General features: G+C 44.3%; 1 protein-coding gene across 4 annotated transcripts; it reads left to right on the plus strand.

The window, feature by feature from the left end:
• Positions 1-20,628: 20,628 nt before the first annotated feature.
• On the plus strand, positions 20,629-82,358 carry NTF3 (neurotrophin 3). Of its 4 annotated transcripts, none has more exons than XM_083616013.1 (2): positions 20,629-21,219; positions 81,191-82,358. In XM_083616013.1, the coding sequence occupies exons 1-2, from the start codon at positions 21,193-21,195 to the stop codon at positions 81,986-81,988; spliced, it is 825 nt and encodes a 274-aa protein (XP_083472139.1). In that variant the 5' UTR covers positions 20,629-21,192; the 3' UTR covers positions 81,989-82,358. The 4 variants fall into 4 exon arrangements, with proteins under 4 accessions (XP_083472139.1, XP_083472140.1, XP_083472142.1 ...); XM_083616014.1 differs by lacking the exon at positions 20,629-21,219 and adding an exon at positions 23,253-23,614; XM_083616016.1 differs by lacking the exon at positions 20,629-21,219 and adding an exon at positions 37,306-37,553.
• Positions 82,359-110,108: the final 27,750 nt, after the last annotated feature.

Raw genomic sequence — 110,108 nt, forward strand, 5'->3', positions numbered from 1 at the left:
AAATATTTATATTTTGGGATGTGAATTGTAAAAGAACAGTAGAATGTATTTTAAAACGAGAAAAGAAAATCACATGGTGCAGCCCTTCCAGAGCTGGACCACGTCAAAGTACCACTGGGAGACAGATTAGGAGAGTATTCCATGTTAAAAAGATACAGCACACAGGAAAACAGCATAATCAGGAAAACATTCAGACTTCTGTGACCTAAATCTGCATTCTAACAATTGCATCCATATTATGTGAATTTTCTGAGAATGTCGGTTGGCTTTAAAAAGACATTTAAAAGGACTCTAGGAATATACTAAAAAGTAGAGAGATCACCTTGCCAACAAAGGTCCATATAGTAAAAGCTATGGTTTTCCCAGTAGTGATGTATGGAAGTGAAAGCTGAACCATAAAGAAGGCTGATCGCCAAAGAATTGATGCTTTTGAATTATGGTGCTGGAGGAGACAATTGAGAATCTCATGGACTGCAAGAAGATCAAACCTATCCATTCTGATGGAAATCAGCCCTGAGTGCTCACTGGAAGGACAGATCGTGAAGCTGAGGCTCCAATACTTTGGCCACCTCATGAGAAGAGAAGACTCCCTGGAAAAGACCCTGATGTTGGGAAAGATGGAGGGCACAAGGAGAAGGGGACGACAGAGGACGAGATGGTTGGACAGTGTTCTTGAAGCTACCAGCATGAGTTTGACCAAACTGCGGGAGGCAGTGGAAGACAGGAATGTCTGGCGTGCTCTGGTCTATGGGGTCACAAAAAGTCGGACATGACTAAACGACTAAACAACAACAACAACAGGAATATACTAGCATAGTAATACCCAAGCTGTGTGTTGTGGGAGAACTGCCAGCGTACTGCAGGAAACAGACTAACTCACTGAAGTGTTCCTGTGAGTGCAAAGTACAGGCACACCTCATTTTATTGTGCTTCGCAGATATTGCTCCTCACAAGGAGCCCGGCTGCTTGCAGGGGAAGAAAGCCCCTCGCTGCCCCTGCCTCTCTTCTGGCCATGGGAGTGGATCTGGCTAGGGCTGCAGCCGAGTACAGTACAGTGTAAATATAACTTTTATATATGCGCTGGGAAACAAAACAAATAATTAAATAATGGTTGTGATATTCGCTTTACTGCAGCAGCCTGGAACTGAACCAGCAATATCTCCGAGGTAGGCCTGTACAGTGGTACCTCTGGATACGAATGGGATCCGTTCCGGAGCCCCGTTCGCATCCAGAAGCAAATGTAACTAGCGATGGCACGTCTGCACACGCGTCGCTTTTCGCCACTTCTGCGCTTGCGCGTGATGTCATTTTGAGCGTCTGCGCATGCGCAAGTGGCAAAACCTGGAAGTAACGCGCTCCGTTACTTCCGGGTTGCTGCAGAGCGCAATTTGAACGCGCTCAACCTGAAGCGCATTCAACCCGAGGTATGACTGTACTTGCATGCAGAGAAGAAGGTATCAGGCAATTACAGTGGTACCTTGGGTTACATACGCTTCAGGTTACACACTCCGCTAACCCAGAAATAGTACCTCAGGTTAAGAACTTTGCTTCAGGATGAGAACAGAAATCGTGCTCCAGCGGCGGCGCGGCGGCAGCAGGAGGCCCCATTAGCTAAAGTGATGCTTCAGGTTAAGAACAGTTTCAGGTTAAGAACGGACCTCTGGAACGAATTAAGTACTTAACCTGAGGTACCACTGTATACCACATCTCTGCTTCGGGTCTGATGGGATGATTCAGTTACTCTTAATGCAGAGGTGCAGCAAAAATTTCCACCACATTGAGAAGATGTATATTTTAAAGCATTCTGCATTTCTTCACGGGTCTCTGCATTGGGCTTGCCTTTCTCCGATTGGGAGGGAAACTCAGAAAAGCGACTCGCACTGAAACCCAGGGAGTCGGCTCCACTATGTGTGGGTAATTCTTATTCTCACACTGAAAGTAAACCTTTTTTATTTTTTATCCAAATAATATTTATTATTTTCAGTAAATAAACATAGTAAAGAAAGAAAAGATTAACAATAATAAAGACAAACAAAAAGAAAAGAAAAAGAAAAAAAGAACAAAGATACATACAACATATTACCACTTAATTAATTAAAATTAAGTACCATCCATCTTCATAAACATAGTATTTGACTTCCTCGAATCTCTTCCATCCGAATTTCTTAGTAATTATATGTAGCAGTTTCCAATACCAGTGTTTCAAAAGACCATATCACAGTCCTAATCATATTACATGACTTTCCTTATCGTACATTTTCTTATTTATAAATTTAATAATTCCATTTTAATCCTAGGCCTAATTGTTTCTTTCAAGTGATTACATATCTTTAATATTACAATATTTATTCAAATAGTCTTGAATTTCTTCCAATCTTCTTGGTGTTCCTCTTCTTTCTGGTCGCGGATTCTCCCAGTGAGATCAACCAGCTCCATAAACTCCATCATCTTCATCTGCCATTCTTCTACCATTGGTAGTTCTTGTGTTTTCCATTTTTTGGCTAATAAAATCCTTGCAGCAGTTGTGGCATACGAAAGTAAACCTTTTTAAGGTATGAAGTGGGCCTCTAATTTTAATGCATTAAAAATAAAACAGCGGCTTTACCTGTCGGAAGCTTGGGAGCCTCTAGGTTAAAGCGTTTCTGAAGTGTCTCAGGTCTGACAGCGCAAACAGGTTAATGCTAAAATATTGATCACTACACAACACATGGCTTGGAATTACGGATTCCTCTTCTGAGTATTCGTCCGTATTAATTAGGCCAAATGGGCAAAGAGAGGAGTTTGCTTTGCCAAGCCCTTCTTTCTAGCAATCCTAAAGCAACAGCAGGAAACTGTCTCAACAGAACGATGGCTGCCTTCCATCCCGGGGTCACATTCTTCTCTTCCTCTGGGACCAAACTGCGGCCTCCTGCTGCTACTGTTTCACTGACCCCCTAATACTGAGAACTAACGTTGCCTGTTTTGTGCATGACATCAGTAGACACAAGGGAGCTGCGGAGAAATTATCAAATTTGGCTTCTTGTGCAAAATGGAATAGGGAAATAAGGAAGTTGAAACATCTTGCAATTCTTTAGCTGTGTCTAATCCCTGGGTTTTTTTTCTAATGGGATTATGTTTAACTTCCGCTGTTAAATTCTGATGGCCCTTAGAGTAATTCAAGCTAAAAATCCAAAACGCAACCATTGCTTTACATATTCAGTTCAGGGGAAATTGACATGGTCGCATTTGCTATCACCTTAGCGACCACAGCTAAGAAAGGTAAAGGGACTCCTGACCATCAGGTCCAGTCGTGACCGACTCTGGGGTTGCGCGCTCATCTCGCTCTATAGGCCGGGAGCCGGCGCTTGTCCGCAGACAGCTTCCGGGTCACGTGGCCAGCGTGACTAAGCCGCTTCTGGCGAGCCAGAGCAGCACATGGAAATGCCGTTTACCTTCCCGCCGGAGAGCGGTCCCTATTTATCTACTTGCACTTTGCGGCGCTTTCGAACTGCTAGGTTGACAGGAGCTGGGACCGAACAACGGGAGCTCACCCCGTCGCGGGGATTCGAACCGCCGACCTTCCGATCGGCAAGTCCTAGGCTCCATGCTTTAACCCACAGCGCCACCCGCGTCCCCAGCGACCACAGCTAGATGGTTCAAAATGATTATCAGCACCAGATGAATTCTTTTTAATTGATAGATTTATAGCTGGCTTTTTAAGAGGCACACCCTGGTAAAGTTACAAACATTACACAGGGATAAAAACAAAAGAAAAATGTAAACTTTTCAATCTCTCAAAAAAATTAAAGTCAAATTATCATATTTCTGAGCATCCTTTCTCCCTAACACATATGAAGATGTGAAGCTCTCTAGCTTCACATGATTATTTTTTAGTTTCAATGGGTGATCAAAGCATTTTTAAAGCAAATATATGCTGTGTGTTTACATGCGAAAAAGGGATTTGAACAGTTTTCAGCCCAAAGCAATAGGAAAGGTTATAACACCCACCCCAATAGCTATATTTGAAGGGCAGTTTATAACTGCATCATGTTTGTGTGCAATGCTGAAACAAATAAGCTGCCTTGTCTATTCCAGACGCCTTTCTTAGGCAACTGGTATCTGTTTACACGTAGTCTTACAAATGGAGCAAAACAATTATATTAATAATATGCATATTAATATGCATATTATTTGCATATTGTATATTGTATTATGCATATTGTCTTATTTATATGATGTTAGCCACTCTGAGCCTGGCTTTGGCTGGGGAGAGCGGGATACAAATAAATTTTATTATTATTATTATTATTATTATTATTATTATTATTATTGTTATTATTATTAAAGGGGATTTTCTTCCTGGTGGGATATTTGAAATTTTTTTCTGCTTGGATTCCACAATCCTGCCATCATATCCATCCATATCATTATATTATCATTATATTAATATTATATTATTCAAAGTATTATTGTTGCTGTTGTTGTTAAATATATATATATGTTCATTCATATGATCCACATAACTTGTGGAGCAGAATCTCATCTACAGGTTATATCAATTTCACTCTAGTTTTCGCATGTCTTCTCCTAAAGTCTGTGGAGTAGATCTGTTCTAATAGCTGAAGGGCCAGTTCACACACGCCTGGGATTTTAGGTTGCACTCTTGCCATATCCCATCACATTTGGAACCATTAATGTGAACTCCGCTCCAGCGGGAAGGTAAACAGCGTTTCCGTGTGCTGCTCTGGTTCGCCAGAAGCAGCTTAGTCATGCTGGCCACATGACCCGGAAGCTGTCTGCAGACAAACGCCGGCTCCCTTGGCCAATAAAGCGAGATGAGCGCCGCAACCCCAAAGTCGGCCACGACTGGACCTAATGGTCAGGGGTCCCTTTACCTTTACCTGAGGAGAATATCTGTAGCAAGAGGAAGGAGCCTCACAGCTTAGATAGGAAGAGGGGGTTGAGGGTCTGGAGAAAGTATATAGACCAGGCATAGGCAAACCTGGCCCTCCAGATGTTTTGGGACTACAACTCCCATCATCCCTGACCACTGGTCCTGTTAGCTAGGGATGATGGAATTTGTAGTCCCAAAACATCTGGAGGGCCGAGTTTGCCTATGCCTGGTTTAAAACAAACCAAATGGTGTTCCTTGGAGTAGTTACACTTTTAAGTTATAACTAAGCTGCTACTGTAGTTCAGGCATAGGCAAACTCGGCCCTCCAGATGTTTTGGGACTACAACTCCCATCATCCCTAGTTAACAGGACCAGTGGTCAGGGATGATGGGAATTGTAGTCTCAAAACATCTGGAGGGCTGAATTTGCCTGTGCCTGCTGTAGTTTGTTTGTTTTAAAAGGCACCAGCAGACTTGATGATTGCAGTTTACATAAAATCTATGTTTCTATTAAGTTTGTATTGCATGAATAGGTTGTGTTTGCACTGAATAGAAGTCAATCCAGGAAGCTGCAAAACCAGTCCATGACTAGGAGTTAACTGGAGGACTGAGTCTGAGCCAGGAAAGGTAGAAGCTGTTAGGATAAAGTCTACCTGGGTTTTTCTGGGAAAAGACTCCCAAGCCAGTTTTTCTGGGAAAAGACTCCCAAGCCAGTAACAAGGGCTGAGGTGATCCCTTGGGTCTGTAACTGGAATATCTCAGGGGTGGGACCGCTAAGGGAGAGGGTAACTGATGAAAAGTGCCCCTTGCTCATGAACCAAACTAATAAACACTGAAGGAACCTGTGCTGTGATTAAAAACCGTGAAACATCTGCCATAACTAAGCAAAAGGACCTAGAGAGAAGTGGCAGAAACTGAAATGTAGTAGTTTTTATTTATTTATTTATTTTATTAACATATAAAACACATACATATACATTTACCACAGTACACGTACACAACACACTACCTAATTTTCATGACATAAAACATACCTACATTACTCTATATAATACCTACCTATACTATACATATCAACATACCTACACACCTACCCCACACAGACACCCACCAAGTGACTTGACTTCCCGCCGTCCTTGTTACGCTGTTTTATTTTTCCAACTAGTTTAAATGCATTTCATTATTTCTTTAATCTCTTCTTTTATATTAACTCTTCTTTCACTCTAATCATTTTCTGGATTCCCTCAGTATCTGTCAGAAATTCTACTTTTTCCACATAAATTTTGATGTATTCCTTAAAGATAGCCCACTCCTTATTCACTTTTTGTACCATATTTCCTCTTATCCTCCCTGTTAGTTCGGCAATATGGAAGTATTCCATTATTTTAGATAACCAGTCTGTTTTAGTTAGGGCGCTGCTGCTTTTCCAGATTTTGGCAATCAATAACCTTGCCGCCGTAGTTGCACACATAAATATTGGTCTGACCGTAACTAAGTGAAAGGACCTAGAGAAAGGACAGAAACTGAAGTGTAGTGGCTGATTCCTGAGTAACTGAAGTTTAAGAAAAGCTGTGCTGTACATACTACTGTGTTTAAGCCCGTGACCTCTTTATATTTGGTTTAAGTAATAAGTTAACTTCTACCTGAAAGAACGTACCTCCTGACCCAACATTGTTTTACCAACTTCTTTTTGTAAATAAAACCTTTACTGTTCAATTCCTGCCTGAGACTCCCTGAATCAAACTTTCCCTCACACATGACCCCCACCAGATAGACTGTGGTAAATTGTGGACATTCCTTTCACTGGCGCACCATGAGGTGGATCCGCTATATATATATTTAATTGGGGACAGTTAGTGGGGTGAGTCCGCTGCACCCACCTTGGAAAGTTGCCCAAAATGCAATTTCAATATATTGAAATTGCAGAGTTATGAGAAATTGAAAGATAAAGTGCGAGACTGGCTCCATTATTATCAAATAATGGAGGTTTTTAAGTTAGACAGGAAAATTGGTTTCCAGGTGGAAAAATCAAAATTGGAGACAGAATTGTTAGAATCCAAAACTAAGAACTTGTCAAAAATGTATAACTTGCTGTTGGACTGGAATACACAGGATGAAACAGTTAAATCAGCTATGATCAAGTGGGCACAAGATATTGGTCATAACATTATGTTCGAGGACTGGGAACGGTTGTGGACCACCGGTATAAAATTTACGGCATGTAATGACTTAAAAGAAAATATTATAAAAATGATTTATAGGTGGTACATGACTCCAGTCAAGCTCGCAAAAATTTACCACTTGCCTGATAATAAGTGTTGGAAATGTAAAGAGACTGAAGGTACGTTCTTTCACCTTTGGTGGACATGCCCAAGGATTAAGGCTTTCTGGGAAGTGATTTATAATGAAATGAAAAAGGTATTTAAATATACCTTCCTGAAGAAACCAGAGGCCTTTCTCCTGGGCATGGTCGGCCAATTGGTGTCAAAGAAGGACAGAACATTTTTTATGTATGCTACAACAGCAGCAAGAATACTCATCGCAAAGTATTGGAAGACAGAAGATCTACCCACCGTGGAAGAATGGCAGATGAAGGTTATAGATTATATGGGACTGGCAGAAATGACTGGCAGAATCCGAGACCAGGGAAAAGAGACAGCGGAAGAAGATTGGAAGAAATTTAAGGACTATCTTAAGAAACATTGTAAAATTATTGAATGTTAGAACGATGTTGATTCAGAAATTAAGTGGTTTTAAGCTGTAATGATTATGTAATCAAGAAAAGAAAGGTCAAAAATTATATAGAAATTAGGGGAAGGATTTGCTGAATTGAATTAATTAGAGATTGGAATACAGAAAGGGGAGGTATGAGGAGGTCGGGAAAGTAAGTTTTATGAATATAAGGGATTGAAATTATACTTGTTGTTGTATGTGTTTTGTATGTATTTTTACTGTTTCTGTTTTTTGTTTTTTCTAAACTTCTAAAACTGTAATAAATATCTTATAAAAAAAAAAGGAAAGTTGCCCAAAATGGAATGCTGCCCTCAGGCTGAAAAGGCGGTCAGGACTTATTGATGAGACTTTATAGATGAGCAGCATTTTCTACTCATGGTATATCAAGTTCCAGCTTTCAGGGTCCTTTTGCTGGAGCACATATCCTCAAAAACAAGTTCAGGTTTAGTCTCCCATGGCCCCAGTGTCTCTGAGGAGTGATGCAAGTGATCCACTATGTCCCACTGCATTTAGCATGCCTATCAATTGGGTGGCGCAAGGTGGTGCTGAGCGGACTTGCCGATCAGAAGGTCATCGGTTTGAATCCCTGCGATGGGGTGAGCTCCCGTTGCTCGGTCCCAGCTCCTGCCAACCTAGTAGTCTGAAAGCACGCCAGTGCAAGTAGATAAATAGGTATGGTTCCGTCGGGAAGGTAAATGGCGTTTCCGTGCGCTGCTCTGGTTCGCCAGAAGCGGCTTAGTCATGCTGGCCACATGACCCGGAAGCTGTACGCTGGCTCCCTCGGCCAATAGACCAAGATGAGCGCCGCAACCCCAGAGTCGTCTGCGACTGGACTTAATGATCAGGGATCCCTTTACCTTTATCGATTGGGGTATCAGTTTGTAGCAGAGAAGGCTGGACGCACTGGCATTTCATGAGAAAAAAGAATTCCCATTCGCAGCTTCAGGCTACAATCCTATACGCACCTCCCTGGGAGTAAGTCCCATTGAACTCATATGGGCTTTCTTCTGAGTAGACATCTATATATGTTAACAGCTGTGACTACTTTGCTACAATGCATTTCAAAATAAAAAAAGGGAAAGCCAGCTTTGTTTCCTGTTAACGGGAAAAAGAAAATCCCAAAATAACTATTATGGAAAGTCCATTCAATTAAGACAGCTGTGTGTGCATCAGAGGACCAATACTATTTTCTACTGTTATTTGTTACAAATGTTCATGACTCATGTGCTGGGCTTTGCTACTTGTCAGCTATGCATCACTATCTCATGCTTGTTGTGTTTAATACCCTGCAGAACACCACAGCCCCTTCCCATTCATCCATAAGATGCTAACCTCAGTTACTATTCTGTTCTTCATTATGCTGGATAATGAAATTAATTTCTCTTTCTTTCTTTCTTTCTTTCTTTCTTTCTTTCTTTCTTTCTTTTCCCATTCTTTATGATCACACTTTCATCCAGGGATGTCAAATAACTTACCAAAAAAAATCATTCAGTCAAAAATCTAACAATACCATGCATCAAAATCCTCCTCCTATTAGTTATACATAACAATATATACTTTTGTCCCTACTCATTTATCCTTTCCCCCCTTCCTCCCTCCCCTTTAACCCCTCCCCCCAAATTTTGTTCTCTCTTCAGCTCTTTAACCATGTGCACAGATTATTCATTCTAATTTGGATGCTTGGGTTGGCTTCCTCCCGTGCTATCCAGTTCCTATAACTTGTCCATTTATTCAAAATCTTTTGACATTTGTTTTCCCGTATATCTTCCGTCATTACCTGTTCAAATATATCAGATTGTATATATTCCAAAACATAGTCATTCCATTTTTCCATTGTCCATTCATCCTTTGCTTTCCATCCTAATGCAATAACAAGCATACCAGCTAAGATCATGATTTTATACCAATCTTGCTCTTTTCTTTCTATTTTACTATTCCCCAGTATTCCTGAGAAAAGCATTTCTCTATTGACTTCTATCTTAACCTGAAATACATCAGAGATAACCTTTATAATCTTTTGCCAATATTCCTTTACACAAATACACTCCCACCACATATGTGCATGTACCCCTAACTCTTGACCACAATGCCAACACTTAGGGCTCAGGATAAAGAAATTAAATAAGCTCACCCAACATGCTCAAAACCAGGGGAAACAGTTCCAGGGTATAGAGAAGGGTGAAGCAGTGCATTGTTAAATATGAAAATCTGGCAGAAGATGCCCATGAACAGTAGCAATGTGAGATTTTGTAGAATCCTTGGTAGCGAGTTGTGACATATGTGGAAGACACTTTGAGGATAAAGTTTTTTTTAAATAAGTTTTTATTCAAAATTAAAACAAAACATATTATCCAGAAATATGTCATCCTTACCCCCCCATTTTTCCTCCCTCCCCCTCCCTCCCCCCACAGAACCCACCCACCCCCACCCCCCGACTTCCCTCAGTTCCAGTCTTTGATTTCTCTAAAAATGCTGTTTTCTGCATGTTACACAGTTGTATAGATCCTCAAACTATTTAGCTGATTATTATCAATAAAAAGTTTGTGAATGTTTATTCAAAACCAGCCAAGGAGTCCAGTTCGCTTTGTTGTGTCTTCAAATACTTTGTAAAGGGTTTGCCTTCATCTTTAAAGTCCCATTTATCCTTGTCCCGTAGCTTGTATGTCAGTTTTGCCAGTTCTGCATAGTCCATCAATTTTTCTTGCCATGATTCTTTAGTTGGGGTTTCTTCAGTCTTCCATCCTTGTGCTTTTAAAACTCTCGCGGCCGTTGTCGCATACATGAAGATGTTTTTGATGTCATGATTTGGGCTCCGTAGTTAGTCCATGGAATCAGTGTCAGCTCCCTGGGTTCCACAAAATTCCCCATGAAGGGGCCTGGCACCATTTCAGCACCATGGCCATGCATTGCTGAATGGCAGCCACAACCTTGGGCGTCCACAGTTGCGGAGCCAAGCTGGCACTTCTGCAAGGAGTCCAGCTTTGTTGATTTTGTGTGACTTGTGTTCTTCACTTTTGCCTGTCATGACTTAAATCTAGTGAGGAAGGGAAATTGGTTGGGTGCAGGATGGCCCCAGATTTCTTTAAAGGAATTATAAAATTGACTACTTCTGAAGAAACATAACCTGGACAACCATAATCTTAACAACCATAGATCTATTGCCAATAGATCTGGGCTAGATATTCAAAAGAGTGTTGGCCAGGCCATGGTCAACTCCACTTTTAAGGAGGAAACAGATTTTGATCAAGTTGCAGGCTTGGTTTTGGGACCAAAGCTCCCTGTGGGAAGGCTTTTGATGAAAGAGAGACGGGAAGATGTGAGCCTGCTGATTCTAGTGGACCTCTCAGCAGCTTTCAGTACCATTTACCACCATATTCCCTTGAATATGCACTCTGATGGAGATGTGGTAGGCAAGACTTAGAGGGTCAGCTTCAGAAGGTGATGCTGCGGGCTACTGCTGGACTGTAATCCAGTAACAGCCTGGATGAGGGTGAACAAACTTGACATTCAAGCCAGACCAGCTGGGAATACAATTGGTGGGTGATTCAATCAACTGGTGCCATAACCCCTAACCCTGGAAACCACAGTGTGCCACAGAGGACCCTTATGAGGTTCAAGCCACTTCCTCAGGGGCACAACCATTGGTTCAGAGGATCCAGCCCTACCACCACCCTCAGATTTGGAGGATGAGTCCGTCCACCTCCTCAGCCTTGCAGAAATCCCATATTGCAAAATCACGTGAGAACCATTTAATAACCCAGCTAGCTCTTCCAGGGAAGTGAAGCTGGAGTCAACCACACTACGGGTCTCATCAGCCTATGTACAGCTTCAGTTGGCTTTACTTGGAGCTGTCCAAGGTCTTGTTTTTGCCTGACCTCTGCCTAAGGCAGCCTCTGATAGGACTTGCCTTGATTTGCCTTCACTTGCCATGACTTGACTGTGTTCCCTGTGACCTGACTGTATATGCCTTGCCTTGCCTTGCTTTCACTGGACAAAACCTGCTTCTCCTGAGCCTCAACTGTCCAAAGTTGAGTGGTATTCAACTTGTTATGAAAGGGCCAAATGGAGGTCCAAGTGGCTCCTGTGGCTTAAAGTGCCCTTCTGCATGCAGCTTTCGCTGATACACCAGCTGTGCCCATACCTGGGTGGTGATTGCTTGGCCTTAATTGTCCGTGGCACTTAGCATATGGCAACGTATTGTCCATGCAACTGCTTTTAAGGAGGTCTGGACTGCAGATGTACCAAAACAGGAATGAATAATTAACTGGGGCCATTTCTGGGCACAATTTGAAAGTGTTGGTTTTAACCTTTAATGCCTGTGATGTCTGGGGGCTAGTTTTCCAAAAATATTGCCTTCTCCCGTATATACCCTACTGTCCCAACCAAGTGTAGTAAGGAAATTGAAAGTTGCATGCTGCATATTGTTGTTTTTGTTGATGCGTTTAATTATTAGCTTGCATTAATATCCTGTTCCCTGTACGCCACTCAGTGCTCAAACGTGGCCTGCAGGGGGACGGGCAGGTAATGGTCTGGCCCGCCAGCTGCCTTCTGCCCCACACAGTATTCAGTATTCAACATGTATCTCTCTTTGGCTGAAACCAGATATGACGCCAGCCACCTTTGGCATTCAAAACACATGATTGTGCGAGGCAGGAGAGAGGGGCTGCATACATTCAAATGTAAGGTTCTACCCTTAGGCACGAAGAACCTGCTGCAAAAATATAAGATGGGGGACACCTGGCTTTCCAGTAGTACATATGAAAAGGATCAAGGGATCTTAGTGGACCACAAATTGAGTCAATGGTGTGATGCAGCAGCAAAAAAAGCTAATGCTATTCCAGGCTGCATCAACAGAAGTATAGTGTTCGGATCAAGGGAACTAATAGCACTGCTCTATTCTGCCTTCGTCAGACCCCATCTGGAGTACTACATCCAGTTCTGGGCACCACAATTTAAGGACTGTCTTGCCAGAGTGGTGCATGCTCTAGTTATCTCCTGCTTGGACTAATGCAATGCACTCTACGTGGGGCTACGTTTGAAGGTGACTCGGAATCTGCAATTAATCCAGAATGCAGCAGCTAGACTGGTGACTGGGAGCGGCTACCGAGACCATATAACACCGGTCCTGAAAGATCTTCATTGGCTCCCAGTATGTTTCCGAACACAAATTCAAAGTGTTGGTGCTGACCTTTAAAGCCCTAAATGGCCTCGGTCCTGTATACCTGAAGGAGCATCTTCACCCCCATCATTCAGCCTGGACACTGAGATCCAGCACCGAGGGCCTTCTGGCAGTTCCCTCGCTGCGAGAAGTGAGGTTACAGGGAACCAGGCAGAGGGCCTTCTCAGTAGTGGCGCCTGCCCTGTGGAATGCCCTCCCAGCAGATGTCAAGGCAATAAACAACTATTTCACTTTTAAAAGACACCTGAAGATGGCCCTTTTTAGGGAAGTTTTTAATGTCTGACGTTGTATTGTTTTTGATATTTGGTTGGAAGCCGCCCAGGGTGGCTGGGGAGACCCAGTCAGATGGGCGGGGTATAAATAAATTATTATTATTATTATTATTATTATTATTATTATTATTATTATTATTATTATTTTATTTTGACAAGCTGGAACATGTACAGACGAGGGCAACAAAAATTGATCAAAGGTCTGGAAGCAAAGCCTTATGAGGAACGGTTGAAAGTGCTGGCTATGTTTAGCTTGGAAAAGAGGAGACTGAGAGGAGATATGATCTCCATCTTGAAATATCTGAAGGGCTGTCACATGGAAGATGGAGCAAGCTTATTTTCTCCTGCTCTGGAGAGCAGGACCTGTACCAATGGCTTCAAGTAACAAGAGAGGAGATTCTGACTAAGAAGAATGAATGAATCTTTATTTGCCTCAGCCATTGGCCATAGCAATAAAACAACAATACGATATACAAAGAATAGAAATAAAAAGTCAATTATATAAAATAAATTTTAAGGTTTTGAATCAATAGCCAAATAATGGAACTTATTCTGATTGCCCCAGCTAAAAGCCTTGCAAGATTCTGACAAGATTCTGGCTAGTGATCCATGTGACGGTCACCTCCAGGCTTGACTACTGTAATTCGCTCTACGCGGGGCTGCCCTTGAAGCTGTCCCAGAAACTCCAGCGGGTGCAGAATGGTGCAGCGAGGCTCCTCACGGGGTCTCTGCCATGGGAGCATATTCACCCAGTGCTTTTCCAGCTGCACTGGCACCCGGTGGAGTACAGGGTCAGATCTAAGGTGCTGCTTTTGACCTTTAAAGCCCTTCACGGCCTAGGACCCTCGTACCTACGGGACTGCCTCTCCCGGTATGCCCCACAGAGGACCTTATAACAACACCCTAGAGGTCCTGGGCCCTAAGGAAGTTAGATTAGCCTCAACCAGAGCCAGGGCCTTTTCAACACTGGCTCCGTCCTGGTGGAACGCTCTGCCTCATGAGACCAGGGCCCTGCGGGATCTGATTTCTTTCCGCAGGGCCTGCAAGACAGAGTTGTTCCGCCTGGCCTTTGGCTTGGTGTCAATTTGATTCCCTCCCCCTCTTTCTTTTTTCCTTTCTCCTCCTATGATGAGGCTGCATTTTAATGTTTCAATGTTTTAATGTTGTATTTTAATCTTGTTTTTAAGTTGTATTCATTCAACTTGTTTTTATTATTGCTTGTTAGCCGCCCTGAGCCCGGCCTTGGCTGGGGAGGGCGGGGTATAAATAAAAATTATTATTATTATTATTATTAAACATCAGGAAGAACTTTCTGACAGGAAGAGCTGTTTGACAGTGGAACAGACTCCCACAAGAGGTGGTGGACTCTCCTTCCTTGGAGGTTTTTAAGCAGAGGTTGGATGGCCAGCTGCCATGTGTGATCTACCTGAGATTCCTGCACTGCAGGGGTTGGACTAGACCTGGAACGTTAGGTTCTTCTTAGCGTAGAGGCGTCGTTGCAGCTTCTCATCCTTCAGGCCACCGACGAGGCGGTCACGAAGCATGTTCTCCAGCTCTGAGAAGTTGCAGAACCGGGCAGCTTGGCGGAGAGAGGTCACACACCCAGTTATGGTTTCCCCAGGGGCTTGCCGCTTTGAGTAGAAGGCATTTCGACGAGCCACCACTGAGGGCTGTGGCAAAAAGTGCCCCTTCAGCTGTTCCATTATTGTTTTGTATGGAACAGTAGCAACGTCTTCAGGCGCAAGGAGAGCCCGGGCGATTTCAAACGTCTCCTCTCCGCAGACGCTGGAGAATATTGCCCTCTTCTTGGCGTCTTCTTCATTGGTGACCCCTTTGGCTTCTAGGAGCAGTGGCGTAGCGTGGGTTGTCAGTACCCGGGGCAAGGCAAGTAATTTGCGCCCTCTAACCCGTGGATTTGCGCCCCCTAACCCGTGGATTTGCCCTAACCCCAGATGTTGCGCCCGGTGTGGCCAGCCCCCCCTGCACCCCCCACGCTACGCCACTGTCTAGGAGGAAGGTGAAACGGGAGGCGTACGCTTCCCAGTCTCCAGATGCTGGGTTGAACGGCGAGAAGCTGCTGTCGGTTGCCATTCTGAGTTCCTTGTGTCCCGGAGCTGAAGCCTGGATACACGGTGCGAGGCAGCGGTGCGGCAGGTGGCGGTACTGCGGTGCTGTGTGTGGCAGTCAGCTCAGCGGGATCCCATCCTCGTCGCCAGTGAAATATACTCAGAGTCGCAAAGTGATTTCATGCTCTTTATTCAGCTCATAGTGGTGAGGAGGAATGAATAGAAGTCCCCTCAAAGTATCTGCTTTATATACATTATTTACACAATGGGCTGCACATGATTGGCTAATTCTGGAATTCTACTGTAAGCCAATCAGGTTGTGGATTCACTTATATCTGGAGCATGATTGGGTGGTTCCTGCCAACCAATCATACCGCTGCATTGCTCTAGGACCAATCAGACTGCTGCATTCTGAATCCTATTGTTCTAGGACCAATCAGACTGCTGCAATTTGGATCCTATTGTTCTAGGACCAATCAGACTGCTGCAGTTTGGATCCTATTCAACTCAGTACATAACAGAGTAGAAGGCATTTCGACGAGCCACCACTGAGGGCTGTGGCAAAAAGTGCCCCTTCAGCTGTTCCATTATTGTTTTGTATGGAACAGTAGCAACGTCTTCAGGCGCAAGGAGAGCCCGGGCGATTTCAAACGTCTCCTGTCCGCAGACGCTGAAGAATATTGCCCTCTTCTTGGCGTCTTCTTCATCGGTGACCCCTTTGGCTTCTAGGAGGAAGGTGAAACGGGAGGCGTACGCTTCCCAGTCTCCAGATGCTGGGTTGAACGGCGAGAAGCTGCTGTCGGTTGCCATTCTGAGTTCCTTGTGTCCCGGAGCTGAAGCCTGGATACACGGTGCGAGGCAGCGGTGCGGCAGGTGGCGGTACTGCGGTGCTGTGTGTGGTAGTCAGCTCAGCGGGATCCCACCTTCGTCGCCAGTGAAATATACTCAGAGTCGCAAAGTGATTTCATGCTCTTTATTCAGCTCATAGTGGTGAGGAGGAATGAATGAAAGTCCCCTCAAAGCATCTGCTTTATATACATTATTTACACAATGGGCTGCACATGATTGGCTAATTCCGGAATTCTACTGTAAGTCAATCAGGTTGTGGATTCACTTTTATCTGGAGCATGATTGGGTGGTTCCTGCCAACCAATCATACTGCTGCATTGTTCTAGGACCAATCAGACTGCTGCATTCTGAATCCTATTGTTCTAGGACCAATCAGACTGCTGCCTTTTGGATCCTATTGTTCTAGGACCAATCAGACTGCTGCAGTTTGGATCCTATTCAACTCAGTACATAACAGCCTGCTCTCCTGCCTCATGTGACAATTCTTGCAATTTTGAATGCCGAATAAAGATACTCAGTTGTAACTTTCCTGCAGTGTTTTCTCATTTAAGCAAAAGGAGGTTTGGACCTTGTGAGTGGAGGAACAGCCAGGATAGGAGTGAGAGAAAGCGAGTCTGCTGTAGCTGTTCTTCCTTGCCGTTTTCCCACACAAAACAGCGTCTGCCGAAGCTACTTTTGGTGAGAAAATGGTCCGAGTAAACATCGAAGCACCCCTTCCCCCGCCCTCTCAGTTGTTCTTCCACTCAAACCAGCGACTTTCTAAGGCTACTTTTGGAATCTGTTTTTGGGTTCTTAAAAATAGCAACAAAACTGTGGGGGGAAAGATGCATGTAACAGCATGTCATGTCCAGTTTGGTCCTAACTCAAGCTCTTAAAAAACCCAGCATTCCATCCAGGGATCAGATTCTTTTTGAGATTAAAAACTGGCAACCATAAATACGCATCCCCAACAGTGGTAAAACGGCAGCGAAACTGTTTTCCATATAATAACTTTAAACAGCTGGAAGAGCAGGGCATGGGCACGTTCTTGGCACCTGTAGGAATGTAGAAAGCTGCCCGACTCCGAGTCAGGCCATTTATCCAACTAGTTCATGGACAGGTCTGTAGAGCCCAAGATTCTTAATCTCAGGGTCGTGGGGCTCAAGCCCCACATTGGGCAAAAGATTCCTGAGTTGCAGGGGGTTGGACTAGATGACCCTTGTGGTCCCTTCCAACTCTATGATTCTGTCTCCACTGATTAGCAATCGCTTTCCAGGGTTTCAGAGAGTGGCCTCTCCAGCTATATAGTGATACCTCGGGTTAAGTACTTACAGTGGTACCTCGGGTTACATACGCTTCAGGTTACATACGCTTCAGGTTACACACTCCGCTAACCCAGAAATAATGCTTCAGGTTAAGAACTTTTCTTCAGGATGAGAACAGAAATCATGCTCCGGCGGCGCGGCGGCAGCAGGAGGCCCCATTAGCTAAAGTGGTGCTTCAGGTTAAGAACAGTTTCAGGTTAAGTACAGACCTCCGGAACAAATTAGGTACTTAACCCAAGGTACCACTGTAATTCGTTCCGGAGGTCCGTACTTAACCTGAAACTGTCTTAACCTGAAGCACCACTTTAGCTAATGGGGTCTCCTGCTGCTGCCACACCACCGGAGCACAATTTCTGGTCTCATCCTGAAGCAAAGTTCTTAACCTGAAGCACTATTTCTGGGTTAGCAGAGTCTGTAACCTGAAGTGTATGTAACCTGAAGTGTATGTAACCCGAGGTACCACTGTATCTGCCCCACAGCCCTTCCCCTGCAGCTACAGCTCTTTTTGTTGTCATTCCCCAATAAACTTATTTTTAGCCGGTTACCTGTAAATGATCTTAGAGAATGGCTTACCTTCCTGGGAAACTCTGTCTGCTGAGTAAACGAACTTTGTCTAACTAGCTTCCTGATAGGAGATAAATTCATGCATATACCACTTCTTCTAACATGGAGATTAATTGTTGTGCCAGGAAAATAAGTGGCCTAATTTTCTTACTGCTTGGAAATGGGATTCTTGGCTCTTTGAATCATATGATATTTTTAGGCCCATTGATAAACTTGCTCTTTCTGCTGTATGCACTGTTCAAGACAGGGAAAGCAGCTATCTCTTAACAGGGAGACTGAGTGAGCAGGGAGAGCTCTGAGTTTTTACCAGTCTTCCGGGGTGCGACTGAACTGGCAGACACCACAACTGAGGATCTCAGATTTGGATTATTATTGAACGCAAGTGCCAAGAACCTCAAATCTATTTCTTATGCAGAATGTAGCTAATTTGGGATTTGAGGGGATGTATCCATCCCTATTGAGTTAAAGTAGTGGAAATTTCAAACCCAGTATTTGTTTTCAGTACTAAGATTCCACACTGCAATGTATGTAGTAAGAATGCATGAAAACATCCCTGAACAAATGCAGAGTGCATTTGCCTCACTACTAAATAATCACCAAAAAAATCCCACATCCAGGATGAGAAAGGTCTCTTGGGTTAGAGGATTAGAGTTCCTAGACAGACTTGACCCAGGTATATCTTCAACTAAAAATTAACCATGGAATGTGGTTAGATACCTTCATGGAGCAATTGTCCCTGGTTAATATTCAAAGGTTCATCGTTAACTTACTATTTTTCATTTTTTACTTTTAAACTTCTGCAATGGTTTCTGTTTCTTCTGCCAGTGTTTGAGAGCCATCCTTCAAGCTGATTATGATTGAAGAGCCAAAAAACTGTTCCTGAACTATTCTCTGCTCCTCTCCTCTCCTTCCCCAATCAGTCACAATCATCACACTTTTCTTCTGTTTGTTCATCATTCAGCATCCCCCTTCTCGTGAAAGAATTTCCATTGCAGCTGTGTATGTTTTGCCTGCTTGTCTGTATCAGTGCCAACCGCCATGGAAACACAACAGACTTGTTTAACTTGTACTCATCACATGCTCACAACACGCAGATCATTCCCTACTTTTCAGTTTCTATGCAATATTTCAACCACAAAGCGGTGCTATTGTGAAAGCTAACAATTACCAAAAAGAGAATTGTAAGCATCAGGGCTACATATATAAACCCAAATAGTTTCATTCCAGCTAACCATTCACCACCTCAACACTTCAGACACCTAGTGTTACATCGCGACATTGCCGCATCACATTATTTCAACAACTTTTAATTACCAATTAATTTAAATACTTGGTGGTGTCCATTTTCCTAACCTCAAATTCTCACTATCTGATCCTCTGTCATTTGGAGGTCATGCTGTTTAGATTTCCAGCTGGTTCCATATCAGGGGGAATCTCTGGCAACTGCCCTGAAGATTTATATTTATACTATTTCTCCTGTATGTCCTCGTCTTAAGCCATAGTAATTAATATATATATATATATATATATATATATATATATATATATATATATATATGATACACAATCAGATGACAGTGTATCAAAATCAATGGCTATAACAGAAGATGTGGAAGATATTTCTTACAATTCACTATCCAGGAAAAAATTGAAATGCAAACAAAAGCCCACTAAATTTCAGGGCAAGAGGAATGGAGGGATGGCGAGTTTTTGTCCTAAAGCAACTCTTCACCTGCACTAAATCCCCCAATTCTTATCTGCCTTTAGGAGGGGAAAGATGAACACTGCTTTGTACATCAGTTTCATGGTCATTGGAGGCTAGGTCACCTATTATGAGGAGTTGTGGGCAAGTATCTCCCTCACTGCAGCAGCTCCAAGAGCAGCACTTTACCCTCCCCCCAGAAGTCAATGACAACTATTCAATTTTATGGGTGAATTTGAAACAGGTGCATCTAGGGACTCCATGTGTGGAAGCAATGATTCTTCAACATCAACTTTGTTGGTCTGGTCATGTTGTGCGGATGCCTGATGATCGTCTTCCAAAGCAGCTATTCTATTCTGAACTTAAAAACGGAAAGCGTAATGCTGGTGGTCAACAAAAGAGGTTTAAAGACTGTCTCAAGGCAAATCTTTAAAAATGTAGTATAAACACTGACAACTGGGAAACACTGGCCTGCGAGCGCTCCAGTTGGAGAACAGCCTTTTCCAGAGACATCATGGACTTTGAAGAAAACTCGAACTCAGAACGCAAGGGAGAAACGTGCTAAGAGGAAGGCACACTTGGCAAATTCACACCGTGATCCACTCCCACCCAGAAACCAATGTCCCCACTGTGGAAGGATGTGTGGGTCCAGAATTTGGCCTCCAGTCACTTACAGACTCATTGTTAAAACCGTGTTTATGGAAGACAATCTTACTCGGCTACGAGTGATCGCCAAAGAAGAAGAAGAAGCATGCTAAACAAGCAGCCTGCCCTTAGGTACCCAAACAGTGGAGTCTGCTCCTATTTGTAGATCCCTGTCCTGGCAACTCCCCCCCATTCTTGCAATTGAATTTTTTACCATCTTATTAAAATGTTGGTCTTGCTTCAAGTATTTCTGCAGCTTTCAAAATGCTGTAGACCCGCACCTTTCAAAACTGTTTGTCAAACAAAATAAAAATAAAAGATTCTTAGTGAGAGGAACTTTTGGGAGGAACCCAAGCAGTAAGCCATTTCTTTTCATTTATAGCCGAGGAAACAGGAAACACGGGTTGTCTCCCTTTTGCAGAGTTGTGAAGAGAGACCCTGCCTCCCCCACCCCCAACCAGGGATGCATATTTGGCAAGATTAGGTGTTGCGTCTCAAATTACAAGGCGTTGATCGCAGGAGGCCACAGGCACCAGTGGAGAATGGCAGGAACCTTTCCAGTTGCAAACAATGCGAGTTGCTGGGAGCCAGCCTCTCTGCAGGCTCAGTGGTTTGGGGGCTTCTCTTTACTGCCTTCCCTTACGCTTGGACTGAGAGTGCACTGGCGGCCACAGTTTCCCAGGCTGTGAGCACGTGTCAAATGGCTGACCCTTTGGCTGTCCATATTTCTCTGGACAAGAGCTGTTTTTAATTCTAGCATTTTATGCAGGAGTGAGCTGTAGCGAGCATTGCATTTTTGCTCCAAGCGAACCATATTTTTTAAAAAGTTGTTATTAATATTATTATTATTATGACTACATTCTGGATGGACGATGCAAAGTGTTGAGTGGATAAATTTCCGTACAGACTGGAGGATAAGCAGAGAACGACAGAAGAATAAGTTTACTTAAGAAGCATCAGCGAAGGAAGATTTCCTCCTCCGTGAAAGTCAACCCAAGCGGTGAAAATGATGATGATGATGATGATGAGGCAGGTACAATGTGTAAAAATATGGAGCGTAAACATTAATTCATTAATAGGGGGAAAATATATATACTAGATACATGCATGATTTATTATATGTGTGTGCAATTTCTGATTGATATATGAATTATATTCAGTGTGTGTTTTGCAAAGTCTCAAAGATGGTGATTGTCAGAGTGTGATCTTCATTTTCAAAGGACATTTGTCACACCTTGGGCTGTAGAAATGAGAAATAACTCTTGTGACAGAGTCATTTCTGACACTGGGCATCCTAAAACCTTAAGAATGAACCAACATTTCCCTGTTTGATATCCATCTGAGGGTGGGTGCTGAGAAGCTGGGTTTTGCACATGAAGCAGACCGGACTGATATAATGCTCAGCAGTAGAATGAGCTACGGTGTCATACTACAGATTTGGGGTGGCATTTTCAAATGTTCCCTATATAAAAAATTTCCCTGACAATAGAAAACTGGCATAAAGCTTTTAGCCCAGATGTCTGCCTGCTGTGCTGATGTTTGTTTCCATGGTGTTTGTAGCATAGGGAAACAATAATAATAATAAAAAAGTCCTCCATCTGAACTGGTGGAGTCCTTTTTACCATCTCATAATCCCCTGCATGTGCAGATGTGAACAACCACCTAAGCGAAACTATTTTAAGCCTGTTGCTTATGAAAAGTGCAAAAGTATAGGCAAGGAAATAAAACGGAAGGGTGGACAGGAAAGATCTACCGACGGTTTGCTTAGACAATAACCATATTGCAATAACCATAGCACTCTCCGTGTACTTGAAAGGGTAGAGATAAGACAAAAAGACTGATCTCTATCATGAGGAGTCTACAATCTAAATGGTAAAGAAATGGATAAAAGTTTTTCATGGAAGGAAGGAAGGAAAGTATGCTGATCCACATTATTCTGTAAGGATGCAAACTGCACAAACTTTCTGTAGCATCAACATTTGGGTGGGAAAGTTTGCTCAGAACAAATCGTCCTCTGTGACCTCAAAGATGTTGGTTGTAACTTGCTCTTCACGTTCTATTTTAATCTGGCTGAGGAAAGAGCACGCGCGCACACACACACACACACACTCATACCCGATGATTTAAGCATGTATAAATTTAGAGGGAGAATTAAAGAGGCATGCAAGCTAAAATTATCATCTCCATTCTTAGTGAGCTAGTGAGATAAATTCAAGGGAAAATGAGGCGGCAAAGTGGCCTTTGCTATTGATGCTGAGGAATTCACTCGTTTTGCACACACCATTTTCATAATGGGTTCGCCTACATATAAAACCTTGAACATTTGCCTAGTTTTGGTGAAATATGTATCAGTAGAATTTATTTGACTTACAGGCATTAACAAAAGAGGATAAAAAGCAAGCCACCAGAAGCTGAAATTTGATTTGTAAGAGTGAGAGTGAGAAAGTTTCCAGTATTCCTCTCACCCCTCACCCCCAATATTTTGAATGCTTTTATACGATATGTACAGAATCTACCAATTTGCAGCCTCCCTGTGCATTTTTGTAGATGCAGGTAGATCACTGTCAATACAGATGTTAAGGCTGCAATCCTATACCCACTAAAATGGACCCAAACTCCATTTAATCTGATGGGACCGTTTTGAGTAGACCGGGGCTGCCAGTGGCATCTCTTCTGAGAATTAACAGTGCAAATCTAAGCATGTCTGCTGAGAATTCGGTAGGGCTTTCTGCCAGGTAAACGGGCTCAGGATTGCAGCCTCAACGCTTGAAAGTCATGCTAATAATTCCAGGCTGCAGTGCAAATCAGTTCCGGGTAGCCTTGCATGCACGGGAGACGGGCCTCTAGGCTGCCATCCTGCACGCACTTACCTAGGTGCAAGTCTCCTGGGACACAGTGGGGCTTGCTTCCGAGGAAACGCACCGCACGTTTTTTTCCCCGGCCAAGCTTAGCTCATGCCAACTCCACTTCCCATCTTTGCAAAACATGCCAGCCGAGGGCTTGAAATTACTTTTAATGCCCGGGAGCGCAAGAGGAGCATCCAAATGCTGCCCCTCCCTCCCCCCCCCAAAAAAAGCAGCATGAGAAAATAAACTTCGCCCCGAGAGTTTCTTGCTGGTGTTTCCCGGCGCGGATTTGCAAGGGGCCGGCGCCGGAGGAGTGCGCGGCAGCCAAGGGGTTAAGGCGGCGAGCCATCTGGCGGAGCGGGTTTCTTATAGCCGCGCAGATTCAGGTTCGCGGGCGCAGAGGTTGCAGCTCGTCTCTCGGCTCGGAGCCGTGCAAGTTGCGGGGGGCCCCTTGCTGCTGCTGCTGCCGGCGGGCGAGCCAGCGCGCCTCTCCAAGGGCCGGATCCTGCGCAGCCAGCTCGCTCTCTTCATGTCGGCTTCCCTGCAAACGGCCCCGCGGATGCCATGCTCACTTCTGCCACGGTAAGGGGACGGGGGTCACGGGAGGGAGGGAGGGAGGCGAGGAGGGGGCCGAAACACCCACCCCACCCCCTCGGCCCGATGAGGTTGGGCCTCTCTCGGGCACCGGGCTTGCCTACTCGCGAGTAAAAGCCGCGCCGGACTCGCAGCCCCCGCGCGCGGGGCTGCCCAGGTTGGGGAGCTGGGTCCTCTTCCGAGGGAAAGCGGGATGTGCGCGAGGAAGTCTGGGGGGGGTCCCCTGGATTCTCTCCCCCCCCAAGCTTTGGAGGAGACATCGAGCAAGCTCGGTTCCTAACAAAAGCAGGCGGGGAAGGAAGACGCGCGCGGGGGATTCCCCCCCGGCCACCCCCCTCCCCGTCTCTGTTACTCCAGGTAACTCCGATTCCCGCGGCCCCTTCCAGGTGTGGGTCGTCTCCTCCCTCCCCTTTCACGAAGGTGGGGACACCCCCCAAAAAAAAACACAGTCCTGCACGGCGCAAATCATTCTCCTCTCCGGGAAATCAAAGGCAGGCTTTGCGCGGCGGAGTGCGCCCCGTCCTCTGCGCGGGTGCGGAGAGGGAAGAGCCCCCCGTCGGGGCGCCCGAGGGAAAGCGCGCGAGAGGAGCCTCCGCCTTCCTCCTCCTCCTCCTCCTGCTCCTGCAAAAGTCGCCGAGTTTCTCGGGAGCTTCTTCGGGAGACGCTCAGCCCGATGGCTTGCGGGCAGGGAGAGGCGGCGAGAGGCGAGCGCAATCCTGACATGGTTTGGATACTTTTCAGATCCAGCCCTTTAATCCTCCCCGTTAAAATAAAACTAGGAAAGGGCGAAAGTTGGTCTGGATCTCGAAATAGCCGGGAGATAGAGAGAAGAGCGGGGGGACGGGGACGGGGACGGACGGACGGCAGGATTTGGGTTTGAATGAAGTTTGCGCGCAGCTATTTGGAGAGGCGAGCAGCAGTCCCAGCGCCTGCGAAGCGGAGGCTGCGCGCTGCGCCCGCGAGCTCCCTCGCGGTATAGCAGGGGCGAGGCGCGTGCGGGAGAGTCGGACTGGATGGGTGATCTTAGGTAGGCTGTATCTCCAGAGAGGTCTTCAACCCCCCCCACCGCCCCCAGCATCCAGGCAGTTGGGGGAACCACGTGCGTGCAAGAAAATGCAAGCTTTGCAAAAACAATTTTTTATATACATAAAAAAACACCACATTCCAGGGATCCAGCTGCATTGTTGCAAAACCACAATAATGCAACGTAATCTGTAATCTCTAAACACGCCTCTTAGGGAAGAAGTGGCAATTTAGAAGAGCAGTAAACCCTTTTATAGCCTGAAGTGTTTCAGGGTGTATGTGTATGTGTGTCTGTATGTTGAATCTCTCCCCCCCCCCCCGCCCGAAATAAAATAAATCAAAATTCTCTGCGCATAAAAAAAAATGGCACACCTCGGAAAAGATTAGGCTGAATCCTGTTCCCTCACCTGCTCGTTTTGTTACTCTCCCACACATGTTTTTGTGTGTGTACAGGTCTGGTTTTCTTGTTTCTGGCAAGCTTTTGCTTCCTGGCTGGAGCGGTGCTGTCCGGACTCCGGGGAAGCTTTGCCACTGGAGTCTACTGACCTCATTATCATTATACTACCTGCAGAAAGTAAATAAGGTTGGGTTGTGGTGTCTGCCCCAGCTGATGGTAGCCTAAAGACCGGAAGACAGTGGCAGGAAACTACAGGTGGAACCGATTCTTGCTGTAGTTGGGGCTGATATGGAAGCAAAGTGAAATTGGAGAGGTATGGTGCAAATCTGGTCTGGAGCATAGCTGTCAACTTACAGATTTGAAAATAAGGGACCAGCAGCCTCGAAAATAAGGGATCAATCGCCAAAATAAGGGATCAACAATTACTTTGATAAAATACATATTTTGTTGCATGCAAATGGCTTTAGATACCTATTAGGTCCATAAATCACCATATAGCATATATTCAACACACAAAAAAGCAACAATTTGTTGTTAACAAAGGACAGCTGGACATAGAAAGGGCCCTGTTACCTTCAGTAGTTTATTTAAGGGACATCATCAATAAGGGACAGCAGCGGGGCATGGCGCTGGGATAAGGGACTGTCCCGCCAAATAAGGGACGCTTGACAGCTATGGTCTGGAGGTTAAAGTGAGCAGGTGTGCTCACTGGCATCCAACATACAGGAGGGACACACTTTCAGACAAGAATGTTTTGACGCTGTTGAGAATGCTACCAAGGGAGGTTGTGGCGCTTCCAAGAGGTTCTTGGGGCTCAGGCCTGCGCGGAGCGTATCTTAATGTGCCTCCTTAATGTTCAGTGGGAAGACAAGCCACAGTTGTTTGCTAATGAGGGACAGCTTTCCCTGGGCATTAGTTCTGAGAGCAGGAGGGAAGGTGGGGGTGTGGGAAGGCTAGGATACGGAGGAAGGGTGGTCTTCTTTGTAGTAAAAGCACTTAAAAGATCTGTGCAAATTTCCCTTAGGCGTGGGGAATGAACAATGAAAGGAATGGTCCACGCTTGTAATGTGGAAGGAAACATTGAATGGAAAGAGAAGGTAAAGGCAACTGGGGAACAAAGGTTGCTCGCATGATATATAGTGTTAGGTTCTAGTACTGAAAATACCTTTTTTATTTATAAACGCTTACTCGCTAATCCTTTGTTCCCCACTAATATGCAGAGTAATCTCCCCTTGTTCCTTGAGTATGCTCTGGAAGCATATAAACCGGTTATTATCCTGACTGCATTTCAACAGTGTGGTCAAAGCAGGTATAGGCATAGCAACATTTAGATATTAACTTGAATTTTAAGATTCTTGGGTGTATGTAGCTATAGATGCACACAATAATATAAATATGCAAATAATAAAAGTTATTTATTACTATGTAAATAATACGACAGCTTTTAGTAGCCACCAACAAGAAAGCCTTCAAGGCCTGATTTATGTTTACAGAAAAGCCCACTGTAGCCTTCTGGGACTGCAGAAGTGTGTGTGTGTGTGTGTGTGTGTGTTTGTAGCCCCAACTCCACACAAAGCTAGTAAAAAAGAAAAAGACTGCACTAGATAAATTGACAGACTGTCATGTCTTCCTGACATGACATTAGTTTTCCAGAAGCAGGACATTATTTCGGATGTAGGAAAATGTTCATTCTTGTGATTCTCTCACTTAAGTAAGGACCTGGAATTCTGAAGTGGCATAGTCTTTTTCCTGAAGATCTGGAAAACCCTGGGGAAAAAGTGTCATGGCACCTTGGAAAAGAATAGGCATATTGTGTTCTTTCATGCAGTGACCTATTTCATCAGGTAATCCCATTATACTGAAATTTCAGTGAATTGATTTGCAGACTTGAGTTGGGGTTTGCTGGAGGATAAAACCAGTTGAGGAGTAAGTAATCTTGAAGTTAGAGGCCTGCAATGCACCTCACTGCTAATCCTAATGGCAACATTGCTGCATCAGTCTGAGAGCCCGTGTGGTATGGTGTCTGAAGACTTGAATGGCAGAGACCTGGGTCCAAATTTCCAGTTTGCTACTAAGCTTACTGGATGACCTTAGGCAGGTTGTTATTTCTCAGGCTAACCTACCTCATAATATTATTATGCAGTCATACCTCGGGTTACGAATGCTGCGGGTTGTGTGTTTTTGGGTTGTGGACCGTGCCAAACCTGGAAGTACCGGAAGGGATTACTTCCAGGTTTTGGCGCATGCGCAGAAGCGCCGAATTGTGTCACACGCGTGCGCAGACGCGGCGCTTCAGGCTGTGAACGCTGCAGGTTGCGAACGTGCTTCCCTCGCGGATCACATTTGCAACCAGAGGTATGACTGTAATGGATTCTCTGGAGAAATGATGGACAAGAGGCTGTTTGCAGGTGACCTGTGTTCAGAGGGACACACAGGGTGGTAATAATACAGGGCATAATAAAAGGATATGGTGGTACCGTAGTTGATATCTGAGGATATAGGCCACCTGCAGTTGCTTGTAGAGATGGTGAACTCTGGCAAAGTGTGGTAATAGAACAAGGAATAATGTATTGCTTCACCATGGAAGTATATTTTAATATATTTGCGAAGGAAGCTTGTTTGGTGATAAACAATCACTAGTACTGGAGAAGAAGGAACAAAGGGCCAAATGGGAAACTTGGGCTGGTATTTAATAAGGAAGAAAACATGAGGTAAACTGGCTGTGATGTCAGAATATTTTCCCATCATAATGTGAAGGTAGAGAAAGCTGTGATGTTTAAGTGCAAAGAACTGCCTTGATGGAACAGACTGTCCATTTAGTTGAGCATTCTTAGCACTGACCAGTCAGATGCTTCAAGGAAGATGATTGCCATTTTACTCCCTGCATATGGTACTCAAAAGAAGACCACTGCTTCTGAACATGGAGATTCAGAGTTAGGTATCAGAGTTATCAATGAAAGTTGCATCTTCCGTGAATTTTGTCCAGTTCTTTTTGTAAAGCCATTCAAAGCAGAAACCATCTGTCTGACAGTTAAGATGGTAAGGAACCATGTTCCCAACAGGATCACTAGTGTGGGAAGAAGCCATCATCGTAGATCATCATAGAATTGTAGAGTTGAGAGGGACCCCAAGGGTCATCTAGTCCAACCTTCTGCAATGCAGGAATCCGGTCCACAGCTGTCCCTGGATGAGCTCAAACTACCAAGTTTCTGGTTAACAGCCGGACCCACTGATCCATTGCGCCACAGAGATCTGAATGGAAGCAGCTTGTACACTGGTGTTGGTAACATAGGAATTGCCCCAAATCTAGTCTTTCTCATGACAGATTTGTGTGAGTGATAAAGTAGAATATTAAAATTTCACTACAGTTTGCTTCATCGAGCATTTAACACATCTATCTTCTTTATACAAAATAGCTCAAAGTAGTGATTTGTGTGTTGGACTAGGACTGGGGAGACACAGTTCAAATTTCTACTGGCCAGTGATGCTCACAGGGTGTGAGTATGAGTCTGTTACTCTCTCTGTCAGCTTCATCTACCTCACAGGGTTGTTGTGAAATAAACTATAGAGGTAGGGACAACCATGTATGCTGCATACAAACATAATACAGTGGTACCTCAGGTTACATATGGTTCAGGTTACATACGCTTCAGGTTACAGACTCCGCTAACCCAGAAATAGTACCTCGGGTTAAGAACTTTGCTTCAGGATGAGAACAGAAATCGTGCTGCTGTGGCGTGGCAGCAGCAGGAGGCCCCATTAGCTAAAGTGGTGCTTCAAGTTAAGAACAGTTTCAGGTTAAGTATGGAGCTCCGGAATGAATTAAGTACTTAACCCGAGGTACCACTGTAAAAACAAATTAGGCATTTGGTAGCCTGGGTAGTAGATGGTGAACTAGAAGCTAATAGCTAGACGATATATTTACTATCTCAGCCAGCTGAAATTGGAGGGACAGGAATGTTTTGTAGGCAAAAGGAGTCAAATTTCATGGAAAGATGCACAAAGCCCACTTGAGAAGTTTTGCTCAACCTGTTAAAATGCCCCAGGCTCCCCTCAAAATCCCTTCAATTGCTTTGCTTGAATCCACCCCCTGCAGTTCATATCAGAACTTGCTTCATTGGCAGCCATAGTTCTGTTCAGGAGGAGCAGGTACTGGGTTTGAGGCATGAAGTTAAGGCAGTAATTTCTAAACAGTGTGATAGGGCACACAGTAATAACTGAAGGGTCTGGCCTAAAGGTCTGCCACCATCTTGCATATTTCCACTGTGCTGCTGGTCAGAATGTGGGGAACCCCAGAGCAGCATTGATCCTCACTCTCCTTGCAGTGATGTTGTCCCAAGGGAGCTGTGGTATTCTGTGAGGCAGCTTGCATTGCAGCTGACTGGTCCCAAGAGCATCCTCACTTTCCCAAAAGCACTTGAGCTTGGATTGAATGGAAGGGAGAGCAGGACATTAAGAGGCAGTATTACGTGAGCTGTCTTGAAGATGCAAGGAGAATGCCTGCCTATATCCAGGGTGGGGTGGGGTTGGGGCAGAGCATAATACTCTAAGAGTTCACCATGTGTTATCAGCAACAAGAATCCAAACCACCCAAGTGAAAATGTGCAACTCCGTTTCTTGATTTTGTTGTTTAGTCGTGTCTGAATCTTCGTGACCAGAGCACGCCAGACACTCCTGTCTTCCACTGCCTCCCGCAGCTTGGTCAAACCCATGTTCGTGGCTTTGAGAACACTGTCCAACCCTCTCATCCTCTGTCGTCCCCTTCTCCTTGTGCCCTCCATCTTTCCCAACATCAGGGTCTTTTCCAGGGAGTCATCTCTTCTCATGAAGTGGCCAAAGTATTGGAGCCTCAGCTTCAGGATCTGTCCTTCCAGTGAGCACTCAGGGCTGATTTCATTCAGCGTGGATAGGTTTGATCTTCTTGCAGTCCATGGGACTCTCAAGAGTCTCCTCCAGCACCAGAATTCAAAAGCATCAATTCTTTGGTGATCAGCCTTCTTTATGGTCCACTTAACCCACAGATTTATGCTTGGAACCTGCTAGTTCAAACCAGCGTGGCATTATTAACAACAGACCACTCAATAGGCTGTTGGGAGAGATTTGCAATGTATTTTGAGGGCAAAATCCCCCAGATCTGTGCCAAACTGGAAGCCACAGCTAATAGACGTCCTTGGAGCACTGACTAGTTACAGTCTGTGGTATCAGTTTCGGTTGTTGTGGATGCTTGCAGAAGTAAGGTCAGATAGAAGCCCTTTTGATCCCTTCCCATAATGGTAGATGAAATCTAGTAGGGTAGGGATTGATTGAATGGATGGGTCTGTGGTTTAGTTCAGGCATAGCAAACTCCGCCCTTCAGATGTTTTTGGGACTACAATTCCCATAATCCCTGACCACTGGTCCTGTCAGCTAGGGATGATGGGAGTTGTAGTCCCAAAACATCTGGAGGGCCGAGTTTGCCTCTGCCTGGTTTAGTTAATGCCTTTCTATGGGAGGGATTTATGCCCACCCCTCCCTGGGGCCAGAGGTTTTAGAAAACTACTACCCAGTATTTAATATTCCCTTTCTGGGTAAAATGAGGGGGTGGGGGGTGGGCAGCCAGCTGCAGGTGTGCATGGAGGAAACAGTTTATCCAGACTCTTCATCACTTGGTTTCAGGCCTAGTTTTAGCACCGAAACAGCCTTGGTTACCCTGGTTGATGACCTTTATCGGAAGAGAGATGCAGGGAGTGAAACCCTGTTGGTTTCCCTTGATATCTCAGCAACTTTTGTCACCATTGACAGTGGAATGATGCAGGTGGTTGGGAATTTTGAGGCATGATGCAATAGTGGTTCCACTCCTAGCAGCCCCATCCCTACAGGAAAGTAGCTCAGGGGGAACGGCCAGATAATAATGGTTCATTTGGAGGAATTCTACCAAAATCCCCATCTGCAAGGGGCCCCAGATGCTTAGCTTTTTATGTATATAATTTAAGTCTCTATCACAACTTTGAGGTTTTTTACAATCATGTGAAAGAATAAATCATGTTCATTTGCTGTCATGGCTGGTAATGTCAGCTTCTCCTGTAAGCAGGCAGGTGAGAGGACAAAGTAGTCTGTATAATGCAAGCTTCTTGCTCCTTCCTTCCCTCCCCACCACCCGCTTAAAGCCTGGAGCTGCTTCAGATCGCACTTTTGCCAAGCGCTTTCAGATAGCCCCATTGCTCAGATGAGAGTGCGTAGATGGTCTTAAAGAGCTTTGCAGAAGCACTCTTTGAAGCAGCCTCCCTTCTTGAGCAATGTTTACAGGAGGGAGGGGGAGGCTGCTTCAAACAGTGATTTTGCAAAGGGCTTTCAGACACCCCCTTGCACTCCCGCTCCTGTTTGAAGCTCCAGAGGCTCACACAGGGGGGTGAGCGCTGTCTAACTTTGAAGGAACTGCAGATTCCCAAGCGCCCAAAAGCCAGCTGGAAAACCTGCACAAGGGATTTTGAGAGGTGGGTGGGGCCTCCCACTTGTCAATTTTGGCCTGAGAGGCCAGTCCTGATAAGGATCTGGTCTGTGGAGCCAAAAAGGATCTCCACCCCTGTTATACAACAAAATGTGCAGGCAGCTATGTGATGAGTCAGCCTGGCTGTTCCCCACCCACCCCTTTCGGTGCTTTTGCCCAATGAGGGAAAGCAGAGTTGTGATTGACAAGTGAGTTTTTTAGACACTGGGCTATAGGAATCCCTCCCTGGGGCGCTAAAGAGTTGCTATTTCTTCCTTTCTTCTAGTGCATTCTTCTTTCCTGCTTCCAATTCCTTTTATAATCCTCGGAAAATCTGTAGTTTGTCCTCCCTCCTTTGCTAGCAACCACAATTTGTCTTTCCTGTGGTGGGCTTGTCTGAAATCAGGTGCTCACTAGAAGCTATTTTCTGCTATTTTCTGCAGAAACTACTGTACATTAAGTACAGACGGATGTTAAAGAACCTCCCCACTCAAAAGCAAATCAAAGTGTAAACTATCTGCCAGAGATTTATACATGTTCCCTGTTGTGCAGGAGCTAAAGTTCAGGTGCTCGTTAAGAATTCAATCTGTACAATAAAATAATAAAATAAAAACATTTTATAGCATTTAAAAATCCCGATAATGATCTCCCGTTAATGGTTTTGCTCCACAAGCACCCTTGCCTGGCAGGGATGTGTTCTTGAACTATGATAATGACACTAGCTTGCCTAGATGGAGATGGGTAAATATGTCTGGTCTGGGTTTCAGAAACTTTTGAAACCTTTGTCCTTTATATAGGTATATAAAGGTAAAGGGACCCCTGGCAGTTAATTCCAGTTGCAAACGACTCTGGGGGTGCGGCGCTCATCTTGCTTTACAGGCCGAGGGAGCCAACGTTTGTCCGCTCTGCAGACCGTTTTTCCGGGTCATGTGGCCAGCATGACTAAGCTGCTTCTGACACAACGGAACACCAACACCAGAGCAGTGCACAGAAACCCCGTTTACCATCCCGCCAAAGTGGTACCTATTAATCTACTTGCACTTTTTGGCATGCTTTCGAACTGCTAGGTTGGCAGGAGCTGGGACTGAGCAATGGGAGCTCACGCTGTCACGGGGATTTGAACCGCTGACCTTTTGATCGCCAAGCCCAAGGCTAAGTGGTTTAGACCAAGGTGCCACCTGCGTCCCAATATAGGTATACAGGTATTGTACAAATGTAAGACTCGCACCTGTTGCTCTGCCCAGTTTTGCCTTTGGCTCCACTTACCCCAGACATATGGGACACAGGTGGCACTGTGGGTTAAACCACAGAGCCTAGGGCTTGCCGATCAGAAGGTCGGTGGTTAAAATCCCCGTGACGGGGTGAGCTCCCGTTGCTCGGTCCCAGCTCCTTGCAACCTAGCAGTTCGAAAGCACGTCAAAGTGCAAGTAGATAAATAGGTACCGCTCCAGCGGGAAGCTAAACGGCGTTTCCGTGTGCTGCTCTGGTTCGCCAGAAGCAGCTTAGTCATGTTGGCCACATGACCCGGAAGCTGTACGCCGGCTCCCTCGGCCAGTAAAGTGAGATGAGCGCCGCAACCCTAGAGTCGGTCACGACTGGACCTAATGGTCAGGGGTCCCTTTACCTTTAATGTGATTCCCCCCAACTGGAAGGTTGGTCATGTGGGAATGCAGTCCTCAGGCTGAGATAAATGTCCCATATCCCTGCTCTAGCAAAACAGTAAGGTCTGGAGGTTCCATAAGGAACTACAGGACCAGGATAATATGGGGGCATCTCTGCTAGTCCCAGATACTTCATCATCCCCACATAGATTTGGTCCTGAGAGACCGAGGGAAAGGTGGGCTCCTTTAGGGTAGAAGCATCTGCTTGGCTTCCAGTTTTCCAGCTTTGTGGAAACTATTGTCGTGAGCCAACATGAGAGACGCTTAACGCTCATCTTAAGTTGGCAGTGTTTTTTGTTCGTTGGGTTTCTTAGTTGTTTTTTAAGGAAATTTATGATAATACTTGGCTTTGTTTAGTGTAGGGGGGGAGCTCAGGTTGGGGGGGTGTTTTGGGGTGCAGATTTTATTGTGTAGTTTCCAAATTTGCTTGTATGCCTCAAACGTTTGGTGAGCCGATGCCCCCCCCCCCGCTATCCTATTCCTAAAGGAGTAGACATTGCACTCAGCATCCAGTAAGTGCTCTCTCTCTCCCTCCAAATATTGTAATCCTGGAGGAGAAAAAAAATTAATCAAATATTAATCTGTGATTGTGCCGCCTTATTTTGTCAATAGTTTCCACCCACCCTTGATAAGGTCTAAAATAGAAAGCTATTATTCTTCAGATTGTGCGGTAGGGTTGGGAAAGACTGGATGGTAAACAAATCTCAAGTTCATATTTCTTTTGCCATGTGCTCACAAGGTGACATTAGGCATGTTACCACTCCTTCAGCCTCAGTCCTACATCTGCAGGGTTTTGTAAGTATTGACACCACTGTGTGAAGCAGTGGCGTAGCGTGGGGGGTGCAGGGGGGGCCGGTCGCACCGGGCGCAACATCTGGGGGTTAGGGTTAGGGGGCACAAATCCACGGGTTAGGGGGCGCAAATCCACGTGTTAGGGGGCGCAAATTACTTGCCTTGCCCCGGGTGCTGACAACCCACGCTACGCCACTGGTGTGAAGTGCTTTGGATGGTCTAGGGGAGTTTTTAATGGTTGATGTTTTAATGTATTTTTAGCCTTCTGCTGGAAGCCGCCCAGAGTGGCTGGGGAAACCCAGCTAGATGGGCAGGGTAGAAATAATAAATTATTATTATTATTAAAATATTAGATATCATTATTGGTCTGGACAATTGTTTTTTCTCCTTATGAGGTGCTCTTCTTGGTTTTATTTCCTACCGGCAAAACAGCATTTTAGTTAGTCATTTTAGATCTGGAAATAGTTCAGTAGGACTTCAATGTACCAAATAGCATACAGGATTGCATCCTGCAACTTCGCTGTAAATTAAATTCATTTGCTTGCCTCTTAATTAACCACTTCCTTAGTGCCGTCAAAATACCTACCTTTGGTATGTGCTTTTGTCTAAGTTTTTTTTTTAAATTTTTGGTAAGTCTTGGTCTATATTTTGTCAGCTCTGTCCAGTCATTGGTCTCCTGGTGCTCAGCAAATGCATGGTGGGAAAGCAGGGGCACAGATGCTGTCCTTGCCACAAACATTCCCACTGGCTCTGTTAAGTTGTGGGTGAACATATTTGACAACACAGCGATTCTTCAAACAGCTCTTGTTTATTCACAGTCCAGAACAGAACTGAACCGAAGGGCTCAGTCAGCCTGCTTATATAGAGCTCCAGTACAACATAACTGTAACAATTTTCTAAAACTATCCAATCACTGAACGTAACTTTCGATCCCTTATTTGCATAACTATCTACAGTATCCCCCTGCTGGCCCAGGGTGAGAACTTCAGTACATAACAGGCTCCACTTCAGATCTCTGCATACTGAATGTGAAGACCTGAAGGGGTATTCTAAGTGCTGAAGATGTTCGGAATCCCTCCTAAGACCTTTTTGCTGAACATGCAAAGATTGGGAGTGGAGCAGGCAAGGCTGTGGCCTCTCCTGATCTATGTGATCTTTAAATACAAGTAGACCTAATGGCTAAGTAGGTCTTTTTCTCAGAGCAACAGAATTTAGTTTGACTTTCTTTTTTGTGGTGCACTAAAGGGCTCTACTGAGGAATCAACCCACAATTCTATGCTAGGTAAAATGGGTGGTCGGTTCTTCTGTAGAGCACTTTAATAATAATAATAATAATAATAATAATAATAATAATAATAATAATTTTTTATTTATACCCCGCCCTCCCCAGCCAAGGCCGGGCTCAGAGCGGCTTACAAGCAATAATAAAAACACTTTAGTGTTGCTGGAGCATGCCTATCCCATAATTTGACCAGGATGCTCTCCTCGTCTCCACCAGGAGCCGTGAATTGAGTATTGTGGGCCAAGGTAAGGTTAAACAGGTGCCCTCACGACTACTGAAGGCTTAAAAAAAATTTCCAGCAGGCATTCTGATTTTAATAGTTTTATAAATAATTTTTTATTAGTTTTTACACATATTTTCCTGCATAACATCCTTTTAAACATCATTTTGAATTTTTTTGGCTATCACAGCCTGAGACTTCCTTCAACCTCGACTGATGGTTTTCTAAAGTCTTTCTAATTATGCATTTTGTTACTATAGTTATTGCTATAAACTCAAATTTCCAATACATCTATTCTTAATTCTCTTCACAATAATTTATAAATTACTCCTTACAAAACTTCTTTTAACCCTACAAACGATGTCAATTGATTACGATTGCTTTCCAGATATGTCGAAAACTTCTTCCATTCCTTTAGGAAAGTCTGGTCCTGCTGGTTCTGAATTTTCCCTGTTTTAACTCATTTTTTGTTTTCATTGCATTGAGCTTCTTGTGTACCACTTAGCAGTGTTAGAAACTCAGATATATAAGCTAGGTGCCAAATAGGTCCTTAAACCAGGGTTAAAGTCGCCAAATCGCAATGTCTAGTTGCCATTTTGGGGCAAGACAGCTCTAAAGTTTTATTTTCCAAATGATGGACTGACTGATTATCAGACAGTATATATGTGAACTGTCACTGGATAAAGAGACTTTTCTTCTTGAAGTTCTCCAAGTTCTTAACCTAGCTCAAGGTTGTCACGTAAGCTAGATGTTTAGGTGACATCCTTCAGCTAAGTTAAGAACTTGGAGAACTTAAAGAAGAAAAGTCACTTTATCCAGTAACAGTCCATATATATACTGTCTGATTCCTGCCTCTTTTTCTTAATGCTTCTCCCACTGTGGTCTATGATTATGATTTTTGCAGGTTTTTGTGGTGCTTCAAATACATATATTGGGGGGGGGGGTAATTATGACTCTAGCATACTACCTTGAACTCTTGTTGTCGTAAAGGTAAAGGGACCCCTGACCATTAGGTCCAGTTGTGACCGACTCTGGGGTTGCGGTGCTCACCTTGCTTTATTGGCCGAGGGAGCCGGCATACAGCTTCCGGGTCATGTGGCCAGCACGACTAAGCCGCTTCTGGAGAACCAGAGCAGCGCACGGAAATGCTGTTTACCTTCCCGCCGGAGTGGTACCTATTTATCTACTTGCACTTTGTGCTTTCGAACTGCTAGGTGGGCAGGAGCAGGGACTGAGCAACGGGAGCTCACCCCGTCGCAGGGATTCGAACCGCCGACCTTCTGATCAGCAAGCCCAAGAGGCCCAAGAGCGCCACCCGCGTCCCATAAGACATGGTTACCCACCCACAAACCATGTGCACCCATACATGTGCACAAACGTGCCCTCTCTCTCCCCACCCAGCACTTCGGGTTGAAAAACATATTTCACATTTGGAAGCCTATTTGCTCACATGGTGGCATGTAATCTTCCTGGAGCTTGCAGCTGGGGAAGGAGGGTTTTTCCGTCCCCCTCCAGCTGCACTTTCCAGGAAGAACATTCCACCCACCCCCACAATTAGGCGTGAACAAATTAGACTCCGGGAACCAGCGGGTGACTTTTTCCCCCAAGCCTAATTGCAGTGTGAGGGCAGTTTCGGGGTGTGTGCACACAGCGAAGCGGGAGGGGAAGGCGAACATTTGCTTCTTCATCTTGAGGAGCGGTTCATAGAATCATAGACCTGGAGAGCTGGAGGAATCTCAGCTAGAGCATCCATGAAAGATGACCATCCAACTCTGCTTAAAAACCTCCAAGGAAGGTCCACAATCTCTCGAGGGAGTCTGTTGCAATGTCAAACAGCTCTTACTCTCAGAAAGTTCTTCCTGATGTTTAGTCAGAATCTCCTTTCTTGTAACTTGAATCCATTTATTCGGGTCCTAGCCTCCGGAGCAGGTGAAAACAAGCTTGCTCCATCTTCTTGCTGTGAGCTAGACGGGAAGGTGTCATGGGCCACATTCAACCTGTGGACCAATGGTTTCTCTGCATTTCAATAAGCATGACAGTACTACATCTGCGGCTTGTACGTGTGGCAAATGTATTTTGGTAGAAGGTAATTAATATATGCGTATTACTAAAAATGCTCTTTTTTTTGCAACTCTTAATTATTTCAGCATTTGTTATTAGATTTCCACCCACTATCACTGCTGAAATAAATGAGCATTTGTTTAATCAACAGTGGTCTTGTTACTTCATGTAGCTTACTAGTTATCCTAAACAGTTTATTTCCTATATTGGTGTTTACTATTTTGCAACAGTTCTCCTCTCTGGTTATCCACGTTTTTGGTTCCAAGTTATTCAGTAGCCACCTAATTTTTCCTTATAAGCCATTCCCTCTTGGTTTCTCTTCTAGGAAGTGCCTGCAATTTACATTTATAAAAGTCAATATTTAAGTATTGCACTTACAATATCCCATCTTTATTGTGCATCAGCAATGGTCTATTGAGCACATTGGAAGTTGTTTTGTGCAAGATTTGTTGAAATGAACAGCAGCTGCACAAGAGGCCGGGTTCAGCAATATATATTTCTAGAATGTTTAAATTGTGTTGCTTTTGATTTTATGTCACTTGAATATTGCTTAATTGATATAATGATAGGCTACTTTGAGAGCTTCCTAAGAAGCAGGGACAAAAGGTTGTTAGGTAAATATGCAATGTTGGAGAACTTTGTGAGGGATCAAGTCTATTACAACAACAACAACAATCTTTATTATGGTCCAGAGACCCAACAGATCTATTAAGATCCTTTGAACAGTAAATAGATTTGCAACTTTCAGTTCCGATGGCACCTGTGCATTTATAACGTACAGTTTGAGCCAGAGGGTTTTTTTCCTCCAAACCATTTTCACATTAGAAACTCATTCCTAGTGTTCATTTCCCAGAATCATATCCAGGACAACTATTCCCCACTACATTTTTATTTTATTTTTTTGCCATACCGCCGTACAGATTTTGCCTGCTTGTGTTTTATATTATTTTCTCTCGTATGTATTTGTTTGGAATTTTTTCCAGCCTAGAATGTTTGATTTTTCGCCATATTTTTTTAACCTTCCCTGATCCGTTTGCCTTGTTGCTCTTCTGGTTATTGCCCTATTGTTTACGACGTGTCCCAGATTAATGCCGCCTGTAAATTTTAGCTATGTTCCATTGACCCTCGTCACATTGAAATAATTCAGCATCTTGTTAAAACAAATACCAGTGGAACTTCTGATACTTGTGGTATACCCCCAACCATTCTCCCTGCCTTGGTACCTTATTGTTTTTCATAACTGTGAATGCTTTAGGGCTGCCCATCATTTGCGTGCTGAGTGGGTGGGTGGGTGCCTTGCAGCATTAGAGAAATTGTGTCTGCTGTTGCATTTGTCTGAAAGCTGCATTTTATTACTTTAACAGCTTCCATGCACCCACATTGCCTCTTCTTCCCTCCAGACAAACACTGTTGTAAACTGAGATAATTTTTTCTTGCCTTTGGGCATGGTCATGTCATTTCCCCCTTTTTGAATTCCTCCACCAGCTCCCAGTTCCCCTCTACTGCCTCAGACCTCATGCCACAAGCTTGTAATAGTTCAGGCTTCTATGCTTGGCGCAGATGTTAACACCTCTGTATCTTTGCAAGCCTTTAGAAGTGGCTGTCCCCTTCTTTGCTCTGTTGCCCATGTGTGCAATGGGTCTGTTTGAATAACTGTTCTATAAAATGTCCTCTTTCAGTTTGGGAAAGTATGTTTTGAGAGGTGGTGTAGAAGTAAATAACTTATATTTATTTTATTAATTTTTCAAACTTAGTACTTTGCCATCATGACCTAGTGGGCTTTGAGTAGATTTCTTGCCTGGAAAGGTGGTGTGTGTGTGTGTGTGTGTACACATACGGTGGCTCACAACACTTCATCCCTATATAGCATTGTCAAGAGACTCAAGATAGGATGCAACTGTAATTGTACTGCAGACACTGCATTGCAGAGGGTTGGACTAGATGGTCCTGGAGGTCCCTTTCAACTCTACAGTTCTGTGATTCTGTAATTCTATGAACAGGGTAACTTTCTGGATAACACTAAATAGCTGGATCCACTTCAGTCTGGGTTCAGGATTGGTTTCAGGACTGAATCAGCCTTGGTGGCTCTGGTGAGTGGCCTTCATTCAGAGAGGGATGAGGAATTGTGACCTATTAACTCTTTCTCATTCTCTCAGTGGCCTTTGGCCATGGAAAAATAATAATAATTATTATAAAAAATAATAAATAAATTTTTATTTATACCCCGCCCTTCCCTGTTTAAAAACCAGGCTCAGGGCAGCTAACAGCAAATATAAAACATTGATTAAAATGCGACTTAAAAACAGCATAAAACAGCATAAAATACAACATAAAATGCAGCATCAATATGAATAAAATTCAAAAATTCAGAGGCCATTTTTTTTGGGGGGGGGACAGGTCTAACTGGCCAAGTTGGTCCTACTAGGGCCAGCAAGGAGACCAGGGAAGAATTTAAATGTGGGGTCCCAGAAAGGGTTTCTTCATAGGAAAGGGAAGGGAAAAGGGGATAGAGGATCAGGCTAATTCAAATTGAAGGCTAGGCAGAATAGCTCTGTCTTACAAGCCCGGCGGAAGGAGATCAAGTCCTGCAGGGCCCTAGTCTTGTGGGACAGAGCATTCCACCAGGTTGGAGCCATCACTGAAAAAGCCCTGGCCCTGGTGGAGGATAGTCTGGCTCCCTTAGGGCCCGGGACCTTTAAGCTATTATTATTCATGGACCTTAGGGTCCTCTGCGGGACATACCAGGAGAGGCGGTCCCGTAAGTACGAGGGTCCTAGGTGTTCTCCTGGATTGCCTGGGTGAAGGCTCAACATTCCAGTGGTTCTGTTCTTACGATTGAATCTAGACGAGAGGACTAGTGGAGTGTTCTGTTCCCCTTGGCATTTGTGCCATGATGTTCCACAAGCACCATTTCATCCCTGATGCCTTAAAGCCCACTGGGAATGGTCCTTAGGAGATTTCCAGCACTGTTTCTCCATAACATCTGAACCAGGAGGGGTTGCAAGCCATGGACCCGTGCCTCACTGCTGTGGCGAACCCTTATGCACCATATTGATCACCACAATTATCTGGAAGAGTGCTGCCAGGTGTTCCCCATGTCACAGCAGCCCAACTGGCCTCATCTGGAAGCCAGACAGTTAGCACTGACGGTCCTATGTTGTGGAGCACTCTTCCAGCAGAAGTTTGGCAGGCTACTGACTTTCACATGTGTCTTGAAGACCTCTTATGTTGATGGGACTATGCAGCTCTTTAAAGATTATTTTTGTTCTGTTTCGTTGGTGCTGTGTGTTTTTTTCTTTATGTGCTGTGAATGTGATAGTTTACGTAAGTTAGTAGTATGCAAATACTTCTGTTGATAATAAAATTAACAAGTCTTTCATAGAGTTGGAAGGGACCCTGATAATCATCTAGCGCAATGCAGGAATATGCAGCTATCCCAGATGGGGATGGAACCTGCAACCTTGGTGTCAGTAGCACCATGTTCTAACCTCCTGAACTATCCAGGCTGAGCTTAGTTGATTGCATTCATGCAAGTGTAGGGAAGCCCATGGTGCCCCAGACATTGCTGGAAAACAGCCCCCTTCCCCCCTGACTGAGGCTGATTGTACGGAACAGTGGTACCTCGGGTTACATACGCTTCAGGTTACATACTCTGCTAACCGAGATATAGTGCTTCAGGTTAAGAACTTTGCTTCAGGATAAGAACAGAAATCGGGCTCCGGCGGCACGGCAGCAGGAGGAGGCCCCATTAGTTAAAGTGGTTCTTCAGGTTAAGAACAGTTTCAGGTTAAGAACGGACCTCCGGAACGAATTAATACTTAACCCGAGGTACCACTGTAGTTACAGCCCAGCAGCTGGAGGGCTTTAATGTCTTCCTCACTTGTAAGCCACACTCGTGTGCAATATTCAACCTGCTATGTTGTTTTCGTTCCGCTTTTTAACAGCTGGTGTAGGACTGTTTACTTTGGTGCTATTTTTGCGCAGGTGATTGCAGTGTGAACAATATGCCACGGTTACCTTTGAACATGGGAGTGGTGGTGGTAGCTGGATGGACCTGTTTGGTGCTGTTCCTTTTTGCCTTTAGGGGGAGAAGCAGCTCTGGGAAGCAGGTGACTCCCGCCCCCCCCCCCATTTCTCAGCCGGCCGTTTAAATGGTCAGCCCTAATTTCAAAACAGTCTTCCTTATTTCTGATACTTGCATGTAAGCACTAAGGCGAGCAACTGCAAGGACTTAAAAAAATGTGTGACGTGTGTATAGCCATGCAGAACTTTGGAGAAGGCTCAGGTGGGACTCTCAGAGATCAAGCTGTGCCATGGAGACACCGGGAGATGGTTTGTGTGTTTGGAGGACCCAGAAGAATAGAGTTCAAGAGCAAGCCCCAGATCTCAGTATCTCATGCCACTGCAATATAAGGGGGAAGGCAGAGGCTGTTCCTGGAAGAGGCTGTAGTGACACCAACTTCACAGTGCCCTGTGGAGGGAACCACCTGCACAGGTGTCCATGGTCACCCGTGTTTATACGAGGGGAGGAGAGAAGGTGTGGAACCACACCACCCTTTTGCATTGCTCATGGTCATCGTTGCCGCATGACATGGAATCATGCAGTGACTAGGAGGGATGCAGCACAATGCTAATTGCCAAATGGGCATGAGGGGCAATTTCATTTAAAACAAATAGAGGTGCAGTGATGGAAGAGTTGGAAAGGACCCCTTGGCCATCTAGTCTAACCCCCAACAATGAATAATAATAATAATAATAATAATAATAATAATAATAATAATATCTTTATTGTCATTGCCCCCTCTCAGGGACAACGAAATTACTTGACTGCTCCATAAAAACACTAATTAAAACAATACAGTATAGTACAGCAAGGAAGATTAGATGACTTTCAAAGTCCAGGCTTCCCATTCAGGGCTGAGATCGCTCTGGAGAAGAAGCTGTTCTTAAGACGGCTCGTTCTTGTCTTCATCGTCCTGTATCTCCGTCCCGACGGCAGGAGCTCGAAGAGACAGTGACCAGGATGCGATGGATCTTTTACTATGTCCAGTGCCTTCTTATGGCACCTTGTGGCATAAATCTGCTCTAAGGTGGAAAGTGGGCAGCCAACAATGCTCTCTGCTGCCTTAACAACTCTGCACAACCCCATCCTGTCCTGGGTAGTACAGCTTCCGTACCACACACATAAGCCATAAGTGAGCACGCTCTCAATGGCACAGTGATAGAAGGCAAGCAGCAGTTTCTGCGGAAGATGGTTTTTCCTTAGAATTCTCAAAAAGTACAGTCTCTGCTGCGCCTTCTTCACAAGCCCCCTTGTGTTGACACTCCAGGACAGATCGTCTTGTAATTCAATGCCCAAAAATCTGAACGTTGTTACCCTCTCCACATAGACCCCATCAATCAAAAGTGGCTGCATATTGCTCTTCTGTCTCCTGAAGTCCACCACAAGCTCCTTTGTCTTCCTTGTATTTATGAGCAAGTTGTTAGCTCTGCACCACTCTTTCAGCCGCTCCACCTCATCTCTATAGTCCATTTCACCCTCCCTTTCAGGGATGAGCCCAATCACGGTTGTGTCATCTGCAAATTTGACAACCCTATTACTAGGGTGAGCAGCGACACAATCGTACGTGTAGAGAATATAAAGGAGCGGACTGAGTACGCATCCCTGTGGTGTTCCTATGTTAGTCTTAAGCATTTTAGAGGTATAAGGGCCCAACCGAACCCAATGAAATCTCAACTGAAGTTACTATTCACTTCTATGTCAAAAAGTAAAACGCTTCACTTGGGGACACTGTTGAGCTAAGGGCCAAGTTTTCCCTGATGACAATTTTTCCCCAGCTAGAGGGCTGTCATACTCTCAAAATATCCTTGAAATATACAAAGTGGCCGCCGAGACCATATAACACCAGTTCTGAAAGACCTACGTTGGCTCCCAGTACGTTTCCGAGCACAATTCAAAGTGTTGGTGCTGACCTTTAAAGCCCTAAACGGCCTTAGCCCTGTATACTCGAAGGAGCGTCTCCACCCCCATCGTCCAGCCCAGACACTGAGGTCCAGCTCCGAGGGCCTTCTAGCGGTTCCTTCCCTCCAAGAAGTGAGGTTACAGGGAACCAGGCAGAGGGCCTTCTCGGTGGTGGCCCTGTGGAATGCCCTCCCATCAGATGTCAAGGAAATAAACAACTATCTGACTTTTAGAAGACATCTGAATGCAGCCCTGTTTTTAATGTTTTATTGTTTTATTGTTATTAATATTCTGTTGGGAGCTGCCCAGAGTGGCTGGGGAAACCCAGCCAGATGGGCGGGGTATAAATAGTAAATTATTATTATTATTATTATTATTATTATTATTATTATTATTATACACAGGTCCTCCCTGCAGAGAAACCTGGCCTGTCATAATGAGGGGAATTTAAGGAGCTTAAAACAGAATCATAAGATCTAGCAGTCAGCTTTGTGTCCCTGAAGTCCTCTGGAATTAAAAAAAAGGACTCTACTTTATTCCATGCAAACAGGCATGGTGAGACTTTCCTCTCTAGGCAGTGAGTCCCACAGAGTGGATGCTACCAGTTGGAAAATCCCTGCTTCTTGGGAGGGCAGCAGGCTCTGCGCTGAACATTGTTTGATGCAGTGGGGACTGAAAACATTTTACTGCCTGCAGCATAACATGCATTATGCCCTCCTTAGTAAAAATATAAGAATAAACCAAATAGTTTGCATTTTGCTGCTCTTTAATTCTATCACAATATCCTCTGCCTGGGGTGAGTGGCCTTGCTTTGCCTAATTATAGTGCTGGCTCTGGTTTGATGAAGGGAAGTTGTCTCTAAGGTATTCTCCACCCGGACTAAATGCTAAATGCTACCACTGAATGATCAGTATTTTGTGTGTTTTGACTATTTAAAATTATATATAACTTGTTCTGATGTCAAATTGAGCTCAAGAATTTATTTAAAACAGTAATTTCATTCACAACAATAAATAAACAACAGAAAACAATCAACAACAATATTAAAGCAAGGAGGAGCTGACTGCCATTTTATTGCATTGCAGAGTTAACAATTCATAAATCCCTAAGGAACATGACCAGGTCTTACCTGGTGTTGAAAAGGAGTCAAGGTTGGTGCCAGATAAATATTTTAGGGGAGGGTGTTTAGCATTTAGGGCACCACCATAGAAATGGGTGTTTTTTATCTATATATCCCAGGGTTCTGTGCAAATAATTTTTTATTCACGTTAATAGTTTGTCCTTGGATAGTGAATGTTGCATTGGAGTGTAATTTTTTTTTGAGGGGGGGAACAAGCATTTTTTCCTCCTTTTCACTTCCAGAATACTCTGCATATGTGGGACTGTACATGCAAATTGTAGGGGCTGCCTTACAGAAGTCTGTGAAGACGGGGATTCCCTCCGAACCATTGTTATCCGGAGCTGGGGAAGGGTCACTTCATTGTGTCTGATAAAATACTGTGAATGGGGAATGGGTCTTGGAATGCTGGGGGCAGAGCGGATGCCATGGGAATGTGTATCCAATTATGTTCTATGGACTGCGCTGTGGTCTGGAATAGGGGTCCTTTCTTGTGATGCAAAACATCTGGCATCCATAAAGTGCTTTCTTTTCCTTTGTCACACATGCACATGCAGTCATGCTTCTCAGTACGATGGTGCAAAATAATCGGTCGGGAGTTTCTGTGAGAAATGGATTTGGGAGATGGGGAGGGGGGGATGTCCCTTCTGCAGCCAGGAGCTAAGTTACCAAGGATTTCCGAGAACTGGAAAGGAGATGTGTTTCTGTTGGAGTTTAATATGAGCATACTTTTGAGTGTCTGTGGATAAACGGCAAAGTAGGGTGACTGGATGAAGGACAGAGGAGGGGTCAGCAGGGGGCCGGTCCACTGTCCCTCAGACCTTGTAGGGGGGGGCAGACTATTTTTTTAAAAAATGAACGAATTCCTATGCCCCACAAATATCCCAGAGATGCATTTTAAATAAAAGGACACATTCTACTCATGTAAAAGCACACTGATTCCCGGACGGTCCGCGGGCTGGATTTAGAAGGCGATTGGGTCGCATCCGGCCCCTGGGCCTTAGTTTGCCTACCCATGTCTTAGAGGAAAGAGAGCAATGCAGGAAACTGGTTTGTCCTTTTCCACACTGTTTCACTGAGCAAAAATTCAACTGCTACAGCTCCCGGATGTTTTTGCATGGCTGTGACACACACTAGCATCCTTGAGTTGCTCTTCACGAACAGCAACAGTAAGTGGACATTTATCCCTATAGTTGCCACCCCCTTTTCTTGCATTTATATTTCACTTTTTTCTCTCATGGTTGAATCCAAGGTAATGTGCACATGGTTCCTGGGCAGTCATCCATCCAGACTTCATACCCTCACAGTGTTCAAAACTCCCATTGTTCTAGGAGCATTTTGCAACAAGGAATTTCATTAAGGCGAATAGTTTCTGCGCTCTGGGCGCCATACTGTGCCTAAGATTTCAGATTAAAACTGCAGAGTGGAAGGAAAGGACGATCTTTTTCTGCCTCCCCACTTCCAGCTACCCTCTGAAAATTGGAGAAGAGACCCCCTTAAGAATATTAGTGGGGTGGGCAAGGGAAGGACTAGACCATGCGAAAAATGAACATAACATTTTAGCTGCAGTTCATTCATTTTCAGCTTTGTATTCTTGTCATAAAGAAGCACGCCTAGACATTCAGTTGTTGTGCCCCTAACTTAGGTTTTAAGGTGCCATTTAGCTCCTAGCTTTCCTATCAGTTTCTAACGCTGTACCCTCAGATCCCCTAGGGGAAATGTACTCTGTCCATGTGTGCAATCTGCTAAACTATCCCCATCATCAGGAGAATTAAGATTGGCAAACTCTGGACTGCTCTGTGTTTTTATTAATTTAAAGGATTTCCACTCTGTTCTTTAGAGTGGCTTGCAGAAACCAGTAGTGCAGCAGTCCCTGTCGCCAGACTTAATGGCCTAAAAAAATGACATATAAAAGAGATGGGAAGAAAGGAGTTGGGGAAGGAAGCTCAGGCAACAGTTCTTAAAAGTTACCATTCTTGCAATGCATCTGAATACAGGCAACACCCCATTTGTGCTTGTTTAGCATGTGTGCGACCACTGACGTGCATTACGTTCAACACCGGAAGGGGGCGAGGCAGAAAGAATGGGGCAGGCTTATGCGTCTCCTGCTGGCGCACGTGGTGCCTTGAAACTTAACCCCCGTGTAACTGGGGACTAGCCTGTAGTTATGTCTAGTTATGGCTTGGAGAGTGGGCCCTCCTCTGGAGAACTGCCATCGTCCCTGATCAGAACCGGGAGCAGAGCAGGTGACAACGTTCAGGCCAAGTTGTTGTTGTTTAGTCGTGTCCGACTCTTTGTGACCCCCTGGACCAGAGCACGCCAGGCACTCCTGTCTTCCACTGCCGCCTGCAGTTTGATCAAACTCATGCTGGTAGCTTCGAGAACACTGTCCCACCATCTCGTCCTCCGTCGTCCCTTTCTCCTTGTGCGCTCCATCTTTCCCAACATCAGGGTCTTTTCCAGGGAGTTTTCTCTTCTCATGAGGTGGCCAAAGTATTGGAGCCTCAGCTTCAGGATCTGTCCTTCCAGTGAGCACTCAGGGCTGATTTCCTTCAGAATGGAGAGGTTTGATCTTCTTGCAGTCCATGGGACTCTCAAGAGTCTCCTCCAGCACCATCATTCAAAAGCATCAATTCTTCTGCGATCAGCCATCTTTATGGTCCAGCTCTCACTTCCATACATCACTACTGGGAAAACCATAGCTTTAACTATACGGACCTTTGTTGGCAAAGTGATGTCTCTGCTTTTTAAGATGCTGTCTAGGTTTGTCATTGGTTTTCTCCCAAGAAGCAGGCGTCTTTTAATTTCGTGGCTGCTGTCAGGCCAAGAAGGCAGGACAAATCCTGCCACACCATTCTTCCTGCAGGCAGCCGATGGATCAATTTTTTTCTGCCCCTCATATGGCATTTATCTATAGCTCAAACTTGTAGGCAGTGCAGTTAGAGTTCTGCTGCAGTGGGTGGAATTAGAGAAATCTGAAGAAGGAACTTTTCTTCCATTTTGTTCTGCACATGGTCTTGAGCATCAGAAGTGGTAAGCAAGGAGCCCATTTAGCCCAAGGCTGTGCCAAAGCTTTCTTTCCAAACTTTTCCAGTAGCTCAGTGGGGTGGGGGCAAATAGAAGTGCCCTGGAAAGAGGCCAGTGGGGTGAGGGGAGAACTTTGGAGGTTTTTTTGTGGGGTGGGGGCAATGCTTGCATTCTTAAATTTTATGAGGTGCCAGAGTGCTCTTTTTCTTCCTTTTTACAATGCTGAGAAACTCCCCAGACACGTTCCCTGTGGCACAAAGCATCACCTCCCGGCTGTGCTTCTGTAATGACTGTGTGACTACATGACGTTGCCTGAACATATAGTCATTACAGAAAGTGTAGAAAATGCCGCCAACAGGTAATCTTTTGTGAGAAAAGCCCTGAACCACAGAGAGGTCGTGCAGTGAGTTTTCAAAAAGGGAAACATACGGTTCTTCCATCTGTATTTAAGAATAAAAGTACAACCTCCTTCTCCCTCCTGCAGCTTCACCAAATTGTCTGTGGTCCCCTTGAAAGTGTGGAGAGCAAAGGTTTATTTTGAAAGTTGGGGATGGGGATCTGCACTGTGTTAGTATGGGGGCTGTAATTCTGCTGAATTATTGGGGGGGGGAGGAGATAATTTGGCTTCTGAAAACTCAGCATTGTCTTGAAAAAATAAGCCAGAAACCTTCTTGCATCTGTAGTTTTTAAAAAATTTTGTTTGATAAAATTTCAGAAGCTAAGTAAGATTTCCGTTTCCAGATTTCAGTGTCCCACCTCTTTCCATGAGCAGCAAAACCAGAACAAAATATGCAAAAAGTATGGGTTGTTTTTTTAAAAAGGGCATGCATATAAATGTGCATTAATTCATATAATCCAACTTTTCCTGCTGCAAGGTTGTTGCTCTTTTCTGTTTCTTTTATTGCTTTTTTTATTTGGATACAGTGTGCCCATACTATTGGTTACTTTTGAGCGCTCAATAAAAGGCAGATTTTATTTCTATCTATAGCAATAAGCCCTTGAGTGTTACAGAATTAATCTTATTGGTGATGCCCTCATATTAGTGGCAAGTAAGCCCTGCTTATTTTAAGCGCTTCCCACCAGTGTCGCTTACCCCGGGCGCGGTGAAAACACTTGATCCCACATGCAGTAGCAGCTGTTGTTAATATGCCTGTGTAGTTTTTGACTTTATAAACTGCCTAAAACTGGAAGTTAATAGCGCTTCTGTATATCAGCACTGTTAATATTCCTATTAAAAAATGGAATGCAAGTTCCAATTGTTTTATCTTGTGCTACACTATCATACATAGTTATGCTATGATTATTTCCCAAAAGAATACCAGCACAGTTGGCTGTGTGTGTGCTTAAGTCCACTGAAATTACTAAGGCACGCAGAACAGTCCTTAATATTATTAAAGCCTAGTTCTGAGGATGTAAGCCTGTGTGTTGGAGCTACATCTGTTCAGACGGCAGGTGGAGGCCGATATGTCTGCATCTCAGGTAGGGGATGAGAAAGAGCGTGGATATCGGTCCATGTACGCCTTCTCCTGCATGGACAGATGGTTTCAGAGACAAAGTGCAATGGGCATGGTATAGTGGAGCCATGTTCTGCTCCAAGAGGGAACTTAGTGCTCTTACAATTCACATTTATTATTTCTTAATTGCTGTGTTCTTCTGAAAAGAGAGAACCCTGTTAGGCTATTAGGGTACCGTATTTTCCCGTGCACAAGATGATATTTTTTTCCTTAGAAATAATAGGCAAAAATTCTGGCTCGTCCTATACATGGATAGCAGAGGGGGGATGGGCGATTGGTGGCAGCAGCCAGCAGGAAATAGTCAGTGGCGAAGCATGCAACTTCCACTGGCATGCTGGTGATTGGCGGGGGTGAGCCCCCCAGTAAAAGCTCAACAACTCTGGGCAATCTCCCCCCCCCCAAAAAACTCAACAACTTGGGGCAATTTCTACCCCAAAAATCTTTGTTGCATTCCAAAAAATAGGGGGCCTGTTATACACAGAAAAATACGGTATACAGTAGACCTTCGGGTTACGTTACTCTTGAGTAACGCAAACTTCGGGCATCTCTAATGCAGGTGTAGCTAGAGCAGAGGTCTCCAAAGGTTGTGTTGACAGAGCACGCCAGGCACTCCTGTCTTCCACTGGCTCCCGCAATCTGGTCAAACTCATGCTGGTAGCTTCGAGAACACTGTCCAACCATCTCGTCCTCTGTCGTCCCCTTCTCCTTGTGCCATCCATCTTTCCCAACATCAGGGTCTTTTCCAGGGAGTCTTCTCTTCTCATGAGGTGGCCAAAGTATTGGAGTCTCAGCTTCAGGATCTGTCCTTCCTCGAGTAATGTAAACTTCAGGTTGCAAAAGCAGCAAACCCGGAAGTATACTTTTGGGTTTCGCCGCTCGCACATGCACAGAAGCAGGCCTCTGGGTACAGATTTTTTTGGGTGCACACGGACCCCCGGAACGAATTAAATTCATATCCAGAGGGTCCACTGTATCAGATCCCTTCCAATATTTGCTATGAGCCCAGTATTTTATCTAGGTTGTTCCTGATTTCTTTTTTACCTCTAGGGCTCCTTGATAACCCAATGAAAATTTCTGGATTGATGGGTTTTATCTCTTCTCCAGCCACAGATTTGTCTCTAGTAGGCACTCTGATATATAGTGACAGAAATGCTCTCTTGTATGTGCCCTTTTGGGACTGAAATAACTTTTTGGGGTCCAATAATAGTTTTTATGTTGGACTGTCTTTTGGGAATGTTTTTAAATTAGTTTTTGCTACTTACATTTTATGTCAAAATCAGTCATATTCTTCCTTCTAAGCATGAGGACTGTGAGGTAGTGTGCATAGAAACCAGGAAAAAACCACCTTTATTTAAATTAAGAGGAATTGCAATTATTTGTTTGTTTGGAATATTTATATCTTGCCTTTCCAACAAAACATTGCTCAAGGTGGCTATAAAAACATCAATTAAAATATACTGTAAACATCACAGTCAAGGAAACCAACCAAAATAAAGACAGCCCCTCACCATATCTTTAAGCAGCAGAAAGCATAGAATTAAAATCAGTCAGATACTCGAATGCCATCAAAAGGTGTGAGGCCAAGCAGCGAAGGTAAAAAATTCCAAAATCTGGGTGTGACCACTTCAAAAGGCTCTTTTGTGTTCCCACCAAACTCACTTTTGACATCTGCAGCACTCAGATAAATGACCTGTCTTCCTAGCCAGTGCTTTTTTTTTAAGAAAAAAAGGGGCAGGTACTGTGTACCTTTGAGTACCCCCCAAAAAACCACACTGCTCCCTTCCCATCAGAATGAGCTACACAGGACCCTAGGTTTGTAAGCTTCTGTCTGTAGCTCCTAGCAGGGACTTTTAAAAATTTGCAATCTCCATCTTGGAAATGGGTCTGTAAATGGACATCAGTTTATAGTTTTATAACTGTATAAAAATGCAGTTTTTGTACTTTTAAACATTTCCCCTTTGTCTCTTACGCCCCTTGCTTTGTGATCGTTTGGATCCTACTATTGATATTGGAGAAATTGTCTTTTATAAATATTTTTGTCAGAAAAGGGAAGGGAGCGTGCTTCCGCTATATGAGTTTTCGTAAACGTTGGCATATGTAGAAATCATAATAGTACGTATGGGAAGACTGTATGTCTAGATGAAAGTGGGATGTTTGTTCCTTTTTGTGTTCATCCAGTTTAGGAAACCAGTCAAATAAGGGCTGAAAGGGGTGGTTGGGTAATCCAAGTGTTTTTCCTTTGATTTCTGGCCAGAATAAATGTCTTACTGCAGTTGCACTTCCACCACAAATGACTTAACAGTCAGCTTCCACTTCATAGCATGTAAACGACATTGAGTTCTACTTCAACCACATCAGCTAGCACTTCATGCACCTTTGTATGTTCATTCTAGCGTGCAACTGTACAAAAAGAAAAGAAACAAGAGGAGAAAATATAAAAGTTTCCCTTTTAGTGCACTATATAATTTTCAAATCTTACACGCAATTGCTGACACTTACTTCCCCTTTTCAAAACGTCTCCTAGAAATCTTGGGCAAATTTTAAAGTTTAGTTGATCCATTACATTTTGACACAGTTGAAAGTGAGGTCAACTATTACATTTTCTGCCTGAAAAGCCCAACGTAGATACAGTGGAACCTTGGTTCTCAGACTTAATTCGTTTCGGAAGTCCATTCGACTTCCGAAACTGTTCGGAAACCAAGGCGCGGCTTCCGATTGGCTGCAGGAGCTTCCTGCACTCAAGCAGAAGCCGCGTTGGAAGTTCGGCTTCCGAAAAATGTTTGAAAACCGGAACACTTACTTCTGGGTTTTCAACGTTCGGGAACCGATTTGTTTGACAACTAAGCCGTTCGAGAACCAAGGTATGACTGGAGTGTGAAGGCACTCTGTGATGGAGGAGGGATGCAGGACGTCTCTGTGTGCAGGTGAGACATTGGATTGTTGGATTGTAAAGCACTTCAGGGTGCTTCAAGGGAGGAGACGTGTACATTAAATAAATAATAAAATGTGTGATGGTCCCTAATGTGGGCTGGACTGCTGAATGACTGGGGTTAGGCAGTTGATTGTGTGGACAAGTGCAGTATTTTACTTCTCCGCTTCCTCTCTTGGGAGACCTGCTCATTCCTGGACATTTCTAGGGCAGAAGCTGAACATGCCACCAGTTAATGCAGTGACTATGTTCCTGTAAGGCCCAGAATATTTTGCTTAAAAGTCCTAATCTTGGAGTATCAATCGGATACCTGGGGGATGGGGAGATACGGTGTTACCTCGGGTTACGAACTTAATTCGTTCCGGAGGTCCATTCTTAACCCGAAACTGTTCTTAACCTGAGGCGCGCTTTCGCTCATGGGGCCTCTTGCTGCCGCCGTGCCGCCGGTGCACGATTTCCGTTCTCATCCTGGGGCAAAGTTCTCAATCTGAGGTACTACTTCCGGGTTAGCGGAGTTTGTAACCCAAAGTGTTTGTAGCCCGAGGTACCACTGTACTTTTAAAATGGCCACATTCACTGTAACATTTGCCCTCCAGTTGATGGCCCACTGAGGAGTAGAGGTTCTCTTCTCATCTGTTATTTATTTATTTGCCTTTTATTACATGCATATCCCCCATTTTCTCCAAGGAGCTCAACGTGGCATGCCCGCTCCTCCCACTTTCCATTTTATCCTCACAACTCTGTGACATAGATTATGCTGAGAGATGGTGAGTGACTGACCCAAGCTCACTCAGGGAGCCTTGAACCCTGGTCTCATAAGGTCCTAGTCCACTACATCACACATTTCCATGAACAAATATTCCGATTTCTTCCCTTATTTGCTAGGCTAAGCCTGTATTCCAACTATTGATGTTCCCTGTTGTGAGCATGTTCCATTAACAGCTGCTACAATTTTAGCACCATATTCTCTCTTAATTCCCCACACTGTCTTTTCTCTCAGAATAATTACTTGTTGAAATGTGTAATTTTTTTCAGTGAAAATACTGGAAGAGTTGCGGTCTCAGCCGTTGGCCCCCCAAAGACTTCTATAGAAAGGTCTTCAACTTTTCCAGTTTAGGCATTTGAGTCATGCTAGAGCGTGGACAAAAAAGTTTGCATGGTAAGGTTGCCATACATCCGGAATTTCCTGGACACATATGGGAAAAAGCTCGACTTAGGGCAAAAATTTTTAAAAAAACCTCAACAACGTTGCCAAAACAACAACTTTTCACTATTTGAAATATGGCACCTCACCTGGGTTGTATGGAATATTGAAAACTGGCTTTTATAAGAAATGTATTCCTTTATGCAACAGCTGTGGCCAGAATATTAGTGCCGAAAAATGAGAAAACAGACAAAATACCAGAATTACTAGAATGGAGAGCCAAAATTTTTGAATTTGCGGAAATGGCAAAGTTAATAGCATGAATTAGAGGTTGTCCCAATCAAAAAATCTATAAAGAGTGGGAATGTGTAAAGGTTTACATGAAAAGAGTTGGTTTTGGAGCTTAAAAATTAACATGCAATAGCCTAAGGGGTGCAAGGAGATAGGATAATATCATAATAAAGATGGAACAACAAATATAAACTGTGGGTAATGCAACAACAACAAAAAACAGTATTTAAAGAAGATCGCGCATGGGTTGAGGGAAGCAATGGGTCTTGGGGGAGGGTGGGAGATGAGGGTGCTAATTGAAAAATTGTCAAAGATATATATAGGATTGAAGGGGTTGAAAATAAGGAATTACAACAAGGAGACAAACATTAAGGAATATTAAAGTAATGGAATCTGAGAAGAGAGTAGTAGAAATGAAAACATGAGACTCAAGGTTTTGCCATATATGATTTGATTTTGGATGTGAAGTCTTTTGTTGTCAAGATAGTACACTAAATGAAGAAAACAATAAAATAGGGGGGGAAAGAAAACTGGCTTTTATATCTTGCATTAAATAAATGTGCAGTTGTGTCATCATGATGCAGTTTGCTTGGCCACAGACAGGGGCTGCTGCTGCTGAGCTCAGTGGGGTGAGAGGCAGTGGGTGGGCAGACTGGGCGAGCTGTGGAGGGTCAGCCAGAACAGGCTGCAGAAACCCCAAGAGTAGCTCCTCCACTTCCAGCCCTGGAGCCCCCATGCCCAGGATCTAGAGTACCAAGCCGACTGGTGCTGATTCTAGCCACTTTCCTCCTTCTTAGCCAGCCTGGAGCTCTGCCGCTGCCCAAGCAGAGGCAGGAGGAGGAGGAGGGCAGTGCTGTTGCCACAACCCAGGATAAGGGAGCGCGCTTTGGGAGTGGCGATTGGGCCCCAAACGAGACCCCCAGAGTCCTTAGGCTGTGCTTCACCCACTCCCCTTCCAAGTACCTTCCCCTCTGGCAGGAAAACACCCATGGAACGAGAGCAACGCCTTTCTTTGTACAAATGCTGATTTTGCACAGAAGAAGTTACTTTATTAAAGGACCCTTGACCTTTAATCCAGTCGTGGCTGACTCTGGGGTTGCGGCGCTCATCTCACTATATTGGCGAAGGGAGCTGGCGTACAGCTTCCGGGTCATGTGGCCATCATGACTAAGCTGCTTCTGGCGAATCAGAGCAGCGCACGGAAATGCCGTTTACCTTCCCACCGGAGTGGTACCTATTTATCTACTTGCACTTTGACGTGCTTTCGAACTGCTAGGTTGACAGGAGCAGGGACCGAGCAACGGGAGCTCACCTCGTCATTGCGGGGATTCGAACCACCGACCTTCTGATTGGCAAGTCCTAGGCTCTGTGGTTTAACCCACAGCGCCACCCACGTCCCTTATTAGATATATAATAAATAATAATAAATTTTATTTATACCCCGCCCTCCCCAGCCAAGACCGGGCTCAGGGTGCCTAACAACCAATAATACAAACAAGTTGATTGAAATACAACATTAAAACATGAAAATGCAGCCTCATCACATGAGGAGAAAGGAAAAAAAGAAAGAGGGGGAGGGAATCAAATTGATTCCAAGCCAAAGGCCAGGTGGAACAACTCTTGTCTTACAGGATGTGGTGCTGATGTAACTTTGAGAACTACAATGCGCTTGACAGGCTTTGTTCCCATAGGTTTGTCATTTCAGGTGATAGCGGGCGACATCTCCCCTCTGCAGCCTGGCCCCTGAAGCGACCTGCCCATGCGGGAAAGATCCTGGGTGGGCAGATCCATGGTTTTGCTTTCCGTGCCCTTTCTCAGCGCGGAAGGAAAAATACGTGACCCTTCCCTGTAAGATGTGTGTGAATGAGAAGTGTATGTGTGGTGACAAATTGTGTATGTAAGAATGGAGGTGGGTGGGGGTGATTTGGTCCCCGGCCTGTTTGGGGCTGGCCTTGGCCACCTGGGGCTTGTGGTCCCGACTGCTTTCCTCTTGAAGGAATTCTGTCCTCAATGGGGAAAAGGTTCCCTAAGAGCTGCCCATTTTTCACCCTGTAGCATCATTTCATTGCTCAGATTTCTTCCAAAAGACTTTATTGCATCTATTCAAGTTTGCATCTGATATGTTTGTTTCCTTCTTTTTCTTTCCTTCCTTGCATTGTTTACTCGTTCCCATTTCTTTCTTTTGCTCTGCATTTTTGAATTCCTTCTCATTTGTCCTCATGTGTTCCAAATTAATGCAATTCCCCTCCCCCCCGACATTTCTGTCTTCAATATTTTTCTCATGTGGACTGAGTTTATTATTTTGCTTTCACAAATGTTGACCGTAATCCTCAAACCACTTTGGTCTAATGGCACTGAAAATCAGTGAAGCAAGCTGCCAATTTTAAAACAAACAAAACAGATATAAAATTGGCTTTGGTTGGCAGACCAGTTTCCTGTAGAATCCATTCTCACATGCAAGGATTACATTATTCTCTTTTTTCACATGTTCGGTGTTGAGGCTGAAGCGATCGGGGCTCCTGCATCTTTTAAAGGGATCTTCTGCAGGTATAGTTTGTCAAACTTGCTGAAATGGCCTTCTCTACACAACTATTAAAAGTTCCTCTTTTAGATGTGACCTCCCTAAGTGCGAAAGACAGTTTGTTTTGAGTTCAGATATTGATTGATGGAGTTGCTGCTCTGCCTAGACAGGAATGGCAGGTTTGTTAAGAGCACAATTCTATATATCTCGATATATTCAGCAGTAAGTCCCATTGAGTTCAGTAGGAAGTTGCTTTTTCATTATCATTTTGGATGCCCTTATCTGAATCTTTTCCACCCCATCAATATCCTTCACGGGAGGCAACCACAGCTGTACACAGCATCCCAAGTGTGGTTACACCATAGATTTGTATCATGGCAGTACAGTACTGACAGTTTTATTCTAAGTTCCTTTCCTAACGATCCCTAGCATGGAATTCGCCTTTTGGGTGGCTGCTACATGCTGGGTAACGCTCTTCATTAAGCTATCCATTATGACCCCAAGGTCTCGTTCCTTTGGGAGGGAAGGGAAACGAGGCAAAAAGAGAAGCGAGGAACAGGCAGTGACTTGCACAAATGCAGCTACATATGCTTAGCCATTTTTTGTTTGAGGAATAAGGGATTTATTTCCTTTCCTTTTCCGAGACACAGACTCGGAGCATTCTTCTTCTTCTTCTTCAATAGTTTAATGGTGATTTCATTTTCTACCAACCTAAGTCCTTTCCCCCTTTCGTATTTTATTATAGAACAGGAAACTACGATCCTTTCTAACATCACAAACATTTGGGGCTGAATTAATGAGCATGAAATAGCGACTCTTCCCTGATTATATACGTGTTCAACTCTTTCTGATAAGGATGCCAAGGTTGCCCTAGAACAAGTCACTTAGAGCAGGTATCTTCAACCTTTTCAGACCCAGGACCCATTTTTTAACCCAAACCTGCATTTCGTAATCTTACACCATATTTAAATGGTGGCCATGCCTCTGTAATGACCCAGTTTGGATTAGGCCGCAACCCGCTAGTGAGTCCTGACCAACCGGTTGAAAACCAGTGACTTAGAGGTCATCCCTTATCACTCGGCGACTTCAATGAGTCGATAAGGCTGGGTTTTTAAAGAAAATTATTTGCATTATTTTCAGAATCATCACATATACATTCTGGAAATAAAGGTAACCCATAGCCAACAAAACCAATGAAATTTCCCCAGGGACCCCAGAAAATACACTCACCACAACTTGTAACAGTATACATCAGTAAAACACGTTCTTAGTAAGTGATTCACCTCTGGAACTGATACTTGGTTTTCTGAAGTATTTGTGAATGAAATAAAGGTCCACCATTCTCCTGCAAAGGTGTATTTGTGCTGTGTTCCTCTTCCTGGTCTCAGTTTGTGCTTGTTCTTCTGTAAGGGCAATACACCATACTCTCTTGTACCAAGCGTTCAGGTTCGCACCTTTAAGTCTTTCCAGGGTGTCTGTATAACTAAAATGCTGCCACTAGGAGAAATCCAAGTACGGTGGTACCTTGGTTTTTGAACAGAACGCGTTCCGGGAGTCCATTCGACTCCCGGAACTGTTTGAAAACCAAAGCGTGGCTTCTGATTGGCTGCAGGAGCATCCTGCAGTCAATCGGAAGCCGTGCCGGACGTTCAGCTTCCGAAAATCGTTCGAAAACTGGAACACTCACTTCCGGGTTTCGATCATTCGGAAGCTGATTTGTTCGGGAGCCAAGGCGTTCAGCTTCCAGGGTACGACTGTAGTGGTCCCCCCCCCCCAAAGTCCCAATTATCCTTTAAATACAAATTCAGTAATGCAAGCTCTGGAGGCTTTTTGATATACCGATGAGTGATTTTACTTGTCTCATTAAACACTTGTTCCCTCAAATTTACCGTCAGTCAGTCATGTCCACCACAAGTGCCTATAGATGCCTGTGTCCCACACCACTGGCAGCATACTGATGAAGTATGTTTATACATATATGAAAGTTTAACTGGAGTTAAGCACCATTTCTGCAGTTGTGAGAGCAGTGTTTAAGTTGCCGAGGCTGTTAGTTAATACCGCATATGATTCTAAAATTGCCTTTGAGCCTCTCTGGTGGTATTTACGTTATGTATGATTTCCAAGGGAGAGCACAAGTAAGAAACCCATTGAGCAAACAGAAGCAACCCAAAGGGAGTGGCGGAAGAGGCAAAGAGTGTGTGTGTGTGTGTGTGTGTGTGTGGCTGCTGCTTGGACTGAGTCACAGACCTAGCTGGGGTTGAGCCAGCAGCTACGCAACTCCTATCAGTAGCCTGCCACTGTCAGGCACAATAAAATCTTACTTTGCAGACTTTTCAATACAGTGGTACCTCGGGTTACTTACGCTTCGGGTTACATACGCTTCAGGTTACAGACTCCGCTAACCCAGAAATAGTGCTTCAGGTTAAGAACTTTGCTTCAGGATAAGAACAGAAATCATGCTCTGGTGGCATGGTGGCAGCAGGAGGCCCCATTAGCTAAAGTGGTGCTTCAGGTTAAGAACTGTTTCAGGTTAAGAATGAACCTCCGGAACGAATTAAGTACTTAACCCGAGGTACCACTGTACTCTCATTTTGCTTGACATCCTCTTTTTCCTCTTGTATGTTTTCCAGAAATATGTCTAATGTGTGAAACTTCTGCCTTAGATTCAGGTAGTTAGCTGTGTTGATCTTCCGCAGTCGAAATATATAAAAAAATTAAAAAATTGTCCAGTAGCACCTTAGAGACCAACTAAGTTTGTTCTTGGTATAAGCTTTCGTGTGCATGCACACTTCTTCAGATACACCACTGGTTGGCAAGGTTTACCTCGCCTGGGGCGGTTCACTCCAGCAGAGATCCCTCCGTGGGCTGGATTGCGCATTCGCCCGCGACTTCCGGCATCTGCATTTGCGCAGACGCAATTTCCGGCACCTGTTCATGTGCAGACACGATTTCCGGCGCCACAGAAGCGCTGCGCTGCACCAGTTTAGTGCAGTGTGTGGGGACTCGCCAAGCGGGCAGCTTGGCTCGGGGGCCGGTTAAACAACTCCCGTGGGCCGCTTGTGGTCCATGGGCCTTAGGTTGCCACCCCCCCTGTGATACACAGAAAGCTTATACCCAGTGGCGTAGCGTGGGTTGTCAGCACCCGGGGCAAGGCAAGTAATTTGCGCCCCCTAACCCGTGGATTTGCGCCCCCTAACCCATGGATTTGCCCTAACCCCAGATGTTGCGCCCGGTGCGGCCCGCCCCCCCTGCACCCCCCACGCTACGCCACTGCTTATACCAAGAACAAACTTAGCTGGTCTCTAAGGTGCTACTGGACAATTTTTTCTGCCTTAGAGTTTGTGTCATTTGTAGTATAGCACCACAGGCTGCTCCTTCAGTGCTGGTTTCAACAAGAGTATATAGTCATATTCTTATTCTTCAACTGCTTTCTGTGTACAAAGGTATTTCAGGAAAAACTCTTGCTTTGCTCACACCATAGCCTTTTCTGCCTTTCGTCTGCGGTGCTGAGCTCCAGATGGTCGCTTTTTAATCAGCCGTAGCTCACTAGAAAAATGAATACATTTTCTAAATAAGATTAAGATGTGACTGTAAGATTTAAAATTAAGTGCATTTTCACTTGGGGTGTGTGTGTGTGTGTGTGTCAATTCTACAGTCCATATTTAATATATGCATAAAAAACAATTCTAATGTATTAATTACTTCAAAATGATAAAATTATTCAAAATAATAAAAGTCAAATATTATAACAAATTTATAAGACATAGCAAAGGCTGGTAGGGCTGCTGGGACTGTATTTGTTCTTATATATCTCAGCAGGAAGGCATAATGGTTAAGGGGAAGTTTGGTCTGAAAGCAATATAATATAAAATTAGGTGTGGCGCTCTGCCTGTTCCTGCTTGGTTTTCCACACTGCACTCTTTCTTACAGCTCTAATGTAAGGGCTGATATTCAATCTTATGGTATCAAGACAGTGATGATATATTTGATGAACACCCTTTGTCCAAGTCGTTTATAAAGACGTTGAACAACAACGGGACCAGCTGAGGTCAGACAGAAATTCCTTGTGGAATTCCCAGTGCTCACGGAAGATGTTTTCATCCTCCAAGCATTTTAATTGCAGCTTGGAGTTTTGTAGTTTTAACCAGTTTTTACCTTTCCTGCATCTTATTTCTTGTACACCGCTTAGAGGTTATAGTACTTAAGCCATGTATAAATTGTTTAAACAACAACAACTTCAAGGTTCTGGTATGAATGTGAGATCCGGTGATAAAAGGGAGCAAGCAAGATCTTTCTCAGGCGTTGCCGAGACGTCTCTACGGTTGCTGTCCGTCACTTGTTGCACTGATATGAATCTGCATGTGTTTCTGTTTTTCTTGGTTTCTGTCAAATACAATATCAGCTCACTTGAGCACTGATCCTGCATGTTGGCAAAATCCTCAAATGTTTCCTTCTCTACCGGCCTTGTAAACCTTTATGCTGTAGAATGTCCCTGTCTGGCTGCATTGCTTTCTTCGTTATCTTCAGCAATTTCACTTTATTCAAGTTTCTGAGACTAAAAGCTGAAGGCTTCCTTTCATTTGCTGACTTTAGTTTTTCCATCTCCTGTCAACAGAAGGATTACCAGTGGTTCTATCCTACTAAACTCAATAACACAAACATGGTGTATATAAATACTTTATAGTGATGTGATTCCTTGAAATTCTCTTTCAGCAGCTGCCTCATATTTACCCATTCAGAGCTCTCTCCGAAGTTGGACCTAATGCCTCTATTCCCCCCCTTGCTTTTTTCTCTTTGATTCCAATATAGAACTCTTCTTTGAGAGTGGTTTTCTTTTTATTCAGGCCAGAATTCAGTTGTTTGACTGTACAGTGGTACCTCAGGTTACATAAGCTTTCAGGTTACATACGCTTCAGGTTACAGACTCCCCGAACCCAGAAATATTAATATTTGGGTTAAGAACTTTGCTTTAGGATGAGAACAGAAATTGTGTGGCAGTGGGGAGGCCCCATTAGCTAAAGTGGTGCTTCAGGTTAAGAACAGTTTCAGGTTAAGAACGGACCTCCAGAACAAATTAAGTACTTAACTCGAGGTACCACTGTACAGCCATAGAAAGCATAAGTTCAAGACACCAACTTGGTCGCCATCTTGAATTATGGGGTTTGTTTGAAATGAAAGCCCTTCATGATATTTTGTTAGCAAACTTGTTAAATACAGAATAAGCCAGGCAGAGGCAAACTCAGCCCTCCAGATGTTTTGGACTACAACTCCCATGATCCCTAGCTAACAGGACCAGTGGTCAGGGATGATGGGCGTTGTAGTCCCCAAACATCTGGAGGGCTGAGTTTGCCTTTGCCTGGGATAGGCGATAGTACCATCAAGTGAATTCACTTTTGGTTCGAAAACTACACATGGACTGCTCATTAATGGCTCATCTTCATTCTGCAGGCAGGTTTTGAGTGGAGTGCTGCAGCGCTCTGTCATGCCTGGTGTGCTTTAACATTTTTATCTTGGATTAAGAGGTGGAAGGAATCTTCATAAAGTCTGCAGATGGCACAAACTTTTGCAGATGGCGTAAAGCTTGGAGGACTAATTTGGGACCTCGGAAGAACAGAAATATATTTTCAAAATGAAGTTAACAGGGTGGAGAACTTGGATTCATGACAAAATGAAATTCAGCAAAGACAAATGCAAAGTTCTGCATGGAGAACCCTCTCGACAGTAAGAGCAGTTAGACAATGAAACCAGTTCCCTGTCTTCAAGCAGAGGCTGGGCAACCATCTGCTGGAGATGCCTTGGGTCTGGATTTTCTGTATTGATCATAGATAGCTTATTCTTCAGTTCTGTGATTTTTGTGACCAAAAAATCCAGCATTCTGTCTCCTTTGGTGGTCAACAATATAACTATGGGAAGCCTATGAGCACAACATGGATTTCGTGGCCTTTGTCTGTTGGTTGCTTCCTTTTTTTAATAATATTTTTTATTAATTTTAATATATAAATTATAATACATACCACAAAACTTCACCACTTATACAATATTTTTTGGACTTCCATCAGCACCTCTGATGATCCACCGTTTTTATCACTTCTTATGCATTTCTTAAATTCATATTGCCTTTAATTATCTTAACTAACCATCCTCCCCTTTATCCATTTTTCCAATAGTTCCAATAATTCACCTCACAAAACTTCTTGCAAACCTACAAACGTAGTCTGATCATCACAATTACTTTTCAAATAGTCTGTAAATTTACACCAGTCTTCTGTGAATTTCTGGTCCCGCAGATTTCGAATCCTTCCTGTTAGTTTGTCTAGTTCTGCATAGTCCATTAATTTCATCCTCTATTCTTCTTTCGTCGGTAATTCTTCTTGCTTCCATTTTTGTGCCAATAATATTCTTGCTGCCGTCGTTGCACATAAAAACAGCTTATATTCTTTAATATTTATATCACTTCCTACAATGCCCAGTAAAAATGCTTCTGGTTTCTTTATAGATGTATATTTCAACATTTTTTTCATCTCGTTATATATCATTTCCCAGAAGCTTTTCACTTTTTTTACATTCCCACCACATGTGATGAAATGTTCTGTTGGTTGCTTCCAATAACTTTCGTGTAGCTATCATAGCTACTACTTGTTCATTGAGACACCCTCCGTGAGGGAATGAAGGATAATTGTGGTTGATGAGGGTATGGCTGCTTGCACGCCATTTTCCCCTCGTCCACAGGCCTCTGGTTGCTCTTCCCCTGTGCCCCCTAAATTTTGTGGTATTGTTATTGAATGCAGCTTGGTCCATAATAAGGCCTCGTTGGATGAGGGGGCCAACCTGGTGTGCATTACCCTCGTTGTTGTTGTTGTTGTTTAGTCGTTTAGTCGTGTCCGACTCTTCGTGACCCCATGGACCAGAGCACGCCAGGCACTTCTGTCCTCCACTGCCTCCCGCAGTTTGATCAAACTCATGCTGGCAGCTTCAAGAACACCATCCAACCATCTCATCCTCTGTCGTCCCCTTCTCCTTGTGCCCTCCATCTTCCCCAACATCAGGGTCTTTTCCAGGGAGTCTTCTCTTCTCATGAGGTGGCCAAAGTATTGGAGCCTCAGCTTCACGATCTGTCCTTCCAGTGAGCACTCAGGGCTGATTTCCTTAAGAATGGATACGTTTGATCTTCTTGCAGTCCATGGGACTTTCAAGAGTCTCCTCCAGCACCATAATTCAAAAGCATCAATTCTTCTGCGATCAGCCTTCTTTATGGTCCAGCTCTCACTTCCATACATCACTACTGGGAAAACCATAGCTTTAACTATACGGACCTTTGTTGGCAAGGTGATGTCTCTACTTTTTAAGATGCTGTCTAGGTTTGTCATTGCTTTTCTCCCAAGAAGCAGGCGTCTTTTAATTTCGTGACTGCTGTCACCATCCGCAGTGATCATGGAGCCCAAGAAAGTAAAATCTCTTACTGCCTCCATTTCTTCCCCTTCTATTTGCCAGGAGGTGATGGGACCAGTGGCCATGATCTTCGTTTTTTTGATGTTGAGCTTCAGACCATATTTTGCACTCTCCTCTTTCACCCTCAATAAAAGGTTCTTTAATTCCTCCTCACTTTCTGCCATCAAGGTTGTGTCATCTGCATATCTGAGGTTGTTGATATTTCTTCCCACAGAGCTGCAATTCTCAGTGGTTTAGCAATCTTCCCTCTTCCCAGGCAACTCTAAGAACTGAAGATCTCTGAGGGTTTCTTAACAACTCTCGGCACCCTTAAAAGACTACAGTTCCCAAGATTCTTTGGGGAAGCCATGACTGTGGCGTGTGATACTTTTAAAAATGTATAATGCAGAAGGGGCCTCTCACAGATGCCTCAAATGGGTTTCGTTTGTCCACGAACCAAGGCTTTTAGTGTTATGGCACCAGTAATTTGGAACACTGGAAATCAAACAAACACTTAAAATCCTAAAATATGCATTGCAAGAAGCAATTTGATTGGTCCTTTATTTTGTATTTTATCATTGTATGGTTTAATGATTTTATTGTACACTGCCTCAAGGTTTTTTTTTTTATGAGTTAGCAGTTTATATAAAAAATATTACAAGTCAAAATCATTTTTCCCTGTTATGGTCATTGACCAGCATTTATTCTTATAAGTAATTTGTCTGTGCTTCTTCTAGTAATTTAAACCAGTGGCCATCACCGCATGTCGTAACATTGAATTACAAAACTTAGCTGTGTATTGCATGAGGAAATACTTTATTTTGTCTGTCCTGAACCCGTTGCCAGTATGTTTAATTTGGTGACCCTGAGTTCAATTGTTTTCAGGAGAGGTAGTAAAAATTTCTTTATACACTCTCCTTGCGACATTAATAATTTTATAAGCATATCCTGTTTCCACCGAAGAAGACACCTTAGTCTCCTTTCCTCCGTCCCAAATTGAAAAGCCTCGAGCTGTGTTTCCTAGTAGGGAACAAGACACATTCCTGAATTTGGCATTGTGTTTCAAATCCAACATTTTCTGCCTGAAACGTAATGTGCACTGACATCCATGATTGATGGACAACAGTGCTGTGCATGGCATTGATTGGATCTTGATTCTGAATGAGACCTTGTGCTATCATTAGCCAGAGCTCTTGAAACTGTGTATGAAGAGCAATAAAATAGGCTGAACTAGGTGGCCGGCCACAGAGAGAGAGGAAGAAGGGCTTACTTAGCAGCGGGTGAATGGAAAGTCCCAAGGAAATTTGAATGGGCTTGCAGTGTTGAGAAGCCTTCTCTGCCCTGTGACAAGGTGTCTGTCCAGCCGTTCTGTGCGTTTCCGCTTACATAAGCAGATTGGATCTTAAAGCACAGTCTGAGCTCAGACCTCTTCAGGTTTCAGTAATATGGTTGCAGGTTCAAAATCTGAATCCCCCAGAACCAAATGAAAAATGCGCAGTCTTGAAGCCTGGCTAGGAGCCAAATGTGGAAAGGGTGAATTATCCAGTTACTGAACTCTCACAGGAGCAGCTGTTCCTCTCGAGAGCTTTCGACTCAACATGGTGGGAATGTTTTGAATGCACAAACGTATAAAATAATCTGGCAAAATTTCAATCACTTTTCAAAGGCAGAATAAAAACTTGAAGGAAAGCCACAGTGCTTTGGAAGCGTGTAGAAGATTTATAGGCCCCTGACAAGCAAACAAGTCGGGGGGGGGGTGTCTCTTAAATTCCAGTTGCTGTTTCTCTGTGGAGGCTGCAGCTAGGAATGGAGGATAAATTTGATTCAGTTTGCGTTTAAAGGCAAACATACCCTATTCACACTTTCTGAAACGATCTGCAAACCGTAACACAGCCAGCCCTCAAAATTCACACGTCTCCTAATTTTTCAGTGCAGTTTTCCAGCCAAGTAATGTGCACAAGTATGAATGTAGCAGGGGGAGGAGTGCATATAAATATGCATATTGGCAGAAGTAAGAACAAAAATACACCGAATTTCAAAAAACTGCGTACAAAATTGTGTACGTTTAAAAGTTGCACTAAAATCTTGCTGAATTTTCGTGAGAACTTTTTGATACCAGTTTGTGATGATGATGATTTTTTTTTAATGTGGAGAACAGAACTTTGGAAAGACTGGAAAATGAGAAACCCTTTACAAACAAACAAACAAACAAACAAACAAACAAATAAATAAATAGCTGATTATTTTTAATTAAAGGGGTAGAGATCTTTTTTTAAAGAAAAAAAATGCACATAAATAAGAAAGCAGATTTGGCAGATAATGCCCATCCCTAGTTGCAGTATGGTTGCAGCTGGAAGTATTGTTCTTGTAACAGGGTGTTGAAATGGGTGGTTCAGCTGTGTTGCCAAATGAGGTTGTATGCACCTTGCACACTCAGAGAGCAGAGTTGGAGTGTCTCCAAGAAATCTCAAGTTATACCTTCCCTCCCTCTGAAGCTGCTGCCACATGTGTTTGCCACTGCTTTCCAAAGCCTGTGATCCAACATCTGTCAGGGATTTTTTAGCTGTGATTCTTGCATTACAGAAAGTGGACTAGATGACTCTCGGGGTACCTTCTATAAGATCAGGGGTCAGCAAACTTTTTTCCACTTTCCCTCAGACCTTGTTGAGGGCCAGACTATATTTTGAAGAAAAAAACGAACAAATTCCTATGCCCCACAAATAACCCAGAGATGCATTTTAAATAAAAGGACACATTCTACTCATGTAAAAACACGCGGGCTGGATTTAGAAGGCGATTGCACCGGATCCGGCCCCCGGGCCTTGGTTTGCCTACCCTTGTATAAGATCTTCCTAAGCATTTCAGGGGGATGAGAGCATGTTTCCAGTGCTAAATTACTCATGGGTCCTGGCACCAGTGCCCACAATGATTATGTGGAGTCATCTGTCCCTTTGGGGGTTTCCAGTTTGCTGGACTCACTGCTCTCTTTGATGTACATAGTGACACCACCTCCAGTAGGCCCTTCCAGTAGATTTTGTGTCCATAGACACAACTGTGTCCCACTGGTTTTCTGTGTTCCACCACATTCCCATTGTTCCCATTAGAGGCTATCCTGTAAGACCAAGCACTCTAGTTTACCTATCATGGTCCAGAGGCTTTTAGCATTAGCGTATAAGCACTTGTGAGGGACGCGGGTGGCGCTGTGGGTTAAACCACAGAGCCTAGGACTTGCTGATCAGAAGGTCGGCGGTTCGAATCCCCGCGACGGGGTGAGCTCCCGTTGCTCGGTCCCTGCTCCTGCCAACCTAGCAGTTCGAAAGCACGTCAAAGTACAAGTAGATAAATAGGTACCACTCCGGCGGGAAGGTAAACGATGTTTCCATGCGCTGCTCTGGTTCGCCAGAAACGGCTTAGTCATGCTGGCCACATGACCCGGAAGCTGTACGCCGGCTCCCTCAGCCAGTAAAGCAAGATGAGCGCCGCAACCCCAGAGTCGGTCACGACTGGACCTAATGGTCAGGGGTCCCTTTACCTTTATATAAGCACTTGCATACAGCACTTAGTTTTTTGCCTGCAGTTGTCTCTCAGTTGCTCTCCTGCGACCTTTTATTCACAATGCGTAGTTCTGTGCCTCCTGTAATTAACTGTACATCAGCTTTATCACCTTCACCAACAGGGGAAGATTCATTCTGACCCTTCTCAGCTCCTGTCGGATTTTCCTGCTCGATCATTGGAGAGGCAGCATGGCATAATGGTTAGAAGGAACACGGGTGGCTCTGTGGTCTATGTTATGGTAGAGGCCCGTAGAAGAAACTTCATACTCTGCTCTCAAAGTGCACAGGAGTTTGGCCTTTTGTTTTTCCCATCCAAAGTAACAGTTCATTATAATAGCTGCAGAAAAGATGTGAGATATGTAGGGTTTTCAGCGCGAGTCCCCGTGGCTGATGTAATGACTCAGTCCAGGATCTCCATAGTCTGATAATCGTACAAACATAATGAAGATGTTTCAGGTGAAGGGAAGTCAAATCTGTCACCATTTTTGAAAGTTTTAACAACTCAGGCAATGTTAGATCTGTTGCTAGAAGGGGACAGATATATTCTGCTTAATGAAGAACGCGATGTTTAAGAAAATTAATCTCAAAATGGTGGCACATTGCTGTGTTGCAATATCAATGAACTGGCACAGTTTCCACCTTTTTAAAGTGCCTCATTTGTATTGTCTGCTCTTGTTATTAAGTATATAGCATTTCACCAAACAAATATTATTCACCCCCCCTTTAAAAATAGTTGCAGTGGTGTGAAGTGTACAACTTAGCTCTAGTGATACACTAGGCACTAACCAATAGGTGTTAACAACAACAACAACAACAACTATATAATATAATATAATATAATATAATATAATATAATATAATATAATATAATACTGCCTTTCATCCAAGGATCACACGGTGGTATGTTTGTGTGTGTGTGTGTGTGTGTGTGTGTGTGTGTGTGTGTGAGTTTGGGGCTTATTTCCCCTTGGGGATGAATAGGGATGGGACTCAAAGACTTTTCTTAACTGGGTTTGTGTTCCAAGTTTGTGTCACAGTTGCTCAGTCCACGATGACGCTAAGCTTGTTGCACCAGTATGGTCTCATTCCTCAGCCTGGAATGTCAACAGTGAACTCAATTCTGGTGTTGATTTTTACAATTCCAGCCAAAAAGATCTCCCTGCAAATGCGAATTGTGTGCCCCCAGGGCACACAAAAACAACTCCCTTCCTTGGATCCTGTTTTTGGGTGCAAGCACCAGAAAACACAGTAAAACTTACTTCTGTGAGTAAACATATATAAGATGGGTGGTGCCTTTGTGATCCCTTGAGGCAGTTGATGTTCTGCCTTCTCCAGGGTTCCTGTGATCTGGGATTTCTCCCAAGCTTTTGAATACCTCCTACCACTTTCTAAAAGGTATTTTGCTTTCTGGGGCTCAGTGCGCTCTTCAGTGGTGGACAAAGGTTCTTGCACAAAATTATTTCACCCACTGCTGTTTCATGCTAGAATTGGTGGGGTGATATAATGTGTCCCAGAATTGACATTAGAAGTCTAGCAGAAGAATATACTATTGAATTCAGTGACACTTGCTCTCAGCTAAGCAGAGTTTAGATTGTTGCAGAGTTCTGTATTTTTCCGATTTTTTTTTTATTGTAAGGAAATGTAAAAAATTGGGAGCCGTCTTATACACAGATAGTGCATGGGGGAACGGGCAATTGGTGGCAGCCACGAGCAGGAGATTGTCAGTGGCGATTGGGCGGGTGATTGGTGACTGCGACAAGGCCTGCTGACGATTGGCTGCTGCTGCTGCGGCAATTGGGCGGGCAGTTGGCGGTGAGCGGGCGGACGATTGGTGGCTTCGGCGAGGCGTGTGATTGGCAGCGGTGGTCAGGCGGGTGAGCGATTGGTGGCAATCCCCCCCAAAAGCTCAACAACTCTGGGCAATCCCCCCCTCCATTTCCCTAATTTGGTGTCCCAAAAAATAGGGGTCGTCTTATACACGGGGTGTGTGTTATACACAGAAAAATATGGTAAACAGCAATCCAAAGCCCATCCTAAAGCCAGATGAGCTGTCGATGTCTTTAAAATACTTTTTCATTAAAAGTGAAGTTAATGAGAAGGCTGTGAGTAGGATGTGGCAACCTATGTAGGATCCGGGGGGGGGGGAGTTTTTGTGCCTTTAATAGCTAAACAGAAGACACTGAATGCTTCTGCTAAGGATAGAGGTGTTGCAGCTAGCTTGTATATCTGAGTTTCCAACACTGGCTGCAACCTCTGTTGCTGCTATTTGTTCTTTAATTTGTGTTTATGTAATTTCTGCCTTCCCTTCAAGGCTTTATTATTATTCATCCTCCGTTGATCTAATGTTTTGGATACTCAATAAAATTACCACAAATGTTCTGACACACTGGGGTAGTCTTGTTCACCGATGTTTAATTAATTAAACAACATAGTTTTATTTGGGTTTTGAACAAATGTGCAATTAATTGTTACTGTTCTGAAGTTTATTGTGTTATAATCTTCCTTCGTGGGTCATGCAAACTACTGTTCAGAACAATGGTTTTTTTTAGGGTGGCGCAGGGGGAGAGTTTATGTAACCAAGCCAGGGTGGGGTGGGGGCTGAAAAAGTTTGGGAACCACTGGATTAGACCGTTGGGACATTTGGATGGCATGTATAATTAATATGGCAAAAGTTTTCATTTTTGTTTACTGCAATATAGAAAATATTTCTAAACTCCACATAAAAGTAAGCCAAATTTAGTTTATTAAAACAGCTAAAACAACTTAAATCAGTGATGGCCAAACTCGGCCCTCTAGCTGTTTTGCGACTACAACTTCCATCACCCCTAACTAACAAGACCAGTGGTCAGGGATGATGGGAATTTTGGTCCCAAAACAGCTGGAGGGCCAAGTTTGGCCATCACTGACTTAAATGGCTTACCATATATAATAGAAATAAACTTGCTAAATCTAAATCTGCTCTCCTTATATGGTCAAGAACAGCACTTTGAATTCAGAACAGAAACTGATTGGCCGTAAGTGCAATTGGGTGAGGATTGGCGTTATATGCTCAAACCGTCTTGCCCCAATGAGTAACTTGACTGCTGAATCTTGCAGCAGCTGAAGTTTCTGAAATGTCTTCTGAGGCAGCCCCAAGTCTAATATTTTGAAGTAATCTAACCTAGTGGCTACCAGAGCATAGACTGCAGACGTTAGGCTATCCCTATCCAGATAGGGGCAGGACGTGGGTGGTGCTGTGGGTTAAACCACAGAGCCTAGGGCTTGCCGATCAGAAGGTTGGCAGTTTGAATCCCCACGACGGGGTGAGCTCCCATTGCTCGGTCCCTGCTCCTGCCCACCTAGCAGTTCGAAAGCACGTCAAAGTGCAGGTAGATAAATAGGTACTGCTCCGGCGGGAAGGTAAACGGCATTTCCGTGCGCTGCTCTGGTTCGCCAGAAGCGGCTTAGTCATGCTGGCCTCATGACCCGGAAGCTGTACGCCGGCTCCCTCGGCCAGTAAAGCGAGATGAGCGCCACAACCCCAGAGTCGGTCACGACTGGACCTAATGGTCAGGGGTCCCTTTACCTTTACCTTTGTCCAGATAGGGGCACAGCTGGGCCCCCCGCTGGAACTGATGGAAGGAACTCAGTGCCACGGAGGCCACCCAAGTTTCAAGAGCAGCCATGGATCCAGAAGAACCCTGAAGCTATATACCCACTCCTTCAGAGGAAGTGTAACCCCATCAAGAGCAGGCAACCTGCCAGCCATCCAGTCTAGAGAACTGCCCCCTATTAGTTCCCCAGTCTTAATCTGGATTGAGCTTCAGTTTATTGACTCTCATCCAACCCACCTGCAGATGCAAAGAGAAGTAGAGCGGTGTGCCATCAGCATACTCTTGACAATGTACTCCAGATTTATGGATAACGCCAGCAGTTTCATGTAGATCAGGAGTCAGCAACCTAAGGCCCATGGGCCGGAAGCGGCCTGCAGAGGTCGTTTGACCGGCCCATGAGCCGCTCCCGAACTGAGCTGCATGCTCGCGCACTGCGCTAAACCAGTGCATCGCGGCGCAGGGACTCGCTTCCGCGGCGCAAAAAATCATGTCTGTGTAGATGCAGGTGCTGAAAACCACAGGCGCGCACACGATCCAGCCCATGGAGGGATCTCCGTGGGACCGATAGATACCGTATATACTCGAGTATAAGCCGACCTGAATATAAGCCGAGGCACCTAATTTTAGCACAAAAAACTGGGGAAACTTATTCACTCGAGTATAAGCCGGTTCACCACACCATAAACCTGGTGGTAGCGGCAGCGGTGGAGGAAGAACAAGCAGCCCAAAAGGGCTGCTTTTGGGCTGCTTGTTCCTCCGCCGCCATCGCAGACAGCGGCAAGGGTGGCGAAGGAGGAAGGAGCAGCCCGAAAGCAGCTGCGCCTCTCCCAACCGCGGCTCCTGTGCCTGCCCTTGTGAGAGGCGGGCGGCGGTGGGACCAGCGGCGAGAAAGGGCTCCTTTTGGGCCGCTTGTCCCTTCGTCGCCGCCACCCGCCTCACTCGAGTATAAGCCGAGGGGGGCTTTTTCAGGATTAAAAATATGCTGAGAAAGTCGGCTTATACTCGAGTATATACGGTAAACCTTGGTGACCCCTGATGTAGATGTTGAACAGTATAGGGGATAAAACTGAACCCTGGGGAACCCCACATTGAAGGCTTCAGGGGCCCAAAGAGTACTCCTCAAGCATCACCCTTGGGAATGATCACCCAAGTAGAACCAGAACCATCACAAAGCGGTGCCACACACCCCTAACTCGGACGTCTGCTCCAGAAGGATACTGTGGTTGATGGTATCAAAAGCCACTGAGAGGTCAAGGAGAATTAAGAGGGACACATTTCTTTCTCTGCTGGCAGAGGTCATCATACAGGGCAACCAAAGCAGTTTAGGTGCCAAAGCTGGGCCTAAATCCCAACTGAAATGGCCCATTAGTTGTGTCATTAGTTACTATGCGCAGGCTGCCTTTGGGATTTTGATAATTAAGTATTGCTGTTTTTATCTTTTTGCTTTTTTGTATGCACCCTTATTTTTGCCTAAATGGCAGTTCACCTGCCAAGCATAATTTGTTTTTATTTTGATAGTCAAACAGTATATAAATTTTATGAAAAACATAATTCATTGTGTTTCCGTTTGCCTTTTGGATCTTCCCCCACATCTTGGGACCTGAATTTACAACTTGAATGCCATATTGATCTCCACTGGCTGTAGTTGCTTGGCTGAATTTGAGTGATTTTCCCAGAGGACATTAACAGAGTTCTTGGGGGTCTCTAGCCAGTTTCACACACAAACTTGGCTGACTGTAGCCAGTCAAGTTGAGCTACTCACTTTGGTCCATTCTGTGATGGTTTCCTCTCTTAGGGAGGGACTCCTATCCTCCTCTCTTGAAGGAGGCAATTGTGTGTTTTCTACTTTAGAAGTTATCCTTAGATCCCCTGAATCTAACTAATCTGGTCAGTTTTATGGGCAAAGTTTATTTGTTTGTTAAATTTCTACCTTACCCTTCCTCTGAAAGGATGGGGTGGTAGCGGTTTGGCTCTGGGACATTCAGGAGGGAAATGATCATATAGATCTATATCAATCTGATTTCAGGCTACGTTTTGGTTGGCAATTGCGTTGGTTAACTGGTGGATCTATGCCATGGGTAGGCAAACTAAAGCCTGGGGGCCGGATCCGGCCCAATGATCTTCTCAATCCGGCCTGCGGACGGTCCGAGAATCAGCGTGTTTTTACATGAGTAGAATGTGTACTTTTATTTAAAATGCATCTCTGGGTTATTTGCTGGGCATAGGAATTCATTCATTTTTTTAATCCAATATATAGTCCGGCCCCCCACAAGGTCTGAGGGGCAATGGACCGGCCCCCTGCTGAAAAAGTTTGCTGACCCCTGATCTATGCAGTGCTTTTTTTCTGGGGGGATGCAGGGGTACGTCGTAAACCCGTAAACATTTTGTGAATCTAAGTTTGACCTCATTGAGGTGCAGTATTTCAATATGAGTAGGAAAATGAGAGTACCCCTAAACATTTTTTTTTATAAAAGCACTGGATCTATGTCAAGAGATATATAGGAGCCTATCCAAGCAGGCTGATTTTCTTGGATCTCTGTTGCTACCATTGAGGCATTGCAATGTGCAGACTCCTTGTTAGGAAGATTTTACTGTATTTTTGGTTTTTACTGTATTTTTGGTTTTTATAGAAGCCGCCCAGAGTGGCTGGGGAGGCCCAGCCAGATGGGCGGGGTATAAATAATAAATTATTATTATTATTATTATTAAGATCCCAGAAAGTAATGTTGATGCATTTATGCTTTGCACTGCTTTGTGGAATTTGTCTAGTGGAGCTCCTCAAGATCTGATCCTGTCCACCACATTCTTCAACATCTACATGAAACTTCTAGGAGCAGTGTATTTGGAGATCTGGCGTGATCTTACCACCACTTGGGTGGCAAAAAGCTGCCTGTAAAAAAAATGGCACCAATAAGTTGATTACACCCAGCTCTACTTTTTTCTGCCAGGCCTGGGTGAGGAAGTGGTAATTGAGAACAGATGTCTGGTGGCAGGGATAGACTACAGGAAGAAGAATAGAATGAAACCCATATGCCGAGATCTTCAGAAGAATACCTGCTCTAATTAAAAACCCTACATAAGTTTGAGAGTGGCGTGAAGGTGCAATGGGATCTGCTCTTCAGAATGCACTCCCTAGGGAAGCTTGCCATGCAAGTTCTCTTCTTATCCTCCAGAAATTTTTTGTTCCAAGTTGGTATTTCGGATGGGAGGCAGATGTTGCTTTACTGAGTGGGTGATACACAATTAGAAGTCATATTTGGAGCGTCCCCATTGAAATTTGCTGAGAATGATTAAATATTGCCCACTGTTTCTTCTGTAGTGCTTTGTTTCTTTCATTTATAAAAGTATTTATATGCCACCAGATCGTAAAACGTCAATGTGGTGTGCAACAATAAAACATAAAACTGCATTTGAAATAGTACAACATAATCGGAAAAATGACTTGCTAATTCAGAATGTTTTAAGCAGTTGCAGGCGGAATAAAAAAATAACTGAGAGACGCCTCAGCGTCAGAATCAAGAATGCCTGCCGAATTTCTGCTGGAAAAGTATTCTATAGCAAGGGAGCAACAGAATTAAATACCTGGTATCTACTTGAAGCTAGTTTAGCTTCTGTGATATGGAGGGAAACTGGATGCTCTTAGGGACTGAGCTGTGATGTAAGCGTTCAATTGGTCTTTAAGATATGTGGGACCCTAGTTCTTCAGGGCTTTATATACCAATCTGAGCCAGTAGCATATGGGAACTGGTGCATATATTCTAGCAGAGATGTCTCATACTGTTGGTTGTCTGCCCCCACCAGCAGCCAGCAGCTTGCTGAGACCCTTAAAGCCAGAACTATTCTATCATTTTCTGGCCAAATTCATACAGTCTCCTTTCTAAGAATCTTGGTCCCTACTCAGACTAAGACAGACAGTTTCATAACTTCATCCCACCCTCTTGCTGGTATGATTTGATCTCTCAATTGGCCACTGATTTTCCATAAATTAGCATTCATTGTTAATTGCAAAGTCACACAGAGTTAGAAGTACTTGGAATTCAGGCATGGTAGCCCATAACAGTATTTTGAAATCTACGCAATCGCATAAATCAGCATTGATATTGTTGCTATGCAGTGCCATTTGTGCCGTTTTCCTAGTGTGAGACTCGATTCCTATTCACTAGCTAAGTTTTTCTTCCAGCCAGGTGCAGGTTAACAAGAGCCTTGCCATTGTGAACACCTCTGAATCTTGAGATAGGGTAAGAAATTCTGATGTTTAAATATGTTAAGGTTGTGTTATTCATAGCTGTCAAGTGTCCCTTATTTGGCGGGACAGTCCCTTATTCCAGCGCCATGTCCCGCTGCTGTCCCTTATTGATGGATGTCCCTTAAATAAGCTACTGAAGGTAATGGGGCCCTTTCTATTTCCAGCTGTCCTTTGTCAACAACAAATTGTTGCTGTTTTTTTGTGTTGAATATGTGCGATATGGTAATTTATGGACCTAATAGGTATCTAAAGCCATTTGCACGCAACAAAATATGTATTTTATCAAAGTAATTGTTGATTCCATATTTTTGAGGCTGCTGGTCCCTTATTTTCAAATCTGTAAGTTGACAGATATGGTGTTATTTTAATTCATTTAAAACATTTATATGCTGAGTTTAAGAAAACCCTTCCAAGAAGGCTTACCATAGAACACGGTTTTATTTTCTTGATTGCTCACTGATTTTACACTCCATATTTTTTTCTTCCAGTAGCACCTTAAAGACCAACTAAGTTAGTTCTTGGTATGAGCTTTCGTGTGCATGCACACTTCTTCAGATACACTGAAACAGAAGTTGCCAGATCCTTCTATATAGTGAGAAGGTGGGGAGGGGTATTACTCAGAAGGGTGGTGGGAATGGGTGATTGGCAGATAGCTGTGATGAGCCTGTTGACGACTCTTAACGACTGCAATAGGTCTTACAGGAAAAAGCAAGGGGTGAGAAGGTGAAAAATGGCTTTGTCATGTATAATGAGATAAGAATCCAATGTCTTTGTTCAGACCAGGTCTCTCCATGGTTTTAAGACATTGGATTCTTATCTCATTATACAAGAGTCATTAAGAGTCGTCAACAGGCTCATCACAGCTATCTGCCAATCACCCATTCCCACCACCCTTCTGAGTAATACCCCTCCCCACCTTCTCACTATATAGAAGGATCTGGCAACTTCTGTTTCAGTGTATCTGAAGAAGTGTGCATGCACACGAAAGCTCATACCAAGAACTAACTTAGTTGGTCTTTAAGGTGCTACTGGAAGAAATATTTTTTTTTGTTTTGACTATGGCAGACCAACACGGCTACCTATCTGTAACTCCATGATATGTCTGCATGAGCAGGAGATTTCTGCTGTTTGCAGGGTTCTCTGGCTTTCCATGGGTTTATGCCTGGCCGCTGTGGGAACAGGATACCCCTTAGTTCTCCATTGATATGATGACAAGGGAACCGTTATTGGAGCTAGTTGTATGGCAATGTACTGTGCAATTACAGTAATCTCCTTTCAGCACTAATCCGTACGATGGTGACAGGGATCCCCTCCGAAGTCTCTGCGGAGGAGAATATGCTGCAAAAATGTTGATAGGCACCGACTGTTTGATACGGAAACAGATGATATTTAGGTAAAGTGCTTCACATGGAGGCTCCCATTCAGCTGACAGTGAATAGTCGTTGATAGGACTTTCCTCCCAAATATTCTCTCTCCTACATGAATGACTCTGATCTTTTTAAAAGAGTCACCTACATTAAGGATCCCTGCAGTATGTCTTACAGCAGTGAATTCCATAACAATGGGTTGTTTGTAGCACTTTTGTCCTTCTTCAGCTTGTTGTCCATTAATTTCATTGGCCCTGTTTACAAATCATCTCAAGCCATAGTTAAACTATGGCGTTTCACTAGTATTTGTGTGCCATGGCTCACAGTAAATATTGCATCTGTAAAGTATGGGGCAATGTTCATTTATTACCGTATTTTTTGCTCTATAAGACTCACTTTTTCCCTCCTAAAAAGTAAGGGGAAATGTGTGTGCGTCTTATGGGGCGAGTGCAGGCTGTGCAGCTATCCCAGAAGACAGAACAGCAAGAGGGATTGCTGCTTTTGCTGCACAGAGATCCCTCTTGCTGTTCTGGCTTCTGAGATTCAGAATATTTTTTTTCTTGTTTTCCTCCTGCAAGAACTTGTGGTCTGGTGCGTCTTATAGAGCGAAAAATACGATAACTAAATTTCATGCAAAGCAAAGAATAAAGCATAGCAGGAACATTTTGTGTACAATGCAAGGGCTGGGTGGGAGATTTGATAGTTTCTATTTGGAAAGAAGGTTTTTCTTAAAAAGGACTCTACCCAAATAAGTCATTGGACATGTCTGGAAGCGTGCAGAGTGCTGTTTTCCTTTTGATAGCTGGGGCAGACTTTTTAGAAGTTGCGTTTGGAGACGCATCATTCTGATATCCCCCAAAAGTTTGCTCTTGCTCAGTAGAAGATTAAGAATTGTCTGCTTTCTTTGTATCCACCCAGTTCACTGACCTGAGCATTCTTCTTGATTGGAAGGAGGTGATTCAAGCAGAGGTTACTAAATCCATTACTTTTGTAGTCTTTCCTGAAAATAGCAGCAGCTTCCTCTTAATGTGGGTCCTGCTGCATCTCTGCACTGGGAATAACTGAATCAATCAATCAGTCAACCAATCAATCAATCACACCTGATGCAAGTGAATGATCACTCTCCAGAAGAGGTTGATTGGAAGGGGCCAAGTCCAGACAACGAATTATGCAAAAATATGGTAGGATAAGAACCCCCCCCCCCATGGATAAGAACCTTGGATGTGTTTAATTATTTGTTTCTTGTGTTCACGCAGTTTGAGAATTGCTCATGGAGAGAGGAGAGTGCTTCCTATCTCTGTGTGCATTTCTGCATTTTGGACCATTTCCTGTTTCAGGTTCATATCCGTTTCCCACCCAATATATGTTTGTTTAACTTTAATAAAATGTGTGTAAGCAAAGGTTTTAGATCCCCAGGGGTCTGGTTAGATATCACTACTTCCTAACATTCTCCCTTCCTTTTAATATCTCAAGCTCAGGATAATGATTCTCCAGATGCATCAGCTTTCAGTGTTTACGTTGACTCTCACTTACTAGACTCTCACTTTATTTTCTGCCAAAGGCCGTAGCCTTTTCCAGGCTCTTAATATTGTCTCACTCTGGACCTACTGGCCTGTGCAGATGGTCCTTAATCAGTTGCCAACTTGCAGTTTGGACGTTCTGCTCCTAAAGGAAGCACAAGAAATGCCTGGTGCTAAATCAAAATGGCGATAATGCAGCCAGTAAGTGGCTTTTCCGACAGGCTTTTTACTTTCCTTATTGCAATTTGCGTTTGATTGGAAAACACTGGCTTGTGTTAAATGATAAACCAAACTGGGGCTTTACTGGGGCTGCACAAATGTGACAGCTCCTGCAGAGGAGCTTTCAGCTGTAGTGTGAGCAGGAACTAAAGTCATTTAGAAATGGTTGTATTGGGAGGGGGGGAGGGAGGCAGGAATCAGTTCTGGGTGTCACCAGCAGGGAAAGAAAGCTAAGTTTGCTAGCAGCACACCGCTAAGTAAAGTTTGTTCCTTCTAATACAGTCTCTGTGGCTTCTCCGTAATCTTGCAAATGCTACATGCAGTCGTCCAGTGAGCTCCCCTCCCCCTGGATGCTGCTCAGCAGATTGGTGGAAGAAGTCCAAAAGAGTGGACAAGCTTTTCTTTCCGGCCCTAAGGGCACCATTGGTGCTGGACAGCTTCTACTGGATTTGGCTCCATGGAAGGCAGAAGACCGTTACATCTACAGCTGCCCATCTGCTTCTGGCAGAGTCTTCCTAGCAGTAGCAGAGGTGCTGCAACAGAAGCAGCCACACTTGGTTTTTGTACTATGCAACCAATTCATAAACTCGCCTCTGCTCAAGCTGGGCAGCTTCCTTGGAGGTTGGGAATGGGGATGCAAGGGCTGTTCTTCCATGGAGGCAGGGGGTAGGAGAAAAGGGAGAATCTTCTCTTGCCATGTCCTTCTTCCTCCTTTCTACAAAGAAGTAAGTGTCCAGACTAGTTGGAAAGTAGCATTAAAATTTTAATAACTTAATTTATAGTAGAAGAGAGAAGGTTATTAACACACACATCCCCCAAAGTAGTGAAATACAGCAATAGCAGCATTTTCTCTGTAATGGGGGGGACGGGACGACGACGACAAAGTATCCTGCCAATCTCTTGAGCCTGTGGTCAATCCACAGGCTTCCATTCAGCCAAGAGTGGAAAAGCCAGACCTCTACTACTGGACTATTGAGCTCATCCCTAATTAGTTATTTGCACTCACTTATCTGTGGAGTGCAAAGATTTGAGAAATATGAAGAGAGGCCACAGGCAGGGGCTGAAGCAGTAAAACTGACCCTGGACTTGACCGCATGGGGAAATGGTTCACCACAGGGAAAAAGAAAAATTACTGTACATAGAAAGCAACAGACTGCAGCTTGGGATAAGGAGAAACTTGGTCCACTTTGCATTTTACCTAATTCACGCTTCCTGAGGCAGACTGCAAACTGAAATGCAGCTGCCCTTCAAAATTTGCACTTCTCCAAATTTTGTGACAGCCAAAAACTGCACAAGAGCTTATTTTTGGGGGGAAAGCATTCATAAAAAGGGGGAATGTGCACAAATGCCTTTTTTAAAGGACTTCTTTGTAAAAAAAAAAAAAAGCAATCTGATAAGTTTGATGTTGTGTAGTTGAGGAACAGTTTTACTCCTACCAAAGCGTAGTCACCTGACCTTTTTCTACAACACTGACATAACTGTTGATATCTGATGGTTCCATGCCTTCTGTTGGACAAGCTTAGTTTGGTGGAGTGCAGCAGCTGGACAGTTTTCATTCTCCAGTTGATATCAGCTGTGCTAGAAGCTCTAACCACTCTTTTCTCCCACCTTTGTGAGATCTGGGTTACCATTTCACATTTAACTTGCTTCAGCAATAGTGCCGGTCCTTCCATTCCTGTGATCTACAGTTAGAAACCCCAATGTTTTCTCCACAGACTTCTGTTTTTACAGAACAGCAAGAAATTGTCATTTAAGTATTAAGGAAAACGTAGTCTAGACTTAGGTGAGCTCATTTCATAACAAAATATGGGAATGAGGAAAACACATTTCTTGACCATAAAAGGGCAGCCTGCACGTTGACAGTCATTTCTCCCTCCCCCATCCAGAGCAGAAAGCTGCTGTTAACTGGTCCAGAGATGCAAGTTGCAAAAAGCTAACACATTAAGGCTGAAATTCTCAACACACTTGGTAGGGAATAAGTTCTATGGAGCGCAGTATGACTGACATCTGAATAAGTATACTTAAAGTTGCACTGTTACTATACTGTATTGTACAGTTTTGTGGACCAGAGTCTACAACTAAAAGTAGTGATGCAACTAAAAGTAGTGATGCTACGAAAAACATTAGGGCAACTGTGGGCTAACAGGCTACTTCACACACACACCCTGTTTTCTTTTCCTAGAAAGAAAAATGAGTTTTATATTTACAGAGCAAAAGTGCATAGTCAGGGTCTCAGCATTCTTAAGGCATAACTAATATGGGATCTTGATATGTTCAGCTTAGAACATCTGCTGTGCTGGAAGTGGTCAGTCTACTAGTCTCCGACTTCTTTGCAAGATCCCAGGAACCAGCAGTCTCTAGCTGCTGGTCCACTGGTGTCCCGCCAGTGGTTTTATCTTCTGCTCACTCCTGATATTGAAATACTTAATGCGTTATATAATCACACATGATTTTCCCACTCCACTTCATTGGCTGCTATTTGCAGGAGTGAGAAACTTGCATGATGTTACAAAGGCAGAGTGGAAGAAGATGGGGTGAGATTCTTGTTTTTAGTGGTAGTCGTAAGTCTGCTGTAACATTTGATTCTAACTTAGTAATAGTACACTTAGTAATAAACGCACACATCTTTGCTCTTCTCCGTGGCCACCACGAGGGACACTGTGAATACACAGGCTTACGGATCGTGCATGGATTCAGTTTTGCCATGTAAAAATTCAGCTGGTATCAGGGGAATGTATGCGTGAATTAGACCCTTACAGCAAGAACTCCTGAGATCAGTGTGCAGGTCAGATTTTTCTGAGAGTTTAAAAAATAGGAATGATATGCTTGCCATGCATGTCTACATGTATGTCCCAAATTCAATCCTTGGCCTCTCCAGTTAAATGAATCTCAATGAGAAAGCAGGCAGAAAGCCCAGTGTTAATTCCTGGCACCTCCAGCTATAGGGGTCCAGAACAGCTGGGCTGGAAAGGGTTACGGCCAGTCACAGTAGATAATATTGAGCGTAAAGAGTCAATGGTTTGTCTAAAGAAGCTTCATATGACCATATGAATTTGGGGGAAAGCTTGCATGAATTTATTGGCCGTTTGGTATTGCACACACAGTTTGTAAAACTTTGCATCTGCAAAATATTGGAAAGAAAATGATGAAAAGAAAAACAACCTCCACCAACCTATTGACTATGTAAGCTCATTTGTTTGTCTCCAAGTTGACTCTTGGTTCTTTTTCAGATCTTACACGTGAACAAGGTGATGTCCATCTTGTTTTATGTGATATTCCTTGCTTATCTCCGTGGCATCCAGTCTACCAACATGGACCAAGGGAGTTTACCAGAAGATTCAATAAATTCTCTCATTATAAAACTTATTCAAGCAGACATCTTAAGAAATAAGATCTCCAAGCAAATCACAGATATAAAGGATAGCGTTCAAGACACAATGAAGAAAACAGAGACCGCAGAGCCTGATATGGATGGCAATGAAAGTGTGAAACTGGATTTCCAACCGGTTAGCTCAATGGATACAGAACTACTAAAACATCAGAAACGCTACAGCTCCCCCAGGGTCCTCCTGAGTGACAATACCCCATTGGAACCCCCACCATTATACCTTACGGAGGATTACATTGGCAGTTCTGTGGCAGCAAACCAAACGTCTCGGCAGAAGAGGTTTGCTGAGAACAAGAGTCATCGCGGGGAGTATTCCGTGTGTGACAGTGAGAGCCGATGGGTCACAGACAAATCTTCTGCCATTGACATTAGAGGACACCAGGTTACTGTGCTGGGAGAAATCAGAACAGGGCCTTCCCCAGTCAAGCAATATTTTTATGAAACAAAGTGTAAACAAGCCAAACCTGCCAAAAGTGGCTGCCGTGGTATAGATGATAAGCACTGGAACTCCCAGTGCAAAACATCCCAAACATTTGTACGAGCATTGACTTCAGAAAACAATAAACTTGTAGCCTGGCGATGGATAAGAATAGACACTTCTTGTGTGTGTGCATTATCCAGAAAAATTGGACGAACATAGGTCTGTGCCTCTCTGTCGTATAAATTATTATGTCTAAATTATATGATATGCATGTAGCATATAAATGTTTATATTGTTTTATATATTATAAGTTGTCCTTATTTATTAAATTCCAGAAAACTGCCATGTGTGTATGTATATGTGTATGTATATATACATATATATATGCATGCACATAAACAACACCAATTAAGAAACAGTAAAGTATGGATATCTACAATTGGCTACACCAGTTTTCATGACTTTTTGTGACTTCTGTTCCTCTTCAGCCTTCCATAAGTTGCCTGTAAAATCTTTGTGTAACATTGGTATTTTTTCGCCCAGAACTGTCAATCCACTGACTTTCATGGAGTAAACCTGTTAAAAGAAATTAGATCAAGTTGCCGAGACTTTTGTACATGCTTTTCCATTCCAGATTAAATATATAGTGTTTAACTGTATCCCTTCATCCCAAAAACAAAATTAATCAATGTAGGCTATAGCCAGCATTGACTAGTAATAATATTCATTTTCTGTATGTTCTGCCAGCTTAACCATTAGAGTTACCATTTATTCCTACCCCCCACCCCATCCTGTCTCTGTGTCACTGTTCCGGACCCACTGCTAATAAGCCTGCAATTTAAGTTTAGGCTTGGTTTTCTTTTTCTTTTTTTTAAAAAAATACATTTGTTTTGTAACTGTTTTTAGTGGTGCCAATTTGTCTTTTAGAAGGCTAGGAGAAAAATCTAAAATATTTGTCCTAGAAACTTACCAAAGCCAAGAAACAATCCAAGTGGAAAATTAATATAATATATAAAAGTTGGGATTCCTCAAAATAAGCACTTTAAAAAAAAATGTGAGCAGCCTTCTTCCGTTTGGAATAAGCTGTTTTACTCCTGATGTTTCATTGCATTTATGTGTTTATTGGTACAGTAGGGGAAAATCCGGTTCAGATTTTAGTTGCTACAGTGTTCAGATATAGACGACGATATATTTCTGGAATAGGCATCAAAGCCAGTTCCGTTCAAAGCTGCTGAAATGGTTTTGGAAAACTTTTAATGGAAAAAGACATACTGAAAATTGAGCAAAACCCCTTTTGTGTGGAACGAGCACTCGTAAGTCTTCCAGGTCTCAAATGCAGTCCACCTTCAATTTTGCATAGCTGGTCATATGGAACAGCTACTAGATCAATCCTGATTCTGTCTGCCGATCTTTCTTTCCGGATTAGCGTGCAGATGTGTCTGGACATGTGTGTTTGCAACACAGCTCCCACACTTCCTTTCACCCCCTTCCAGCCCTTCCTGGGTTTTCATGTTTGTTTTCATTGTAACTATATTGGTTTAATAGCAATTCAGCAATAAGAAAGAAAGATTTCGAATGAAGAAACAGGTGCCTGTAGCTAGTCATTTCTATTTTATCGCTTAGTTATTTAAGGGACGCTGGTGGCACTGTGGGTTAAACCACAGAGCCTAGGACTTGCTCATCAAAAGGTCGGCGGTTCGAATCCCCGCGATGGGGTGAGCTCCCGTTGCTCGGTCCCTGCTCCTGCCAACCTAGCAGTTTGAAAGCACGTCAAAAGTGCAAGTAGATAAATAGGTACCGCTCCGGTGGGAAGGTAAACGGCGTTTCCATGCGCTGCTCTGGTTTGCCAGAAGCGGCTTAGTCATGCTGGCCACATGATCCGGAAGCTGTACGCCGGCTCCCTCGGCCAATAAAGCGAGATGAGCACCGCAACCCCAGAGTCGGTCACGACTGGACCTAATGTTCAGGGGTCCCTTTACCTTACCTTTTTATACATAGATTTCTATATCATTAAGGGAAAAAAATCTCTTACGTTTTTCTGCACTTGGGTCAGATTCCCAGTTCTGCACACACCCTAAGAGGAGTTGCTCTTTCATTTTGGGGGAAGTGAAATCTGTCTCTAGTTTCTCCTCCTGTTCCATCAGAATTCAGTGGCAAAGTGTGTTTTACTGTGTTAGTCTGGAAACAGGACCAATGAAGAGATGCAGCGATGCTTCCTTGCATAACCTTTTGCCCTTGCCCATCATTATGTTCCTGAGAAAGAACATCTGAATGTTCATCTACTTCTAAGGAGGAGCTGCAGAGGCTGGGGAAATGGTTTAATTCAGTTTACAAACTAAAAGAAAAACTGCTATACTGTATAGTTTGGAAACTTGTTTGTTCACTATGCAGTTGGGCATAACCAAAGACATCATAACCAAATTTTGCATGGTGGTTCCTGAGGTCAAGGAGCAGGCTTTCATCTATGCTTGGATACAACCAGATGTCATTTTGAATCAATATGGGGTACTGAACCTTTAAAAACTGCACTGATTTAACCATTGTTTTCAAAGCTACACTGATTTTGTTTGTGTGTTAGAATTCGCAAGCAGTGCAGGGCTCGAGGCTGCTAGTATTACGTGATTTAGTAATTGTCAAGATAGGGACGTGGGTGGTGCTGTGGGTTAACCCACAGAGCCTAGGACTTGCTGATCAGAAGGTCGGCAGTTCGAATCCCCACGACGGGGTGAGCTCCTGTTGCTCGGTCCCTGCTCCTGCCAACCTAGCAGTTTGAAAGCACGTCAAAGTGCAAGTAGATAAATAGGTACTGCTCCGGCGGGAAGGTAAACGACATTTCCGTGCGCTGCTCTGGTTCGCCAGAAGCGGCTTAGTCATGCTGGCCTCATGACCTGGAAGCTGTACGCCGGCTCCCTTGGCCAATAAAGCGAGATGAGCGCCGCAACCCCAGAGTCTGCCATGACTGGACCTAATGGTCAGGGGTCCCTTTACCTTTACCTTTAATTGTCAAGTATTTGTAGATGGTTCCATAAGACAAACGTCCCCAAAGGGAAGGCAAACAGAAGAGCTAAGAGACAAGCTGACACATAATATTTAATGCTACTTAAGGATTGATGTATGGGACGCAGGTAGCGCTGTGGTCTAAACCACAGAGCCTAGGGCTTGCTGATCAGAAGGCCGGCTGTTCGAATCCCCTCGACGGGGTGAGCTCCCGTTGCTCAGTCCCAGTTCCTGCCAACCCAGTAATTTGAAAGCACGTCAAAGTGCAAGTACAGTGGTACCTTGGGTTACAGACGCTTCAGGTTACGGACTCCGCTAACCCAGAAATAGTACCTCGGGTTAAGAACTTTGCTTCAGGATGAGAACAGAAATCGTGTGGTGGCGGCACGGCAGCAGCGGGAGGCCCCATTAGCTAAAGTGGTGCTTCAGGTTAAGAACAGTTTCAGATTAAGAATGGACCTCCAGAACGAATTAAGTTCTTAACCCGAGGTATCACTGTAGATAAATAGGTATTGCTCCGGCGGGAAGGTAAATGGCATTTCCGTGCGCTGCTCTGATTTCACCAGAAGCGGCTTAGTTATGCTGGCCACATGACCCGGAAAAACTGTGGACAAACGTCGGCTCCCTCGGCCAGTAAAGCGAGATGAGCACCGCAACCCCAGAGTCGTCTGTGACTGGACTTAACTGTCAGGGGTCCTTTACCTTTACCTTTTTAAGGATTGATGTAAACTCACATTCCTTAATTTTAACCATGATTGCATGTTTGTGTTCAGTATGCAATCTGGAGTTCACATCTCTGGTATTCTACTAGACTCATTATTGGCTAAAGTTGCAGTAAAGCCAAAGGTGAACTACTAGGCATAACAAATCAATCTGGAAAACATACATGAAGGATAAAATGTTCATAGTTCTAGCATTTTGCATTGAATAGCCCCAAAGTATTAATTCACAATACAGTGGTACCTCGGGTTAAGTACTTAATTCGTTCCGGAGGTCCGTACTTAACCTGATATTGTTCTTAACCTGAAGCACCACTTTAGCTAATGGGGCCTCCTGCTGCTGCTGTGTGATTTCTGTTCTCATCCTGAAGCAAAGTTCTTAACCTGAAGCACTATTTCTGGGTTAGCGGAGTATGTAACCTGAAGCGTATGTAACCCAAGGTACCACTGTGCGCAATTGGTATGGAATGTAGCTCTGAAGTACTGTGAAACGAAGCAGCCACGGTGCCTAAGAGTTCATCCAGGGAGAAGCCAACAGGTAAGTAAGTTGAATTTTCAAACAACCCCACAGAAAATTTCAGTAACCCATAATACTCACTTCAAATGCTGTTTTAACACTTCAACAACAACAACCACACCACCTTCTCTTGTAGCTTTCTAGTGCTGGAAGAAATGAACCACTCAACTACATTACGTGCTTAAAATCTTTAGAATCTAGTGCTCTTTGGGATCATTCTTCATATTAAATTCACATATTCAAATCAATGGCTGGGTTTTTTTTTCCCTTGTGGGGGGGCATACCTTGAATGCTATAGCATACACCTTCCTTAGAAATTAACACTTCAAGCTAACCCAGAAGGAGAATGTATGCTGGTCATTCCTTCAACATACTCCTCCTCATATCCTATATATCTCTTAACTGTTTCATTATTTCTTTGCATTTTCTGTGGGATAACCTTGGTTCTTTATGTGAAATTGCCTTTCCAAGAGGAACTTGGTAGAGTTTCTGATACGCAAAGGATCCTTTCAGACAACAGACCTGCTGGAACGGACCAAAGCTCTATATCAGGCATAGGCAAACTCCGGCCCTCCAGATGTTTGGGACTACAATTCCCATCATCCCTGGCCACTGGTCCTGTTAGCTAGGGATGATGGGAATTGTAGTCCCAAACATCTGGAGGGCCGGAGTTTGTCTATGCCTGCTCTATATAGTCTAGCATTTTCTCCCATTGTCACTATCTAGCTAGATGTCTATAGGAAGCCCACACGAGATATTCAAAGGCTGGGTGCCTCTGATCTTGAAGGTAGCATATAGCCATCATGGTAAGTAGATATTGATACTGTCTGTTTTGGGTCTGTGGACTGCATTAGAGCTATGTGTGTGTTATATTGATACTCTTTATCTTCCATTAATTTATCTAACAGGTCTGTAGATAAATGTTTCCTTTTTGAGTTGACCTGTGCTTCCTAGAGGCATCTTGCCAGACATCGCTGGAAATGGGACACTGAGCTAATTGGACTCTTGGTCTGATCCAGCCAGACTCTTCTGTTGTGCTCAGCCTGGTGGAGACTAGTTGCTTTGAACAAGTACAAAAAGTAAGCTGCTTTTTCCAATCAGCTAACAATTCTGAAATTGCACCTATGACATCATCAAGTCGTACATGTTGCTGACAAGGAACGCATGGATTGCTACAGCCAATAAGGCTAAGCAACAGTATAAACAAAGGAGGTAAGCTGAGGGATGGTAAGAAGGAAGATGGAACTGAGGAGCAACAGGACTTGAGAAATAACACAAATGCCCCAATTCACCATAGGCAGGAGACACTTTTCGACACAGGAAATTGGTTTTATTTGAAATTCCATTTATATCTTGACCTTTCAGTCCTGTTATTTATATCGTGACCTTTCAGCAAATGTATTTTTTAATGATAGCCCAAAATATATAGAACCATCCCTTTTATTTATTAGAAACATTTTGGAGCAAAATAAAATCAATGGAATCCTGTGTTCTTTCCGCGCACTTTGCAAATGCAATTCATCACGGATGTGGCAGGGAGAGCGAAAGAGCACGGGAATCGGTCCTCGAGCCTGAGAAATGAGGAGGAAAGGGTAAAGAGCTAGTTGTGAGGGAATTTGTTTTCTGAAATACTTTGCCTGTATTTGGTTAATGCAGATGGCAGGAGGTTGAAGGAAGCCCAGATGCCTGGACAATAGTAAACAAACACAAGGGTTCCCAAAAAGTCTTCTGAGAACTGGGCATTCTATAATCCTGGTGTTCTGAGCCTTGTACTCTTAAACAGTTAATCCCTTTTAAGCAGAGCTGTAGCCATGAATCATCTTAATTGGAAGATTAATCAACTGCAGCTGTGGGGAGGACCATCATCTTCTAATTCCTTCAGTATCTCCACAAGGCGCCACATCTTTGACAGCCACTCTGAGCAGGCCAGCTATGCAAGTGGAGAAGGGCCAGCACAAGGCTAATCTGAATTCTCTTTCCTCTTGGCACCAACATGGAATGGTTAATTGCAAGTTCACTTATTGCTCCCTTTGTCAGGGCTGTGGCCTCAGAGTCATGTCATAGCGGGACAGCTTAGTCCATAGAGCATGAGACTCTTAATCTCCGGATTTGAGCCCCATGTTGCGTGAAATATTCCTGCATTGTAGGGTAAGGTTACCAGATTTTTTTCAAAGAATCCGGGGACACTTTTCTTTTTTAAGAGAAAAAAAGTTATTTAAAAAGTTGTTTTTTAAAAAGAAGTAATATATTCTCTTCTGTAGTCTCTTGTGCAGCCTTCCTCTGGGGCCCGGCCTGCTCTCTTGGGGTGCTAGCTGCCATGGAGTAGGCTCTGTTCAGGTCTGGGCTTTGCTACATGTCCTTGCCCTCCCCGTTGCTCTCCTACCTCTCCTCCTCAGTGGCAGAGGCGGCAGTGGTGCGGCAAAGTCGGGGCTCCCCTCTTTTTTCCTCCTTCCTCTTTCTCTCTCTTCCTTCTCCTTCTCCACTCTCCTTCTCCCTGTGTCAGCTCCGGGGTTTTCCTGGCGCTGGACAGCCACTGGGCAGTCAGCCGGGAGGCCGGGCACTCTTGCTCCTGGCTCAATTTGGGTCGGTGGTTCCCCCAGTTGATGCGCCGGGCATCCCCCATTCCCCCTTGGCAGTGGCAGCAGCAGTGGCAATATCAGCAGCCCGGAGCCACCCTGGTAGCGCAGTTGGCTCTGGCTGGCTTCAGGAGCTGCTCACTGCCATGGCGCCCGCCATTTTGCCCCTCCAGAAGTCCCCATATGATGTGTCTTGTGCTGTTGAACCAATCATGCAACATTCATTTCCTACTAATAAATCTACAACACTTAAAATATAAATCCGGGGACATTAAATGAAATATGGGGACGGATTTTGTCCGGGGACAGATTTGTAAATCCAGGGGCTGTCCCCGGGAAACGGGGATGTCTGGTAACCATATGTAGAGGGTTGGACTCGATGAGGCTTATGGACCCTTCCATGCTTTAAAGCACTTGCCCCAAGGGAACTGGAACCCTTGGATTATGGTGGGAGACTCTGAATTACAGGAGGGATGGTGTGTGAGGGGCAAACTATCTGAAGAGAGACCTTGCCCATGATACAGCATGAGGGGAACGGAGCAGGCAAACTAAATAAGGAAAGCTGGTTGCCCACAGCCTGGAACAGAGAGGCATGGCAGAGAGCCATGGGGACCCAGTGAAGGCAAGGGATCCCATTAGGGATAAAATAATGATTCCATTCTGTATCAAAAACACTCCACAAAATTGGGGGGGGGAGCAATGCTACTAGCCCTCTCATTTGCCTCCACCCCCACCCCATTTCCCACACAGTCACACGTTTACCAAGTTGCAGAGGAGGGATAATGGCAGCCAAGGCCATTATCACTAAGGACCTCTTTCTAATCCAGGCATAGGCAAACTCGGCCCTCCAGATGTTTTGGGACTACAACTCCCATCATCCCTAGCTAACAGGACCAGTGGTCAGGGATGATGGGAGTTGTAGTCCTAGAATATCTGGAGGGCCGAGTTTGCCCAAGCCTGTTCTAATCTGTTGTTGAGTCCACCTGACTCATTGACCAGGCAAAATAAAACAAAAAACAAAAACAGCTGTTGTTCTCAGTTGCAGGTGGGTGGAAGTCTAGGAAAAGCTTATACCACCAACCCTCTCAGCTGCTCCCCTCGCTCCCACCGCCTTCTTCATGCCTTGGCACCTTTAGGCATGTGTGGGAAGGAAGAGAAGAGGGAAGCTGGTAAACAAGAGGAGCTTGTCGGGATTTTAAAAGTTGTGGGGTGTTCTCAGAATTTCCAGAACCTACCCAGAAATTCCCAACCTCCAAGAAGAAAAAAACAAAAAAAAAAATTTCCTTCCAGTAGCACCTTAAAGACCAATTAAGTTAGTTCTTGGTATGAGCTTTCGTGTGCATGCACACTTCTTCAGATACACTGAAACAGAAGTTGCCAGATCCTTCTATATAGTGAGAAGGTGGGGAGGGGTATTACTCAGAAGGGTGGTGGGAATGTGTGATTGGCAGATAGCTGTGATGAGCCTGTTGACGACTCTTAATGACTGCAATAGGTCTTACAGGAAAAAGCAAGGGGTGAGAAGGTGAAAAATGGCTTTGTCATGTATAATGACATGACAAAGCCATTGTATAATGTCATGTCATGTATAATGACATGACAAAGCCATACATGTCATGTATAATGACATGACAAAGCCATGTATAATGACATGACAAAGCCATTTTTCACCTTCTCACCCCTTGCTTTTTCCTGTAAGACCTATTGCAGTCGTTAAGAGTCGTCAACAGGCTCATCACAGCTATCTGCCAATCACCCATTCCCACCACCCTTCTGAGTAATACCCCTCCCCACCTTCTCACTATATAGAAGGATCTGGCAACTTCTGTTTCAGTGTATCTGAAGAAGTGTGCATGCACACGAAAGCTCATACCAAGAACTAACTTAGTTGGTCTTTAAGGTGCTACTGGAAGGAAAAATTTTTTTTTGTTTTGACTATGGCAGACCAACACGGCTACCTATCTGTTCCAAGAAGAAAGTTACTGCATTTGTGAGTGAACACCAGGGGGAAGGGGGCAGAAGTTTATCACTTCACTACTGACATCCCCCAAAGGGTCAAAATCTCCCCAAAGCCATGAGGAAGAGGACTATGAATGTGTGCTACTGAATCCTGAATGTGTTATTGAGAGCGTGGGACACAAACTCTCTTCCAGGAATCTTAAACTGAAGTGACAGAGAAGAGCATGAGATCTCTTGGATCTCACGCCCAGCCTCAGAAACAACTCATCACCTTCCAAGCCAGTCCAAGGGTGGTTGCAAGATCTGGAAGGTTTAGCTCAGGTTGGAACTAAGAAAGTAACCTACCCCAAATCACCCCTCCCCGAAGAAAAAGTAAGCAACATTGTGTTTTGTGTGCTGTTCCAGGGCAAGTGCAGCTGTATACATGGGAATAAGCCTAGCCCTTCTCTCACTCCCAGCCGGGTGCACGTGCTAAACATTAGTCAGAGTGGGACTGCCCATTTAGTAGAATCACAAAACTGAAGAGTTGGAAGGGACCCCAGGAGGCACCTAGTTCAACCCCCTACAACGCAGGAATCTCAACTAAAGCATCCATGACAGATGGCCATCCAAACTCTGCTTGAAAACCTCAAGTGAAAGAGAGTTCACCACCTTCTGAGGGAGTCTGTTCCTCTGTTGAAAAGCTTTCTGTCAGAAAGTTCTTCCTGATGTTTCGTCAGAATCTCATTTCTTGTAACTTGAACCCATTGGCTTGGGTCCTACCCTCCAGAGCAGGAGAAAGCAAGCTTGCTCCATCCTCCATGGGACAGTCTGCCCTTTATATATCTGAAGATGGCTATCCTATCTCCTCAAATACCTAAAGGGTTGTCATGTTTCTTCAGCTGGTCAGTGATTTGGGCTGAGCAAATGCCTATGGGCACTGGCGTGGTAATATCACATGACGGCATCACCATATTATGGCATCACCTTTCATAGACTAGAGGCTACACCACCATCATAGAGAGCCAGTGTGGTGTAGTGGTTAAGAGCGGTGGACTCGTAATCTGGTGAACCGGGTTCAATTCCCCGTTCCTCCACATGCAGCTGCTGGGTGACCTTGGGCTAGTCACACTTCTCTGAAGTCTCTCAGCCTCACTCACCTCACAGAGTGTTTGTTGTGGGGGAGGAAGGGAAAGGAGATTGTTAGCTGCTTTGAGACTCCTTAGGATAGTGATAAAGCGGGATATCAAATCCAAATCCAAACTCATCAGAGGCATGAAGCCTAATCTTCAATTTCAGAGTCTATGCACATGTTTGCAAAGGGTGAGAAGAATCGTTAGGAGTAGAATCAGGGAAATGAAATGGGGATCATTTATCAGGTGAAGTGGACTTTAGTCCATGAAATCTCAAGCATAACAAATTGTTCAGTCTTTGAATGTGCCACAAAATTTCTTGCTGTTCTTTTTTTTGCTGAAATAGGTGAATGCAGGTGCCCCTCTGGTACTGTACAATATTGTCCAAATTAATTATTTTGTTAAATTTGTGCAAAAAAAATAAATAAATGTCAGGGGGAAAATACTTTGTCCTTGAACTCAAGGTACAATGCTATATATGGCTACTTAGAAACAAGTCCCATTGAGTTCAGTGGAGGTTACTCTAGAGTAAGTGAGTGTAAGACCTACTAAACCGTCATGGAACATTTTGTCAGCTCTGTCTGATCCATACAGATGTGAAAGGCAGGTTCCACTGGGCAGGAGAATTAGGAAGTGTGAATTGCTTTTGAATGCTCAGCAGAAATCACCATCCACTCTAAGGAGCCCCAAGCAAAGGTGAAGGTCAGCAATCGGAAGCCTTTCATCTTTATAAAGCAGTCTGATATTTGCAGTCTTTTTATTTGGCTTTTGTCAACAGGCTTTACCCTTCCCAGATTATGGACCTGTTAAACCTGTTACCTTGCTGTGCAAGAGAAAGAGTAATAATTACTCTAACCAGTGATTCTACTGTTGGTGAGATTTGCATGCATATGATGCTATGTAGGTCTCTGTCTACTATTAGGACAACACCTTTCCTAGCAAATTCCTCACGCAAACCTGTATTCCCACTCAGTCCAGCCAAGTGTGAGGGGGTGGGTTTAGAGGCTAGCTCTTCAGGAACACGTATTCGGGGTGGGTTCAGTTTAAGATATTATTAAGGCTAATGTGCAAAGAATTGTGTTTACTCACGTGTCTTCCCTGATGTCAGAAGCAGAACTTGAGCCATTCAAAATCCTTAAACACATACCATATTTTTCGCTCTATAAGATGCACCAGACCACAAGACGCACCTAGTTTTTGGAGGAGGAAAACAAGAAAAGAAATATTCTGAATCTCAAAAGCCAGAACAACAAGAGGGATCGCTGCGCAGCGAAAGCAGCGATCCCTCTTGCTGTTCTGGCTTCTGGGATAGCTGCGCAGCCTGCACTCGCTCCATAAGACGCACACACATTTCCCCTTACTTTTTAGGAGGGAAAAAGTGAGTCTTATAGAGCAAAAAATACGGTAATTCTCCTGCAAGTGAAGAGTTGCTCTACTGAAATCAGTGGGTGACATTCTCTTGCACAAGCTCCACTCGCTCCCTCAGCGTAAAGTTTGGTACAGCCCGAAGGGAGGCATATCATAATATAATGTTCAGACTGTGTGTTTCTGTCAGTGTGTGTGTGTGTATTCCCCTAATAATTAATTCCAAACATTCAAAATGCATACAGAAGGCTGGAGGTTCGTGGTTGGTTTTTTGTTTTACAGATGTTGTGATAAGCACAATTCTCTGTCGGCATGGGGTTGAGTTCCGCCCTGACAGGAATCCAGACTGGAACCGCAGGTTGCAGGTGGGGCGGAAATATTTCTGGAATCGATCCAGGGTTTGCTCCTTTCCAGCTTCCTCTATCACCATCTCCCTGCTTCTCAAGGAAAGGACCGTTTTCTTGCTTATGCTATTACAGTGGTACCTCGGGTTAAGTACTTAATTCGTTCCGTAGGTCCATTCTTAACCTGAAACTGTTCTTAACCTGAAGCACCACTTTAGCTAATGGGGCCTCCTGCTGACGCCGCACCGCTGGAGCCCGATTTCTGTTCTTATCCTGAAGCAAAGTTCTTAACCTGAAGCACTATTTCTGGGTTAGCGGAGTGTGTAACCTGAAGCGTACGTAACCTGAAGCGTATGTAACCTGAGGTACCACTGTATTAGTATTGTGCAAGAGGCCATCTATATCTGTGCTGCTTTGCAGAGTGCAATAGGACAGGCCCTTCCCTAGGAAGGTTACCTGATTTTGTGTGGAGGGTTGGTGATAGAGGAAAGACAGAGGCTGGGAATTTGACACGGGTGGATGACAGAGGAAAACGAGGCAAGGGAGTGGCACAAGGGTAAACGGGAGCAATATGTGTTTGTTTCTCTGCTCACACTTAGGCTTAGGGACTAAGAGTGAAATGCACTCTTGCAGGCGAGCACACAGATGATGGTTGCAGATAGTAGGATCACACATAGAGGTGCCTCTCTGCCACCCTTTCTCAGCAGAGAGGAGCACTGCTGGTGAGGGTCTGCTTGCTTTCCCTCCCACCCAGACTTGGTGGGATTGGATTCGCCAGATTCAAAGCCTCTGGGTCTCACAAGAAGCCCACACCTTGGATCTCTCAGCCTAGAGCTGGTGTCATGAGAAAACAGAAAGAACCAAAGAAACAGGGCTTTGGAAAGTGGTGGTAGATGCATTGCTCTTCTCCTCCCAGCTCTACTTAGGATTCCTTTGTCAGTTACCTTATGGCAAAGGAATGAATGGGTTGTGCTTTGTGGCAAAGGTAGCTTTGGGGATGGGATTTGAATGAAGGCACCACAGTTTAAGAAGGATATTGACAAGCTAGAATGTGTACAAAGGAGGGCAGCCAGGATGATCAAGGGTCTGAAAACCAAGCCTTGTGAGGAACAGTTGAAGGAGCTGGGTATGTTTAACCTGAAAAAGAGAAGACTAAGAGGAGATATGATAGCCATTTTCAAATATCTGAAGGGTGTCACAGGGAAGATGGAGCAAATTTGCCTCCTTCTGCTTCAGTGGGCAGGACTTGAACCAATGGATTAAAGTTGCAGGAAAGGAGATTCCAACTCAACATCAGGAGGAACTTTCTGACGGTAAGAGTTGTTTGACAGTGGAACGGTCTCCCTCCGAGAGCCAGTGTGGTGTAGTGGTTAAGAGCAGTGGATTCGTAATCTGGTGAACCAGGTTCCCCGCTCCTCCACATGCAGCTGCTGGGTGACCTTGGGCTAGTCACACTTCTCTGAAGTCTCTCAGCCTCACTCACCTCACAGAGTGTTTGTTGTGGGGGAGGAAGGGAAAGGAGATTGTTAGCTGCTTTGAGACTCCTTAGGGTAGTGACAAAGCGGGATATCAAATCCAAACGCTTCTTCAGAAGGTGGTGGACTCTCCTTCACTGGAGGTTTTTAAGCAGAGTTTGGATGGCCACCTGACATGGATGCTATAGCTATGATCCCTGCATTACAGGGGATTGGACTAGATGACCCTTGGAGTCCCTTCCAAGTTCTATGATTCCATGCAGGTGTTATTTTATGAAGCCATGTGTACATTGATGCAATGACAATGAAAGTGCATCCAAGTATTTTTCATCTGTTGCCCTTGAGATGCTGGATCACGGCTGCTATTATTCCGGCTCCTCGGCTTTAGGCTGCTGTAACAGGTAAACCTATAAGCCAACCTTATAAAGAGGAAAGAGATATAAATGCTCTTTAATAATAAATTTACAAAAAGAAGTAACAATTATTAAATATCTCTGCTGCAGCAATTTGCAAATGGATATGATCACTGAAGTGAAAATGTATGATGGGACCATATATATAAAAATATTTTTAGTAACGGTGAACGACCAGGGCAGCAGGTTAAAATGACTGAAGCAGGAAGAGGAGTTCTCAGTATATAAATATGTTATTATTTTATTAATAAATAATTCTGAGCAGGGATGAACCACTACTATTTTGATGTCATAGAGCTGGGATGAACAGGAGAGATTAAGACCCAGATACTGACCCTTTCTAAATGCCTGAAGGCCTGCTCCGGTCAGATTCTGAAAATCGTGGGGCGGGCTAAGTAAAACATAATCTATAGAGCCAGACATAAAGAAATAGTTGGTTGAGCTTTGTATTTCTCCCCACCTCTACCCAGACCCACACCTGCTTTTCTGAACAGCCCAAAGACCTTTTAAAATGGCAATTTGATACCATACGGCTGACGGCTGCTGGACATCAATCTGCATAAACTGCTCAGCAGATGGAATTTTCAAAGCCAACATCAAATCGACCACCAGTGTAGATGAAGCGGAGAGAAAGGGTGATGGAAAATGCATTTGTTTGTCAAAAATATAACAAATGCATTAGTCTAAGCAAGGGGGGGGGGAGGAGATGTAAATGAATGAGGTGAGTTTGTAAACTAAGGCTGGAGCCCTGTACACATTGCTACTGAAGAGGAGCCTTGTTTTCAAGCCAACAAGAAACTTCAACTTCAACTTACACATGTCTCTCTTGAAAAAATTTTACTCCAGCAGCCTTCAGTCAGGATTTTGGAAGATCAGTTCAATGCCAAGAGAATAATAATAATAATAATAATAATAATAATAATCTGAAAAAAGAAAGTTTGTTCGCTTCATAGTAACACAAATTTTCCACCTCTGAAGCTGCTAGTTATATATACCTCTCCTTCCTATGTGTTTTCTCTCCAAAATTTCACTCCTTTTCAGACTCTCCCCTCTTTATTACTCCAGTTAGCAATGCAATGAGCTGGTGGAATCCTAAAGTGATGGAGAGAATTGTACCAGTTCAGATACAGGTAGAGATACCATTAATAAACAAACAAACAAACAAACAAACCACCAAATCAATCAAAAACTCGTCACAAGCAGAAAACAATTCCCTGCTGTAATTTTCTATTTGCAGGGAGTTTTGTAGGGAAGAATTCAAGATGTGACCTTCGACCTTGAAATAATATATTTCATTCTACTGCCTCCAGATTATACTGCTGCATGTGTATATATCAAGGGTTATGTCAGGCTTCCTCAAACTCGGCCCTCCAGATGTTTTGAGACTACAGTTCCCACCATCCCTGACCACTTGCTAGCTAGGGATCATGGGAGTTGTAGGCCAAAAAACATCGGGAGGGCCGAGGTTGAGGAAGCCTGGGTTAAGTGATGGAGTGGTTGAGAGGACTACCACATATAAAATAAAGCCAAAATGAAATTTTGCCAGCCATACAGCTGATAGAGTCATGAATACAAATGCGCTTGACATCTCTCTATATAATAAAAATTGAAGGCAAAGTTGTACAATATCAGTGGCTGCGGCATGGAAGCAAGGAGGGAGGCACACTGATAGGGGAAAGTGGTGTTTAAAAGACTGGCAGAAGTTTTAGTAAAGTGGGGTGGAGAGACACTGAGAGAAAACACTATTTTAATACTTTGTTGGAAGCTGCCCAGAGTGGCTGGGGAAACCCAGCCAGATGGGCGGGGTATAAATAATAAATTATTATTATTATTTTAAACAAATGCCATAGGTTGAAATAAAGCAGGGGTGGATTAACAATGAGAGGGGGGAAGGTGGTGATTTTAAAATGGTGGCAGAGGTTTGAGTAGAGCAAGCAGGGGGAAGCTCTGAGGGGGTGGGAATCCAAGCCTCAGCTCAAAGCAGTGGTTATGCTCAACATCAAAAAAACAAAGATCATGGCCACTGGTCCCATCACCTCCTGGCAAATAGAAGGGGAAGAAATGGAGGCAGTGAGAGATTTTACTTTCTTGGGCTCCATGATCACTGCGGATGGTGACAGCAGCCACGAAATTAAAAGACGCCTGCTTCTTGGGAGAAAAGCCATGACAAACCTAGACAGCATCTTAAAAAGCAGAGACATCACCTTGGCGACAAAGGTCTGTATAGTTAAAGCTATGGTTTTCCCAGTAGTGATGTATGGAAGCGAGAGCTGGACCATAAAGAAGGCTGATCACCAAAGAATTGATGCTTTTGAATTATGGTGCTGGAGGAGACTGTTGAGAGTCCCATGGACTGCAAGAAGATCAAACCTATCTGCGCTGAATGAAATCAGCCCTGAGTGCTCACTGGAAGGACAGATCGTGAAGCTGAGGCTCCAATACTTTGGCCACCTCATGAGAAGAGAAGACTCCCTGAAAAAGACCCTGATGTTGGGAAAGATGGAGGGCACAAGGAGAAGGGGACAACAGAGGACAAGATGGTTGGACAGTGTTCTCGAAGCTACCAGCATGAGTTTGACCAAACTGCGGGAGGCAGTGGAAGACAGGAATGTCTGGCATGCTCTGGTCCAGGGGGTCACGAAAAGTCGGACACGACTAAACAACTAAACAACAAAATGCTGGGCGACAGCTTGACAGCAACCTGGGAAGCTGCTTCTTTGTGGAATGAAGGGGATGGGAGGGGAAATGGGTGAGGAGGAGCACTTTGCTGGGCTGCTTCCGCCAAGAGGATGAGGGGGCTGGAACAGGAAGTAGAAGCACTCAGGAGCATGCAAGTAGGATGTCCCTGCCCCTATCCTACCCCAAGTTGGCTTTCAGTACTGGTTTATGTCTGTTTGCTCAGCAGCAAAGCTCACAGACTTACTGCTGCTCTTCACACCTTCGACAAAGCCTTCCTGCCTCCAGACATCGTGCAGCAGGACACAAAATTTTCAGAGGGTCCAGGGTTATCATCACCATCATTTTCAAAGTTATATGCTGCCTCTCCTTCCCGGTGAGTCCAGGATGGTAAACACACAAACAGCAGAATGTTAAAAAGAAAATACTGTCTATTACAAATGCAGACTGGGAAAGATCTGAATTTGAAAAGCTCGTTGAAAGACGAAGGTCTTCAGGAGGCATCAAAACGACAACAGTAACAACTCCTGTGTAATATTTAAAGGGTGGGTGCTGCAACACTGAAGTCCCGATTCCTATTCTATGTGAACAGACCAAACAGCAGCAAATGCCACCAGGCTGATTTCTATTCCTGACATGGGACAAATAAGTAAAGGCCAGCAATTTCTGCTCCCCTTTCCATCAGAATTCGCTGATATCCCTATTTTTAAGTTCCGGGTGGAACTTTGTTTTTTACCCAGCCTCTGCAAATATAAAATTATGCCAAGGTGAAGAGTTCCGTATAGGCTTTTTTTCGACATGTTATTTTTCTATGCCAGGGAGGTCCCCCATCCTAGGAAGCATTCAAACATGCAGCAAAACAGCTGTTTGCACCAGCACGCAGCATTTCCTGAATACAAAGCCTTGCTGGCCTGCTCTTTGTCCTTCCTATAACAAAGAAAAAACACTTTAACAATGTTTAATCTCACCATGCCTGGAGTTGGGGTCAGGAAAGGGACGTGAGCGCACGGCAGGTTAATTGAGGGAGAATTGATTTGAGGCACGATCTAAGTGGGTAATGAATTTGAGAAAATATATCGTCTGTGCAGAACATTAATTTGGAGAAATAAATTAATTTAAGAGGAATTCGTTTAGATGGAATGAGTTGTCGTGAACACAGTGGAATTTCTGAATAAAGACGGCAAGACCAGGAATAATTGTGCAGGTCGCATTTGAAGTAGTAGGGACTCCATAAGATCGTTGAGTCCACGGTCTAAAATTACTTAGCTGCATCAGTAGACAAGACAACAAGGATCAAAACAGCTGTACAATATGCAGGGAGGGGGGAAGAAGAAGATGATGATGATAAGCTGTTACCCTTTATTTTTGATGCATTTCAAATGAAAATGATTTTCAAGGGAAATGACTCTTAAAGCAGTTGTTTAAGCCTGTCACCGTGCTTAAACAAAGGTTTGAGGTAGCCTTTCTTTCAGAGACTTAGCAATGGAAAAAGGGGTGAGGGAATGAATGTTGCAAATGTGAGTGGATAGTATAGTTTATTATTACGGTCGGAGACCAGCTTGTAAAACGCAAATGGAACTACAATCCCAAAAGCAAAACAAACATTTAAAAGAATATACAACAGTGGATTTTAAATTTAAACATGCGGTAGGCATATAATCTCATAAAAACTTTAAGATAGACTGCCATAGAGAAATGACCCAGAGTTGCCTGTGGATCCGAGTTCGGGAATTTTCTTAACTATCTAGTTTGAATTGGGGGATGGTCTGCACCTACAGATCTGTGCGCAGAATCTGGCAACCGTCCGGGTCGTCTTGTGATCTTTGCCTAACAGAAGAAGATCGAATTTTTGCTTTACCGGGAAGTCAGCAAGCCTCACCAGCAGGGGGTCATTGGCTTCTCTACATGCCTCATGGTAAAAGGGACATCTAAAAAATATGTATTCGGAGCTTCCTATTTCCCCCAGTGGGCAGGCGCAAAGTCTCTGGGCATATGGGACTTTTTTAAAGGATCCTTTCAAGACCGGCGAGGGCAGAGCCGAGCTTCTGGCAAGTGTAAAAGCCCTTCTTGCATTTTTGGATACGAGAAAAAAGAGATATGCTGCTGGTGCAGCTATATAGCTCTTGATTTCTACAATTTCCTATTTCCTATGAAAATAAGTTTTACTTGAAATATATGGCACTTCCTTTTCTTACACAGTTCTTTTTCCTTCTTGAAGTTATTCCATTTTGTACTCTCAGCAACTGCATGGGGTATTTAACTCTCAGAGTGACTTGCCCAGAATGAGCAAACATGGAACTCTCTGCCTCAGGAGATTCTTCTGGCTCCCACTTTGCCAGTAAGCCTTTTTTTTTTTTTTACATAAAGTGGTGGCACTGTGGGTTAAACCACAGACTTGCCAATCAGAAGGTTGGCGGTTCGAATCCCCGCGACGGGGTGAGCTCCCGTTGTTCGGTCCCTGCTCCTGCCAACCTAGCAGTTCGAAAACACGTCAAAGTGCAAGTAGATAAATAGGTACCGCTCCGGCGGGAAGGTAAACGGCGTTTCCGTGCGCTGCTCTGGTTCGCCAGAAGCGGCTTAGTCATGCTGGCCACATGACCCGGAAGCTGTACGCTGGCTCCCTCGGCCAATAAAGCGAGATGAGCACCGCAACCCCAGAGTCGGTCACAACTGGACCTAATGGTCAGGGCTCCCTTTACCTTTATTCTGCTTTCCTCTTCTCCTCATCCCATTTTAATCAGAGTCTAGACTAGCACAGCCTCTTCCACAACTTTCCAAATTTTACGTTTATATTGGCATTTGCTACATCCTTCACTATTTGAATGTCACAGTTTTGTACATGCAGAGTCCTTCCTCTTTCTTACTTTTCTTGTGGCACTCCTGCTGTCCGCTTTGTGCTGCCATGCAAACAAATATTGAATAAGGTGCTCTAAATAATCAAAATATCTGTGGCGGCTGCTGAGCGGCTCCTGGATTTTTGTCCCCCCCCCAACTGATATTTGTTATCAAGGGTCTACTGCTGCTGTCATTGCAACCACTGCTTCTTTTTAGTGGTTGTTAGTCCAGGTGAAAGCAAAAGGCAGACTTTTATGGCTGCTCCCTAATTGAAGTGGTCTGCTGTGCTGTACCAAAATGGAACAGGTGAGTTGAAACAGGGAAAAATATTTCATACAGAACTATGAAGGCAAAAGTTGGACAGACCAGTGGTTGCAAACATAAATGAAAATTAAATGAAGGATCAACACCGGAATGGTTTTTTGACTAACTAAGAAATACAATGTGATATTAGATGATCAGCACTCTGCGAAATTCAGAGCATGGAAAGTCACCCAAAGATATATAATTTGGCTTTTATATTTGGCTATTTTGATTGTATTGTAATTTGGAATGTTTTAATGTGGTTTTTACTGGATTATTAAAACGGAAAACTTAATTAGTTGGGAGAAGCTTCACTTTAAGATGCCAGACAAGTAACAACTCCAAATATTGAATGGTTTTGTTTGAATCTATTTTAAAACAAACATGTTTCATGCCTCTACTGTGCCTATCACGGTCCCCCCCCCCAGCTAGGGGAAACTTAAATAATCTAAGGGAGGAGCTGGGGCATGCTCAAATCCAGCACAATGCCATATGGATATGGACCCAAAAATGAGTGCCTGGAACACTTCCAGAACACTGCAAATGTGGAAGCAGCCTCTGTTGTTGATTTCCTAATGTTTTCATTGTTTAATTGGCTTCCTGGGTGTAAAGTGTTTGGGGCATTGCCTTCTGGAACTAGAAAGAAGGCTTTGCCTCTACAAATAAAACATTATGCATGTCTGGGGGAATGGCACTGTGTTTTGTCTGCTTACGCAGTCCCCACGACATCCCCATCATGCTCCAAATCCCTTGCTGCTGGCAGGGGAAGGTACAAGGAAATAACATGGCACAGGATTGCCGCCCCCCCCCCCCATGGCGTGGAACTCACATAGTCCCAGCCTGAGTGGAAATTTAAAGTATCTCCAGTCTGAGTCCAACACTCTGATTTGCCACACCTGAGCAGTCTCCAGAAAGGTGTAGCCTTTACACGCACGCACGCACACACACACACGCAGAGGTGCTGATGAGTTTTGACATAGACCTCGAGGCTAGTCTTTCAAAGAAATATATTTAGCATTACTGCGCAAAATAATAAAAACAATACCTTCCCCAACAAAAGCAGCTGAACTGCAAAAAGGCAGCAGGAGAAAGAATGTTTTCCAGTTGTTCTCAGAAAATGAGAACACTTAGTTTTCTTTGGCAAGCGCATTAGTTAATAAGAGCCAGATTTTTTAAAATCCTCTCTTTTTTTTTTTAAGGATCAGCTTATCCTCTCAGACATGCCGTGCTATTAGAATTTCTCAAAAGTAACTGTGAAGTATAAATTGGGTACCATTACTCAGATTAGAAAAGATTTAAAGGGAGAAGGAAGTATATGTTTCTGGATGCAGTGGTTTCCAAACTTTCTACCCCCAAAATAACTCCCCTCCCCATATTGACTTATCTGTCAAAAGGCATTGTAACTGTAAAAAGGTAAAGGACCCTTGACATTTAAGTCCAGTCGCAGACGACTCTGGGGTTGCGGCGCTCATCTCGCTTTAGTGGCCGAGGGAGCTGACGTTTGTATGCAGGCAGTTTTTCCGGATCATGTGGCCAGCATGACTAAGCCGCTTCTGGTGAAACCAGAGCAGCACACAGAAATGCCATTTACCTTCCCGTCGGAGTGGTACCTATTTATCTACTTGCACTTTTTTGGGTGTGCTTTTGAACTGCTAGGATGGCAGGAGCTGGGACCGAGCAACGGGAGCTCACCCCATCGCGGGGATTCGAACCGCCAACCTTCTAACCGGCAAGCCCAAGGCTCAGTGGTTTACACCACAGTGCAGTATATCACAAATGATTCTAGTGAATATAGAAGGGTTTATGCTCCTCTCATATGGGACATTGGCCAGGACAGTGTGACCAAGAACGCATCCAACATTGTCTTGTGCTCTCCATTGTAGGGAAAGATGAGTATTGGATGACACACTGTCTCAGAAATTCTTGTCCGTCACTTCTGACCACCTTATCAAGTAATTCCTGATAAGCTTCCCAGGAAGAGCTGTAGTAGAGCATCTGCTTTGCATACAGGAGGTCCAGCATCTCCAGATCAGGCCGGGAGATTTCCCCGTCTGAAACCATGGAGAGCTACCACCAGCGGCGTAGCGTGGGTTGTCAGCACCCAGGGCAAGGCAAGTAATTTGCGCCCCCTAACCCGGGGCAAGGCAAGTAATTTGCGCCCCCTAACCCTACAAATCTATGCCTATGAATGATGGTCCCTCTCTCTCTTTCTCATATTCCAATTGATTCCCATTTCCGCCGATCGATCCCCGAAGCTCTCACCCAGCGAAATTCGTGCGTAATTACGCTTCGCCATCCCTAATTCTGCCGCTTCCACCAGGAAATCATGACGGTGCGTTTCTCCTCTCCAAACTTTCCCCGGCCCTTTGCCGGCCGGTGCAGCCCTTTTGGCTACGAGCTCCCCTCCTTCTCTGCCCGCTTCCGACCCCACCTCCCCGTCCAGCCTCCCTACCTCCTGAAAAAAGGCGGCGGCGCCGAGCAGGACACCCCCGCGGCCATCGGAGAGAGGCGGGGCCGAGGGAGGCAAGCCAATGGGCGAGGCGGGGGTAGGTGGCCACGGGGGCGGGCGCTGCCGCAGTCCTCGGGTGGGCAAGGTAGGAGCAGGCGGAGGCTGGCCGGCCGCTCTGACAATAGGGGCGGGCCGAGGGCACGACGCGGCTGGGCCCTCTGGACTCGCGCCCCCCCAGATGTTGCGCCCGGTGCGGCCGGCACCCCTGGCACCCCCCACGCTACGCCACTGGCTACCACCAGTCAGTGTGGACAATACTGAACTAGATGCACAAATGGTCTGACTTGGTATAAGGCAGCATTCTATGTAAGGAACACTTTGAAAATGATTGGCCAAATCATAGAATCATGGATTTACTGCCAGAAAGTTATTCTTGATCTTTAGTCTTTAGTCAGAATCTCCTTTCTTGTAATTTGAAGCCATTGGGTCCCATCTTCTGACAGTGGAATGGACTCCATTGGAAGGTGGTGGCATCTCCTTCGCTAGAGGCTTCTAAGCAGAGGTTGGAAGGCCATCTGTCATGGATGCTTTAATTGAGATTCCTGCATTGATGATGCTCAAGAAGGGTTCCAACTTTACGATTCTGTGAACTGAAAATGTTCCATGCTATTTTGGAACACTTTAGGTTGGCCTAATCAAGGTATTGCCCTAATATGTATTTTGGATTCTTTCTTAATGGGTTGACATGACTGCCTTTACTTTTTCTTCGATTTCTTATGCAAGTGATAACCAGGTGCTGATTTATTCTGCAGATCAGAATAATTCTTCTTTGTATAACTGAAGACGAATGTTTGTACATAGCCCAAATTTGTATGTATGTGCTTTTTATAGTATGTGCTTTTCATATTGTACCTCCCTCAGGGGCATGGCTGTGCCTGCCATTTACAGTCATAATACCGTGGTACCTCGGGTTACATACGCTTCAGGTTACAGACTCCGCTAACCCAGAAATAGTGCTTCAGGTTAAGAACTTTGCTTCAGGATGAGAACAGAAATCGTGCTCAGGCGGCGCAGCGGCAGCAGGAGGCCCCATTAGCTAAAGTGGTGCTTCAGGTTAAGAACAGTTTCAGGTTAAGAACAGACCTCCAGAACGAATTAAGTACTTAACCCGAGGTACCACTGTATGTCCTAATTGGACATTCCATGCAGCAAAGTACAGTGGTACCTCGGGTTACATATGCTTCAGGTTACATACGCTTCAGGTTACAGACTCCGTTAACCCAGAAATAGTGCTTCAGGTTAAGAACTTTGCTTCAGGATAAGAACAGAAATCAGGCTCCAGCGGCGTGGCGGCAGCAGGAGGCCCCATTAGCCGAAGTGGTGCTTCAGGTTAAGAACAGTTTCAGGTTAAGAACGGACCTCCGGAACGAATTAAGCACTTAACCTGAGGTACCACTGTATAGGAAATGAGTTGGCTACCATATATGTAATAAACATAGCTGTCAATGTTTCCCTTTTTTAAAGAGAAATTCCCTTATTCCGAATAGGATTCCTCGCAAGAAAAGGGAAAAGTTGACAGCTATGGTAATAAATAGGTTTGAAATAGATGTGAGTGATTGTTCCAATGGCCATAATTTCTGGTGGTTTTCTGTCCTCATAGCACTATGCTGGTCAAAGATAGGCTTCCACTGCTATTATATGTTTGGTAGTATAGTTTCTTAACTTCCTTATGGTGTTCGGTCAACTCATATAAGTTCATTAGTTTCAGAATTCATAACCTAACCTGTTCCGTGCAATGATATATGACACTGAAAAGGATATTCAGAGTCATTTTCTTGTCGACATCTTCTTGTCAAGCTGCATACAACTGATCTGAAAGGATGCCTTTTTTAACATGCTGATGCCTGAAACTCATTTTCTAATAGACTTCCTAGGGCGCCTCCTCCTTCTTCTCCACATGGTGACATGGAGGTGGGCTTTTTCCCTTGTCGGCACTAGTAGTGTAGAATTCCCCTCCCTGCTGAAACAAAAGAGGAGGCCCCATTAGTGTTGGCACCCAACTGGCTCCTTAATACACAATTACAGACAAGCATTCCGCTGAATTGAATTTGTGGTTTTATTTTTAAAACTATGTTTAACTCTTATTTTTTTTAATTGTTTGGTTTATTGTATATTTTAAGTAAGGATGTTTTAATGTTGTGTATTTTAATTATGGGGTGATTTTTTGGTTAGCTGCTTAGGAGCCATTTCGGCAGTGGTATATTAATTAGCTATTAATTACTTAATTAATAATACTTGTAGTGGTGGTTAATAATATTAACTGGATTTCTTACCCATCTATCACCTTAAGGCTCCAGGGCAGCAGGATACAAACGCATATAAAAATGCAATACGGAAACCATTTAGAACAATTTACAATCAGAAGAATAGGGTTGCCCAGGGCAAAGAGGTTCTAGGTTATATTAACCTACTATAAACACGTGTGATTTATGGAAGTGAGAGCTGGACCATAAAGAAGGCTGATTGCCGAAGAATGGATGCTTTTGAATGATGGTGCTGGAGGAGACTCTTGAGAGTCCCATGGACTGCAAGAAGATCAAACCTCTCCATTCTGAAGGAAATCAGCCCTGAGTGCTCACTGGAAGGACAGATCCTGAAGCTGAGGCTCCAATACTTTGGCCACCTCATGAGAAGAGAAGACTCCCTGGAAAAGACCCTGATGTTGGGAAAGATGGAGGGCACAAGGAGAAGGGGACGACAGAGGACGAGATGGTTGGATAGTGTCTTCGAAGCTACAAACATGAGTCTGAACAAACTGCGGGAGGCAGTGGAAGACAGAAGTGCCTGGCGTGCTCTGGTCCATGGGGTCACGAAGAGTCGGACACGACTAAACGACTAAACAACAACATAAAAACGTGTAGGAGAATGAAGTAAAAATTATAAAGTAGGGTTCTGAGCCTGAGGTCATGCATGCATGATAACATATATGCCCGTTCCTTTCTGAATTGTACCCTGTGTTTTAAGAAAGCAGGAAAGGGCAAGTAGCAAACTAACGCAGCAGCCTGGGTACCAGTTTTCCTACCTGAACAGAAATGACTAAAACCATCCTAGAGTTTGCTTAGGGCAGGTATTCAGTGGCCACAAATTAGCTGTAGCTCCTAGTTTAAAAGACTATCTTTTCACCTTCACCTTCTTAGCTGGGATTTTGATGCTTTGGAAATTAATACCAGAAACATGTCACTGTCCTAAATGATTTAACAGAAGCAATTTATTCCTGTTTCAACTGGAAACTGAAACCTCAGTTTAAATCAAGGATTCTGTCCAAAGGCTGTTCCACACACACTGCCTTCACAAGGCAGATTACAGAGGGGGAATTATAAAACACCAAAACACAACAATTTGATGAAATAAATTTCAAAATTAAAAACTTCCACCATAGGCCACAATAAATACAGTATAGACTATAATCAATGTATACATGGTATTTACACATACATACAGTACACAGATACAGGATGCATGGACCCACATTCCCTGAGAAATGTTGGCAATTGAAATGTTTTATTCACTTCATATCTCTCACCCCTCCCCCCAGCATAAAGCTCCTAGAAAAACCCTGAATTTTCACTTGACATGGAATCCAATGGCAAACCAGGCCTTATCAACTCCACTTGATAATCCAGCACAATTTCTCCCGCAGCCCCAAACTCTGAACCAGAGCACAGCAAACAGGGAGAATTCCACCCCCTTTGGAATCTGAGCCGGAATCACTGTTTCCGGTGGGGGTGGAGGCATTTAGGGAATGGCTCAAAGCTTGCTTGCTCTCCAGAGGACTCTGAGCCAGTCTCAAAATACAGTCAGGACTCCACTGCAACGGAGGGAGGTGGTTTTGTTTTGTTTTGTTGTTTGCCTGCCTTGGATATCCTGGCATGCGAAAGTAAAAAAAACAAAAACAAAGTCCCTCATGGGATCGCTTCCTAACAGAAGCAAAGAAACAATTTCATAAGGGCAAAGGGTTTTTTTGTTTTTTGTTTTAGTTTTCGTTTTTAAAACTGTCAACATCATCCCAGACTGTGACGGGAGGGGGGGCAGTCTAGCTGAGCCAGGAGGCTCACTTACAGTGAGGGGGGGAAAGTATTTGATCCCCTGTTAAATTTGCCGGTTTGCCCTCTGACGAAGAAATGACCAGTCCATAATTTTAATGGGAGCAGTGAGAGACAGAATAACAACAGGAAAACCCCCCAGAAACCCAGAAGACAAAAGTCAGAGATTGATGTGCATTATAAGGAGTGAAAAAAGTATTTGATCCCCTATCAACCATCAACCAGCCCCTATCACTCATTATAATGCACATCAATCTCTGACTTTTGTCTTCTGTCAAAATTAAAATTATGGACTGGTCATTTCTTTGTCAGAGGGCAAACCGGCAAATTTAGCAGGGGATCAAATACTTCCCCCCCTCACTGTAGACTCCCCACCACTACCTCTGATCATCCAAGATGCAGGCAGAGATGCTTGTTTGTATATTTAGGTTAATTTGTGTCACTGGATTATTTCTCAGTTGCTCTGCTAAATACTGTTAACAATGAATGAATGGATAAATAAATGAAGGAATGAATGAAGCATGCGGCTGCCTATTTTACAGACTGCCAGGTGCCTAGGGAGTGTGTGGTATTCCGTCTCCCTTTAAAATAATAGGTAAACAAAAGATTTCCTTTCTCTCTGCTGCTCCTTCAGAGAAGCCCAGGGAAATGTACCTTGTGAAACTTAGCAGGTTAGTCTCAGTGAAAATCTCCCAGAGCCTGGAGAAACTGTCATCAGTTATAACACTGCTTTGAAAAGATATATTATTGTGCGCTCCGGTGAAATATACTCAGAGTCGCAAAGTGATTTCAGGCTCTTTATTCAGCTCATAGTGGTGAGGAGGAATGAATGAAAGTCCCCTCAAAGTATCTGCTTTATATACATTATTTACACAATGGGCTGCACATGATTGGCTAATTCCGGAATTCTACTGTAAGCCAACCAGGTTGTGGATTCACTTCTATCTGGAGCATGATTGGGTGGTTCCTGCCAACCAATCATACTGCTGCATTGTTCTAGGACCAATCAGACTGCTGCATTCTGAATCCTATTGTTCTAGGACCAATCAGACTGCTGCCTTTTGAATCCTATTGTTCTAGGACCAATCAGACTGCTGCCTTTTGAATCCTATTGTTCTAGGACCAATCAGACTGCTGCAGTTTGGATCCTATTCAACTCAGTACATAACACCCCTCCCCTCTAAGTTCCAGTCCTGCCCGGGAGGTCGCATTCATAGTCCTCAAGGTACGCCGGCGGCCTACGTGTGCGTTGCGGCCTGGGGTGTTCCCTGGTCCGGGGTTCAGGTTCTGGCTCGTGTTCCAAGGATGCTGGCTGTGATAGGGCTGTTTGGTCTGGCGCAACCGGCTCGCTCAGTCGTGGTTCTGGTTCCGGTGTCCTTTCGGCCTCACGGGTCCCCTCTGTATTTACTGATTCTGCCTCTCCTGCTTGCCCCTGCTGCTCTATGGGCCTCACTGCCCCACTGTTCCCTGACCTGTCCTCTTCCTCCTGGTTTTCTCCCGGGAATCGTCGCCGTATCTGGTCACAGTGGCGGCGCCAGCATTGCCCCCCATCTGTTAGCACCTCGTACGACACGGGGCCAGTGACCCTGGTGACTGTGGCGGGTACCCATGCAGGGCCTGCCCCAAAATTCTTTGCGTACACTGGGTCCTGGGCCTCGAAGGTCTGGGGGTTCCTGCCTTTCCCCACCACTAGCTCATCCTGAGCTCTATCGGGGTGAAGGCGGTCCAATCTGATTGCAAGGCGCCGACCCATTAGTAGTTCAGCGGGGCTCCGGCCAGTCGTTGAGCTGGGGGTGCTGTGCTGTGCTAGAAGGAATGTGGCAAGGCGGTACTCCCAATCCCCTTGCGTCATGCGGCGAAGGGTGTCCTTGGTGGTCCGCACCATGCGTTCTGCTTGGCCATTGGTGGCAGGGTGGAATGGCGCCGAACGGATGTGGCGGATGGCGTTCTGCGCTGTGAAGGTTTGGAATTCTCCTGACGTAAATGCAGTCCCGTTGTCTGAGACGAGAGTGTCAGGGAGCCCGTGGGTTGCAAACAGCCTGCGTAGTACCCGGATGGCTGCGGACGTAGAAGTGGACGGTACCAGTGCGACTTCCAGCCATTTGGTGTAGGAGTCCACCACTATGAAGAATGTTTTCCCCTGAAAGGGGCCAGCGAAGTCCACATGCAGGCGTGACCATGGTGCTCGGGCGGACTCCCAGGACTGGACTGGGGCCCTTGGGGGATCTGGGCGGGATTCTTGGCAGGCCTGGCAGTGTTTGACCCAGGCCTCTATCTCTCCGTCGATCCCCGGCCACCACACATAACTCCTGGCAAGGGCCTTCATTCTTACTACCCCTGGGTGTGTCTCGTGTAGGGCTGTGAGGACCCTTTTGCGGAGGGGCTGGGGAACAACGACCCTGCTTCCCCATAACAGGCACCCCTTGTGGGCCGACAGTTCATGTCTGCGGGTTGTGTAACCGGCGAATTCTGGCCCGGGGCTGCTGCTGGGCCATC

Source organism: Podarcis filfolensis (assembly GCF_964270895.1).
Source record: "Podarcis filfolensis genome assembly, chromosome: 5".
Taxonomy (NCBI): domain Eukaryota; kingdom Metazoa; phylum Chordata; class Lepidosauria; order Squamata; family Lacertidae; genus Podarcis; species Podarcis filfolensis.

What these genes read in the sequence shown, in the direction of transcription:
- NTF3 (XM_083616013.1), top strand. Translation starts at nt 21,193, where the DNA reads ATGATGATGATGATGATGATGAGGCAG. An exon ending in TGATGATGATGATGAGGCAG is followed by an intron (nt 21,220 to 81,190) that starts GTACAATGTGTA and finishes GTTCTTTTTCAG; the next exon opens with ATCTTACACGTGAACAAGGT.